This window comes from Carettochelys insculpta, chromosome 20 (genome assembly GCF_033958435.1).
Source record: "Carettochelys insculpta isolate YL-2023 chromosome 20, ASM3395843v1, whole genome shotgun sequence".
Taxonomy (NCBI): Eukaryota; Metazoa; Chordata; order Testudines; family Carettochelyidae; genus Carettochelys; species Carettochelys insculpta.
Window position 1 is genome coordinate 15,997,518 of NC_134156.1, and position 105,948 is coordinate 16,103,465.

The following is a 105,948-nucleotide window of genomic DNA, read 5'->3' on the forward strand; positions in this document are numbered from 1 at the left end:
ACTTTTCGTTCATGAGATTTCCCTCCCTGCCCCCACACAACCCCTGTAAGGAAGAGGCAGACTCAACACTGAGAGCACCAGTTAAACTACTACCCCTACCGCTTCTCAGTGGGTTTGTTAGTTTCCCAAGGCTTCTGTATGGGTTTCTCTCTTGGAAGGTTCATCAGAAACATGGGGCATAAGTTCAGCTGGTGTAAAGCCCTGCAGCTCCCATGACTGTAGTGGAGCAACACCAGTTTATAGCAGCCAGACTTTCTTTCAGCGTAGACAAAAACTGTGATCATCATCATCCTGGGTTAACATGAGTTACTAAAATGATGTAATGTCCCAATTCAGCCAAGCCTTATAAGAAGGGTACTGAAAGTATAAACTGTTTATTTCAATGTGAGTCTTGCCAAGATAAGGCAGTCACAGGGCAGCCCATTCATTTGAATCACAGTTAATGTAACTAGGGTTGGGGGCGTAGAATGTACCCAGCTGAGCCAGAACTGAAGGTTGTGCCACATCAAAAGACATGAAATGGAGGTGCTGTTACTTTTCAGTATTGTCATTAATTAAATGAACAATGTTGTTTACTGTTGTTGCACTGAGAACTCATCTCAGCTGAAACAAACAGGTGTTTTGAGGAACTTACTTTTTGTTTCAGAGCTGGTGTGTACATCCCAGCATCAGGCTCTGCTCATCTGTAAGTACATGCCACTATCATTGGCTTGGCTTTTAGAAGAAGAAGCTTTTGATAAGCTGAATAGTAACAAGTCTCCAGGACCAGACAGTATTCACCCAAGGGTTCTGAAAGAACTCAAATGTGAAATTGCGGAGTTATTAACAGTGGTTTGTAACCTATCCTTTAAATCCACTTTGGTACCAAATGACTGGAAGACGGCCAATATAACGCCAATATTTAAAAAAGGCTCTAGAGGAGACCCTGGCAATTATAGACCGATAAGTTTAACATCAGTACCAGGCAAATTAGTAGAAACACTAGTAAAGAATAAAATTGCAAGGCACATAGAAGAGCACGAATTGTTGGGCAAAAGTCAGCATGGTTTCTGCAGAGGGAAGTCGTGTCTAACTAATCTATTAGAATTCTTTGAAGGGGTTAATAAACATGCGGACAAGGGGCACCCAGTGGACATAATATACCTAGATTTCCAGAAAGCCTTTGACACGGTCCCACACCAAAGGCTTTTATGTAAATTAGGTGGTCATGGGATAGGAGGAAAGATCCTTTCATGGATCGGGAATTGGTTAAAAGACAGAAAACAAAGGGTGGGAATAAATGGTAAATTTTCACAATGGAGGAGGGTAACTAGTGGTGTTCCCCAGGGGTCAGTCCTGGGACCGATCCTGTTCAACTTGTTCATCAATGATCTAGAAAATGAGGTAAGCAGTGAGGTGGCAAAGTTTGCAGATGACACCAAGTTGTTCAGGACAGTCAAAAGCAAAAGGGATTGTGAAGAACTACAAAAAGATCTCAGCAAACTGAGTGATTGGGCAGCAAAATGGCAAATGAAATTTAATGTGGGTAAGTGTAAGGTAATGTATGTTGGAAAAAATAACCCAAATTACACGTACTACATGATGGGGTCAAATTTAGCTACGACAGATCAGGAAAGGGATCTTGGAGTTATAGTGGATAGTTCTCTGAAGACATCCACGCAGTGTGCAACGGCAGTTGGTAAGGCAAATAGGATGTTAGGAATTATTAAAAAAGGGATAGATAATAAGACAAAAGATATCATACTTCCCCTATATAAAACTATGGTACGCCCACATCTTGAGTACTGCGTGCAGATGTGGTCTCCTCACCTCAAAAAAGATATATTGGCATTAGAAAAGGTTCAGAAAAGGGCGACTAAGATGATTAGGGGCTTGGAACGGGTCCCATATGGGGAGAGGCTAGAGAGACTGGGACTTTTCAGTTTGGAAAAGAGGCGATTGAGGGGCGATATGATAGAGGTATATAAAATCATGAATGGTGTGGAGAAAGTGAATATAGAAAAATTATTTACCTTTTCCCATAATACAAGAACTAGGGGACACCAAATGAAATTGATGGGTAGTAGGTTCAAAACTAATAAAAGGAAATTTTTCTTCACACAGCGTACAGTCAACCTGTGGAACTCCTTGCCCGAGGAGGCTGTGAAGGCCAGGACTCTATTAGGGTTTAAAAAAGAGCTTGATAAATTTTTGCAGGTTAGGTCCATAAATGGCTATTAGCCAGGGATAAAGTATGGTGCCCTAGCCTTCAGAACAAGGGCAGGAGATGGATGGCAGGTGATAAATCACTTGATCATTGTCTTCTGTTCTCCTTCTCTGGGGCACCTGGCATTGGCCACCGTCGGCAGATGGGATGCTGGGCTGGATGGACCTTTGGTCTGACCCAGTATGGCCATTCTTATGTTCTTATGTTCTTAAGTCAAACTTAGTGGGCTAGTCTAAGGGGTCAGTAGTTTTTTGCTTAGTTTTTTTTTAAAAAGTACAGTCCACATTTCCTTGATGTACTTTGCACTTTCAAACATTGTATTTACTGATCTCCTCTGTTCCGTGTCAACTGTTTTGTATATTTGGAAATAAAATTGTACATGTTGAGCTCATGAACTGTTGCGTATTTGTTCTGCTTGGGAGTACAAAGACCCTGAGCTATTTAACAGCAGTATTACCTAGCAAATAAAATGTTTTCAAAAACTTACTGATAGATCAACATGCTGTTAGTCTTTCAGAAGAACTTCCCAAGACCTGCCATTTTACTGAGTGTTAAAATGTCTTTAAATATAAACAATCCACTATGAAATTACACTGTAGAAAGAGCAACGAAGGGTCCTGTGGCACCTTATAGACTAACAGAAAAGTTTTGAGCATGAGCTTTCGTGAGCACAGACTCACTTCATCAGACGTCTGATGAAGTGAGTCTGTGCTCACGAAAGCTCATGCTCAAAACTTTTCTGTTAGTCTGGATCTGTAACAGCAACGAAGGGTCCTGTGGCACCTTATAGACTAACACGGCTACCCCTCTGATGCTGTAGAAAGAGATGTACCCATAGATGCGTGCCTATCAGATGCTCAATATTGTTTTGCAGTACCTCATCAATCATGAATTTAGCAACCTGAACCACCGGGAAGCTGATGGACTCATGAACAACAGAAGAGATTGTGTGCATCAGTTATGTTCTTGTTGCAGTCGTGCTGCAGTCTATATACATTTCATGGCCTTAGGAGAACTCTGACGTCAAGACTCTCTGAAGTCAAGCATTGAGTGGGTAGAAATTTTTCAAATTCGTTTCTGCTGTTTGGGAAAAAACAGGTCTTCTGGGGAAATTAAACTTTTACCAAGGTTTTTATTAAAGAAAAAAATCCTTCCCTTCTTCCACTCCCTCTCCCATGAAAAATGGAAAAAAAAAAAAATATGGAGGTTTCCCTTCCCCCTTCTTTGCTTTGTGCTGAAAAGAGGGAAGGAGAGGACAGGGGATGCAGATATTGAAAAATTTCACACTAGAAACAAAACATGCAGAATGCAAATTACTTTGAAATTTTCAATTTTTTTTAAATAAATTGTATAAATTTTACCACGTGTGGACCAGGCTTGGTAACAAAGACACTCAGGAGTAGCCAAGTTAGTCTGTATCTTCAAAAACAAGAAGTCCTGTGTTTCCTTATAGACTAACAGATATTTTGGAGCAAAAGCTTTTGTGGGCAAAGACCTGCTTCAGGTGCTAAAGAACTTAGAAAAGAGAGCACCTTGCAGGTAGAAGGGTTCATTGCTAAGTGATGCTGGGTCCATTGTAACGAGTGATATGTGGGGTCTAGAACAGTCCTGGTGTAGAAAGCTTGAAATCGATAGCTGAATCAGGGCCAAGCTTGACTCTAGGCATTTCAATAGTCAGATCAGGCTTTAGATGAGGCTGCAAGTATAACAAGTGGGCAACCTCCCCACTAGTTTGCTTGGATAAAACAGCCAGTTAAAAATGGCTGCACAAGCAGCAATGTACAGAAAGAGTAACCAAAGTCAGACCACACCCGTTCAATGTTATTGGCCTGACAAAGTGGACAGCCATTGTTGAAATGAATAAGTCAAGTGGTTGTGATTAGGTCAGGAGGTTTGGATATTGGCACCTTGCTTTTAAGGAGCCAATTTGGGAAAGCTGGAATGGTAGCCCACGAGGTTTCCTGAGCACTGATTCATTTCAGAGTGTGGCAGACATGGTCTCTTTCCCTCAATCCATACCCCAGCCAGTGTCTGGAGCATCATACTGAGTCCTGGTGTCAGCTCTTAAGCCAGCTCCTCTGAAGGGTAGGGAAGAGTTTTCCTGCCATTAGCTGGGTAACCCCAAGTGTAACAGGTGCCAGGGAGTGTGTTTGTGTGCCCATGACAGTCACCCAGACAGCAGGAGTTTATACAGACCTAAACCAAGCTAATCAGGCAAGCAGTCTGTAGTTCCCACAACTTCATTCTGTAGGCCATTCAGTGCAACTCCATTCACCCATGATGAGTTCATTTGCTCCAGGTGAAAAACACAAAGGAGAGATTGCATGTCAAAGTCACCACACACTTGACACAGGCAGGCAATGAAAAATAAAAGAAGCAGGACAGGTCAAGAACCAGGGAGCTCTAGATCATCATAGGGGAAGAGCTAGAAATTATGCTGAATACATAGATTCAAGGTCATCTTTAAGAAGCTGCAGTGAAAAGGACATCCATGTAAAATCAATTCCCCTGCAAATTTCTCAAATAGTGAGTATACTGAAACGCTTGTTGGACAGGCCTAAGAGAGAAATAAACAATAAGATCCTATAGAAATGATTCTAAAGCCATCTCAGACATTTCTATGTGTTGATCCAGGCTCTAGCATGGCACAGAAAGGAATCACCCTTCATGTAAGTGTCCGAGATGATTCAAAGAAGCCTCTGGGAAAGAAATCCCCCAGCCTCAGAAGGAGAAAGTTTGTTTCAAACAGCTATAATATTCATGAAGGTCTGGGATCCAGAGAGTCAAGCACCCCACAGAATGGTATCCCCAAAAGAAGGGCACAGGTAGCTAGGGATGATAATGGTTAACCAGTAAGCCACGCCCTAAACGGAAGAGAATTACCAATTACCAGTGAAAGCTGGAGTAGCCCCCGCCTGCTGTGGGCTGCTCCAGACCCATGAGATCTGCCATGGGTGGGGAGTGCTTCAGGTCGACATGAGCAGCCCTCTTTTGTGGCAGACCCAGCCCATGAGCACCAGCCCAGCTGGAGTGACCCCAGCCACTGAGCGAGGGGATGGGGGGGACACCCCTCCCAGTTTAATCATTTAATCGGATAAACTTCATGTTTAACCAGTTAACTAATTAAATGGTATTTCACATCCCTAGTGGTAGCTATATACTTTCTCCTTTGAAACAAGAGCACCTGTGCTCTTGTCCTTCTACTGACAGGGCCTGATTTTGTAAGGTGATGTGCAACACCTTGATTTCTGTGGCTGGTGAGGCACACAGCTTCTTGAAGAACTGGGCCCTCTGAATTAATTGTAGCAGTAGAAATGAGGAAAAAAAAGCACCGTGTGCTACCAGGGCATGCTTGTTATGCCAGAAGCTACCTACTTCATTATAAGCCCAAGAGGAAAATAACAGAACACCACTTGTCATTACCAACACCCCTCAACTTAAACCCCTCCAGCGCATGACTGAAGATGAACAACCTGTACTGGAACATGATCCCTCACTCTCACAGGCCTTGGGGGAGAGCCCTGCCCTCTCCTGCAGGCAGCCACCCAATCTTAAGAAAATACTCACTGGCAGCCACACCTCATATCACAGAAACACAAAGCCAGGAACCTATCCCTGCAACAAACCCTATTGCCAGCTCTGCCCACATACTACAGACCCCATCACTGGACATAACCACATCAGCCACACCATCAGGAGCTGGTCCACCTGCATATCCACTAATGTGATACAGGCCATCATGTGCCAGCAGTGCCCCTCTACCATGTACATTGGACAAAGTGGACAGTATCTGCACAAAGGCTGAATGGACATAAATCCGACATCAGGAACTGGAATACATAAAAACCTGTAGGGGAACTTTTTAATCTCCCTGGACATTCAATAAAGGATTTGAAAGTTGCCATTTTTCGAAAAAAAGGATTTTACCACAAGATTACAGAGGGAGACATCTGAATTGGAATTCATTTGCAAGGTTGATACATTTAACCACAGACTTAACAGAACAAAAAGCAGTCAAGTAGCACTTTAAAGACTAGCAAAATGGTTTATTAGGTGAGCTTTCGTGGGACAGACCCACTTCTTCAGACCATAGCCAAACCAGAACAGACTCAATATTTAAGGCACAGAGAACCAAAAACAGTAAGCAAGGAGGACAAATCAGAAAAAGATAATCAAGGTGAGCAAATCAGAGAGTGGAAGGGTGGGGGGGAAGGTCAAGAATTAGATTGAGCGAAGTATGCAGACGAGCCCTTATAGTGACTCAGAAAGTTCCCATCACGATTTAAACCATGTGTTAATGTGCCGAATTTGAATATAAAAGCCAGCTCAGATGTTTCTCTTTCCAAAACGGTGCAATAATTCCTTTTCAGTAACACACATACCTTTAGGTCATTGATAGACTGCCCCATTCCATTAAAATGGAATGGAGCATTCTGTCAATGACCTAAAGGTATGTGTGTTACTGAAAAGGAATTATCGCACCGTTCTGGAAAGAGAAACATCTGAGCTGGCTTTTATATTCAAATTCGGCACATTAACACATGGTTTAAATCGTGATGGGAACTTTCTGAGTCACTATAGGGGCTTGTCTGCATACTTTGCTCAATCTAATTCTTGACCTTCCCCCCACCCCTCCACTCTCTGATTTGCTCACCTTGATTATCTTTTTCTGATTTGTCTTCCTTGCTTACTGTTTTTGATTCTCTGTTGCTTAAATATTTAGTCTGTTCTGGTCTGGCTATGGTCTGAAGAAGCAGGTCTGTCCCACGAAAGCTCACCTAATAAACCATTTTGCTAGTCTTTAAAGTGCTACTTGACTGCTTTTTGTTTTGATAGTGTATAGACTAGCACAGCTTCCTCTTTGTTACTATTCAGACTTAACAGAGATCTCAATGATCTTACACATTACAAGGGAAATTCCCTACCTTTGATATTGGCAGAAATGGCACCCATCCCATTTAAATTTCCTTCTTCCACTGGTCCTATTAATGGCAGGTGTAACCAACCAGGCTCGGGTTCCCCAGAAACGAGGCTGCACCCAGAAGGCGAGTGCTATATTTGGTTTATTGAAAGCGTGACACCCGCAGCAGGAGCCCCGGAAATGCTGCAGTCACCAGTGGGGGAAAACCTGACGTGTTGGAGCTTTGCTCAGGGAGAGGCTCTGTAACAGGCCTCCTAACACTAACTAATAAAGCTTAACTTTTTAACATAAGATTGCTTAAAATTGCCTATGCATTTCTCTTTCTATCTTTTGTGGCCTACTGCCAGTGTAGCCTTGAAGTGTTGGCAAGCATACTTTGTTTCGCAGCTGTTCACCTTGCACAGACTGGCCTGTTTGGAATTCTCCTGAGGATTCACAGAGGGGTCGGACTGCGCTCTCAACTGTTACAATGTCTTCTCGCACCCTACACTAGGTAACATCCTTCCTCCTCCCTGTGCTATTTAAATCCTGGATTCTTATGATCTGCTCCAATCTGAAAAAGTGGGTCTTACCCAGAGCTCATTACCTAATAAATTTGTTAGTCTTTAAGGTGCTCCAGGACTGCTTGTTTTTCGATACACCAAATAGTTGGCTGGGGAGGCAGAAACAGACAGGACAGCAGGGGCGTCATGGCAGATGACCGCTCAGTGGCTGCCTCTTTCCTGTCTGTGCCTCAGGACAGATCACTCTAGTTTGGGATAGGAGAGAAGCAGATCAGATTCTTCACCCTTTTGCCCCCTTCATAGCCATTTACACCTGTGCAGGATGACTAACATACCACAGAATTCATAAGGGCAGCATTTTACCTTCCCTTTTTCTCCAGGTGTGAGGCAGGAGTAAATTAGACCCCATTGCCTGCAAACAGAGTGTTCCCCAAATTCAGACATTTAAGCCCTCCACAGACAGCTTTTCCAGTAGTCAGTTTGCCAGCACTGGCCAATCAGATCAGTTTGCAGCCTTTAGGTCACCCTTATGTGCACACGATTGGACAGAACATTCACACCCCGGGATGGGAAAAAAGTCAGTTGGGCCTCTAGTTTCCAGAGAGATTCATGGTTTTGTGCACTCACCTGGCAGCCTAGTCCAGGATCTGATTTTTCAGAGGACTTCAAGTATCTCCTGTCAGATTCCCAATAACAGAAGCACTCAGAATCATCGGTCATGCTGGCAAACTTGGGACTTGTGCCTTTGCAGTTACAGTGTTAACCATCATTCCCACCACTGCCTGTAAAGCAAAGCAAGATTTTATGGTACCTACATTTAAACCAATGGATTTTTGATTACTCACAGAAAGTGCGTTCTGCATTTTTTGCCCCACAGTTGCAAATCTGCCTTTTAAACTGTTCCAAGCAAAGAGTGAGGTGGTCTCTGTAAACTCTCTCAGTTGTAAGACAAGAAGTCCTGTGGCACCTAATAGACTAACAGATATTTTGGAGCATGAGCTTTCGTGGGCAAAGACCCACTTCATCAGGCGCCACAGGACTTCTTGTTGTTCTCAAAGCTACAGACTATCACGGCTGCCTCTCTGGTACTTGTCTCTCAGTTGTAACATTTCAAAAAACAGCAAAGTTCTTTATGCAGCTAAATGGTCTTCCCAGGACTTGAACCGACTCTGTGGATTCTGAATAAAAAAGTAAATAAAAAGAGGGACAAAACATTTCTTTTCATTCCTTACAGAGACAAAAATAGCCTTAAGAATCTGTAATGAATTTTTGAATGACTAGACCAACACAATCAAGTAACTAGCTCACGAACAGGCCACAGGACTAAGATTGGCTTGCTAACCTCACAGGGTTTGTGCCTGTTTATGCCAGTGTGAACTTTGGCCCCTTCAGAGAAACTATCAATCTTTTTCTATTGCCCAGCATTCCTTTTTGAAACCCATTTGATTTTTAACATTTCATTTGCAGGTGATTGTGATTAGTTACCTGAATACAAGTTTACTTTTTGGTTTTGTCATAGGTTTAACTAACTTCCCCTTTCTACACTTATACATTTTTCTTTTAAAGTCAAACAACTTAATAAGCACCGGTACAGACCATAGCTCAAGGTTGTCTGTGTGTCTATGTAGCCAGACATGAACCCCCCATTTGGCCTTTTCTTCTTCTCCCCCTGCCCCCCCCACTGGGAGAGACAGAGAGAGAAACAAGCAAGGGAGACAGGCAGCCTTTGATGTCCTGGGAACGCAGGTGTGCTGTCTCGCCCGGCCTCTCTACTATACACAAAAACCAGACAGTGAATGGGCTAGCTAATGGCCGCCCTTCTGGCTGATCTCGGTGATTGACACACCTGATCACTTCCCCAGGAAGAACGGGGAATCTCCGCCCATCACCTCCAAAGATGTCCAATTGTCCACAATTCACAGGTGCAAATTTAGCCTTGCACCTTCCCTGGGAAACCTGGGGTTCAAAACACATTCCTCCCGATTGGCCACTTGAGACCAGGAAGAAGCCTATGTGACAAAAGGGGTATAAAAGGGGTTTGGCAGCCCACCCCCCTTTGAGTTTCAATCACCTACACCTGCTGGCCAGGTCTGGAATTAACTCCCGAGACTGGGGACGCCTGGTTCGTATCTACTTCTTCCCGAGGGATTGAGAGAAAGATTCTGGGTCACACCGGATCTAGGAGGCAGCGGTAAGAATTACACCTGTCTTACACTTCTTTCCTATAGGAATTGAGGGAAAGACTCTGGTTCCACCACGTCTAAGAGGCAGGGGTGAAAATCACACCTGCAACTTGCCTTTCTTGTGTACACATTACTTGTATTAGTTTAAGCTAGCTAGCTTGTCTAAAACTTTTCTTAAGTTAAATTGTGTTGTTTCCCCTTTAAAAACCGCGCATACTAACTGTTTTGGGCTATAAACTGCTAAAAACCATTAGCCTGTCACTCAAACCACGAGAAGCCCTAACCTTATCTTTAAAACACGTTTACCCCTTTGATCTATTAGAACACCGCGATCCTCCACTGTCTTTTACATAGAACTGTAGAAAATCACTATTTTGTCTATCACACCCCAGGGGGTCCTTACCTTACCTTAATTGGCGAGCTGCGGTCAGCAATGACCTTCTGTAAACATTAGTAACCACGAGAAAAATCATTATCCTGTCACTCACTCGGCGGCCATCTTGGTTTCATTCATAAATTGAGCGGTCAGTTTAAAACCCCCTTTTACACGCGGCAGCCGCTTCTGTCATAAAATCGCTGCCAGCGGTTTCCTATTAACTGTTAGTAAAGTTATAAACAAAAATTCACAATTGTGGTACTTTAATCACTTGTCTTAGTTAAATTGTTTCCATCTTTGTATAAATAAAAAGTAACAGTTAAAGCCTCTCTAAGTGTAATTTTCCTCTTGCTGCTGTACCCGAACTAAACACAAACCAAAGAACCCAGCCTGCCCTGGCTGCTTAGCGTAGCTGCTGGTGTGGCATCACCCCCTTTGCCCCACCAGACCCTTAGCTGGCACCTGGGCATCGGCTCACAGTCTCACAGCTAAAGAGTAAGGATAATAGTGTTATTTGTATAGTAACCATAACACCTGTAAGCAGCAGCTTGATATTTCAAGCCGCCCATTGCTATCTTTGACATCTCTCATTTTCTGGGTGTTTAATGCTGCTAGTGAAAATGCAGTATGGTCCAATGCATAGAGCCCATAGCAAAGAGTTAGGAGACCTGAGTTTTATTCTTAGCTCTGCTTGTGACAAGTTCATCAGTGGAATTTAGGCCTCTACAAGCCTTTAAAACCTGGCCCTTAACCTCTGCATGCCCCACTTTACCCACCAGTAGTCAAGAGATTGATACTTTATCTACCTCAGTGCAGCATTTTCAACTCCTCACGTGATGTCTACAAATGTTGTAGAATCTGGCTAATTTAGGATCTTCAGCTCATCCCACTGAGGTTCAGAAAAGCTAAAGTGCTTCTACTATAATCATCATGTATCACTAATACTTTTCCAGCATCTTCATTCAGAACTCTGGGGATGTGGGTTTTAAAATCCATACATACAAGTTTATTCGGGGCTGAGATTTGACACATTCAGGCTCTAAAGGCAATGGTGATTTAACTAATTCTATGTCTCCTCTCTGCCCTCCCCCCACCCTTTTCACTTCTATATCCATTGAAGTCAGTGTCTCAACATCCATCGAGTACAGGTCAAACCTCTCTAGTCCAGCATCCTCAGGACCCGACTGGTGCCAAACAAGAGAATTTGCTGGACTGTGGGAGGTCAATATGGTCTAAGCTCAAGGAAGAGGTAGAAGGGATATCTGTGTACGGGGAAAGAATTAATAACTTGAGGTTCGCGGATGAAATAGTTATCATTGAGGAGAAGCTAGCAAAAACGGTGCAGGTGTTAAACAAAGAAGGGAGGCAGTACGGACTGATTATGAACATCGATAAAACAAAAACAATGGTATTTGGAGATAAGGAAATAGGAAGGAAGATCAGTGTAGGTGGTATTGAACTAGAAAATATAGAGAAGTTCAGATATCTGGGGAGCAACATCACGTATGGTTTAGACTGTAAGAAGGAAATAGCGACTAGAATAGTGAAAGCAAGAGCAAGTTTGAAGGCGATGGATAAGGTCTGGAAAAGCAAAGCAATTAGCTTAAGAACGAAGCTGAGCATCTTGAAAACGTGTATTCAGCAGAAAGTTGTACAGACGTGAGACGGGTGATAACGAAAGATTCAAAAAGAAGAATATTGGCATTCAAAAGGAGTTGTTATGGAAAGATTCTGAGAATAGGATGGATGCAGAAGGTCACCAATGAGGAATTATATAGGAAGATACAGCTGAAAGAGAACCTGCTGCAGAAGGTTATAGAATGGAAGCTACAACTATTTGGACATATTTTCAGAATGAACAACAAACGAAAAATCAAGATCCTGGTATTCAGCATAATGGATGGTTCAAATAGGAGAGGCAGACCCCACAGAGAATGGATAGATGATATAGTAGATTGGTGCGAAGCTAGTCTACAGAAACTAAGCCACTCCACACTGGACAGGGAAAGATGGAAGGAAATCGTGAGAGAGGCATCAGACACCAGCAGGCGCTGAGCCCAAGGTTATTGATGATGATGATGATGATAAAGAGCATTACCAACACTTCTGCTGCTTACTGGGCGTTTAGATATAGGAGTGAATTACAGCTAAATAACACTGAGAGCCAGGACTAGTGGCTGTAAATAAACTTTATAGGACCACAGGAAACTTCGCCACACCCCATATAAGTGAATGTCCGGCTAACTAAAATCATGCTGGATGATGGATGTTACCAGAAGAGAGTGTGCCAGACTAGAGGTTCAACCTGTACTGTGGAGCTAAATCAGTCCATTCAAAACTTTTTAGGGAAAAACACCCTTTAAATACTAGAGTGATGACCTTAGCAGCAAAGTAGATAAGAGATTTACTAATTTTGTGTCTTCATTTAAAAAAAAAAAACACTATATGAGTGCAGCCTACAAATGGTTATAGACAAGACTTTAGAGAAAATCCATTTTATCCTATTGGAATACCTATGCTATTTTATCATTACATAATCCCATTGTGACTTAATAAGTAGTTACCCCTTATCATAAAAGTAGAATCTGGAAAAAAAATCTTATGATAGACCACAAGCAACTGTAGCATGGCCTCTCTTTTCTTCGTATAACGAGAAGTTACAGATACACCATCTAGCTCCTATATTTCAGTATTGTGACAGTGAATTAGTGTCACACAGCTACAGGAGAGGGGAGGATATGTTTCAGGAGTTGTATCGTGTCACCCAAAAGATCTGCAACCCATTCAAGTAATTTTCAGTCTGTTCAGTGTTGTCAGGATAACCTAGCAATTTTTTTCTGTTTTTACTTTCCACATACAGAGTGTTATACAAGTAATCCCATTGTAATTACCAGGACAAGTCAGAGTTTGCGGGGTTAATCTCGGGAAATGTAAAATCCCCAAGCTAGTAACAGCTATCTGCTGAAACATGGCTGTAGTTTGTAGACGATCTTTCTTTCATTAAAGTCGTTTGAATTTTTAAATGAGAAGTCTGTGACAATAAGTCATTTAAAAATACAAACCCTTTCAATGTGCACACATACACCACCAACTCACTCTGCTCCCTATGTGGCTGTTGAATCATTTGGAGAAATCAAGAATTGCTTATGTTGGCATCTTCACCTAAATTATCTGCCTCTCTTCAATGCTCTTGTATTATTTTAATGGTGGCTCCACCCACCCTCCCCCAGTGCTTTGGCCTCCACCATCATTGCCTATATTTTATGTAAATGGAATTGTTACACCGTAACAATGATATACAAATGTGCCTACCCCCCAAGTCCAATAAAGAGCCTGAATAAACCCATTATTTACAATGTAACAGCATCTGATAGCAGCCTGGGAAACACAGGGCTGACAGATGTGAGCCAGTGACAAGGCTTAAAAACCGTGAATGAGGAGGGCTCCGGTAGACCACAATTAATTGACTTTTAAAATAACTCCTTTTTTCACAGTTCTACTTGGCTGAGCAAGATTCACAAATTGCTGCCTTGAACTTTTTAAGGGGACAAAATAGCTGCCAATGAAAGTCTAAATGACATGGCCTTTGAATAGGGGCCATACAATGGCCACCCTGGGACATGTTTTTAACTGACATCCTGATTGAGAAGTTGCAGCCGCTCGCTTGGAGGAGGTAAAATGCTGCATGTTGTAGAAAGACTCAAATTATTTCTTATTAGGAGGGAAACCACCGTTTGGAAACTGACCATTTGAGAACATTTCCAGACCCGCTACCACCGGCTGCCCTTCGCCATCCGCTTCTTACACGGAGGTGAATGGGGTCCATCAGGAGTAACTTTCCTGAAACTGATGGTGTGAAGCCAGCATTAATGAGATCAGAATAAAGCCCTAAAATTTAATATTGATATCTCCTCCCACAGCCCAAAATTACATGCCGATGGGAAATGAGCATTTCAAACAACTCTTCCTGTTGTTCTATAGCTCACAGGCCTAGAGGCAGCCTCCTTACTCATGCAGGCTCAAATTAGGTTTGCCTCACTGCTGAAGCATTAGCCAGTTCCTGGCTTTTTCAGTCATGCATGTAACCAGCTGGCACAAGTGGGGAGAGCATTTTAGAGTCCTTTTTCCCCAGGAAGCTTCATAAAATAAACAACATATTGCCCAGAACATGTCCCCAAGTGATAACATCTTGACTGACCCATGTGGTTGGGGATACAGCAGTGCGCCTGGACACAGGCGAATCACAGCATCCTACGAGCAGAGGAAGCTGTCTTGTTCAAGGTAGCAAAAGGGGTCAGGCTCTGCTCTCCTGCACACCAGCCTGATTTCCTTTTATATAGCTCATTTAAGGATAAAAATAATTGAAAAGCAGCTTCTGTGGAACAAACTGCCCCAGGAATTTAGGACACACATGAACCCCACTGCCTTCAGGTGTGACACAAACTTCTTTGGAGCTGAGCAAAAACATGTCCACTGAATGCTCAGCTCTCCCCTTCTGGGGAGAAAAGCCCGCATGGCAGTTAGTGGTTGCATTGCCCCATGTGCTATTAGAAGGTGCTGCGATAGGCCAGTGGTAAGACCCGTCTCAGAACAGACTATTCCTTTTCTGTTTTGTGAAAAGGGAAATGAAGGGGAAGTTTTTAAACCAGACATTGACCCAGTTCTCACTCTTCTTTTCAGGTAAGGTAGCATTGAGGGAGAAACAGATCTTTCCCTCCTGGGCCATGGCTAAATTGATCCAGAGCAGGTCATTCTTCCAGGTAATCTTCCAGAGGTCAATGTCACATGCCTAGTAGAGATACACAAAATCAACCTATAGGGGTCAGCAGTCAACCCCTGAACTCCTCACTCTCAGTGAAGACAACCAGGTGAGTCAATTGCAGATAAGTTGATTCTAGCTACACAATTGCTGTAGAATCATGTACCTGCAATCAACTTACCTGCCCAGTGTAGGCCAAGCCTGAGTCACCCCAAATCATAATGCTACACTGGAAAGGAAAAGCAAGGAAGGAGCAAAGATCCAGATCACTTACAAATACCCATCACGGTGGTGACAGTCAATGGGCATCCAAGAGTCACAATCACAGTTTTTTGTGCAGATACTCTTCCATCCCTCATTTATATTGACTTTTAGATGCTGCATGCCTATCTCACAAGGGTCCTCCAACCCCTCAGGGTCTCTGGGCCTTATTTCAACCCAATGTAGTCAACATCACTACAAGATTGATAGTTTTAGGCTCCTGGGGCTGCTGTCCTTTTTGAAAATGCGCATGTAAAGCAAATCCCTGGTGCTTTAAAAGGCTTTAGTCCCTCCCCTTTCCTCCAATATGCATAATTACATTGAATTCTGTCTGCAGCATGCAATATTTTTCTGCACCTCTTCCCATCAACTAGAATGCTGTGCTGCTATTAAGCTGTTAGTGCCTCAGTCTACATATGGCTGCATATCAATGGTAGATGAAAAATGAGCTCTGTGTAGGTTTGTGAAGTGAGTAATTTAAAATGAAAGATACTACATAAAAATCTGTGTGATCAGTTCTCTCTCCTTCCCCTCAAAGCAATCCAATCACTGAATGAGTTCCAAGACACCCAAAATAGTTTTTTTATTTGTGGATTATATATTCTGCATGTATAGGGAGCAAGGCCTCTTGGCTTAAACCACTAAACAGGTTACTTCATGACACATTAAACTTTGCTGAATTCACAAAATTAAACAGCTGCAGAATTAGGGATCATAACCGATATTACATGGATCATATCATACAACTTTTACATCATTAGTCACAACAAGGGCCCCGAAACCGTTAGCCACATTGCTACAGGCTTCTTTGATAGGACAGACTCATGTTCTCATGCCCCTTGATGCATAATTACCAATAAGTGTAAAAAGCGAGCGCCTGAGAAGTATTAATTGGCTCATGCGACCATCCTAGTTAATGCAGATCATTTTAATCAAAGATGCATTCAATAAAGCTTGTTATAATTAGACACCTTTTTTGCAACATGATTTTTTGTTACTCAATTTCACACACACAAGCTGCAGAAAGAATTATTCAAACATTTCAAATGTGTGTCCCGCTGCTCATTACCTTTGTGCACATTAGACCTGTCCCCACCTCCCCTCCAAAAATGCTCATTGCTTTTGGGGTCACCTTTCTTCTAGGGCTGGATTCCTAGAACATTAAATTTAAAAAGGTCTTCTCTTATGGACTGAAGTAATCCAATGAGTGACTATCTACCCTGCAGTATTAAAATTGGTGGCAAAGACTATTTTTATATTGTTAGTAGAGAGAAAAAGACCCCCTTCTGATGTTTTTGCTGCAACACCTTGAAATTGCATCGAAAACAATAGATGAAAATGTCTTTTATGCTACATCTAACATGAACTGTTTTACAAATATTCTATCTAGTGTGGTACAAGTGCACTAAGCTAAGCACTAAATACCATCTTTAAGTGGCTGTATTTGCAAGAAGCTGTTTGGTGTAATTAAATGTTTCGTATTTGATTTAACAACAGTGGACACCTCAGCCCTGAGGCCAACAGCTAGCCTGAAAACAAAAGCTACAAATACAACTGCACATTTGCCTATCCCTGCTAATCCATGGCACATATTCCATATCGTTCAGTAGTGCAAAATTCTCCAAACTGTGGCATAATTGCACAACTCACCCTCCATTTCAAGGTCACTAGACGGGAAATCAAGTATCCTACAGCCAATTGCAGTACTGATATGCCATGGTGCGAGAAAAGGTGACTGCCATTTTTGGATTGCTGAGAGTATGGACTACAAGAATGGGACCCCCACGGAGCACAGCTCTGGGCAGAAGAGAGATGTGCAGGTTCTACTGCCTTTTCCAGGATTGCTCCATAACAGCTCCCAGGCTTTGGTGCATTGCAGGATGAGCAAACATGCATCCTCAGCTTGAGAGGTCTTGTCCACAGGGAGTATTTAAACTCTTTAACCTGGAACATTCCCATACATCAGAAAACATGGTGGGATTCCTTACGTGCAAGAGAATCCAAAACACCTGAATACTAGTTAAGACTCTTTACTGGAGAGCACAAATCCCCAAGACCATGCATAAAAGCTAGAAACCCTTATGTGGGTAAAAGTCCAGAGCACCTAAAATCTGTGCAGGACTTCACACAGGGAAAAGCTCCCAGATCCCATAAAAGTCCTAGAATTCCTGAATAGTGGATAGGACGTTTTCGGAGGGAGGGAGATCAAAGAGCACCTACCATGAAAACAAGGTAGGACTCTTTAAGGAAGTGCCAACTGCCCATTTTCTTAGAGGAAAAATCCAAAGCTCTACTAAGCAGGATGCATTTCAGGGAATAAGACCCCAAAACTCCTAAGTATTTAGGCAAGACATATCACTTTAGTGGGAGAACCCAGCACACAGAAAGCAGAGACACCCACTTTCCAATGATTCTCCCTGGCCTGTTCTTCATGGGACAGCCGTACAACGTCCAGGGTCCTTTGTCCCATCAAAGAATCATTTTCTTCTGGGCAGTCAAGCGCTGTCAATTTCCAACTTTTTCCACCTCTGGCCTGGTTTCTTCCTCCTTGTTCAGGCTCCTATTGTCTATGTTCCTTACTTTGAGGCATTCTGCACTGTCTGTTCAATGTCAGCTCCTGATCTCCAAGCTATTTTAGTGCTTTTGTCTTGCATTCCTGTTTGCTTTCCTGCTGAAATGGTTTTGGAAAGACAAGATGGCCCATTCCTTATTGGAATACCACAGCTCTTCTAAAATGCCCCATGATCAAACATAAGGGACATACTAATTCCTTAATTAAATCCCTTTCTGACCAAAGAAACATTAACGTGTTTAACATCCATTATCTCTGAAAAATGACTGAGTAGTTGACATGCTGTTAGACTGGACTGTTGCTATCCTTTGCACTGCAAAAGGGGCAACAGGGACCTGTGCAAGGCTGGATTCTTGCCTATAGATGACTGCTTGCACAACAGGAAATCAGACAGCAAAAATAAGTTTCATACTAAATCACATTATGAAAATCTTCACACGTCAACACATTTGGTCAGTTTACTTCAGCATCTTCCCAGTTCTTTATGGGTTGGTCTGAGCACAGAGCTCAAAAGCAAGGAAAGCTTCTTCATGACTCCTACTTAGCTCAAGATATTCAAGTCTTCAACCTCTAGCTGTATCCCCTGGTTTCTACCTCCAGTTTCAGAGGGTTTCATAGTTATGGACTACAGCAAAGGTCTCCAAGACCACACAGAATGCCTGTAAGGAGTCAGAGTGATTGCTATTTGTGCTCCAAAGTAAACCCACATCACAGCAAGTAAAGTAAAAGACGTGCATTTAGGAGAATAAAAAAATGTGTTCCCATGCCTAAAGATGGAAGCCTATTCTCCTTTTAGCATCCATTCCACTATACTGCTGCTAGTTTAGAAGATTACTAGCTCACAGGCAAATTCAATGCCTAAAGAGGGCATATTGCTCAGAATGATGCTCCAATCTTCTACCCATTTCAGACTTTTGGAAGCCACAGCTGGGTTCTCAGTATCAAGGCTGAATGGCAGAGACTTGGTACTCAGGGAACACCAAACTTCCAAACTGATGCTGCTATGACCCTGCTACAAATGACCTCTTAGACGAGGCCAAAACAGGCTATTTTCTCCCCACAACTTCTCAAGACATAAGGTGGCATTGCAGAGCTTTGTCTTGTGAAGAGGCAAAGCTCCCTGGTACGTTATGTGACACTGAATGATTCATTCCAAGATGCACAGCAGAGAGGCTTTGGTGATCTTCGCTGTGAGGGAGGGGGGAACTCATCTAGGGTTGTTGCTGGTTTTTTAACTGTGTTCACTTCAAACAAGGAAGCTGGAAAGACCTTCATCTCCACTGCAGGAGCAACTGGGGATGTTCTTGTCTTTAATACCCCACAGATGTTCAGTATTTGCAGTGTTCCATCCCAACCCCACTTTCTTCAGGACAATTCAGATCCATCAATGATAAATCAGAGTTCCTGCTTAACTCTGGCTGCTCCAGAGAAATATTGGCAAGGGTTCTTCCTGAAGACCCTTGGCATTGATACACGGTTCTTCGTTCTCTCATGGTCATTCTTGGCATTTTGAGGGCTATTGCTTGCCCGTTTCTTTTAGAAGCGCCCCGTCTTTTATTGCTGTTTTTTACCATTCAGTGCTCAAGACTTGTATTCATTTAATTCAACCCACATCCATCTGCAATGGTGTTAGACTAACCACATGTAGGGTGTGTCTTCCATACACTTACCATTGCTAAAGGGCCCCCAATACAAGTGTAAGGGTGGTTTGTTGCCGAGAGGCTACTGCCTGACCAACAGGAAATCAGACAGCAAAACTCAGCTTCTAGAATTAACAACAGGAACAAGCACAAGAGGAAGAGAAAGATGCGTGGCTTTTTGTAAAAAAATTCCTACTGTTCTCCTCTCCAAGCCTAGCTTTCAGTACTAGCCAGGAAACACATTCAGGAGAGAATCCAAACCCCACCGACATCAGGAGGTAATTGGATCTGATCTTTGCGCTTAACCACAAAAGCCATTGGATGTCATCTTATGGTCACTTCTCCTGGACAAGAAGTAGTGGGGCTCTTTCAATAACATTTGCTAGCTAGTGGTTGTGGGGAAAAAAACCAGAGGATTTTCACTATCAGAGTTCTGCCTACAGAACTGCTGATTAAAGGGTTTAGAAATCTAGATGGGAACAAATGGAATATACCAGCCCCCAAATTACACACAACAGACCATTAAACCTTCTGCCCAAACAGAACACTAGCAGTAGTGCTTAGCCACGATTCATTGGACGCATTGTGTAACAAGTGTGTGTCTGCCTTTGTAGGAACAGGAATAGTACAGCAGTTGCCTCCTGGAATATTTGAGATTTCTTCCTTAACATTGCTATAAAACCACATGCTTTAAATTATTCATTACATGTTAGTGAGTTTAAAAACAGCATTTCTGTCCTGCCCCGTGGATCCAGGAAATATTCATAGCTAAAAAGTTAATGAGAGGGAGGAAATGTACTCGCTCTTGTTTACATTCATATGCAAGAAAGCCACCTGTCTTCATTCAACACCTAGTTTGACATGTATAGGCACTAAACCTAGTCTATAGATCTTGCTATTCTAACTAGTAACTTTCCACTACTTGCAGGACTGCATTCGAGTGGTTTTGGAGAAGCAGAAAGCCACCAGAAAGAGACATCCAGCAAAGTCAAGCAAAAATATTTGGGCTTTGAATTAAATAAGCAAGAACTATAGTAGAGAACCACTGAGAGGGATCGAATGTACTTGAATATCTGGGCAAACAGGTTAAAGTGGGACAGCCTCTTATTTCAGCTGGCAGAGCGAAAGCGTCGTGCCGCTGGAAAACACCCAGAAGGCAGGATACAGCGCTTCAGTGAACTGCGCTCGGAATTTATAAATCATGTTCTGTTTCTCACCAACCCCAAAGAAAATAACAAACCCTCCCTCATAACTGAGCAGCACCCCAATCCTGGTAACTTTGGTGTTGGGCAGAGACTTCTCAACATCGTTATGCCAGGCGGAAATTTTGGCATTAAACCACTCAATGCACCAGGAGCTGCTGTTCCTGCCCAGGCGGCTGTCCGGCCCTTGTCTGTCCATAGTGCCGTAGCAGATGCCGATGCCGCAGAAGCTGTTACGCTGCAGTTCCACTTCCCAGTAGTGGATGCCCCTCTTGAAGCACTGGAAACCCAGCACTTGGGAACAGTAGGTGAAGCGCTGAGGGTGAGGGTTGTACTTCTGGGGTATTTCAGAGACCGACATCTTGGTGTGCCTCTCGGATAATTGCACTTTGTTGTGAGCAGTGTTGAAATCCAGTGTGACTTTAGCAGCATCTGTGGGCAAGACAGCGATTGGCTATGAATACTAGAGCAAGGTGGGGCATGTATGACCATGCACATGTATAGGTACAAAAAAAGGGGGGGGTGTAACAGGATGGAACAATTATCTGCCCAGCGGCTTCCTCTCCAAACACCAGTGGTTTCCCCTTTTCTGCCCCGCAGCCGGCACCACACAACACTCGATACCATCCCTCAGATCAGCAGATGAGCCACTCCACGACCACTGTCTCGGCGCTAAAGGAATCTCTGCAGTCCCTATCCTGGGCACCCAGCCTGCTGGAGAAACGACTCTTGGTGCTGCATAGTGGCGGATCAGCACGCGCTAATCCTGACGGGGAGACAGGTATAGCTGCTGCAGTACAGCCAAGCTGGGTCAGAGAGGTGGAGGCAGCAGTTTGACTCACACACACGCTGACCTCAGTGCCGTCTGGCCACATGATCCCCTAATCCAGAGACACTGTTACCCACAGTCCAGTCACGGTCACATGTCAAGGGAAAGAGAGCTTGCCATATGCTAAAATAACGACACATTAAAAACACAACCCACCAAACCATGTGTCCTCACCATCATTTTGATCATGTTACACACACGCTCCCATCACTTGCCGTAAGAAGTGCAGCCTCCAGGAAGATTACATTGCACCCGCTGGCCCTGATCATAAATCGTAAGACTGGAAAGGCCCTCGAGAGGTCACCTCGTCCAGTCCCCCACATGTGTGGCAGGACTGGTGCACAGAAAGGGGAAGTGTGGGTGTTCAGGGCCCTGCACCCAGGGTCTGCCACTTGGATCAGTACATGGAAATAGGATGAAGGCAGTGTCACCACTGTGCATCACCAAGAGTGAATATATAGTTTAATAGTCTCAGAAGGGTAGCCGCGGTAGTCTGTATCTTCACAAAACAAAGCCAGCAGTCCTGTAGCATCTTAAAGATTAACAATTTTATCAGGCGAAGAACTTTCATGCGAAAGACCCACTTCAGATTCTAGAGCAGAACAGAGAGAACTGAGGAATCAAATAAATATAAAGAGGGGGGTAGGGGGAAGCAGAAGGAGTGGGTGAAAAGAGAAGAGGAAAAGGAGAGAGACCCTCTGGGAAGAGAAAATTAAGTTACGTGGGCTGTCTGCCATCCCTGTGAACATCAGAAGTGGGGAAACTGTCCTTGTAATGCAGAAGATAACTGAGATTCTTAACTTGCAAGGTGGCACCGGACCGCTTGCTTTATACAGTTTAAGAGTCTGTTTACTGGACCTGTTGCCAGAGAAGGTTTATTTGCCTGCTGGCATTAATGTGACACTTCAGTTTAATTATGCTCCCCCACATATGGCCTGTAATACTGTGATCACTATTTTAAGTGAGTTTGTTGAGACAGGATATAAAAATTCAACTTGTGGGGGAGGTCAGGGCTGGGTGCTCAGGACAGGAACTGCGAAGACTCCTTTAGCCCTGAGACAATGTGGTTGTGGAGCGGCTCATCTGCCAATCTGTGGCACTGGCGACTTCAGAGTGTGGAAGGATCAAATCCCAGTGGAACTCAGAGCACAGCCCTGGTAGCACATAGATTACCGACTTGGCACTGAAAGGCCTATGCAATTGCCAGTTTGAAGCCCTGCATTATGCTCCTACCAAGACAGAGCTCTGCAACAAGGCAGGCTCCAATTATCATGAAAACCCCAGGCCTTACCCCACAAGCATAGTACATGAGGGCAAGCCAGGCCACAACATATCTGGAACAGAACAAGTGTTCCAGAATGCCGGCTAACAGCACAGCTGTAGGCAGAGTTCTAACGGTAAGCATGAGCAGAGAATACTGGAAGGGACAGTCTCTCACACTCTGGCCGTGTCTACACGGGCACACTACTTCGAAGTAGCGGCGCCAACTTCGAAATAGCGCCCATCACGGCTACATGTGTTGGGTGCTATTTCGAAGTTGAAATCGACGTTAGGTGGCGAGACATCGAAGTCGCTAACCCCATGAGGGGATGGGAATAGCACCCTACTTCGAAGTTGAACATCGAAGTAGGGCACATGTAGACGATCTGCGTCCCACAACATCGAAATAGTGGGGTCCGCCATGGCGGCCATCAGCTGAGGGGTTGAGAGACGCTCTCTCTCCAGCCCCTGCGGGGCTCTATGGTCGTCATGTGCAGCAGCCCTTAGCCCAGGGCTTCTGGCTGCTGCTGCCACAGCTGGGGATCCATGCTGCATGCACAGGGTCTGCAACCAGTTGTCGGCTCTGTGGATCTGGTGTTGTTTAGTGCAACTGTGTCTGGGAGGGGCCCTTTCAGGGAGCGGCTTGCTGTTGAGTCTGCCCCGTGACCCTGTCTGCAGCTGTTCCCGGCACACTTATTTTGACGTGTGCTACTTTGGCGTGTAGACGTTCCCTCGCAGCGCCTATTTCGATGTGGTGCTGCCCAACATCGAAGTTGCCAGCCCTGGAGGACGTGTAGACGTTATTCATCGAAATAGACTATTTCGATGTAGCGTGCACGTGTAGACGTAGCCTCTGGGGGCTTGTCTTCATCACACGGTAGCTTTACACTGCAGCAATCGATCCACCAGCAGTTGCTTCATCGTGTTGGCTTAGTCACAATAAATCATCCTCTGAGCACTGTCCCACTGACACTGGTACTCCACCAGGATGAGAAGAATAGCCAGAGTTGAGAAGAGAGAGCAACCACTGCCGACCTCACCACACGGAGGACACCACATTTGTACACTGACTTTCACGGAGCTGAGGTTGAATAGGTTAGATTGACGGGGGAGTGTAGCACATACTGGGCCTGGGTCTTGAAATCAATCCGCACCATTAATGGTCATCACACATGCACCCCACTGGAGTTGAATTTTTATATATCACAAACTCACTTAGAATAGTGATCCCAATATTCCAGGCCACATGTGGGTCCAGTATTCTAGCTGTTGACAGCCTTGTCCTTTTCCTATTAACTCCCCTCAATAAGTATCACTTCACGGGCAATTTCAGTACATTAAAAAAGCCGTAGCAACACAAAGATCCAGAAAGAACTCAGCACAGTACCACTGATGGCTAACACAATCATAAAAAAGTCTAATTTTGTAAAACATAAACACGCCTGGTTACTCACACTGCAAGAGCTCCTCTCTTGATTTTGTAAGAAAGCTTTCCAGAGATGTTGAACTTGGATTCACAGCGTTTGGAGCTGTATTTAAGGGAGACACACATACACCAATGGCACGTTTGATTTCTCACTGGGAAATGCATGCAGTTTTCCTTAAATGTAATTTAATAATATCCCCCAAATAAATCTATTCATCCTGGATTAACAGAACAGACCACATAAAACTAGAATACCTCTGCCCATGGGCCAGCATGGAGAAATTCTAGTGGCTGTGTTAAAGAGCTTATTATTAGAGTGAGTTATGTTAGCCACAGAACTGGTACAGCATGGACCATGCTGGGCCAGGCCTCCCCTGTCTCACCAAAAGTCACTAATGTTTTCTGCAGGGACCAGCTCAAGGAGTGAAAGGCAAACTGCAGGCTGAGTGTATATTCTCAGGCACCTCTGCAGAGCCAGGCCACAGCAGCCCCTCCTAACCTTGGCCAGATGTGACATTGTGACAGAGGTTAACTATCTCCACATCTGATTGCTCAGACCCCTAAGTTGCCCAGTTGCCCGTTTTAGACGTTCTTGGTGCATCTTCTTCTAAAAGCTCTGCAATCACGCCTGGGAGGAAGACTTGCGACCTGACTGAGCCAGCCACCATGGGCCTGACCCTGCAAGTGAACAGCACCTCCTGAAAAGCTCTCGTTGTCCTCGACACCCATGGGAGAGATCAAGATGGAGGAGACTTTTCCCCTGTCAAAAACCTGCAGTGCAGGCCGAAGTCTGTGGGGGTTCTGCCAGGGACTTGCATGCAACTGGCTCAGGCACTGGGTGCATTTTCTGCACCGCTGTGTACTGCAGAATTTGCATAGAACTAGTGTCCGAGCAGAATTTCACTTCCCCTTCTCCCCCACGCAGAATTTGTGACTCCTACAAAAATGCTCCTGCCCCAGCCTCGGAGGCGGGGATGATGAACACTAAGGAGCAGAGGTAAGGCTAGGACCTATATTGATGGTGGGTTCTGCGCAGGTGGGGTGAATGCTAAGAGGGTGACCTGAGAGCTGTGGAGGGTCGATGGGGTGTGGGAGCTGAACTGATGGGGGCTGGAGCGCTGAACCAGGGGAGGGCTGATCGCCATGAGGGGAGTGACTGATTATATGGCGTCATTTTGACAAATTAAAAACTCTGCATATTTTGTGTTTTGGCACCAAATTCCTCCAAGAGCAGCTGTCTCACAACAGCCCGACTCTGCCCTCTGCCACCCCTGCACTTTCATTCCAGAGCCTCGACCCAAGCTTGAGGCAGCACCTTCCACATGCAGTTCCCACTCCCACAGCAGGGGTCCTGGATCCTCCCAGGTGGCTTACCCTCAGAAGAGGTTAATAGACTCTTCCTCCTACAAGCACCAGCTAGAGGACTTGATCCTCGGGCCCAAGGACTAGACACTCCAGACCTTGCGAAGGGGGCTGGAGTCCAGTCTGCACTCGGCAACCCGGGAGAACCATTCCCTCACACAATTTTCTGAGCTAAAAATCACACAGCCAGGCGCCTGTGTCCTGAAAAGACCCGAGAGGCCTCCCAAGTGTAGTGCTCATCCTCACTCACCAACAGCACGTTGCAACCAGCCACCCTGAAGCTGGCATGTTACATGTGGGGAGGGGTTTGTTTTTTTGGAGTAAAAGTCTCTTGAAGGTCTGAACTTACCAGGTTTGGCAGGTTTTCTTCTCTCCTCTGGAAAAGGAAAGGTCTGTGTTACTCAGCGTAAGGCCAGATGTATTATTTTAAAACAACATTGATTGACAGACCAGGCCAAAAGTGGAAACTGGGTCAGCTCTGCTGAAGCCCATGGAATGACAGCAGCTAAAGTGCTGGCATCTTGCAGGCCAAGGCAGACTTTGCCAGAATGGAGATTTAACACAACACATACATAGCCACACAGCATTAGCTTGGCCGCTTAGTTCACCAACAGGCTGAAGCATACACTACCTGTGAGCTCGGCTCTGACAACACAGGGCTTATTCTGCACATACTCTATTCACAGAGCTCCCACTGAAAGCAATGGAAGATCCATGGGTCAATCATGTGCTGGACTCAACCAGTGGTTTTTAAACCACTACTGCGTAGCTAATGCAAGACGTGCAACACTGCTCGTGTCTACACCCAAACCAGCTAATTGCTACACATCCTTTGTGTCCTCTTCAGGAATGCTACCTACAGATCAATAACTTGAGATTCTATGTAGGTCATTTTGTCATAATCAGTGTCTAGCGGGCTATTTTTTTTTTTTTAAAGCCATTGCAATGGAGAATTTCCCAAATCAGACTGAAAAATGTCAAGGTAAGAAAACCCAGCCCAAAAGTGCTTGCCTGGGACACTTTACTATGGGCCCCAAAGCAAGGTACCAACGACTTCTGCTCCCCCTCCTCCACTTGGCTTCACCCCTGGCAGAATTGGGCCACATGCACACAAACATGAGAAGGATCAAGAACAGTAATGAAGAGGCCATCACTCACTGGTCTCCGCATCTTCACTCAACTCCTGTGGCACCTGAGGCGCTTTACCTGTTTTTGGAGCATCTTGAGAAAGGAGAAGACAGACCATGAACAGCTTATACAGCAGGATGCATTATGTGCAACAACAGGGAAGGAATAGACGTTTATGGTGAGCTTAACAAAGACTTTGGTCCCATGCACTGTTACACTGGAGAGCTGATGCAGCAGTCAGAGAACCCAAAAGGCAGAGGAGAGTCTTGCTGTGCTTCCCACCTGCACAGACACACGCCGTGCAGAACCACAAACTAAAGGCCATGACACCAGGTGCAACCGGCTTGGTTGGCGCTCACTATTCACCTGACCTTGAAAGGGGCCAGGTGAACTCAGCATCCACTGGTCTGCATCCAGCAGACAGAACTCTGCACTTCGCAGGACAGCAGCACAAAGGAATCTCTTCTCCTGGAGATGCTACATACCATTCACATATCAAAGCTATGCTAGAGGAACACAATCAACTCACTCCCTTGTCTTTTCCAAAGCACACCTTTTAGTGAAGGGCTCCTCCAGTTACTCATTTTTGTTTGTAAAATATTTCCAGTTTCCTTCCAGCTCCTTTGCAGAAATTAAGAGAATCCTTTTGGGTGGGTGCAGGAGCAGCAAAACCATCCCTGCCTGGGCTCACCTGCGAGTGCCTGTGCCTGCCTTCTGCAGCAATCATTACAAACGCATGCCACCTGGTGGAGCCTAAGAAAGCACAGGGATGTGAACTGTCCAGTTCCTTTCACTGTCCTGTTGGGAGGGATGTCATCAGGAAAGTGCAAGAGACGAGAGATGCAACCATGAGCCCCATGCACTGTACATCTGACATCAGTGAATGTACAATCGAACCAAACTCATTATGGGGAATAATTTCTCTGAGCTTACAGTTCCAGCCCTTTTAGAGAAATGTGCTACTGTTTCATACTATGTTTTCAAGGACAGATGTAGTTTTCAAGTTGACAGTGCCCCTTAGTAATCACCCATTTGCCAGCAACCTTTCCGAGACAGTGTGCTGTAATTTGACCTTTTGACATCTACGTACGGTCCCAGCGCCAGTGATACTTTTTAAAGTCACTAATAGTCCTACTTACAACCGCTTGGTTAATAAATAAATGAAGATGCAGAGCATTACCATTTAGGTGGTGGTTAGGAGCATTAGCTAGTGTTTTGTTAATCCATAGGTGGCCTAGCTTTGAGCAAGCTCCCGGCTGCACGGGGGAAGACGGGCTGGGCTGAGCTCCTGCCTCCTGAAAAACTGACTCGTGTGCCACTCTTGGCACCCATGCCAGGGATTGCTGATCCCTCTCTAGCAGCTACTGCTGCAGTGACTCCTAACGTGGGGGAGGAACCCCACACACGCAGATGAGCACAACATTTGGGTTTTGAGGGCCATGTTAACAACTTACGTAATCCAGCAGCTTTCTTCCCAGGTGCCAGCAGTTTATTTTGAAAAGCCTTCGGTTTGCAGTGTAGATTAGCTGCAATGAAATCACAAACACTGTCATTTAGAGCTGGACTCCTGCAATGAGGTACAATGAAAGGGAGCATAGTTTAACCCCAAGGCTATCTGGCCGAGACTCAGGTGCTCTCTGACCAAGCCTTGGGCAGAACCGAGAGTTCAATGAAAGCTCCAGTCCTGCAAATGCTTTTGCTCAGCTTAATGGGATGATGTTACACCTCCAACTCCACGAACACGTCATCTTTTTGCACCTGTAAACAGGGCAACAGTCACCTCTCTCGCGCTCTCTCAGAGCTTTATGCTACCAGATGTCACTCTGCTCTCACTGAACCACCCCATCAACTAGACTGGCCATAGCAAAGGCACGAGTGGACTTCGTACAGAGAAAGGAGAAGAGAGACTATTACAATGTCAGCTCTTTGGAGAAAGGACACTCTCCCCCGCCCCCCCTCTCACTCACTGTGTGCCTGACACACAGCAAAGCAGATCGGACAGCCTCACTAGGCCCCTGGCAAGGTGTGGGGAGTGGAGCTGCTCTGTTCCCTCAGAAGGGGCAGGGGTGTAGTCAGTGCTGAGGGACTGCAGTGCACCCCCTCATCCGAGCCCTCAACGCTGCTGGAAGAGTGCCATGCACCCCCAGCAACCCTAAGAGCCAACCTGAGCACCACACAGCATGCTCCAGCAGTAATTTAAACAGCCCGGGGCTTCAGCCACAGCTGCCACAGCAGTTGCCAGAGGCCCCATATTCTTTTCTACCACTGAACCCCAGGACAGCTGCCCCCTTTGCCCACCCCCCCGACCCCTGGTTGGCAGCCTGACCAAGCAAAAGCCAGCCCCCAGTCTACTGTAATACAGGTGAACACCACCACACAAATTTATAAAGAGAAAGCTCATTACAATGTTGTCATCCTCCTACACTGAAAAAAGAAGGTGGGGTCTTTCCAGACAGTCAGGTACCCTGATCAGTACCAGTACCTGTTCAATAAATGCATTTAAGAAACAGCTAAGGAAGAAGAGACAAACAGAGGAGAAAGGAGGACGAGGCCTCGTGAACTTACCGTTCTCCTCCATGCCGGGTCTGGACAGCCCACCTGCTGTTAGGGATATTTGTATCACTAAGTATCACTGTTCCAGACACACTGATCTCAATTAGCAGCCCTCACTATCCCACCAGCTTGCATGCTCCAATAAAAGACCTAGCTCTAAACAAGAGGAAGGTAGTATGTGTCGTAAACCCAGCCAGGTCCCCCTTCCCTTCCCAACACTGTGCAGGGCCTTGTCTGTGCTGGAGAAGTGCCTCAGTTTAAACAATCTGGACTGAAGAAAATATCTACCTGAAATGGGACAAACCCCTAAAACAGGCACTTAAACCCTGTGGAAGCATCTTATTTTAGCAATTCAGACCATTTCAACAGATTTTTAGTTCTTAAGAAGTTCACCAGTTTAAACCAGTTTCCCCACCATGAACTATAGCTCAAAAATCACCCCCATCTTGAGATTTGCCCTTCTACTTCAATAATGAGCTGACCCGTGCAGCTGGACCGCCCTTACAAACACCCATCTGAGCCCAGAAACACTTCTTCCCTTGCAATTTTTTTTTGGGCACTTTTGCTTGGGAGTCACTGTCAGCCTTTATGTGCCTGAGCTTGAAGTTAAGAGCCATGGCTAGGTTGGTTGTCACAGTGAGTCAGCAGCATAACTCTGCACGTCTGCATCCGAAGAGTCACACACTTCAAGAACGTACTTAACTCAAATACAGGCACTAAATACAGCCTCACACTTTTAATCTGATGATAGGGACACCTGTCCTATAAGGCAGATCTGACCAGCAGAGACGGAGCTAACAAACAAGAAAGCCTAACGAGGATAACCTACTCTATCGGTGGTGCAGAATTCAGTAACACATTTCACTTTCAACATCTTGGCTGCAGGATCTCCACTTAACCCGAATCCCCAGCCTAAATTCATATATGAAAAACAGCTGCCTGCACTAAAGCATAACTCTACAAGCACAAAAGGACTACAGAAGGGAAAACAAGGTTCTACGCTAAGGCTGCGATAACAGAATGGATGAGGGAAAATCCAAGGTGCCAGGAACACTGACAAATCTACCTACACATATACCAGCAAAGTGAATGCTATTGTCTTCCACATTTTTAATTCTGTATGCTAATTAGGGATGTAAAATCCCATTTAATGAATTAATGGAATGAACTTGGTGTTTAATTGGTTAACCATTAAATGGGTGGCAGTGGGAGGCTTTTTGAGCCCAGCTGGGCTGAAGTGCCTTCCCTGCTGCAGACAGGGGCTGCTTGCTCTTGCTGGGGTAGAGCATTCCCCCTGCAGCGTGCCAGGGACTGGGACTGCTCTGGCCTGGCTGGAACATCCCTGCCTGCAGCACTGCCATGAGTGGGGGGCATTCCAGTGCAGCTGGAGCAGCCTGCATCTGCAGCGGCACAGCCCAGGAGCGCCGGGGGTAGAGGCATTCCAGCTGAGCCAGAGCAGCCCGTGCACATGGCAGGGGGGATAGTGCTCACCCGCCACACACACACAGATGCGGAACTGCTCCAGCCACACTAGAGAGTGTCCCCCACCTGCAGAAAGGCCTGTGGGGCTGAAGTAACCCCCTTCCTGCATTGGAGGGGGGCTGCTCCAGCTCCTCGGGATTAACTGTAATTGGTAAGCACCAGTTAACTGTTAACATCCCTAACACAAATGCTCATTGCTCAGAGGTGAATTTGAGCTTATAGAGCAAGATCCACGACTAAAATGTCTTTAGCAGGGTCTCCTCTCTGATGGTGAGACAGGGTTCTATTAGAGTTCTGCCAAAGGCAAAATGAGTGGGAAAATATCAAGGTATCTGTAAGTTTATCCTGATGTAGACGAAGCACGCCAGCAGTGTTCCCTGTAAGCTGAGCGCTTGGGCGGCCTCCCAGGGAAGGCTGAAGGTGCCACCCAGCTGATCAGCAGAGCGCCCGTAGCCACCTGCACTGGGCAGCGTATGCTTCTATTGGTAGTACACGTCCCCAAATTTCTCAGTGCACATAAAATGTATTCCACCCCATGCATGGAAAAAAAATAGCGGGAACATGACCTATTCCTGTTGATAAGTTTTAAACAAAACACTACTACAAGTTGAACCTCTCTAGGCCGGTACCCTCAGGACCTGACCATTGTCAAGCAAGAGAATTTGTCAAACCACGTGAGGTCAATATTGTCTAGAAACACTGCCAACACTTCCACTACTTACTGGGCTCTCAGAAGACATTTAGGGGTGAATTAGAGCTAAACAACAGCACAGAACATGGAGCCAGCACTAGTAGCTGTAAAGAAACTTTATGGGACCATGGGAAATCTAGCCACACACGTAAGTGAACATCCAGCTAACTAAAATTATGCCCAAAAAGAGGTTCAGTTTGTACCCGCCGTTATCTTTCCTCAACAACCTGCAAATTTAACTTGCAGCATTTTTACTTTAAGCAGGAGGGTTCTATTCGGATACAAAACAAGCTCAATGGACCAACAATTGCTACAGTTTTGTAGCAAGCCAGAAAGAGTCAGCCTCTAAATAGTTTAAATGTAAGAAGTTAAACTATTTGCTCTTAAAACAATAAAACAGACGCCGACAGTTTCAACCCTCTCCCAAGTGACCTGGTACCTTCCATTTTCTTGTCCTGAGGTTGATTCACCATCCGTTTCAGTATTTCTTTCAGGGAAAAGGCGCCTTGATAAATGACATGTATCAAGTTTTGGTCTAGATCAATTCTGGGGATGAAAACATCTTTGGTTGACGTCTGTTTCAATTTTGCTGCTTTCTGTAACAAGATATGGATCTCATGAAGTCAGGATTCACAGAAAAATTTGAGTCGGCCTGTCACAACTGGGTTCAAATCTTTTACTTGGGTGTTACTTTGTGCGTGCTTTGGATTTATTGGGGGAAGGGAGGTAATATCGAAACACTGATCACTCCTGGCAAAATTCAATAAAAAGTAGCCCAGGTGGATAATTTTCTCACATGACAGCTGAAAAAGGAGGAAGAGATACTACAGCTATATCTTGGGATACATCCACAATTACTTGGAGATTGAACTGGTCCAGGTTGATCTTCTAGGGTTCAACTTCATGCACCTCGTGGCGATGTGCAAAATCAAACTGTCAGGGCTCCACAGTTGACCCCTGTTCTCCTCATTATCGCAAGGAGTAGGGGAGGACAAGCGTTTCTCCCATTGACCTCCCATAGTGAGTACAGCCAGGTAAGTCAATTTTAGATAAGTAGATCCCAGCTATGCAATTGCCGTAGCTGGAACTGTACATCTACGATTGACTTTCACATCTAGAATACACCTACCCTCAGCAGCGAATTTAAGTTGCACCATGACTACTTCTCTAGTTAACTGACCCGGCCAGGCAGGTGCAACGGAGGATAAATGGTGTGAGAAAACTAAGATAAATCAGAGGATAATTGGCAAAAAGGGAGAAGACAATCACAGGAATAACCAACAATTCAATGGGAAAATAACATCATTGCCCAGAGTATTTACTCATTGAACAGTTAACTCAACGGACTCACTTCTATGGCTTTTATCAAGCCAAGTCACGTGGCAATTAATACGACCTTTACAGAAAATTTTGTTTTAAGGAACAGTTAAATAGCAAATTAAAAAAATCACAGAGCAAGGCTCCACAGAAGTCTCCTTCTGAATTTAATATAAAGTTAAACATCAAAACCCACCTTTAAAAACGTAATATCATCATCTTCAGTCAGTAGCATTTCAATCTGGTCTCTGACCACCTGAATTTCATTCTTCTTCTTTCCCAGGACATTATGGACATAATCAAACTTATCACTGACTCGCTTCTCTTCTTCTTCCACTTTCTTTATTGCCCTGTTTTCTTCTTCTTCAATTAAAGCTTTAATTTCCGAGAACTCATTTCGAAGCAACTCCATCTTTCGGGCAGCTGTGTCCTAAATGACCAACACATGGACATTGATTTCAAAGAAAGAACTTTAGTGATATACCTACACCTCCGTTCCATTTCCCCCCAGTAGCCTGCCAAAGGGCCTTAATCCTTCTTCTCACATCAAAGGCAAACTGGCTCTTCACTTCAAAGGGAGCAGAAACTGAGCCCACCAAAATCAGTCACTCAGCCTTAGGCATGAAACAAGGTCGGTTGCACCATCTTGTGGTTAGAACAGAGAACTAGACCTTCAAGACTTCCAGGTCTGTTTTCTTGGGGAAGTCAAAACTCCTTTCCTTTAGCTCACTTATTTAATAAGCATTAGAAGAATTCATCTCAGACTTTTATGACAGATTTCTAAGACCAGCATCTGATGAAGTGAGTCTGTGCTCACAAAAGCTCATGCTCAAAACTTTTCTGTTAGTCTATAAGGTGCCACAGGACCCTTCGTTGCTGTTACAGACTTTTGAGACATCCTCAACTAAATCCCATAACACACACTGGTTTCCCAAGCGTGCAAAGTTGAGATGAGTTGTGTGATGGGTTGGATCCAGCAGGATAGTCATATGGAATAGGCCACTCGTCAGTCTGAGCTGAGACCAGCTGCATTAGTTTGGAGACAGCAGCAGGCTCTGATCTCACTAAGTGGTCCAACTATTAGAGGGAAAGACGCATCATGAGCTAGAACAGGTTACTGTTCCTTTTCTCTGGCTCCACTCGGGCGAAGACCACCCCTAGTAGCAGAGGCACACAGAAACTTAGCTCCGCAGATCTCTGAGTTAGCGGCAGGGGCCTCCAAGCCTCCATTTTCAGTTATGCCACTCTCACACGATTATAGAACACATCCTCAAGAAGTCCCCTGCTCTTTGGTACAGCAGATGAGAGGAGACAGCAGGCACTCAGCAGAACTCAGACACATGCACCCCTTTCAGAGGATAGTGTCACAGGAAACTGTCTCCTGTGAACGGTGGGGAGCTGGAGCCTGGCTCCCAGCTGCTCAAGGGAGACAGGAAACTGATTAACACTGCTGCACTGGTCAGTTTCCTGGCTCCCCGAGTTACACAAAAATACAACTTATGCAGGGATGCCTAGAATGCAACCACAGCATAAGTCAAGAGTCTACTGAATTTTCTTTTGCTAATCACTTATTATGCACCTTTTGTGGTCAATAAACTCATTTTACTGTTTATTTTCACCAGTGAATTTGCCTAAAGTGTCTGATAAACTGCTCAGGTTTACAAAGGCTAAAGTCCACTTTCCCATGATGCAGTGGTGAACCAACAAATAAAATTTAAACCACTCCACTCAAGCAGTTCAGGGCTGGGAGGGTTTGGTTGTGCCTTTCTCCGTTTGATTTATGAGTGTCTCTGGAGCATTCATGCAAAGTTTTGAGTGCCACGTGTGGCTGCGCTGAGCACTAACAGCAGCTGGAAGGGTTTACTGCTTGTCACTGGAAAAGTACTGAAGGAAACAGGTCAAGCTGGAGATTTTAAGGACACAGAAGTCCCACAAACCCACACTGCACCCCAGGGATCCTACATCACACTCCTCCAGCTATCGATTCATTAGAGCTGAACACCCAGATAAGCAGCCACTTGATTGCTGAAAGCAGATGTGGAGAAAATTTGGCTTTGAATTTAACTGGTTGTTAAGTTAGGCACCAGTTGCATTTTCTCTTTATTTTTCTTGTAACCATTTCTGTCCTTTAGGCCTCATAACTTGTACTCACTTGAAATCTCTTTGCAGTTTAAGTACAATTGTTTTATCAAATCCAGTGTGTTTAAATTGAAGCGTGGGGGAGTCTCCACTTGAGGAGTCAGCTGTGTGCCCATTATTTCTATTACAAGAGACTTGATATAAGTTGTACTAGCAAGGGGAGGGCTGGACAGCACAGAACATACATCTCTGGGCACACTGGGGTCAACCTGCAGTATCAGAGCATCACTCAAGCATGACTGGCGGCCTATGTGAAACTGCAGCCTTTCAGGGAGTGGACTGCATACCAGAAGGCTGAGAGAGATCATCTCAGGTGGGAGCAATGCCAGCAAGGAATCATAAGACACTCAATGCTACAGGGCAGGGCGGACCCTACCACCCATTAGTCTGGATTATAACCCAACAGATCACATTAAAAGTCATTCTTATCTCAGTCTTACAGCATCGTATCAGTAGCCACATCCACGAAGCCAGGATCCCCGAGGCTAGCCTATGCCCAATCACAGAACATTTTTAAGGAAGGGCTGGCCACTTACGCTGGCTTGTCTTTGCAGAACCCTCACTTCATCCAGGGCTCGAGAAGCTTTTTCACTCTGATTGTACAGTTCAGTCAGTCTGTTCTTCATCTGGGACTGCAAGAAAACACATCAAGTCCCCAAATAACAGCAAGGACAGGTGCATCTCTTCCTAGTATGCACCATATAAATAGGGAAAAGCTAATTAATAGGTTAATTTTAATCACCTTTTATCATCAATATAGGATTTGTTTATTTTTCAAAGCCAGTGTTCCTTAACGGTATAAACAAAGACAATCTCTGTACAGGGTTGGGATGGTGAGTAAGTATCCTTTATGTAGTGCCGCCCGCCCGCCACCCCGCCACACACACAGAGACACAAAATCCCTTATCAATGACATGGAACCATAGCATAGAATTGTAGAACTGGAAGGAACCTCGAGACGTCATCAAGTCCAGTGCCCCTGTACTCAAAGCAGGACCAAGCAAGATCTAGGCCATCCTGGACAGGTATTCTTCTCACCTGTTCTTGAAAAAAATTCCAGTGATGGAAATTCCACAACCTCCCTCGGCCATTTATTCCAGTTGTTAACCACCCTGACACTTGGAAAGCTTTTCCTAATGCCCAACCTAAAACTCCCATGCTGCAGTTTAAATCTATTGCTTCTTGAATTATTATCAGATGTTAAGAATATTTTTCCTCCCTTCCTCTTATAAGAGCCTTTTATATCCCTTTCTCAGTTTTCTCTTTTCCAAACTAAACAAGCCCTGTTCTTTCAAGCTTCCCTATAGGTCATGTTTTCTAGACCTTTCATCATTCTTACTGCTCTTCTCTGGATTCCCCCCCCCCCCCCGTTTTATCCACATCTCTTCTGAAATGTGGCATTCAGTACTGAATACAATACTCCAGCTGAGACTTAATCAATGCAGAGTACCACAGAAGAATGACTTTTCATGTCTTGCTTACAACACTCCTAATACATTCCAGAATATTTACCTTTCTTTTTTTGCAAGTCTCTCACTGACTGAGATATAGCTTGTGACACCTAGACCCCTTTGTGCACTTCTCCCGCCTAGACAGTCATTTCCTATTTTGTTTGTGTGCAAAGGATTTTTCCTTCCTTAGAAGTACTTTGTATTTGTCCTTATTAAACTTCACCCTATTTACCACAGACCATTTCCCCACATCATTTTGCATTACAATCCAATCTTCCAAAGCCTTTGCAACCCTCCCAGCTTGATACCATCTGCAAACTTTGTAAGCGTACTCTCTATGCCACTATCTTAATCAAGGTCTTACTCTTATCACAGTACTTCCCACAGAGTTCACTTATCACACCAACCTTCCTGGCTGTTGTGGCTTTAAGAATGGCCTTTAATTTTAATCTAATCTCACCCTAAACAAGTACCCTAGATCCAAAACCTTGGCATTTGGCTTACTAAATGCTCTTATCTTGGCTCAGTTTTGCTCCAGTGTGTTGCAAGAAACCCTGTTTAGGTTCTCCTTTGTGCACACAGAGCAATACACCAGAGGCAGTATCAAGAGGTATGTTATGTGAATTCAAAACTTCTCTTTAACAGTTCAAATTGGACTACCTAGGGAAGAACATTTGGTTTCCCCATGAGATTTCCCAATAAGTGAATGCTTCTCCTCCCACCGTCGGCCAGCCAGTGGCTAAGACTTTTCAGCTAAGTTCTTAAAATGCTTAAGCAAAAGGAGGCAAGTGGTGTTCTTTTACAGAGAGTAAACTTGCACAACAAAGGTGAAGTGGCATGCCCACAGCCACTCAAAGCCAACCGCAAAGCCAAGAACGCAGCCCCAGGTTGTGTTGACTTCCACTTCAGTGCTCCACTGGGCCCAGGATCACACCAGGAGTCACAGATGTGTTCATGCAGGAAACATGTTTACAGCCAGAACCTAAATTGCAGAGTATGCAGCTCTTACACAGACGATCAATGAGAGTCTTAAGTACACAGGTTTGTAATATTGGGCCCTTAACAAGGCATGCATTTCCCCACTTTTTCATCCCTCTTAAAAACTGTCTGGAAAGGCTATTTTCCTGGTCCACTATACACAGATTTCTAGAGATCTGCAAATCCACAGACATCTGCAGCTCATATTTGCAGATGCAGATACCAGTTTTGCATCTTGAACCCTGCACATCTGTGGATATCTGCATGAACCTGCATCTGCAGATATGGATGCAAATATCCACAAGTAATTTTTCTGGATGCAGATACTAATTTTGTATTGGGGTAGGGCTCTACAAACTCCTATTATTTCCTCAAGAAGAAGATTCTCCCTGGCTGCTTAAAGAATGCCCAGGACCCACTTCTGTGGCACTCAGAGCCTCCACACCCTTTTAAGTCACAGGGAGCGGAAAGTGCTCAAGTCCTCACTCACTTAAGCCCTTAACCTTCACAGCTCTAGCAGCTGCGGAGCTGGAGAATTAAGAGATCACTTCAGTGACAAGTTCTCGTAATTCACCAGACTGTGGCCAACAGGTTCAGAAGTTGCATGTGTGGTCAGAACTGAACTCACAGACCCTCACCTCATCCCATCCCAGCTGTGCAGACAGACTCTGGTGCCCACTCAGATCCCCACTGCAGTCCACAGGGCTCTCTGCTTGTTACAAGATTTAGACTGCAAGGGTATTTGAGAGCAGAACCACAAAGTCAGTTCACACTAGTAACAGTACACGGCCAAAACAAATCAGATGAGGTTCAACAAGAACAAGTTCTGAGTCCTGCACTTGGGATGGAAGAATCCCAAACATTGTTACAGGCTGGGGATCGACTGGCTAAGTAGCAGTGCAGCAGAAAAGGACCTGGGGGGTTACAGTGGAGGAGAGGCTGGATATGAGTCAACAGTGTGCCCTTGTAGCCAAGAAGGCTAAAAGCATATTGGGGGGCATTAGGAGAAGCACTTCCAGCAGATCTAGAGAAGTAACAGACAGGCAGCCATGTTAGTCTGTATTCTATCAAAACAAACAAGCAGCCATGTAGCACTTAACTACATGACATAACACTTAGCTACATGACTGCTTGTTTGTTTTGATAGAATACAGATCTAGAGAAGTTACTATTCCCCTGCATTCGCCACTGATAAGGCCACATCTGGAGTACTGTATCCAGTTCTGGGCCCCCCAGTATAGAAGGGATGTGGATGCACTGGAGCAGGTTGAGAGGAGGGCAACAACAATTATTAAGGGGCTGGAGAACATGACCTATAAGGAGAGGCTGAGGGATTTGGGCTTATTTAGTTTAGAAGAGAAGAGTGAGGGGCCATTTGATAGCAGTGTTCAACTTCCTGAAGGGGGGCTCTAAAGAGAATGGAGAGAGGCTGCTCTCAGTAGTGATGGATGGCACAACAAGGAGGCTTGGTCTTAAGTTACAGACTGGGAGGAGTAGGTTGGATAGAGGAAAAACTATTTCCCCAGGAGGGAGGTGAAGCACTGGAATGTGTTACCTAGAAAGGTGGTGGAATTTCCATCCCTAAAAGTTTTTAAGTCCTGACTGGGATGATTTAGTTGGGGTTGATCCTGTTTTAGGCAGGGGGCTGGACTAGTGACCTCCTAACGTCCCCTCCAGCCCTAGAATTCTATGATTCAAAGACTAATTCTATGATTCAACAAAGGCTAGAATGGTGACAAAAAACATGGAACATCACTACCATTCTGAGTCCCTGCGCTGTGACAAAGCACCATGGATGTCAGCAAGGTCTGCAACAGCTCCTCCAAACAATTAAACACGAACCTGAAACCCATTGTAAGACCCAACTGTTCAGTCCTATGCAAGAATGAGGCTTTACTTCTGTAAAACGGCAAGATCAGAGGCCTAAGGGCCCACCCCGTTTTAGTTGAAGTTCAGGAGAAACCCTTCCACTGATTTCAATGGGCTTCTGGCTCAGTTCTCAATGCTGCCAATGTTTCCAACTGTGCACAAAGCTTACTATAATGGGCCTGATTGTGGAGTAAAATGCTGATCTCCACTGACACCAGAGAGCTTAGTGGGCCCAGGATTTCACCCTAGGGATTTTACAGTGTAGGTAAACTGGTTCTCTGGAGTGTAATAGCTGTGATAGTGGGATACAAGATTCCTCTAATACTTTTTCCTTTCCACACTGTTGCCTATAAATCTTTCATATTTTTCCTCTTTCCTCTGAAAAGCTACTTAAAGAAAATTATAACCTCAGCCATCACTCTGAAAGATATGGCACTTCGGGAATAAGAACTCAACTGTATGCAACAGCAGCAGCAAGAACAGATTAGCAGCTCTGGTGACAGAGGTCTGATTTAGCCATTAAAAACATTCCCCCATTGCAACCACTTTTCATCTATTTGCTCCTAGGCCTCTCACCTGCATAATACAACAAGAATATTAATTCATGCTAAGTCAAGCCTAGATTACTCCCCAGCTGATTCACACACAGAAAGCTCCCGCTGTGCCCCACCTGCTCCAAAACCTGGATTGTATCCAGACATGTCACAAGGTGTTCTCTTCAAAGAGGGACAGGAAGAGAAAACGATTCCTCAGGAAATGCAACTTAACTTCAGAGGTTGGCTTTTTGTTACCAACTAACTCTGTATGGGGTCCCAGTGGCACCCAATTCCTTAAATATCACTCAAATGCTATTCCTACGGCCTCCTCTGCTGCAGCAGGGGCAGCCATCCAGGATCTTGGAAGAACGCATGGGTCAGGAGACAGGAGTTCTCAACCTTCTTCTTTCATAGTTCCCCTCCCACACCCATTGCATAAAAATTTCACAGCCCACCTGTGCCACAACCATTTTCTGCATATAAAAGCCAGGGCTGGGGTTACAGGATATCAGCAGGGCAAGTGCCCAAGGTTCCTGAACACAGGCCACCCCACAAAGCTGAGCTGCTCAACTCTAAACGGTGGGCCTCAGCTTCTACTTCACAGAGAGGGGGAGTTCCAACTTTCTGCCCTGTGCCCTAGCCATTTTAATGCATGTCCTGCTCAATGGGCCACGGGGGACGCTAGATCCCTGGCTGAAAAATGCTGTTGTAAGACAATGTTTCCCAAGAACCAGACTGTGGACTGGTGCCAGCCCCTGAGCTCTCCCTGACATGGATTAGGAAGGCAGAAAGGTAGCCCCTGGTATCAAAAAAGTAGAAGCAAGAGGTAGATGTTTACTGGGTGGGAGCAGTCAGATAAGAGCAAAACAAACCCAGCCTTCTGCCAGTGTTCTCTGTAAGCTGTGTGCTCATGCGGCCACTTGGAAAAAAGCTAAATGCCACCTAACAGAATAGCAGAGCCCCCACAGCCAGATTTTGCCCGTCTCCCGGCGATGCCCATTCACACATACCTCAGTGCACCTAAAAAATTATTCTGCACGTGGGCAAGAAAGATTAGAGGGGACACTAGTAGGAGCCCCACTGAAGCTGTTCCAGAAAAGGGCCCAACCCTGCCAAACCAGCACATCTGTCCATGAACAAGAAGCAGAAAAAGTACCTCAAAAGTTAACTGGGGTAAAAAAAGTACAGCTGCCAGGGTAGGGGTGTACTTAAGTACAAGTCATCTGTGTCCTTCTGGAAAACTAGGTGAGCAGAAGTCCCCTGCACACAACTCACCTCGACTGTACTCAAGTACCCAGAAGCTACCACAGCTGCACTTTTACTCAAGTACCTTTGGGGTACTTTTCCCACCTCTGCCACGAACTCCCTGCCTGGCACACTCCGGGCCCTCCCAGCCAGGGCTCCCCTCCCTCACCTCCTTCTCGGCCTTGGCCTGCTGCACAGGGCCGGTGGCGCAGGCCTTGTGGCTGACCAGGCAGACGCAGCAGATGCAGCTGGCGTGCTGGTGGCAGAAGAAGTCCAGCAGCTTGTTGTGCTGCTGACACTTGCGCTGCTGCAGGTCGCGCACGGGCGGGCACAGCTGGTGGTCGCGGAACGCCGGGCTCTCCTGGTGGGGCCGCAGGTGCTCGGCGCAGAAGGAGGCCATGCAGGTGAGGCAGGTCTTGGCCGCCGCCGCCTCCAGGCAGCTGTCGCAGGGCAGGTCGGAGCCGCTCCCCTCGCAGCCTTTCTTCTCCTCGGCCGGGCCGGGCTGGGAGCTCTGGAACTGCTCCACCACCCGGCACAGCACCGTGTTCTTCTGCAGCTCGGGCCGGCGCGGGAAGCTGGCCCGGCACTGCGGGCAGCTGAAGCCCTGCTGGAGGCCGCTCCAGGTGATGTCCAGGCAGGGCCCGCAGAAGTTGTGGCCGCATGGCGTGGTGACCGGGCTCTCGAAGAGACACAGGCAGATGGAGCAGGTGAGCTCCTCTTCCAGGCCGGCCAGGCAGGGCACGGAGGGCGCCCGCAGCAGCTCCGCCATGGCAGCCACCGTGTCACGCAGCCCTCCGGAAGGGAAAGCGAAACTCCGGCCCGGGAGATTCCCGCCAATCACGTGCAAGGAGGAAGTTCGGACTCGGCAGCAAACCCCGCCCCTGGGGCGCTCGGGCGGCCAATCCCCGCTCCGGGCTGCGCCGAGACGCGGGGCTGCTCCGTTCCCCTGGAGAGCCGCGCTGAGTTGCGCTTCAATTCCCCCTGGCGGGTGGGCGGCGGCGAAGTGCCTGTCCCCCCGCCCCGTTATCTAACTCTTAACTTCCCCAGCCCCACCTCCCTCCGCTCTTCTGATTCGCCAACCTCCATAACAGTATCTGTGATGCGTCCACCGTGATAGCAATTTCGGACGTGTCAAAACAAAAAGCAGTCCTGGAGCACTTTATTAGGCGATGAGCTCTCGTGGGACGGACTCACTTCAGATCTAAGGAAGCTCATCGCCTAATAACCTATTTTGTTAAAGTGCTCCAGGACTGCTTTTTTGTTTTTGTGAAATTGTGTGTGCGCACGTGTCAATCATAATATTTAAGCAGTCCTGTGGCACCTTAAAGACTGACAACTTGATGTATTAGCTCATGAGCTTTCCTGCGTAAGACCCACTTCACCACTGCACCAGGTCTGACGCAGGAAAGCTCATACAAGCGTTAGTCTTTAAGATGCTACAGGACTGCTTTTGTTTGGTTTTTTGCTTGCTTGTTTGCGAAGCTATGGACAAACACATCTACCCTGCTGAGACTAATATCTATTTGATTTGCTCTGATTTAAGTCTTTATTCTATTATGCTAAACCATTTCATAGGTGGAAAAATGAGTTTAAGAGGAACGGAACAGTATGAAGAAATGGCCAATAATGAAGCTGACATTCACTTTTTTCTGATTATATTTGAATGCTGTCCAATGTTTCCTCTAATTTTTTCCATCTGGGACAGAGTAGATTTTTGTTCTGTACTCCATGGCTGAGTTTAAATGGAACATTTACGCTTTCCTTTTTCTGCGGAAAAAGTAGAAACGAAATTGTAATCACACTTGGCACTTCTATTCAAGTATCTCCAAGCATTTTATAAGCATTCCTTAACAATGCCTTACAAAACTGTTCTAAATACATAGGAGTCACCTCTGCAGTGGGACATACCAGCTGTGGTGAGAGACAGGCTGGGATTCCTGCCAGCAGTGGCAGTCCCAGGAGCTCAGCCAGAAATCTGGCTGGGACAAGTTGTGGTGGCCTTTGAGCCCCGCTGAGAGTCTGGCCGGGAATGGCAGCCCAGGACTGGCAGGCAGGCCCAGGAATCTATCTGGGAGTGGTGGTGGAAGACCCAACAGCCCAGCTGGCAGCACCGGTGGCAGGCCCAGGAGCCTCTAGCACTGTGCTGGGACTAGTTTAGCAGTGACTCAGATGAAAGGGTGCCAATGATAAATTCCTTATAGCTTTTGAAAAATGAGCAAACTGACTAAGACAGAATAGATCCAAAACTTCCCCTACTCCTTGAGTCAAACACTATATACTTGTACTTTCTGCACTTCTGGTTTACATAATAAGTTATATCATGAAAACTCAGAGGCCACCTTCATGTCTGACTTGACTGAAATCCTTATGGTCTGGAAATGTCATGAGAGTTTTATCTCCTAAACTGTCCCATCTGATTTCTAAACCAAGATCTGGATAAGTCTGCAGCACATATGCAAATGAAATTGGACTTTGACTCTTTTGGGGGTTGGCCTCAATGCCTGTCTAGCTTGGTATGCATTGTTATATTGTTTGGATGGCCTTACACCCATTTTCTCTGTGTACATGGATGACTGGTGCTGCATATTACTGAGTTTTAGCTGAAAGTGCAAACAATGAGTAATAAATGTGTGAAGGGCTGAGTCACTGATTAAAAGTTACAGTGCATTTTTCCATGCTATAGCCAACTCAAGCTATGAAGAAATTAACTACTGCCTATGCTCTATTTTATAAAGGACCCAGCATACCCAGATGTGCATTTGAAAACTGTTTCAACATAAAAATCTATCAGGAACACATTTTCCCCAAAACAATTAACTCAGTTCTATAGAAAACAAGAGAAATAGCTTTACAATTTTCAACAGTTCACAACAACTTGTGAATAACTGCCCAGTACCTTAATCAGTCAGCACTATCCCACAGGAAACCCCAGTTCAATTCCAAGACACAATATCTGTGCCCACCACGTTAATTATACGCTATGGAAGACAGTGCCTCTGTTTTTTTTTTCAGATGCCCTTGAGCTGCTTTGAACCACTGCACTGTTGCACAGAGGCCTGAAAGATGGAGCCAACCATAGTAGGATCACTCTAGTACAGAGGAATGGTACTGGGGAGTGTTGCCACAATGATTTTTCTGCTACCATCCCCTCCCCAGGTTGTCAAGATATTAGGTGTTGTGGACCTTAAATTTCCCCCACTGCCACTGACCACTAATTTCATTTTGGCTAAGCCCTAAGGAGCTCTAAATTATTCCAAGAAAGAAGGCTGGTGCACAGCCAGCAATCCAGGCCTAGCATTGCAAATACATCCAAGTGGTTAGCACTAATTCAAAGAGATGTTTTTTTCTTACATTCTATTTAAAAGATGGACAGAGGTCTATAGTGAACATAAATTGAGAGCAGCTGAATTCCATTTTACATGATTTAAAAACGCATTAGCAGGGTCTGTGGTTCTTTTCCATTTACAGCTGTCTACACTAGAGTTTCGTTGACAAAACTCCAATTTTGTTGACAAATCGTGCAGAGCGTCCACACTAAAAATGTGTTCTGTTGACAGTAAATCGACAGAACACAGCACTTTTGTCGACAGCCTTCTGCCCCTCCCCCAGGCAGAACACCCTTCTCAACAGAATCTGTTGATAAAACAGCTGTGTGGACACTCCAGGGGGCCCTCTGTTGACAGACAGGGCTTCCACGTTACTGGGCAGCCCTGTCTCTTGTACTTCCGATTGCCCGTTCTGTCGAGAGCGCGGCCAGGCAGTCCAGCCACTCTGTCAACAGAGCAGATCACTTTTTCAATCCACTTTGCTGTCTGGCTGCAATCTGTCAACAGAAGTTTTGTCAGAAGATATCTGTAGGGTAGACAGAGCCTAAATATTTTGCAGACTAAATACATTATCGCTGTGAACGCCTAGCATTCCACTGTCCTGAAGAATTTACAGATCCAGAATTAGCACAAATAGTTGGAGTACACCCTGTTTGAGTACCTCTCTCCTGAGAAGGGGATTAGTCTTCAGAAACATAAAATAATGCGGACAAGGCTAATTTAACTCCACTCAATTGCTAAACATTTTTGTGTTCAACAAAGCAAAAAATCTCAATTATTTCAATCCCAATTTAAGGATGGGACCGCCACTACTTTAGCCATGTGATTTTTTTTTTAACATCTTAAGGGACACTGGAATCTAAAGATAAGCAAAAATACTCATCACTTATTACAAAGAAAGATTTTTGTTCAAGTCAGTAAGTCCTATTTGGTTCATCATAGATAACCTATATATGGGCAGACATAAGTGATCTTAACTAAGTCATGTGTTTAATTCAGCTACCAAAAAGAAGCCACTCAAGAATTAAATTAGCAATGTTTCTTACAAGTCTACCACTAAAGAATGATCCCAAGCAATCACATTAGTGAAAATTAAGAATCTGTAGCTTCACTTTAAATCCAGTTGCATCTTCATTTTATTCAAGATTATTTTATGTCTCCCTTCCAAAAGTGCATAGTCCAACCACTTCAGTGTTTAGTATGAGAAGTTACTTCCTTAAATTTTATCTTTTTAATATCACATTTAAATAATTTCAAAAACAATTTTAATCTTCTCCATTGGCAATACATTTTAAAACCATAAAATAGTATTATCCAAATGTTTCCAAAATATGCATTCATTAATAAAATTTTCTTACCTTGGCTAATCCAGCCTCAAATTGAAAGTCATCAGTATTTTTGTTCTAAGCTTAGCCCATTCTGAGTCAGTGGAAGGGGACTGTTAGTCTCACAAATTAAGTTTTGGAATGGAATCTTTTCCTAAACATTATGCATTACGAAATAACACTTCCCCTATTGTTTACAATAAAACAAAGCAGTATTGGTACTGGTGAATGCAAGAATGTAAAAGTGATTAATTCATAAGACTACATACCAACCTTTAAAAACTCTTTTGAAAATATGAGCAAAGGTGCACCATTTGGTCCCCACCTTTTAATGTAATTTAGAATGGGGAGAAGGAAGGGGAAAGATATTTGACTTGCTAGTCAAGAGGATACTACTCGTAAATGAGAAAGATTTTGTAAACCTGAAATACTTTGATTTATATTGGTCACTTTTAGAAATATACAAGATGGAAACCAAATGCAGATATAGAAAAAATAAAAATCTTAAAATTACAATTATGAAACATACAAACAAGCAGTCATGTAGTACCTTAAAGACTAACAAAATAATTTATTGTTAGTCTTTAAGGTGCTACATGACTGCTTGTTTGTTTTGTTAGAATACAGACTACTACGGCTACCTCTCTGTTAATAATGAACTATGTTTAACATATAAATTGAATGTTATCTCACTAGCTATCAAAATAAAACCATACTAGGGCTTTGTACAAACTCTGCATTTACTTAATCAAAATTGTCTGTTTCATATCAACTGAGTTGAGTTGTGCTTACTGAAGGATTCTAAAAAAAAACCCAGAACATTATAGTCATAGGCTACGTCTACACGTGCACCCAACTTCGAAATAGCTTATTTCGATGTTGCGACATCGAAATAGGCTATTTCGACGAATAACGTCTACACGTCCTCCAGGGCTGGCAACGTCGATGTTCAACTTCGACGTTGCTCAGCCCAACATCGAAATAGGCACAGCGAGGGAACGTCTACATGCCAAAGTAGCACACATCGAAATAAGGGAGCCAGGCACAGCTGCAGACAGGGTCACGGGGCGGACTCAACAGCAAGTCGCTCCCTTAAAGGGCCCCTCCCAGACACACTTTCATTAAACAGTGCAAGATACACAGAGCCAACAACTAGTTGCAGACCCTGTATATGCAGCACGGACCCCCAGCTGCAGCAGCAGCAGCCAGAAGCCCTGGGCTAAGGGCTGCTGCCCACGGTGACCACAGAGCCCCGCAAGGGCTGGAGAGAGAGTATCTCTCAACCCCCCAGCTGATGGCCGCCATGGAGGACCCCGCTATTTCGATGTTGCGGGACGCGGATCGTCTACACGTCCCTACATCGATGTTGAACGTCGAAGTAGGGCGCTATTCCCATCCGCTCATGGGGTTAGCGACTTCGACGTCTCGCCGCCTAACGTCGATTTCAACTTCGAAATAGCGCCCAACACGTGTAGACGTGACGGGCGCTATTTCGAAGTTACTGCCGCTACTTCGAAGTAGCGTGCACGTGTAGACGCAGCCATAGGGTGCATCTACACTTGCATTCCTCTTTCGAAAGAGGCATGAAAATGAGGTAAATGGAAAATGCAAATGAGGTATTTGTGTATTTGACCTCATTTGCATATTCTAATTTCAAAAGAGCATCTTTCAAAAGAAGAAAGCCAGTGTAGATGCTGCTCTTTCAAAAGTAAACCCTATCTTCAAAAGAATCCTTCTTTCCATTAAATAAAGGGAAGAAAGATTCTTTCGAAGATGGGTTTACTTTCGAAAGAGCAGCGTCTACACTGGCTTTCTTCTTTCGAATTAGAATATGCACATGATGTGCCAAATATGCAAATGTACACATTATTTGTATTTTCAATTTGCCTCATTTGCATACGTCTTTCAAAAGAGGAATGCAAGTGTAGACGCACCCAGAAAGTATTCTGTAATCTTGCCACCTAATGGCCAAATACAACGGCTGGGTCTACACGAGCCCCATCCTTTCGAAAGGGGCATGTTAATGAGCGGGTTTGAAATATGCTAATGAGGCACTGCAATGAATATGGAGTACATAATAGTAGCATTAGTGCGGCTTTTCGAATCACGCATTGCCTGTGGAGATGGGACCTTCTGAAAGGACCCCTCCGTTTTCGAAAGCCCTTTTTCCTATCTGGTGTTAGGAAGAAGGGCTTTTGAAAACTGGTGGGGGGTCCTTTTGGAAGGCTCCATCTCTACAGGCAGCATGCGATTCGAAAAGCCGCACTTTTGAATCGCTGCGGCTGCCATTATGCTAATGAGGCACTGCATATTCATTGCAGTGCCTCATTAGCATCTTTCGAACCTGCTCATTAACATGCCCTTTCGAAAGGAAGGGGCTCATGTAGACACAGGGAACTGGTAAATGTGTATCTTCATAAACCTGAGTACTTATGCTTCAATTTTTATTCATGATACATTGGGTATTGCATTAGGCTACAGAATGGGGAACATGGTCTGTATTAAAAATGCAAATTAAACATCAAGACTTCTCTTAACAGATGACACTTCTGCTATAAACTATTGCAAAATATAATTGCAATTTAAATAATTTGCTTGACATTCTTTTGCAGAAATGAAAAACAATCTGCAGTTATCTGAAACTAACTTGGGGATAAAACATATTATTTGGCTCCAAAATATCTTACTAGTTTTCTTATTGTTTTAGTTCACAACTAAATATCATTTTTCATTTATTCATTAATTCCATTTTCGTAACTTTAAAGAAGTTAACACTGCAACATAAAACAATGCCAAATCAAAATTAACCAATATCTGAACTGATCATGTGCAATGTTAACATACTTTTCGTATGTCCTGTACTTACACAGCAAAAATAAAATATTGTTAAATGACACTGCTATAGATAAGCCAAGTTCCATTACCAAAATAGAGTACAAATCTAGATAAGCAGACTATGACTGACAATTATTTCAGGAGACTGTTGTATCCAGCAGTTTTTTGAAGTCTTATACTTCAAATATTATGAGGTCGAGACAAGGGTCATCTCTATGCATCTGTAATCCTGCTTAGCACAATGGCACAATCAGGTCGTCTAGATGCTACCACAGAACTTAATTTATTTATTGAACAAGTAGCGAACTTAGTTTATTTATTGAACAAGTATTTATTACTGGATGATACTGACAGATGTCATTTAAGGAGGAAAGAAAGGGCACTTGGCATAGGCTACTTGAAACTGATCAGCACAAAGGGCAAACAGTTTTTTTTTCTTTTAAAGAAGTCCATAGTGATTAATACATATATGAGGCAACACTGCCTCGGAGTATTCAACTCCTGTGTTCTAGTTCTTTTTTGCCCTTTGCTTTACTTAAGGTTTTCAAGTTTCACCATCTGCAAATGGAGGATACTTACCTACTTACTTATCTATTTCTGAGCAGTAAAAGGACTTAACATCTGTGAAGCGCTTTGACATGTTCCAATACAAGAGGCTATGGTATTGCAAGAAATAGTATCAGTGGAAGAAGACAGTATGCTGAGAAGTACAGTGAGTTTATCAGATTTATGATAAATTATGATATTTTAAGTTCTTATCATAATAAGTTATCTTTCTATTGTTATTGAAAATAAACTTAACTGAAACTAATTATTTTAAAAGTATTTCTGTATTCCACATTCATGATGAAAGCAATTTCCCAATAGGTAAGTCATGTCTGACAGAAAAACTGTTTCATTAGAAATAATTTTAAAAAGGGAGGTAAATATACTTCTCCATTAAATACACCAAATTCCCTTTGAAGAACTGTATTTATGATTCCTTATACGCAAATTCATTTTTAAATTATTTATTTAAAAATAGCACTCTTGCATTTGTTGTCTTCTAAACTAAAAGACAATACTTCACCAAACAGTGAGTCTACGCAACTATTTACACATATGTAAAATGAGTTCACATCTTAGAGTTTTATATTCTCGGTAGTTGTTTCATTAGTAGAATGTGATTCAACAATCAGTCTTGGCTCAATCAGTGCATCCCAGCTTTCAGTTATCTGAAACAAACATGTATAATGTTTAGCTTGGAGAGAAATAGATGAGAATTTTTATCGCCTATATTTATGCTAAGGTGGTACATAGCAGCAGCACATCCATCCAAAGCATTACTAAATAAGAACAACAGTATATCACAAAGATCTGTATGGTGAATCCCTACCCTGGTTTTCTGCTTTCCTAATACACAAAGAATTCCACTGACATCACCAAAGATGTTGGCAAGTAAAATGCCAGATGAATAGACAAACTTGTGAAGACTGAAACATGCTAGACATATTGAATTGTTATATTACAGAAAAGAAAGCCTTTGCATTTTATTTTAATTCAGAACACATCTACACACCTGTGTAGTTATTATATGTTGAATATAATGTTGAATATGATATGATATGTTAAAATGATTGCTATGACCTAAACACACAATAATCGCTATAAAGAAGCAATGATTTTTTTTCTTTTCACTCACTTTCATTGAGATGTATGACAAACAGAAATCTCATTAAAACAAGTTCCTTAGATATAATGAATCCCTATGCACAACTGCGAAGGTTTCAACTCTGCATAATGCAATGCAAAGCAGCTTAAAGACTATTAACATACCTTTGTATCCTGAGAAACAGCATATTCTATCACCTCAGCTCCATCTTCAGACTGGTACACAAGATCAAACTTTCCTGGCTCTTTGATCACTAAAACAAGAAAAAAAAAATTCAGTTACTTTTATATAACAGTAAAGGTAAACATTACTTATGAAGCTGGTCAAGGCTCATTTATTTAATCAGCATTATATATCACAACAATCACTGTTACAATCATTCACTCCCCAATGGACCGATGAAGCAGTTGAGTAGCAGTGACCATACGACTACTATGTTATCATGCTGTACAACAGGAGTGAGGAACCTTTTCTGAGCTGGGGCACCGACCCACTGAAAAACAAAATCAGTTGGGGGTCACATACAAGGAAGAAGCTAAACAGATAAATCTGAGCTCACTCCCAAGTGAGCAGGGGAGGGAGGGGGGAAAAAAAAAAAACTCAGTGAAGTGACCCACAACTGAGCAGCAGGAAAAATAAGGACACTTCACTCATGCAACTCAGGGAGCCAGGGTTCACCTCATGCTCCAGACTCATAGGGCTATGGGAGCCAGAGAGGAGGCACGACTCAGGGCTATCCAACAGAGCAAAATTAACTCTGTTGGGGGTAGCATTCCCTCAAAGCTGAGCACTGGGATGGCCACTTAGCTGATGAGTAGAGCACCTACAGCTGGCAGCATGTTTTTCTACTCTTTCACATAAAATTTATTCTGCACATGAATAGTTAAAGGGAACATTGCCTGGAAGCCTGGGCCTAGGAGATTTTGTGGGTCCCCCTTAGGCTCAGGGGTGGGTCCCAAAAATGAATGGTTCAGTGTGCATGAGGATGCCGCCAGGGAGGGGGCTGGGCAGGAGGCAGTGTGCAGGAGTGGGCTGAGGGTGCAAGGTCTGGGCAGAAAGTATGGTGCAGGAGTGAACTGGTGTCGGGGTACATGGGCTGAGTGGATGGAAAAGGTTGGAGGGGATAGTAACACTTACCTGAAGCAGCTTCCAGGGGGAAAAGAGCCACCCTATACATACAGGCGCAGCTTCCTGCCACTCCCACTGGCTGCAATTTAGGTGAGTGCTTCCCTGCGTTAATATTTCCCCATCCAAGGGGAGGGGTTGGGGGGATCCACAAGTCTCATCAGCTGCATCAAGGCAAGCTGAGAGCCAAAGCCAACCTGCAAGCTGTAAGTTCCCCAAACCTGCTATACAGGATCAACGCAATCTAATTTGCTTGAGGTAGGGACATATTTGTCACTAATTATACAGTGCTAAGGAACATCGACACCATTTCAACAATGCATATAACAAGTGTACCTCAAAAACAGGCTTAGTTCAGCCTCTACTCTCTTCCCATATTCTCTCCCACCACAAATTATAATACATGTATCTAGTTAAGACCACATAGTAAAACACAGTAAAAAGGCAACAATTGCTAACTCAATCTCAAATCGATTCTGATTTAAGGAAAAACTAAATCTAACTCCGTTGTCTGGTATCTGCTGATAAATGTCGGTTTTTAAATGGCAACCACTATACTTGCATTCCAAATTTCTAACAAATATTTGAGGTACTCTTTTAATTTTTAAGGACTCAGTCCTACACCCTATGAAGTCAATGGCAAAACTTCAAGGCTGTGTCTACACTTGCATTCCTCCTTCGAAATAGGCATGCAAATAAGGGAAATCGAAAATGCAAATGAGGTGCAGACTTACATATGCAGCACCTCATTTCCATATGCTTTCAAAGGAAGAAAAAGCAGTGTCAGTGAGGCTCTTTCAAAAGTAAACCCCATCTTTGAAAGACCCCTTCTTCCCATTAAAGAAAAGAAAGAAGGGTTCTCTTGAAGATGAAGTTTGCTTTCGAAAGAGCTGTCTCTACACTGCTTTTCTTCTTTCAAAATAACATGCAAATGAGGCACCAGATATGCAAATGACAGATTTACACTTTCAATTTCCCTCATTTGCACGCCTTTCGAAAGAGGAATGCAAGCATAGACGCAGCCCAAGTGTCATGGATTTTCTGTACTTAACATGCTATTTTAAGTATGTGGGAAATGTTACAATGCTTGAGAAAATGCTGAAATATATGCCTCAGAAAATTGTAATATACAGTCATACCCCAAGATACGCCCATTCAGGTTACGAGAATTCAAATATATGAGGAGTTTGATTCAAAACCTCTACTTCAGAGGCATTTTCTCGAATTTACGAGGACCAATTTGAATTTTGTGCGCCTCAGCGGGACGCGGGCACCCTGCAGCAGGAGAAAGGCCACAGCTCCAGGCAATAGCTGCCCGCAGCTGCATCCCGGCCGGTGCATCTCTCTGCAGTGCCTGGCAGCGGTTTCCCAGAGCCCCCGGCCCAGCCTTTACCTGTGGCTGGTCTGGGTCTCCGCCTTGGCGCTGCAGCAGCGGTGCACCCTGGCCCAACTGGAAGCCTCAGGCTCCCAGGCACTCCTGAGACGTGGATGCTGGGTGTGCAGCCCATCCTGGCCCCGCCCCTGCTGCTTGCGTAAATGGATGTAAATTTTGGGGCTCAGGAATGCATAAAAATTAATGGTAATTACATTTTCAACTTACAAGAATTCACCCTAAGAGGAGTTTTTCAGGAACGAATTACCCTTGTAAGGCAGGGGAAGACTGTATTGTTTAACAGATATTTTCCACTGCAGCAGAAATTACTTTAGATAGTTACATATTGACTTATTGAGTTACTTTTTACTTACCTGCTGAAGATGAAAGAATCTCAAGCTCTACCTGTTTGTTATCAGCATTCCAACTGATTATTTTTCCCTCCTTCAAAAAACAACAAAAACAGTACCATGATGAAGCACAGCAAATATAAGTATTCCATATTACATTAGAGAGATATGCTGGAACACACCTACAGCACATATTTCTATTTGATGGAGTCTTTTTTCAGTTTTGAAAAAAATCTCTTAAAAGTATTAAAACAATTAACTTTAAAAACTTTTTTTTAAATGAATTAGTAAAATTAGCATACCAATACACCCAAATCCTTTATTGCCACAGTCACTGTGGATTAATGCAGCAATCATTCAGCTATAAACAAGTTTTCTTTGAAACTGCCATAAAGGTGTATTTTTAATAGTTCCATGAGGTGTCCTGACAACTTTAAACAAAACCATCAAGGTTTTCAATGTTCATTTGCATCCAAGAGCTTGGAATTTTTCCTCAGAATTTAAATTGTTGGCTCTTAAATCAGCAGTATTGTTTGCATGCACTTTTCTATTGACAACCCTTTAGTATTCTGAATGGTTTTTAGTTTGTAATTATTTTTTATTTACACTGAAAATAGTCTGCAGTCACATGTGAAGTGGGGGGAAATATATAATGTACAGAATTTTAAAATATCTCAGACTTCCCCAAAACCTTGTCTTACACAATATAGTATTATACATACATGTTTTGAAAAAATACCTTGTAGTCAGATACTTCAGGAGTGTAATTTTCAGTTAATTCCAAAAGCTGTTAGAAGAAAAACAGAAGTCAATAAAACCCATGCAAATAGTACCTCCTGCTTCTGGCTCGTGCTGTTGTCACTTACTACCCAAACTGTCACTGAGGTGAACTGCACAAGAGCTGTGTATCCTGCTCTTAGACGAGGGGTGGGCAAAAATTTTTGATGGGAGCCACTCCAGGAATTTGGTAAGTGGTCAAGGGACACATTCTTCCATGATATTAATGGAGGAGGTGTGTGGTCTGGGATGGAGATGTAGGAGGGGATGTGGGGCCCAGGAGGGAGTTGTGACCTGGAGGAGGGGTGTAAGAGGAGGTGCAGGATTTAGGACCAGGTTGAGATCGGGGCACAGGTGTAGGGGTTTGAGTTATGACCTGGGGCAGAGGATCTGGGTGCAGGGTCCGGGTGGGGTATGGGTACAGGAGCAAGGGTGCAGAGGATTTGGGTTATGTTGGGCAGGAGTGCGGGGGCGGGGGCGCAGAAAGAAGGCTGCCAGAGACAGGCTCTGACCAGGAGATGCTTATCTATGTAGCTCCCAGAAAGCAGCCCAGCAGATCCCTGACAGCTGCACCCCAGCACGCCACCCAGAGCAGCCTATTGTGAAGGCTATGTGATTCTCTGAGTGACCCTGTTAGCAGGGGGTAGAAGCTTCTCACACTGCTGTGACTGAGCAGCAAACAGCAGTGAGGTAGGCATGTAGCCTGCCCCAGGCTCCTGCTGGGTTGTGGGCCAGATCCAGTGGCTTAGTGGGCTGGATCTGGCCCATGGGCCATATTTCCCACCCTTGTCCTAGACCCTAACACTTAACCCAGCTAGTATACCATGACTGATTTCTCCAGTGGCTTTCCATTCAGCCTGGGCCTGAAGCAATCACAATGGCTGTGTCTACACGTGCCTCTTCTTCCGGAAGCGGCATGGTAATGAGCCCTTTGGAAAATGCTAATGAGGTGCGGGTGTAAATTTTCCATGCCTCATTAGCATATGGGTATGTGATTTGGAGTCCAGAAGAAGCCCTGCTGGACTCCAAAATACACGTGCAGACGTGCAGCTTGCAGGGATCTTCTAGAAGGAAACCATCCTTCCAGAAGCCCCCTCTTCCACAAAATTTTTAGGAGAAGGGGGCTTCCAGATGGAGAGTTTCCTTCTGGAAGATCCCCGTGGGCTGTATGTTTGCACATGTATTTTGGAGTCTGCAAGAGCTTTTTCCAGACTCCAAATCGCATGCCATATGCTAATGAGACATGGAAAATTTACAACCGCACCTCATTAGCATCTTCCAGAGGGCTCATTATCATGCCACTTCCAGAAGAAGTGGCACATGTAGACATAGCCAGTGACTCTAGCTTCCTCAGCACCAGTGTTTTCTCGCTATTTTTGACTTTGGGACTGAAATAGCATTATTTTTAGAGCAAGTTTTGCAATGTCTCAGAAATACCATATAGAGATAAAGAGTAACTGAAGATGATTTTCACTTTCTGTATAATTTAGCTCTCATAGTGATTTCATTTTTGTGTGTGAAGCACTCCTCTATGTGGTGGTGGTCTTTCAAGAATTTTATTTATTTGTATCAGGGCAATTTTTTCAGGAAAAAAAGCGGGGTGGGGTGCAGTTTGGGATGTTCAAAGTCAGCTTGATTTTCTGAGTCTTGACCAGATGGTAAGAGGGAAAGACCCATTATACGGATTTGTTTAGGAATTCCTACTAAAATTGAAATAGAGATGTACATTTCTTTGCTTATGTTATCATTCTATTAAGTGTAAACAAAATAAATGCACTAGTTCAAAAGCTTTCTAAATTCAAAGCATCGATTGATTCCCTTCAAGCTGTGTCTTCACAGTAAAACAATTTGAAAATATATGCAAACTGAGAACTGTAGCAGGTTCTTTTATTCAAGAAACTACTTGGTTAGAGAGGCTAATGAATAGGTTTAGAGCTACTTGTAAATAAAAGACATACCAGAAAGTTTAAAGGGTTCTGAACAGTCAGAGTTCCAGATTTCTTAGAAAAAGATTTACGCAAATATGTCATTGATCAATAAAGGTAAAAAAGGGTTATCTGGATAACCAATTCTCATGCTAACAGTTGAAGGCCTAGATTTATAGTCCAAAGAGAAAGGCGGTAACATCAATCCCACAGAGACCCATTTTTCCTCTGCCAACTTACAAGTTAGGGGAAGCAAAGATAACTGCGTATCCGGATAAATACAAATGTATTATCTAATACTCTAGATCTAGAACAACAATCACTAAATAATGCAAATTTGAACACTGTAAAATTTTGGGATATCACAGCTGAAGTAGCTGTATTATATCTTTCAAAATGTATTATACTGGTGCATCTAAAAGAGTTCTGAGCCACATGATTAACACAATATATTTTAGGTTTTCCTTACCTTAAAGGCAATTTTTTCCCCTAATTGAGGAGGGGCAGCTAATAGAGGTAGTACACTATAGTCCCTCTTTGGAACTTCCACAGGATTCTGTGAAATAAACATTAAACCCATTGATTCAATTACATAATTAAGAAAAGCTAACAGGCAATGTTAATACTATATGAAAAAAACCCAGAAAATCCATCACTCAAAGCAACAACCAAACTATGACCTACCAAATTCACCGTCAGTAAAAATGTGTCACTGACTGAAATCTGGTCTTTCATGTGCATTCCTCCTATACTTCACAGATTTCAAGGGGGAGACCAGCATTTCTCATATCAGGCATCCTGGCCCAAAAGGGAGTTGCAGGGGGGCGGGCACATGGTTATTTTAGAGGGGTTGTGGTATTGCCATCCTTACTTCTGCACTGGCTTCATAGCTGGGACACCAGAAAGTGGCACCTGCTGACTGATGGCCCAGCTCTTCAGGTAAGCTTCAGACGTCGTAAGGGCAGCAACATCATACCATGGTATCCTTCCATGTGTCTTGTGGTGATGGCTCTGTCTTCAGAGCTGGGTTCCCTGCTAGCGGCCACTGTTTTGCAGCTTGGCAGCACAGAAGTAAGGGTAACTTTGTGACCCATTCACAACTCCTTTTTGGGTCAGGACCCCTACAATAACAGAACCCTGTAATTTTGGATTTAAATAGCAGAAATCATAATATTTATGATTTTTAAAACCTATGACCAAGAAACTGACCAAAATGAACCATGAATTTGGACATAATCCAAATCAAGACACAGAGCACAAGTTATGTGTATAATGTAAAACAAGAGTATTTTTACAAACACTTCTTTAGAATATGAGTGATCTGGCCTTAACTGAATTAACAAAATTGTTGTATTCTTTACATTGCTCTTAGTCTTATCTTTTTTATTTGTTTTTACAATTTATGATCATTTCATATGAGAGGCAGCATAGAGTAGTAAGTCTGGATTAACAAGACACGGATGCTATTCCCATCTCTGGCAGTGGCCTCTTGGCTGACCTTGGCCAAATCAATTCTTTGTGCTTCAATTTCTTATCTGTAAAATGAGCATAACAATACTGACCTTCTTTAAGTACTTTGAGATCTAGTATTGAAAAGCATTATATAAGAACTGAAACCTTAGTAAGAAAGTTATAAATTAAAAACAAAGTTAAAGGAACGTAGTATGTGGACATAGTTACTCACCTGGATAACAACTGAAGTGTTTGCTGCTTCTTCATTTAACTGCTGCTGCTTCTTGTTGTCACTGCTGTAGTTGAAGAAGAAGCTAGTGTTTTCTCCTCTGCCTCGACCCTGACCCCGACCTCTGATCATCCCACGACCCCCACGACCCCTATGTCCTCTCCAGAAGAAGTTATCTTCTCCTCTTCCCAGTCCCCTTCCAAAACTGCTGGAGTTTATAGCTGGTCCTTGAGTGATTGTTGGTAACTGTTTACCATCATTTCTTACTAAGGATTTATTGAAGCCAACATTTGCTATGGGCTTTTTGATAACAAACTTCTCTGAATCTGAACTATCAGACTCTGAAGAGGTCTTTGCCTTGGGAGATTTTGACATAATGTTCTCAACTGGTGGATTTTTAGGCAGCAATGGTATCTTTGAGTCACTGCTTTGCTGCTGCTGCTCCTCCTCCACAGAGTCAGAATCTGAACTAGAGGACTGTGGTTTAGCTTTTTTACTAATTGCAGTCTTGGGGAAATTTTCATCCATAGACTTTACGGAAAACTTACCAGCAGCAACAGTTTTTATAGCAGAATTTGCAGCAAGTTGGGATTTGTCTCTGGGTAGGGTTGCTGCCATAGGTTTACGTGAGGGTTCATTTTGCTTCATATCCATTTCACTGTCAGATGACGTGCTGGAGGAATCACAATCTGAAATTTCCCCTGTCTTTTTGCTGGACTGTGCTGCAATGTTTTTTACTGTGCTACTTTTACTAGGACTCAGAGGGAGCCTGTTATTTGCCCTTTCTAAAACAGTCGCTCCTCCAACTGCCCTTGTTTTTCTCTGCTTAGCATTCTTTCTTTTTGTTTCCAACTCCTTCTTCCCCATGGACTTTTTTTTAAGTTTTTCAGACTCATTAAGACCACTGTTAAGCGTACCTCCTGTGATATCAATTCTTCTATTCACTTCTTTTCTTTTTCTTTTTATAGGCTTATTACAAGTGTCTTGAATATTTACAGAGTCCCCTTCCTCACAAGAAAGACGATCAGAGTTCTGTTTCTTCTTCATCTTCTTCCTTCTGTGTCTGCCATCGTCACTTTTAGACTCCCCCTTCTCTTTCACCTTTTGCCAGTGCCTTTTTCTCTCTTTTCTTGATGAATAAGTGATGTCATTACCAATCTCATCACAACTATCTGAATCTACCTTTTCCAATTTCACTCTGTCAAAAAGACAAGAAACAAGCACTCAGTCCACTAGTAAAATAGTATTCCTTTCTACATGCTAAGTTTGACATAATTATTAGATTACTGTCTTTTAGAAGTAAGGATGTCACAGCTATTCACTTAGCTAAAAAAATATGACCTCAGAAGAGGAGATAGATGCAAACAAACAAATCTCCCAAACAAATTATGCCACCAAGGATGAAACTGTCATCAAACACCCTAAAATCCTCATATGCTCACATGCAGAAAAAAGGGGTGGTGCACATACTGCACCATGTCCCTGTTGCTAGAGGGGTCCACACACCAGTGCAGATGCCATGGAGTAAGGGAACTCAGTGGGAAATCTGCAGGGGGGAACACTGGCTTCACTTCTCTAGTTCCTAAGAAGCCTAGATTTCCTCTCCACAAACTTGACAAATTTCAGGCTTTTGGTCTGAGGCACAGGCTTTGTGGGACATTACAGGCCTGCCTCCACTATCTCAAGATTTGAAGGGCATGTCCAGACAACAATAAATGTGCTTTTCAAAAGAAAGAAAGTTGAACTTAATCCTACAATATGATCCAGCTAGCATAATGTGAAAACTATCAAACAACATCTGCACAAGGGGAAGAGTGTGTGCCAAATACTATTAGCTACTTATTTTTAGAAGCAAGTTTTTTTTGAAGTGGAACAGAGCAGCTATGTAGAGTTACCAGTCTTCCAGGAGTGGCCTCCTGGAACCCTGTAATGTGATAAAATCACCAAGAATACATCCAACCAAAATCAGCAAATTTACAGGAAGGCTCCACTGTAGAGAACAGAGAAAGTGCAAAGAGATGATCCCTGAATAGACAGGGTGCAAAGCAGAGACTTGAGCCTAAAGGCCCATGCTCTTCCAGCTACTTGGGGAAGGTCCTAGTTTCCTAATAATAATAAAGCACCTTGCCCCCCCACACCTCCATTTTTTTAATTCCAGAGTAATGCAGCATCTTAGGCCAGGAGAGCCGGGTTAGAAACCTCAGGGTCTATCTCCCCTGGTGGCCACTAAACTGTGGTCAGAGGTGCCCCCACCACGTATGAGGCTGCCCTTGTAAGATTCACTGTTCACGTGAAAGATGGGCGGTTCTCCCCGCTCCAACCCCACCAGGTACCTGAGGGTGTCTCGCGCCTCCCCTTCTCCTCCCCTCCCCCGGCACCTGAGGGTGTCTCGCGCCTCCCTTTCTCCTCCCCTCCCCCGGCACCTGAGGGTGTCTCGCGCCTCCCCTTCCCCACCTGAGGGAGTCGTTGTCCCGCACCAAGCGCGCGCTCTCGGTCGGCGGCAGCAGCGCCCCCTCCAGGAAGAGGCTGAGCTGAGCCCGGCGGCTGAAGCCGAACTTTTCCCGGATGAGGCTGATAAGGTCGGTGACCAGCCGCACTTGGCTGGGCTCCAGCAGCAGCCAGCACAGCCCGCAGCCCGGGCTCCCCGGCGGCGGGTAGTCGAAGAGTAGCCGGAGCCGCACGGGGCCCCCTCCCCCAAGCGCCGCCATCTTGGACAAGGAGAGCAGGGAGGGAAGAGGGCTACGGAGCCGCATGCGGGACAAGAGAGGCATTAGCAGCTTCGCATTGCGGACGCCACCTGCCGGCAGCAGCGGCGAACTGCAGCCGGGGGACTGCGCAAGCGGAGTAGATCGGGGGATTGCGGTTCATCCTTGTCACCCTTGTGCTCAGATTGATCCTCGTCGGTTTCTGAGAATCTGTCCACCCTGGTTTTATCCTGGCCTTCGTCTGTCATGACTGCAGCGCTCGGAGCAGAATCAGGGTCCATGTTTCCAATAGTCTTCCTATTTCCTCTTTCTCACAGCGACAAGCAGGAGGATTTAGAAGCATTTATGTTAACATCTTAAATCCAAGATACTGCAGTCAGATTTACAGGGTGAGGCCTAACTTCTGTCTGGAGTCTCATTAATTTCACTTCTTCTTGGTAGTCCGTCATGTCCGATGATGACGTCTTGAGATTGCACAGGCTTGTCAGTTGTGGACTCGCGTGTGGCTGAGGAGTGCACGCCATGAATGGCATGGGAATGCACCGTAGGGGCAAGGGGATTGTCCTGGCTGTGTCGATGTGGCTGCTGCTGTTGCTTTTCTCCTCTCACGAGCATCAGTCAGGCGTATGCATCCCTACTCTTCAAAGTAGTCATACGCGTGTCATATGACAGCACTCCAGCCTGTTTGGTCTCCTGAATGCTGCTCTAGCTGCTTTGGCTTTAATCCAGCATGAGCAATGTTGGCCTTCATGCAGTCTTTATACCTGTTGCAAGGCCTACCTTGATTCCTTTTGCCCTGGGAGAGTTCACCATAGAAGAGTTGATTAGGGATTCTTGACTCCTCCATTCATACGATGTGCCCTGTCCAGAGAAGCTGGGCTTTCAGAATCAAGGCTTCAGTGCTTGTAATTCCTGTTCTGTCAAGGACTTCCAAGTTTGTGACTCTGTCCTGCCATCATATGTGCAGTATTAACCTCAGGGTGCGTGTGTGGAAGTGTTCCAGCAGTTTCACATGTTTTCTGTACAAGGTCCAGGTTTCACATCCATACAGGAGACTGGTCAGTACTACAGACTTGTACACTTTCAGTTTAGTGGACTGTTGAATATTGTGCTGTTTCAACAATCGTGCTCTCAGACGTCCTAGTGCCTGGTTGGCCTTGTAGATGCTGGCATCGATTTCTTTGTTGAGGGAGACATCACTGGCTATCACGCTGCTGAGGTATTTGAACTCATCCACTGTTTTTAACTCTGTTCCTTCAACAGAGATTGAAGCGGGGAGAGCAGCATATCCTGGAGCAGGCTGAAACAGTACCTGGGTCTTTCCTAGGCTGATGGTCAAACCAAATAGGCAAGTGGCTTCAGAAAAGTTGTTGACAATAAGCTGGAGATCATAGAATCATAGAACACTAGAACTGGAAGGGACTTCAAGAGATCATCTAGTCCAGTTCCCTGCCATCTTGGCAGGACTAAACACCATTTAGATCATGCCCAATAGGTATCTATCTAACCTGCTCTTAAATATCTCCAACGATGGAGATTCCACAACCTCCCTACATAATTTATTCCAGTGTTTAACCACCTTGACAGTTAGAAGTTTTTCCTAATGTCTAATCTAAACCTCCCTTGCTGCAGTTTAAGCCCATTGCTCCTTGTCCTATCCTCAGAGGCCAAGGAGAACAATTTTTCTCCCTCCTCCTTGTAACCTTCTTTGAGGTACTTGAAAACTGCTATTATGTCCCCCTAAGTCTTCTCTTTTCTTAACTAAAAAAGCCCAGTTCTTTCAATCTTCCCTCGTAGCTCATGTTCTCTAGACCTGCAATCATTCTTGTTGCTCCTCACAACACTCCTGTTAATACTCCCAGAATTATGTTTGCTTTTTGGGCAACAGCATCACATGGTTGATTCATATTTAGCTTGTTGTCTGCAATGACCACGAAGTCCCTTTCTGCAGTACTCCTTCCTAGACACTTATTTCCCATTCTATCCATATGAAGCTGATTGTTTCTTCCTAAGTGGAGTACTTTGCATTTGTCCTTATTAAATTTCATCAGATTCCTTGTGTGCTGTAAGTGCACAGTTGTCAGCAAAAACGGCTTCAAGGATGAGTGTCTCAAGCATCTTGGTTTTAGCATTCAAACAACAAAGGTCGAAAGGTGACCCATCAAGCCGGTACTTTATGTAGACTCCATGGTCCAGGTCCAGGTCCTTAACTGCATGGCTGAGGATGGATATGAAAAGGGTTGAATAGCAATGGGCCAGCACTCACCCTTGCTTCACACCAACTGTATATCTCAAATGGATCTGAAGACTCGCCATTTGAAAGAACAAAGCCAGTCATGTCATCGTGGAACAGGTGTATGAGGTTGACAAATCTTCTTGGGCAGCGAAATTTTGACAGGATAATCCACAGGTCTTCTCTGTTGACGATGTCATATGCTTTGGACAGGTCTATAAAGATGGCGTATAGTTCCAAGTTCTGCTCTATGCACTTTTCCTGGATTTGACGAACAGCAAAGATCATGTTGAATAGTAACAGAGAGGGAGCCACGCTCGTCTATACACTATCAAAACAAAAAGCAGTCAAGTAGCACTTTAAAGACTAGCAAAATAGTTTATTAGGTGAGCTTTTGTGGGACAGACCCACTTCTTCAGACCATAGCCAGGCCAGAGATAGCAAAGATCATGTCAATGGTGCTGTAGCCTGGGCAGAAATCACACTGTGCCTCTGGTAGGTTCTGCTCTGAGATGCTGGTGATCGGACAGTTGAGGATGACTCGAGACAAGATCTTCCCAGCAGTAGAGAGAAGGGAGATGCCCCGGTAATTTCCCACAGTTAGATTTGTTGCCCTTGTTCTTGAAGAGTGAAAGGACTGTAGCATCCCTAAAATTTTTGGGCACATCTTCTTCTTCCCAGACGCTAATCAAAATGCTGTGAAAGGCTTCAAGTGACACTGGTTCTGCTGCTTTGAAAATTTCAGCAGGGATACCATCCATCCCAATGGGCTTTGCTAGAGCTGGTCTGGCTGATTGCCCTTTTGACCTCATACATTGTAGGGGACAGGTCAAGACTGTCTATCGAGAGTTTCTGGGGGATCTGGTCTAGGGCCGCAGGATCAATAATGGAGGGCCTGTTGAAAAGGTTGCTGAAATGCTCTCTCCACCTATCATTGATGCTGCTCTTCTCCCTCAGGAGGGTCATGCCATCTGCAGACAAAGGAGGTGTAGTACTTGGCTTTGAAGGTCCACATACAGCTTTGATAGCACTGAAGAACATATTGGAGTTCTTGGTGTCAGTGTAGTATTGGACTTCATCGGCTTTTCTCTCCCACCACTCATCTTGCAGTCTGTGCCTGATTCTGAAGGTGTTTGAAACAATCATGTTTGGAGATTGAGGACTGATCGTTTTGCCATACCAGAAATGTGTTCTGTTTTTCCTCTAAGATCTTTGTGATGCTCTCATCATTTTCATCAAATCAGTCTTGGTGAACTCTTTTTTTAGCCCTAGTGTTGACTTGGCTGACTTTGTCACCAGGGTTTTAAACTGGTCCCACTTTTGTGTTGGGTCTCCAGTCAGAGGCCCATGGGATATCAGCATGTCATCAAGGCAGGCTGTGAATTGCTCATGAAGACCAGTCTGTTGCAGCTTCATGATGTTGATGGAGGGTCTGACAACCGTGAGCTTCTTGCGGTGCAGTGGTGTGATGTGCAGCATAAGGATAGGTCTGATGAGTCTGTGATCAGTCCAGCACTTAGCTCCCTTCATGGTGCTGGTGATCTTAACATCATGAATGTCCCACCTGCAACTGATGACATAGTCAATCAGGTGCCAGTGTTTTGATTTTGGGTGCATCCATGCGATCCTGTATTTATCGGCCTGCCTGAAGAGAGTGTTGGTAATTGTCCGGTCATTTTCTGCAAACAAGCTCAGCAGAAGAAGGCCATTGACATTCATGTTACCAATGCCATGATTCCTCAGCACCCCTTTCCAGTTTCTACAGTCCTTGCTAACTGTGGCATTGAAGTCACCCAATAGGAGAAGCTTGTCACTAGGAGGAGTTGCTTTTGCAAGGTGATCAAGGTCCTCATAGAAACTCTCTTTTGCTTCATCACTGCTGATCAGAGTAGGCATAAGCACTGAGGACTGTAATGTGGTGAGAGGATTTGGAGAAGCAGAGCTTGAGCTCACTGATGCAAGCTGGTAGGTCAGGAAGCTGGCACAGAAGTGATGTCTTGATGGCAAGTCCCACTCCATGGATGTTGTCTTTGTTTTCTGGCCTGCCTTTCCAGAAGAAGGTGTAACCTCCTTTCGGTTCGCAGATGGATCCTTCCTCTGGAAGTCTGGTCTTGCTCAAGGTGGCTATGCCAATATTATAGTGTACCAGTTCTCTTGCTATGAGGGCTATTCGTCTCTCAGACCTTATAGTGTTCTCCCTGTCCAAGAGGGTGAGAACGTTCCATGCTCCAAATATCATCTTTCTTTTCACTGTTTTTCGACCACTGTGCAGGTAAAACTGCCAGCCATAGCATGTTGGCCAGTTTGGTTGGGACAAGCAATTTTTGGGACACCTTTTCTGGTCCCCTCCCTCTCTTGAGGGTGAGCAGTGCTGCTCCTAAAAAGGCCTGCTCAGTTGCCTGGGATGTTGCCGAACTCCTCTGTTGTCCCAGGGTCAGAGATGAGTGACCAAAGTCCAGAGGCTGCCTATGTGCAGGTTTGGAAGTACGATTCCCAACGGTCACCTCCACGTGTCGCTTTGCTCCACCCTCATCGCCACAAGACGTTGAAGTAAATGGAAGATATATAAGGATAAAGTAGACCAATAAAGTAGACTGATTTGAGAGACGAGAATGTGCAAAGAACCTGTGCAGGAGAATGTTTACAGTGGAAAAGCTGTTGCACGGGGGCAGTTCCACTCTCTTGGCCTCAGAAGCCTGGGTCCAGTGGTACAAAAAGTCATCATGGCTGGAGATTTCCTAGGCTGCACTGGATGGCCATGCTGCCTTCACTGCCTTGTCATGCCCTTTGCTCTTCACAGAGTGTTGCAGAACCACCTTCCTGGTTGTTGGATCTTACCGCTCATCTTGTCCATCCATTACACCAGAGTCCACTTCACATGCTGGGAGAGGCAAGTCCCCATCCCACCAAAGGTTTTAGACCTGCTGGCTACTGCCACCTAGTTAGCCCACCTGTCGAAGTGGTTTATCGGGGTGCGGCCACTGCACATGCTGCAGCTTCTTGGAGCCACAGGTGACAGCTGAGTGCCAGGTGGGGACCAAAGGTGTATGAACTGCCCCCGAAGAGACACAAGTCCCCCGCACCAGAGGTGCTAACCCTCCCTGGACACCCCATACACCCTATTAACTTCACTACACACATGAAGAAAATTACTCTTGTACACACGGGCAAAAGTAACTTAAAATTTCATACAGGTGCCATCCTACTGCAACCTGGGTCCATACGAGCTCTTTAAATAGCTCTCTGCTGGCTTTTGCTGCAGCTCAGCCCATTCTTGCTGGAGCGGTGCACTCATTTACTTTCACCTCTGCTTGCATGTAAGTATTTTTGTGTTAGGTCTGCAAGATAGGCACAAGGAGTTCTAGAAGTGTTAAACCAGAATAGGATGAAATGAGAATCTAAGATGTGTGGACATTTTGGGGGAATGGGTGGGAGAGGAAGAGAGAAATAATATTTGCTAAAGAGTTATATCTCCAGGGAGTCTAGAAAAATGGAACCAGATGTTACTAAATCCTTTTAGCACACACATTTCACTTAGGAAGTTTATACACAATTCCTTTCCTATTTTACAGGCTGGATTTAGAGTCTCACAACAGAGAAAACAATAGTTTTCATATCAACAAAGCCAACACATTCTGTAGCATAACACGGGTAAGTCAGCCAGTTTGGCAACACAGCTATCCACCTACGCAGACAGAACCAGACTAAGTGTAAAGAGTGTCGTGACTGCAACGCAAATCTCTCATGTATTTACCACGTAGGGGAGGAGAGAGGGCGCCCTGAGCTCCTAACCAGCTTCCTTTGCAGCCAGAGAACGAGCACTTCCCCTTTTACTACGCAGCTGAGTGAACACCAGAGTCATATGATTGTCAGTCAGGAAACTCCCCAGTCCGGTTGCTGCAGAGATGGAGGTGCTGCTTAGACTTCATGTTAGCCCACTGCTTTTCCTGCTGACTTTGGGCTCAGGTATGGTTTGTAATGGCTGTGCATGAGGGATGCATGTTTAACTAGTAACAGAGAGGGAGCTGTGCTAGTCTATATACCATCAAAACAAAAAGCGGTCAAGTAGTACTTTAAAGACTAGCAAAATAATTTAGTAGGTGAGCTTTCATGGGACAGACCCACTTCTTCAGACCATAGCCAGACCAGAACAGACTCAATATTTAATATTTGGTTCTCTGTGCCTTAAATATTGAGTCTGTTCTGGTCTGGCTATGGTCTGAAGAAGTGGGTCTGTCCCACCAAAGCTCACCTAATAAATTATTTTGCTACTCTTTAAAGTGCTACTTGACTGCTTTTTGTTTTGATATGTTTAACTAGATCCATGAGGAATTACTGAGGCTTGGGTGATGAATGTTACTGACAAGCACCTTTCTAGTAAACTTGCTGTAACCTGTTTTGTGGCTTGTTGAATTTAAAGGCATTTATTGTTAGTTGAAAACTAATTAATGAGCAAATGAATAATATATATATTGTGCTTGCTTCTGGCAGAAGCACTTAAATCCAGATACGCTGAGAGCTTTGTGCAGCCTTTTCAAAGCCTGATACTTTTTAAGGTGATCTGTCTAAGAGCTCACACTGTTCTAAACAGTGCCTACCCTGTGATATTAATTATGCAGTTCCTTTCTTGAAACAATCTGGTTGTTCCTGGAGTCTTTTGCAATAGATAAAGTGGCAAAGCCTTTTCAGGATCAGGTGCTAACAACACAGGTAACTTCAGAGAATCTGAAGAAGTGGGTCATACCCATGAAAACAATAAAATTGTTAGTCTTTAAAGTGCTACAGGACTGCTTGTGTTTGGGTTTTGTTTTTGGTTTTGTTTTTGTTTTGGTTCAGCTATATGAGTAACCCCACTGAATTCAATAGCAAGTATTTGCATGAGTCAGGGATCTGACTCAATGTCCTTAGAAGATTTACATACACATGTCCTGTGGGAGTATTCTACACTCTACCTATCTGTAGGAACAGTTCTTTCTGTTCACGCCCATAGAAGAGGTCTTGCATTACTGCAGTGATAAACAGACATTCTTTTTGTTATGTTGTATTCATATGAATTGCTCTCTAAAGCCTGGATCCTCCAGTAAGGACCATCTGAATGGCCCTATTTAGGGTGAGCACATTGACCTATGGCAAATACAGGACATCTGCCCTCTGGGGATGGGAGGGCTGCTGTCCCAAGTCAGGGCCCCCCAGCTATGGGGATGGTGAGAAGCTCTGCAGCCTCCCAATGTGGGGAGGGCAAAGGGGGCTCTGCAGCTTCCTGGTGGGGAGTGCTGGGGATGGGGACTGTGCAGCCTGCCAGCACAGAGCTCCAGGGAATGGGGCTGCCACCCCATGGAGGAGATCCCTGACTGCAGGGCTTGCTGCCCGAAAGCACAGGGCACTAGGGAATAGGAGCCGTGCAAAATACACAACAGTTTTGCCTGTTTTCTTTTAAAACCTTGGGATGCCTGTGAGACAGCTTAAATAAGGGACTGTCCTGGTAAAAACAGGATAGACGGTCACCTCACCCATGGCCCCCCATGGAGCCCCACTGACTTTAATAGAACTCTGCGTAGCTCAGTCTCCTTAACCTCAGGATTGTAGGTTAGGGCTCAACTTTTAAATGATGTATACCAACGTTTTGTTTTTTTTTTGATTGGCAATTGTTTCTTGGACTGTCATGTGCCTCTCTCTGTATAACTTAGAGATCTGCACTGTGCACCCTTGAGATGCAGTGTCAGTCTTTGTTACCCGTCTGACCTTTTCTCCTACTGTCCCACTCCTCCTCCCCTAGAGAATATGGTCCACTTCCCCTGTCTGGAAAGCATGAACCTAGTGTAGACTAGAGTAAAGATGCCAGCTTGTTACATAGAACATGTTTTAGATGGGATCTAAAGCTCTAAGCACTGCTGCTCATCTGGCCCTTTCTGGTCTTCCAGTGAAGATAAGTTTCTATTGTGTAACTTTTCTCAGACAAAATATCATTCTTAGTCATCAGCTGAATGTAACTGAGAAGTTTTGGAGTTTACTGTCAGGGCTATTGATAAGATATAAGGGAGGTTACCTTATCTTATGTGGATAGTAGACTATGCATGTGATCTGTCCTTCTAGATTTGAGGGGCCATAAAATTGATGATATTGCTGGACTTCTAGGGTGCTTGAAATAACTAAATAATTGAAATCCTAAGAGGAAAACATTAGTTCAGCTGAAAAAACAATATTCCTTCTTCAAATTGCACCTCTCTGATGTACTGCAAACACTGTACAATGCAACATTGAGGGGTTATAAACAAAAAAAGGATTTGTAAAAATCAGCCTCTCTTCACTTCAGCTGTTAAGCTGCTTTCATGTCCAGCTTTAGGATTTTTTCTGAAGTTAGAAAAATAATTTCAATACACACCTACGTTGACCATTGTAAGCACCTGACCAGTTAATTTCTCATAAGTAATTTAAAGCTAGAAGAGAGAGATCAGTGGTTTGAGCATTGGCCTGCTAAACTGTGGGTTAGGAGCTCAACTCTTGAAGGACCATTTAGGGATCTGGAGCAAATAGATTAAAAAATATATAAAATAAAAGTCTATCAGGGCTGGAGCTTGGCCCTGCAGGGGGCTGGACTTGATGACCTCTTGAGAGCCCTTCCAGTTCTGTGTTAGATGTATGTCTCCATATTAACCACACTTAAACTGGGAAACAGAGGTGGTTTTGTGGCAAAAGTCTTAGTTTACTTGAGGCTGATTTTCCTTCATAGCACAAGATTGTTGTGGCTCAGCCTTTTGGATTCCACCTTCAGCTTGAATGATCCAACCTCTTTGACACTGTGTAATGGAATATTCCCTGGAGTGAAGTTGCCTGGAAATTAAGGCCCCATCATGCACTTGGACCCAGATCCTATGAAGACCATTGCACCCACTTGAATGAGGCTCTTCATAAACAGACAGTCTGCTGTTCTCAATCCAATTGTAGTATCAGAGACATAGGTCTTTAGAGTGTGATACCAAAAATTCCCTTGATTGGACAGCAGAAACTTTTTCATGCATGTAAGGTAAATGCATTGTTTTACTTCAAAGCAGACAGCATTTGTAGGTGACGTTCATAGTCCCAAATAGCTTGCCAAGTAATGACACAGTCTAACACATCTTTATTTGTAACAGAGAGGGAGCCGTGCTAGTCTATATACTATCGAAACAAAAAGCAGTCAAGTAGCACTTTAAAGACTAACAAAATAATTTATTAGGTGAGCTTTCATGGAACAGACCCACTTCTTCAGACCATAGCCAGACCAGAACAGACTCAATATTTAAGGCACAGAGAAACAAAAACAGTAGTCAAGGAGGATAAATCAGAAAAAAAGATCAAAGTGAGCAAATTGGGCGGGGGGGGAGGTCAAGAATTAGATTAAGCCAAGTATGCAAACGAGCCCCTGTAGCGACTCAGAAAATTCCCATCCTGGTTCAAACCACATGTTAATGTGCCAAATTTGAATATAAAAGACAGCTCAGCTGTCTCCCTTTCAATAGGGGTGCGAAAATTTTTCTTCAGTAACACCCAAACTCTTAAGTCATTAACAGAATAGCCCACTCCATTAAAATGTTGACTAACCGGTTTGTGGATCTGGAGTATTTTTATGTCTGTTTTGTGCCCATTAACTCTTTGTCTAAGGGAGTTAGAAGTCTGTCCAATGTACCAAGCATCTGGGCATTGTTGGCACATGATGGCATGTGTGATGTTAGTTGAGGAACATGAGAACATGCCCATGATTCTGTGACTAACCTGGTTAGGTCCAGTGACGGTATTTCCAGAATAGATATGTGGACAAAGCTGGCAGCGGGCTTTGTTGCAAGGAAAGGTTCCAGGACTGGTATTCCTGGGGTATAGACGGTGGCTGTTGGCGAGGATTCTCATAAGGTTGGGAGATTGTCTGTAGGAGAGAACAGGCCTGTCACCTAGGGCCTTCTGGAGTGTGGCATCCTGATTAAGGATAGGTTGTAGGTCTTTAATAATTCGTTGCAGTGGTTTGAGCTGGGGGCTGTAGGTAATGACCAGTGGTGTTCTGTTCTTGGCTTTTTTGGGCCTATCTTGGAGTACCTGGTCTCTGGGTATTCATCTGGCCCTGTCAATTTGTTTTTTTTTATTCTCCTGGTGGGTAATTCAGGTTTATGAATATTTGGTAAAGATCTTGTAGTTTTTGGTCTCTGTCAGTTGGATCAGAGCAAATGCGATTGTAGCTAAGGGCTTGACTGTAAACAGTGGATCTAGTTATGTGTGCAGGATGGAAGCTAGAATTGATTTAGCCTTATTTTCTTCAGCTCTGAGGTAACCGTTTGGAATTTTTGACAACATGGTACTTTGTAGCCTCAGGAATTCATGTTCACTCTTATTGACAGGATGGATTCAGCTCAATAACAACAACAAGTCCTTTGGCACCTTATAGACTAACAGATATTTTGGAGCATAAGCTTTCGTGGGCAAAGACCTCCTTTGTCAGACACATGAGTGTGGGCGTTCAGAGGAGAATTTAAAGAGGGAGTCTCAGTCAAGGGGAGGACCAGAGTTGACGAGGTCTGTTCAGTCAGGATGGATGTGGCCCATTATCAGTAACTAATGTGGAGGTGTGAGCATCAAGAGCGGAGAAGCTGCTTTTGTAATGGGCCAGCCTCTCCCCGTCTCTTGTTCAGTCCTTCGCTGATGGAGTCAAATTTGCAAATGAATTGGAGCTCTGAAATTTCTCTTTGCAGTTTATTCTTTAACGACAACAACAATTCAAAAATAAACTGCACAGAGAAATTTCAGAGCTGCAATTCATTTGCAAATTTGACTCCATCAACCAAGGATTGAACAGAGTCTGGGAGTGGTTGGCCCATTACAAAAGCAGCTTCTCCGCTCTTGATGCTCACACCACCACATCACATTAGCTACTGATAATGGGCCACATCCCCTGTGACTGAACTGACTTGATTTCTCCTCTCGATGTTCAAAACTTTATATGAACTTCTGATAATGGGTCACATCCTGACTGAATAAACTTTGTCAACTTCGGCCCTCCCCTTGACTGAGACTCCCTCTTTAAATCCTCCTCTGAAACACCCCCAGCTCATGCACCTAATGAAACGGGTCTTTGCCCACGAAACCTTATGCTCCAAAATATCTATTAGTCTATAAGGTGCCAAAGGACTTGTTGTTGTTATTGAGCTGAATCCATCCTGTCAATAAGAGTGAACATGAATTCCTGAGGCTACAAAGTACCATGTTGTCAAAAATTCCAAACCGTTACCTCAGAGCTGAAGAAAATAAGGCTAAATCAATTCTGTTTATTATGTTCACAGGAGTAACCCTTCCTCTACTTGCAGTGTTTTCAAACCATTCTGATAGCACTGCTAGCAGACTGTACGCTCATTCAAGGCCATTAATGCTGCTGCTCCTGAAATCCAAAATTAAATCTAATAGGCTTTAGCTAACAGAGAAGTAGCCATGTTAGTCTGTACCCCAACAAACAAAGCAGCAGAAATGAAGCACTTTAAAGACTAACAAAATGATTTATTCGGTGATGAGCTTTCGTGGGACAGATCCATTTCATCAGATCAATCTCATTTCCAATACAGACTGACAGTTATCAGTACAGAGGACCAAAACCTATTGCAATAAAAACTGACAAATCAAATAGGATTGAAGGAGGGGGGTGAGGGGCAGGGGGAAGTTAATTGTCCTGTCTGAGATAATTACCAGCATCAAAGGAAGGAAAGCAATCCTTGTAATGTGTGAGGTAATTGATGTTTCTGTTCATACCACATGTTAATGTGTTGAAGTTGAATATGAATTCCAACTCACAAATTTCTTGCTCTAATCTGTTTTCAAGTTCTTTATGCTCTTTAAAAACAGATTAGAGTGAGAAATTTGTGAGTTGGAGTTCATTTCAAATTTGACAGATTAACAACTAGTATGAACAGAGACATCGATTTACCTCACACATTACAAGGACTGCTTCCCTTCCAGGACAATTAACATCCCCTCCACCCCTCACCCTCCTCCTTCAATCCTATTTGATTTGTCAGTTTTTATTGCAATTTTTTTTTTTTGGTCCTCTGTACTTATACACGTCAGTCTGTATTGGAAATAAGATTGAGCTGATGAAGTGGGTCTGTCCCACGAAATCTCAACACCGAATAAATCACTTTGTTAGTCTTTTAAAGTGCTACATTTCTGCTGCTTTATTTGTAGGCTTTAGCTAAGACTGTGTTGGTCAAATGATTACAGCCATGTGTTTCACACTCTTAAATTAGGCTTGGCAAGCTATTAGCTGGTCATGGTCAATTATTCTAGTAAGAATTCTCTTATGTATGCAGTGAACTTTTTGTTTGCATCATGGTGCCATTCTTTCATTCTGTTTAGATTTTCATTTCACTGCATTTCACACATTTCTAAGTTAAAATAACTGTTAAAAACTTACTTTTTATGCTAAGGCATAAGTAGCTAAAGCCTACACTACTGCAGACAATAAATTCTTTTTCTTACTGTTATAATAAGTTGTTCTTTAAAATATTTGATCTGTTGTCAACCAGTTATTTTTGGACTGGTCAAATGCCCAATTCTACCATTCTGAATCAGATAACCTTTTTATTTAGGTGCCGTTCTAAAACAAGCAAACGAACAGAGAGAATCATGGGGGTATATAACAGTCAGACGCAATGCAAACATGTTCTGGTGGCTCTACTATGCAAACAGCCCAACCAAAAATTTCACAGAATTACCTCTCATTCTGTGGCTTCAGGTAAGATGTTTTCAAAAGATTTTTGATTTCTGCACTATGTAGCCAACTTATCTGCAATGATATTGACTCTGGACAGGAATAAGGTTCTGAGCTATGACTTGTCCTCTGAGGCTATGTTGACACTGGCCCCTTCCTTTCGAAAGGGCATGCAAAAATGGCTGATCGAAAATGCAAATGAGCATTGATTTGCATATTTGGCACCTCATTTGCATAATATCAGCCACTTGCTGTTCTGGAAGTGCTGTTTTCAAAAGCCAAAACAGCTGTGTAGACAGGGTTCCTTTGAAAGGAAGCCCTGCTTTTGAAAGCACCCTTCTTCCTGAAAAAAATTGGGAAGAAGGGTGTTTTCAAAAGTGGGGCTTCCTTTCAGAGGAACGCCATCTACATAGCTGTTTTGGCTTTTGAAAACAACACCTCCCGAACAGTGGGTGGCCATCATTATGAGAATGAGGTTCTGAATATGTAAATCAGCACCTCATTTGCATTTTGATCCACCATTTTTGCTTTCCCCTTTCGAAAGGGAGGGGCCAGCAAAGGCACAGCCTGAGGCTTGTCCGAACTAGGTTTTCAGGTTAGAAAAGAATGCTGAAAATGTTCTAAAACTATTTTATAAATTAATAGGACACTTTGCATGGAATGTGTGTTTAGCTCTGGTCACCCTATATAAAAATTATATAGCAGCCAGCAAGACTGGTCTTTGGGTTGTGGTAGTACTTACTGATCTCAACCCCTTCATGCTCAACACCCAGCAAACATGTAGCTAAAATACTGATCCAACCCTGAAGGTCAGATCCAACAGACTAAGGCCAGAGGTAATTGGTGAAAATGATTAGAGTCCCTAAAAGATTTCTGTATAGAGAATGGGGAAAGATTGGAACTGTTTAGTTTAGAGTGGAGACCAGTTCTATCTGAACAGAGTAGTTCAAGGCGATGTGTGTGTCCATATATACACACACAAAGCCTAGATAGTATTTTGACTCAGTCTTTCACATTCTGGATTAATTCTGAAACATTGTGAGCATGCTGTGCACCTTGGGAAAACAGATTTTTGCATGCACTAGTTCTCTTCCATAAACTACTGAACTGAAGTGTGTTCAGCTGTACATGGGAAGAAAAGCTTAAGAGTGACATCTGCATTGCATAAAGTTAATCACATGCTTTCACAAATTAGTGACTGAGTCTTTTAAATTCCTCTCTCCCCCCCACACAGAGAGAGAGAGAGAGAGAGAGAGTACACAAGCTATTCCTGTATAACTCTATTGGTTTGTATTGATTCCTCAGATTCTAACTGGCTTTTTTGTTTTGTTTTCTCATCAAGGGAGGTCCAGGAGCTTCAGGCTGTGGGTTTGGGAACTTTGAAGAAATTGGTCCCTTGGATGCAGGACTGAAACCAAGAAATACAACCTGGGTAGAGTAGAAACATAGTCTTTTCTCATTGACTTACAGATGAGATCCTTGCTTTCTTAGTCAGGTGTTTGATGAGGATAAAAATGCCCTAAGCTCTTAAACCCAATGCTTCCTAAGATCAGAAATCGTCTGTAGACTTGCTCTTGGCCCAGCATACACACTTAAAGTATCATTGAACCACCTGTTTGCAATAATTTGCATATCTTTGAATACTTTATCTGTAAAATTCTGTAGTTGGGGAAACAGCTCCTAAAAGCAACTCACTTAAACATAGGCTTATCCGTTTGATTTGGTGGAGGAAATATGCTTGGGTAAACTTGTCTGTAATAAACATCTGGGGCTGGGAAAAAGAGGAAAGCTGGTATCGCAGTTCATGTCCTGGTCGATGCAGTAATAATGTAGGCTGTCATCAGGAATGGTGACAGATGCCTTAAAAGCACCATTGGCCTGATACTGAACGGTGACTTCATTCTGCTCTCCTTTCTTCTTGTTGTATAGCTGCAGGCAGCCAGCATACTGTTTGTTGATAATCCCGTTGGCACTGGATTCAGTTACACAAATGATAGTAAAGCATTTGCAAAAGATCTCTCCACTGTATCTTCGGATATGCTGGTTCTCCTTAAAGAATTCTTCATCTTAAAGGAAGAATTCAAGGTAAGGAACTCTAATTTTGTTTAATAGCATTAAACAAAATAGTGATTCTAACCAAGGCATCAATGAGGATTAGTGAACAGCTAGACAAAGGGAAATAACAGCTTTTCCAGAAGGTAGCGTATGGCACTAGCTACAAAACATAAGAACAGACATATTGGGTCAGACCAGTGGTCCATTTAGGCCAGTCCCCTGTCTTCCAATAATGGGCAATGTCAGGTGCTTCAGACTGAACAAACAGAACAGACCAATCAGAGTGATCCATCTCTTGTCATCCATTCCCAGCTTCCAGCAGTCAGAGGCTAAGGACATCCAGAGTAGGGGTGGTATCCTTGAGCATCTTGGTTAATGACAGTTGATGGACCTATTTTCCATGAACTTACCTAACTCTTTTTTGAACCGTTATAGTTTTGGCCTTCACAACATTCCCTGACAAGAAGTTCCACAGGTTGATGGTGCATTGGGTGCAGAAGTACTTCCTTATTGTTTGTTTTAAACCTGCAGGCACGATGGATGTCCTTTTTTCCCCCTCCCCCTGATTTAAAGGCAAAAAAGCATGCCTAATTGACACCTTTTGCGGCTGCATATATTTATGCTGCTTTCTTTGGCCCCTGTTCTTCATTCAGGCAGTAGATTCCTGTGCCTGTAGTGAGCCCCAGTGAAGACAATGAAGCTCTGAACATGCAGCATTATAGAATCATAGAACACCAGAACTGGAAGGGACCTGGAGAGATCATCAAGTCTAGTCCCTTGCCTTCATGGCAGGACCAAGCACTGTCCAGAGTCTCTAGACCATCCTTGTTAAGTGTCCATGTGGCCTGACCTTAAATATCTCCAGTGATGCAGATTCCACAACATCCCTAGGCAATTTATTCTAGTGCTTAACCACCCTGACAGGAAGTTTTTCCTAATGTCCAACCTAAACCTCCCATGCTGCAGTTTAAGCCCATTGCTTCTTGTCCTATCCTCAGAGGCCAAAGAGAAAATTTTTTCTCCCTCCTCCTTGTAACATTCTTTTATATACTTGAAAAATGCTATCATGTCCTCTCACCGTCTTCTCTTTTTTAAACTAAACAAGCCCAATTCTTTCAGTCTTTTCTCATAGCTCATGTTCTTTAGGTCTTTAATTATTGTTGTTGCTCCTCTCTGGACCATCTCCAAATCTTTCTTGAAAAAACAGAAATCTGTCACCTTCTCATTCACCTGGGAGTGGGAATTTCAGAAGTCAAACTCCTTTCTAAAAGGGCAGAAGCAGGATCAGAACTAGGAAATCCAAGGATCTCGCATCTCCTAAACAAGTACCCAACCACCAGGCTATAGAGTGAGCATTTTAGGATCATAACTTCTTTAGTTTCAAATCAGAATGTACAAACAAAATATCTGGTGTTTGAAGGATGAACAGGTGCAGTTTGGGTTTGTGTGGGTGGTGGAGGGTGGGCAAACCATAATTTTCATTTTGACCCTAATATCCTTATGGTGTGGTTTCCTTCTCCAGACTATTCCATTCTATATCTTCTCAGAATCTTATGGTGGAAAAATGGCAGCTGGTCTCGCTTTAGAGCTCTATAAGGTAAAGCAGATCCTTCCCTATGTGAGCAAATAACTGCTTCTTCCTTGGCAGTATGTGTATTCCTCACATTTTAAAGAAGGGTCCAATTGTGTATTTGATTTTTGGGTTTCTTTTCAGTAGGAGCGTTTGCATTTTTAGAGAATAAATTTCCTTCACTCTAGAAAAGTAAGATCTCCATCAAGCTAAGAAGTGGGTAGCTAGAAAATGATTACAGGTTGGACACTCCCTGGTCTGGCACCCTCAGGATCTCACTGGTCCCAAACAAGCGAATTTGATGAAACAGGGGAGGTCCCCTGCCACCAGTCCACTGCCAGCGCCACTTCTGCTGGGTGGTTCCAGCTGCCAGCCCAGCCAGGCAGCCCAGCCTAGCTGGTCTCTGAACTGCTCACCCTCCTGTTGCCTGACTCCTGGCCATCGGGGCTCTCTGGCCTAGTAGCATCCATGATCCCACTGGGCCATGAATGTTGCTGGACCAAAGAGTTCTGATTTAGGGAGATGGAGTCCGTACAATGTGCTCCATTTTAATTTTTGAGACTCAGGGCACAGTCAGACTTATTGGGGTTCATTTTCAAACGCACATGGAGCAGTTAAGTGTTCTACTCACATCAGAAGTTAGTAGGAGTTCGGCACCCAATTCCCACTTGTGCTTCGAAAATCTTCACGTAAATAGAGTCCTGCATGGATACAAAACTTGCATCTTCATCCACATCCATATCTAGAAAAATGAGCTGCAGATATCCACATCCACGGATGTAGATACCCATGGATTTGCAGTGCTCTACCCATAAGTTCGCTAGAGTCAATTGGTTGAACTGGATGATTCAACTGTTCTGAACACACCATGTGCCTCTGACAAATGATAAGATTCTGGAGGGCTCAAGATCAATGAAAGAAGCACCTTATTCTCAAATCTCAAATTTTCAAATCAGCAGTTTCATAAAACTTTATGAGCACCTGTAACTTGCTTTCATAGACACAGTGCATGTGCAAACCATGACACTGCTGAATGAGGACTCCCTTCCTATCTTGCTTCTGCAGATAAACCTCCTGGTTCTGTCTTATCTCATGAAGATCATTTCAGACCAGTGATTCTTACCAAGACCAGTGACAATGATTTAATTGAAAGTCTCCTGAGGCATAAATGGATTCTGATCAGATCCCATTTGTCATATCTTGATCCTAGTTAAAAGAAAAGGATTGTTTCCTGTAGCACAAAGTCACATCTGCTTCTGACACTTTGCTGGTTAAGGAGAAGAACTAGGTAGAAAATCTTTGCTTACCTAAATGTGCGTTAAAAGCTGTCTTTATTATTTTTAAAGGCTATTCACAGCGGGACCATAGAGTGCAATTTTCTTGGGGCTGCTCTTGGAGATTCATGGATTTCTCCTCTAGGTATGTTTTTAGGGCTTTTGTGAACTTCTTCCTTTCCCCCAAAAGCCCACATCTGTCTAGAATATGTTTTGTTCTTACTTGTTAAATGGACCACATCTCCATGAATGCAGGAAATCTAATCATGGGAAACGTGCACACTGGTGTTCCAGGAAGCTGTAATTGAACTAGGCCGCTCTAGAGGCTTCAGAAATTACAAATGGCTTCAGGACAAAGCTAGTAACAAACTCATGTTCCTTTAGACGGTAGCAGAGAAATGTCCCTAAAAGGTCTCGAGTGTTTCAGTAAACAGGTACTTCACTTAGGGTGTGTCTACACGTGCATTCCTGTTTCAAAAGAGGAATGCAAATGAGGTAAATTGAAAATGCAAATGAGGTATAATTTTGCGTATTCAGCACCTCATTTGCATATCTTAATTTCAAAAAAGTTTCTTTCGAAAATAGACTATGGAAATGAGGTGTTGGATATGCAAATTTATGCCTCATTTGCATTTTCAATTTACCTCATTTGCATACCTCTTTCGAAAGAGGAATGCAAGTGTTGACATACCCTTAAGGTTTAGCCACTGAAGGATTCACAAGGCTGAGACTGTTTTCTCCAGGGTACTTAGAAGGCTGGTGTATTGTAGGAGAGCTATGGCAACCTCCTTCTTCCACCCTGTGTATTGGCAGCTTCAGACAGCTTCCACTGGCACATATGTGTGGAGCTAATGTCATCATGGTGGGTTTGGGCTTTGTAAACAACTTTAATGCCTAAATTTTATACTTAGTTTGATATGGCAATGCCTCCTTACCAAGTAGTTCACCTTTGTCTTTCTGTGCTGCTGTCACTGTTATTCTGCTACAATAGAGTGTTTCTGTCACAGAAACTATTAGAATTATTATAAGTTTAAGACCTATTTTGTTTCTCTAGATGCTGTGCTTTCCTGGGGGCCTTACCTTTACAGCACTGTGAGTATCTACTCTATCTCTATTTGCAGCAATTGTTCCAGTTTTTAAGGCTTTAGTCGAGACTGTTACATTATATAATTTAAATCCTAGAGGGGACTTCCATTTCTACATTAGCTTTCAACCAGTATAAAAACTCTACTGGTAATTAACAGGGCATGGCCTTGACTTATGGTCTCAAATCAAATTTCTTCCACGAGCAATTGGTTGTGTTCACCCCCTTTGTGTTCCAGTCTCTTCTTGATGATCAAGGTCTAGTGGAGGTGACTGCTGCTGCCAAAAAAGTTATGAATGCAGTGAATAAAAAGCAATACACACTGGCCACTGAGCTCTGGAGTGAAACCGAGTCAGTAGTTGAACAGGTAAGAAGATGCTGGTATCAAAGTTTATAACTAATTTTTGCTAACTGCTCAAGGAAACAAATAAATAAATAACGGAGAATTTGGCGTTGCTGTTTGTGTAGTCGTGCACATCCGTGCACTCAGTGTGCCACCATGCTGACTGGGAAGCATTTGATAGTCTCTGTCCATTGGTGTAATCGACTACACAAAGTGGTCGTCAATGGAGAATGAGGCCCTGATGTGTGCAGAGCAGTATAGCACTAAGGTTTTGATTTAGTAAAGCACCTGAACAGATTATTTGGAGTTAAACGCACGAATAGGCCCATTGACTTCAGTGATATCAATCAAGCTTAACTTCAAAATCCTGCTTTGCTTGGTTGGGCCAAAATGTGTGTTTTATAGGGACATGGTTTATTTGTGTGATTTATTTTTTAAAAACAAGCTGTACTAAAACTGCAAGATTAAGCTAAAGCTGCGTCTAATTTTTTGGCTGTTTTGCAGCTGCCAGTTCTCTGTGCTGGTTTCACTTCCTTGTTTCATATGCTAGCACAGTGGTTCCCAACCTAGGGTCTGTGGACCTTTGGGAGCCAGCGGGGGTATTGCAGGTAGTCCACAGGGAAAAAAATAAAAGATAATAAAAATGATCATAGACAATACATTGTAAATAACTTGCAAAGTTACAATCAATTGTTATTTTTAAATTAACTATTTTCCAATAATGTTATTAATTGCTGTCCAAAAATCTATGTTGTGGTTTCCTTTTTCATTTAATGAATTGTACATGGCAGCTAGAATTGGCTTTGATGGGGGCCTGCGAATGTTTTGAGGGGGTGATTTGGGGTCTGCACTAGTGAGAAGGTTGGGAATCACTGCTCTAGCATTATCTTTGGCTACTTTTCCACCTTTCTCTGCAAACCCATGTAACTATTCCTCTCAGCTTCAATGTAACAGTGAAGGCAGAGCTGCTTCAGTTTGATTGCTATGAAACAACTTCTGACTTGTACATCAGGACTTCTGAATATTTAAAATTTAATGATTGGAAGTTTTGTAGGGTGTTGTTTTATTTATGAGTAACTTTAATGGAAACACAACCTCCTTTTCTGGTGCACAGTCAGGCTATTAGCTGCATGGAGGGTGTGACGAATCCAAAATTCTTGGATTCAGCTAGATATTATGAACTGGCTGCATCAGTCATCCCAGCATATGGATGCCAGATATTGACTGTAATGGCTGAGACTGGTGTGATAAGCAGGAAACTGAGCAATGGGAACCCTCCTATTGTGGAAGGCCTGGCTGAAGGGGGGCATCTGGGACATATGTGCCCCTGAGACTATGGCTGCAGCTGGTGGGCAGTCTCTGGAGCTGGATGTGGTGGTGAGATTCCAGGAGATTCACGAGCTAGGTGTGTACTGTCCCCTCATTGTCTCTCAAATGCTGTTGTGCGAGAACTTTGTAAACTTTCGCAAAATCCATCATCAAATAGGAGGTGAGCAAGGTACCAGCAGCCCTTCTAAAGAGACTTTCTTCAAAATAGGGCCAGAACAGGTAACAGAATAGGACCCCATTTAAGTAGGGAACATTGATCATTCTCTGGTCCAGGTAAGGGCAGAGGGGAGTGTTAGCCAACACTACAGGGGTAGTGCTTGGTGCCAGAAAGAGTCCCTTTTACATCCGAGCCTTTAACTGACAGGACAGACAGTCTCTTCGCAGCGGGCAGCCTGGGCAGCTGACGGATGCCCCAGTTTCCAGCACACTACCACCACTGACCCTAAGAGGTTAAGTAGCCAGAAGCTGGCTAGGGTTCTTTTGTTGTGTATGGCTCGATGCAATCACTGGAGGAGTCAGGTTCAGCGTAGTGATTACTGTGATTTATTAAAGTGAAAAGTTTAGCATGTAAGAGATGTGAACTTACAGGTCATTTAGATCATAAAACTTTACTTCAGTTACAGCTCAGCTTTAGTTACAACAACAACAACGATGCTTAACCTATTGAATGCATGCAAAAATACATAGCAGCTATATTCTCACCCCTGCATCATCTGACTCCAGCGTAGGCAGCATCTGTCACTCAGTCCCTTGGGAAGAAGAGTACGAGGAGGGCGTCCCCTGGCTCCCCGGGAGACAAAGGCCTGTTCTGACCAGCAGGTCAGGCAATTGGAGCTCAGTTTGTGTGTGCTGCTAGGCCCTACTTTATACCCCTTGGGTCATGTACAGATCTTCCTTAACACCAGTCGTGCTGGTACGTATCAGTGACGCCAGCCTCAAAGAAGGTTACTAAATTAATTTACATTTGTTAAGTAAAGATAGCCGAATGTTAGCTGAATCATTAAGATACAATATTCTTTTCACATGGGCACAGGATTCCTCTCCTGGAACATTATGTGGGCATATCACTATCAGTACTGTTCAAGGGCAGCCCGAGGCCCCCAGCTTCAGGAACAGCCTGTCGTCCTCTTTGTCTATTCTTCTGTGCTTCCCATGATTTCAGCGGCTCAGCACATCTGTGCTTCGAAGCACTTACAGTGAGAGGAGAAGTGGGGGGAGAGGTTTGTCTGGCTACAGGGGGTATAACCATTGTGTGTTAGATTTTTCTCTTGAAGTAAAATGTCCAGTCTAATGTATCCTCTTCTCTCACTTTTTCAGAACACGGACAATGTGAATTTTTATAACATCTTGGCCAAGAAGCCTCCAGTTCTCAAATCCTCAAAACATAAAAAATTACTTCTTAGTAAGTTGAGGGAGCATGTTGATGAAGTTAAGTTTCCAAGGGCGTGATTTGCAGAGGTTCTGAGCGCCCAGACCTACTGTTGTAGGCAGTGGGAATTGTGTACCTAGCACATCTTTCAAAGAAGCCTCCAGGTTTCTCAAGTACTGAACTACCTGTCTCTGTATTGGGGAGCTTGAAGGATCTTCCTGAGACATATACCACTGCCCTTCTATGCCATGTGCTTCCACCTATATACATGCCCTTCACTGTGGATATTAGTCATGGGCAGTAGTAAATACATCACTATGGAATTTCACAGCCTCTGAACTATGTCCTCCAAACACTTGTATGTCTCATTTGCAAGTAGAATATCGAAATGGTCTCCCATTCATGCGGATGATTTGATTGGACCCTTTATATCATCATTTCTGCACATCCTTTAAATATTTTCATGGAAATAAAATAAGTGTTTTTTATTACTGTGTCTCTATTACCTCCAAGAGACAGGTGTGTAGTGGAAGGATGAGATGAAGTGGCCTAATTACTTTCAGAAATAACAAATGTTTGCAGTTCAAAACTAACTCATCTAGTGATGAGAAGCATTTATGGCCAGGCTTACCAACTAAAGCCCAAACTTAGCCCCAGAGATGTACTGTTGGGAACAGTTCGCACTGGCGGAAAATGGAACTAGATAATGTCTATCTTCTGACTAAGCTATAGACTGATTCCATCTGCTACTGATGACCTTTTCAAAATAAGCAAGTCTTTTTCCCTTTGTGTAGTATTTCAGTTTCAGTAAAAAAAGTGTTTTAGATCTAAACTGAATGAGCCTTGATAGACGTGTTTTTTGCCTTGTGGTATTTGTTTACGGGACACCAAGGCTACGTCTACACGTGCCCCAAACTTCATTTCGAAGTTTACTAATGAAGCGCTGACATGCATATTCAGCGCTTCATTAGCATGCGGGCGGCAGCGGCGCTTCGAAATTGACGAGCCTTGCCGCCGCGCGGCGCGTCCAGACGGGGCTCCTTTTCGAAAGGACACCACCTTCTTCGAAGTCCCCTTATTCCCATGAGCTCACGGGAATAAGGGGACTTCGAAGTAGGTGGCGTGCTTTCGAAAAGGAGCCCCGTCTGGACGCGCCGCGCGGCGGCAAGGCTCATCAATTTCGAAGCGCCGCTGCCGCCCGCATGCTAATGAAGCGCTGAATATGCATGTCAGCGCTTCATTAGTAAACTTCGAAATGGCCATTTGCATGGCCATTTCGAAGTTTGGGGCACGTGTAGACACAGCCCAACTTAGCACATATCTATAATTCTTAAATCCAACATTTTATGCTGCAGAGTAAACTCCTTTCTTTCCTTTCAGTTAATCTTTACCAGCGCCACGTCGAACGCCTGCATACGGATAGCTTAAGTGACCTGATGAATGGACCCATTCGAAAGAAGCTGAGAATCATTCCTGACTCTGTCAGATGGGGCGGTAACTTCCAACCCTCTACTAACAGCTTGTCACAACATAATATTCTAGTCTATTCAAATCAATCGGGACATTGTATCAGATAAAGGCTCCCTGATTTGCTTGACAAAATTCTCATCTTGCTTGTGCTCAACTGTAGAACAGGCTCCTAAAAAAGGCCCACAAGAGGGAACTGGGCAGGTGTCTACATATAGGCATGATTCTAGTCCTTGTGTCTTCCAGCCTACTTTGTGATGGTCTTCCTAGATGCATGCCCGGGAAGGGAGGGTACGTTGTGTACCTGAGCAACTGAAGCCTTTCTATGCAACTCAAGCCGTGTCTACATTATGAGATAAATTCGAATTTAAGGCAGTTAGCTCGATTTTACCACGTGACTGTCTTCACTGTAAAAACCAATAGCTCGATTTTGGCTGCACTAATCTCGAGATTACAAAATCGCAGTTACCTGATGGGTATAGTGTCAAGCTCGAATTCAGAAGTTCGATTGAATGCAAGTGTGGAAGTACCATGTCTTAAAATCAAATTTATGAGCCTCCAGAGGTGTCCCATATGTAACCCACAATGCTCCTCTCACTGCTCTGCTCTGGCCAGTGCACTCCATTAACAAGAAGAGCCTGAATTTCCAAGCGGGAGCCGTGAGCCTTTAGCTGTGGGTTCATGTTAGTTTATGACAGCATGAGAAATGGCTTCTTTCTTTCTATGTTGTTAGGGTGTGTGCACCTGCCCATTCAAATAGCCCCTGCATGGAGTTCGCAACTCTGTCTGTATATTTGCTATTTTTTTCTGCCCTGCCTGGCGCCAGCTGCTGCCCTGCCACACTACGTGACAACAAGGCTGTGGTGGGGTTGTGCTTGCTGAAACTTCTCAGCAGTTTGCATTTGTGTGCGAGCCCCCTTTTCTCTCCCACAGGTGCCACACAGTCTGGGTCTTTCCTGCACTCTGCCACATCACGTGGGTAGCCCCCAACCCAACCCCGTAAAAGGATGTGCCTGCTGCTCGGTGCTGGCAATGCTGCCAGTCGTGTGAGAAAGAGAGGGCTTTGCTGCTGCCATGGGAAGTCTCCCCCGGCAGTTAAGATATAGGGGCTTTGCTGTCACCGTGGGGAAGTCTCCCCAGGCGGTTAAGATACTGGAGGCTTTGCTGCCGCCATGGGGAAGGAACAGCTCAACTGGTCATCCACTGACCCCCTCCCCCTTGGCCCATACCTGGGTTTGCTGCTGTTGCTGGGGAGAAGTCTCCCCTGGTGGCTAAAGGGGCTTGCTGTCAACAGCAGAGAATACTTCAACTGATCATCCAGTGACACCTCCCCCTTGGCCCATACCTGGCCTTGCTGCTGCCACCAGGGAAAAGTCTCCCCCTGCAGCTAAGGGGCTTGCTGCCACTGTGGGGAAGGATCAGCTCAACTGGTCATCCAGCAACTCACCCCCTCATCCCCCCCCAGCCCATGTCAGGGCTTGCTGCTGCCACCGGGGAAGTCTCCCCCACAGCTAAGAGGCTTGCTGCCGATGGGGGAGAACGATTCAAAGGGTCGTCCAGCAACACCTACTCCCTGGGCCTGTAATTGGGCTTGCTGCTGCCTGGAGAAAACCAACAATTCATTTTTTTCTGTGATGATGGGAGGTGGGATGGATGGCCAGGTGAGAATACAGTCGCTGCACATGTGTTGGCAATATAGTGTAGGGCAAAAAAGAAAAATTCTTTCTTCCTACATTCTTCTTAGTGTAACAAGAAACATTCCAGGCCACTGCATTATTTGCCTGGATTACATTTTGGCAATGATGGGAGGTGGGATACGTGGTGGATGGCCAGTTGAGAATACAGTTGCTCCACCCGTGTTGCCAATATAATGAAGGAGAAACCAAAAATTCTTTCTTTCTTCTTACATTCACCTCAGTGTAGGAAACATTCCGGCCCCTGCGTTATTTCAGGGATCGCATTTCGGCAATGATGGCAGGTGGGATACTCAGTCATTGCATAGAAGCCTTATAGTGCACTGGAAAGCCAAAAACCCTTTCCATTAACAATAATGTATGGGAAAACCAAAAATTCTTTCTTTCTTCCTACATTCTTCCCCCTGCATTATTTTCAGGGATCACGTTTATGCACTGATGGGAGGTGGGATGGATGGCCAGTTGCAAATACAGTCGCTGCACCTGTTTTGGCCGTGTAACATGTGGGGAAACCAAAAATCCTTTCTTCTAATTTTGAGTGTGTTCTCCATTATTTCCAGCGATCCACATATTTTCAGGGATCAGGAGGGGTATGATGAAAGTGCAATGGGGAAAGATGACATCAAGACCAGCAAACATATCCAGAATGCTACAGGGGTGAGGGAACTGTGGGATAGCTTCCCACAGTGCACTACCGCAACAGTCAATGTTAACCAATGTGTGTGTGGCAGCAATGACTCGACTTTGTGGGGAGCATGGTGTGAAGTGAGGATGGTCAAAATCGACCTTATAAATACCAGAATTAGAAAATCGATATAAATAAATTTGAATTTATCTCATAGTGTGCATACAGCCTCAGTCTGCCAATAGAATTCCCTATCCATTCTCCTTTGCTGGAAAGCAGGTGCTGTAAGAGTGCAGGGGAAGGAGAGTGTAATTCAAACCAAAGGGAAATATTAGCAAGCAATGCTGAATACTTGCCAACACTCCTCCAGACTTGTAATGGGAGATGGAAACTGACAAATCTGCATGTGCAGTGTTCTTAGCAACATGTGCCGTGCTGCTTTGATAGTTGCAGTACTTGGCCATTCTCCATTTCCTTCCCATTACTGAGACTGATCATTGTGGTTAGGATTGTTCCATTCTAGTTCTTGTTTTTACATGGCAACAAATTGCAGTTCAACTCTTGGCAAGCCGTGCTGCTGATGCCTCGGTTTAAAGTTGACAAACGTAGTCAATCACACCCTTTTTTTCCATGGCTGGATCCGTATGAATAGGTCAGTCAGAAGAAGTCTTCTTACACATGGCTGAAGATTTCATGAAGCCTGTTATTGATATTGTGGATGCACTGCTGGCAGCCAATGTCAATGTTACTGTCTATAATGGACAGCTGGATCTCATTGTGGACACCATGGGTAAGTGAGGAGAAAGATACATATACCGGTCAGTAACAGTTCTGGAAGTTGTACAAGTTGAACCTCTATAATATGGAACTCTCTCGTCTGGCAATATCCGTAGTCCAGCATGATTTTAGTTAGCCAGATGACCACTTATCATGGGTGTGGCCAAGTTTTCTGTGGTCCCTTAAAGTTTGTTTCCAGCCACCAGTCCCGGTTCTCAGTGTTCTGTGCTGTTATTAGCTGTAATTTACACCTAAGAGTGTGTCTACACAGCAAAGTTATCTGAGAATAACTTTTGCTATTCTGAAGTAACATCATGAGCACCTACACAATGCAACTGCTATTTTGAAATAGTGGGTGGCTTTTGGTAAACCTCATTCTACAAGGAATAGCATCTATTTCAAAACAGTTTTTTGAAATGGGCTGTGTGGACAGGAAATAGGGGCTATTTTGAAATACAGTCTAGTTCAAAATAGGCTGTATTGTGTCTGGATGCTCTGTTTCAAAATAGCTGAGTGCTATTTTGATACGCATTTTGCATGTAGACGCACCATTTCAAAATAAGCTGTTCCAGAAAATCTCTTCTGGAATAGCTTATTTTGAAATAACACTGCTGTGTAGACATAGACTCAGTGTCTTCTAAGAGCCCAGTAACTAGTGGAAGTGTTGGTAATGCTGTTAGACAATATTGACCTGGCAAATTCTCTTGTCTGGCATCGGTCAGGTCCCAAGGGTGCTGGATTGGAGAGGTTCAACCTGTACTTGAATCTGTATGACAGCTGCTATACAATCCCTCCCATCTATAGTAGTGGGGACCACATAAGTACTTGAATATCTGAGCATCTCAGTCTTTTTTTTTAAATATATTTATCCTCACAACTTCCTATGAGGAAAGGTTGCTAGGAGAAACAATGTGGCCCAGGTATTCCAGATACTTATTTGCATCTCTGTAGAAACCCTGTGATAAAGAGTTTTTGGTTTTTTTTAGTGGCAGGAAAGGACATGAGGAAGATGGTTGTCCCCTAATTATCTGATCCTTGGTCAGACCCATGTATTTGGTTCCACTTTCCCTCGAGCAGAGGGAAAGTAAGGGAGCCTTTAGGCCTTGAGAGCACAGAGGTGGCTATGGCTGATTCTTCCACGTAGCTGTCCACTGAGGCTGTGGAGCAGACCTAGAAAAGTTTGCTTGCAGTGCTGTCTAGTTATTATCCCTAGAAATTCTCAGTTAATTAGATTAAAACCCACCCTGTTGGGAGCCTTTGCTGTATGTTGATAGGACTGGCAATAAACAATGGTATCTGAAGACCATTTTTTCTACTTCCTGTTGCAAAATAAGATCACAACAAGCAGATTAGAAAAGCAGTGCAAAGTGGCTTTTGAGCAGGTTTTTATGTTAAACAGACCGTTTCTTACAGAAGTTCCAAGTGGCGTATAAAAGACACAAAGTGGCATGAGACACTTTAAAAGATGCCCCAAAATGGGCAAAGTGAGTCACTATGTAAATTATGCCAAGCTTCCATATGTGCCAATAGTTCCAGCTTAGTCTGCTAAAGCTGTCAGTGTGGCTCTCCTCATGCAGCCATCTAAAGTAACAGCGGTGGACATGGCAACCAGTCCTGCTGGCAGCCAGGGGAGTTGGGAAGATCTGGTTAGAAATCTGGCGTTTCTGGCAGAAAATGGTCACCCTTTTGATTTTTTTTTCTGTCGACACATGGAAAAGCTGCTGTGGTGCCTCAAAGAAGTTGTAGTTCAGGTGTCTTCTGCTTCTTTGAAGCTGAGTTCCATGTTCACCCCACAGCACAGTCTCACCTGTGATTTTGGTAGCAATGGGAGGTGGTTGCATCATGGGAGTTACTGGCCATGTTGCATCATGGGGGGTGTAGTCCAACTGGAGAGCCCAAGCCATAAAAGAATGCACGTGCGAAAAAACAAAACGATAGTTCCCATGAGGCACCACAGCAGACTAGCCCAAATAAAAACATTTTTTCCCCAGGCATTTGGTATCTAGACTATATGAAACTTTTCACAGAAAGTAGCTTCTTCCTATGGTAAATGTATGGCGGGGGGAACCCAAAATATAGCACAGAAAGCAGCTGCTTTTTTTTTTAAAGTTTTATATAATCAAAATTTAGTCAATCTTTTGTTGGAACACAATTTTGACAGAATTTTTGCTGGTATTTACATTGAGCACGAAGGGTTTTTGAAGAACAACTGTCTTGTGGTACAGCCACTGTCTTGGGATTCAGAATATAGGGGCTCTGGTCCTAACAGTTCTAGAAACTTGATGTGCCACCCTTGGTGAAGCCACATTAGTTCTTCCCCAGTTTCACCACCGTCCCTTCTCTGCTATCTGAAATGGGAATTATAAGATTTCCCTGTGTGATGGGGTGGGATCATAGAACGGATCATGCCACTGACACCCACCTTTTTGCTCACTGGGGTTCCCCTACCCCTCTGTCCTGCTGAGCCAGATCCTCTGGTCTCCCCCAGCCAAGGCACACAGTTGGCATTACTGCCCCCTGCAGAGCAATTCAAACACTGTTTAGCCACAGGTCTGGGTGGAAGCCATTCTAGGGCACAGCACCCAGGGAATCAGATCCCAGAAGGGATATAAGAACTAGAGGACACCAAATGAAATTAATGGGTAGCAGGTTTAAAAGTAATAAAAAAAAGTTCTTTTTCACACAGCACATAGTCAATCTGTGGAACTCCTTGCCAGAGGACGCTGTGAAGGGTAGGACTATAAAAAAGAGTTCAAAGAAGAGCTAGATAAATTCATGGAGGTTAGGTCCATAAAAGGCTATTAGCCAGTGGGTAGGAATAGTGTCCCTGGCCTCTGTTTGTCAGAGGCTGGAGATGGATGGCAAGAGACAAGTTGCTTGATCATTGTCTTCGGTGTCCCCACCCCCCACCCCCAGGGCACCTGGCACTGGCCCCTGTCGGCAGACAGGATGCTGGGCTAGATGGACCTTTGTCTGACCCAGTAATGGCCATTCTTATGTTCTTACGTTCTTAGAGTGCGGCCACACACAAAAGCCAATCAGAAGAGCACTCGGCTCTGTCAACAGAGCAGCTGGGCTGCCCAGCCGCTCGCTCAACAAAACAGGCTCCCGGAACCACAGCAGACGGGACTGCCATTGTTCTGGAAGACGTATCCGTCAAGAGAAGGCTCCCCCAGAGCATCCACACAGCTTTTTTGTCAACCGAATCTGTTGACAGCAGCTTTATGCCTCGTGTCTGAGAGGCAGAATTCTGCTGGCGAAAGGGCTGAGTTTTGTCAGCAAAATGCATTTTGTGTGTGGAGGTTCCACCAGTTTTGTTGACAAACCCGGGGTTTTGTTGGCACTCGCTAGTGTAACCGTAGCCTTAATGTCTAGAACAGTGGTGTCCAAAAGAAATTGAATGGATCGCCACATGATGGCCCCCTCCCCCAGAGTCGTTGTCACGCGAGTGCCATGCAGCTGGAGCTGCGCAACCCAAGCCGCGCCACCTCACAGCTGGAGTCACCACCGCACTGGGCCACAGGAGGCCATGGCTTGGAGCCACCTCCGCTGCTGCAACCATGCGCTTATTCTACCAGGTGTGCAGGTCTCCTGAACCGCATTCGCCCCATCCTGCTGCCCCATGTGCCACGTGTGACAAACAGGGAGCATATTGGACACCTCAGGTCTAGAATAATGGGGACAATGTGCTGTCTTACTATAAATAATTAATAAAACAAAATTCTTCTATCCCTAATATAGGCCAGGAGGCATGGGTTCGGAAATTGAAATGGCCCAAGCTGAAGCAGTTCAGCGAACAAAAATGGAAGGCTATGTACGTATCTCCAGAATCCAGTGAGACAGCAGCTTTCTATAAGTCCTATGAGAACTTGGCTTTCTACTGGATTCTAAGGGCTGGCCACATGGTAAATACCACATTTACTGAAAAGAAGCCTACTATTAGTCTGCTTTGCCTGAATAATATGGCTAAATGCTTTCCCACATATATATGAATACTCCTGAATCAGAGTATATATATTATTCCTTTGATTAATTAACTTCCTGGTTTAGAGATCTGGCTTACATTCAGACTTTAAATCTCTGCAGGGGCATTATACAATCAAACTAATCCTTAATTTCTCCGTATCGGTGTAAATTACTATGCATTGTATAGAGTACAGATTGTAAAATGCTGCCTTTCTGGTTTGGTAGATTTTACACTGAGTGCTTCACTCAGGTTTAATTGACCACTGAATAAGGTAACAGAAAGTCAAATCCTAATTCAGTATTGTCTCTCTCACTTGTCTGAGCAATGAGCAATAATCTGCATTTCATCCATCTACACGGTGCTGTTAGTTGTATTATTTCTTTTTCTCCTTAATGACCCTCAAGGTACGGTACCCAGCGGAAGTACTAAAAAGTAGAATAAGGGACTCAGGAGCTGATTATACGTTCACTGGCTTTTTTGTTTGTTTGTTTGTTTTTAATGGGGTATATCTTTTTGTCTTCAATAAAGCTACTCTCACTGGTGTAAGACTAGATGAAATCAGAATTAAGTCCTCTGTCTTCCTTCCAGCAAGCTTGGATACAAAAACAGCCAAACTCTGAACTGCATCATTTCTTTTCGCTAGTCCTCGAACAAGAGTCTAGACTTGCTTCTGGATTAGGGACTCGAGCAGATAGTTTCACATAGCTCACTACCTGCTTGAGGCATCTGGAATTTGCCTCTACTGTTGTCAGCACTTGCTGCTTGGCAGGAAGATTGGCCTTTTTCTAAAGGATAGGAGTGGGAGTTAAGAAACTTGTTCTCTTTTCCTGGCTTTGACACAGATTTCTTTTGACCCTGGGAAAATTGCTTGTTTCCCTGTCTTTACCTGATGGAAATCCTCGTGTGAGAGTACTTCGATAATGCACTGATATCAGGGAGCAGGATGGAAGGCTGTCTTAGAAAAGCAAGCTAAATATTAGTATGACTATGAAACATCCAGAGCTACATGCTTCTGCATAGCAATTGATAACACACTGTTTTTCCCTATGGCAGGTACCAGCCGATCAAGGGGACGTGGCACTGAAAATGGTCAAGATGGTGACACAACAGACGCAGTGGTGAAGTGGATCACAGCTGGCACGGTTTTCATGTAAAACTCCAGTGCATTACCAGAACTTGTACGACAGACTGAATTTCAGAAGGACAGTCACTGTTTGGAAAATTAGCCTCTTTTACACAGTCGATAACTTGCAAGGCATTTGTGGAGGTGCCTGGCTGTTCTTAAAATGACATATTGCCTTTGACTTTGTAAACGATGATTCTCTCTGCCTCAATACTGCTCACACTGATTTTTCCTGTGGGAATTTCAGCCTGATAAACATCAGACATCTGCTTCCTTTAGACAAATGACCTTTGTTTACACACCAATATTAAGAAGAGTTTGCTGCTCTAAAAATCTGATCTCAGGCAGCAAATCTGCTTCTGTAAGCTATGTCTGACTTGGCATCTGAGTCAAACAGCATTGCCTGCAGCTAGATGTTGCAGAGTAGTTGTGTTATGACTTTATTTGAACCCAGATCCAGTTTGGACTGAGGTGTGTTTTCATACTGAACCACTCTCTCTATTCTTGATCTCCCTTGTCCATTATCCTTGATGAATTTTTAAATGCACTCAGTGCCACACAAACATCCCTCAGTAAAATCTTCCTTTCCCCATTATTCAAACTGGAAGGGCATGGATACTTATTATACTGAGAGTAAACAATGCACCTATGCTTTCTCTCCATAGAATGAATCAATGGATAAGAGCTTCTGGGCTGCTGGCCTCAGCCCAGAAACTAAAGAGAAGGTTATTTGCACAATAAGGAAGAGGCATAAATCAGAACAAATATCTCATCCATATTTTTCTAGGTCTTGGATTGACTGATGCAGTGGCTTTGCAATTTGAAGTGGAGAAAGTATATTTATGCCAGTTCAAGTGCAATCAGTCTCATAAATGAAGTATTTTAATCACTTCATGCCTGTTGTACGACTACAGTCCTCTTTGAAAATACCTCTTCTATTGACACTCAAGCAAGAAGCACAGCAACTTGTGCCAGTTGTGAGAATCCCAATGAAATAGCAGACAGCCCTGTGCCTCTCCACATACGGAATTTAAAAGCATGGCTTGCAGTCACTGAAGTGTAATTCTATGTAAACACATGTGCAAGAACTCTGCTAGTACAGCATCAATAAGCCATCTCTCTCCTTTATTATTAATCTGAAACTGTTTTTGCATTGACAAAGTTTCCTGTAGTATAACCGATCTTTTCAATAAACCAGTGGTTCTCACTTAAATGTTGCACCTTTTGGAATCAAGTTAATTTGATGCCTAAACGATTGTAAGTCTGTGATCTGGGTTTGGGGAATAAAACCCTCAAGGCCCAGTAATGAATCCAACAGTTACAACTATAATGATCTAGATTGATCCTGCTTGTCATTTAATACATTCTTAAAGCCAAACCAAAACTGATATTGTAATGAATTATAGCACTTTCTGCCTAAAAACAGCAGGAGGTGCATACAACCACATGCCCCAACATTATATAGGTATATTAGCTAACAGCAGCAGGTGTCTTCTCCCCTTGCCCAGTGCAGATAGAGTGCTAATGGTAAGAATCAGTCAGGAACAAGCACCTTAGAGGAACAGCTGGTTATGCTCTAAGGAGTGATACAAGCAATTTGCTTGTTTCTTCAGCTGAGAGTTATTTCATAGAATCATAGAACACTAGAACTTGAAGGGACCTCAGGAGATCATCGAGTCCAGTTCCCTGCCCTCTTGGCAGGACCAAACACCATCTATATCATCCCCAATAGGTGTCTGTCTAACCTGCTCTTAAATATCTCCAGCGATGGTGATTCCACAGCCTCCCTATATGACTTATTCCAGTGTTTAACCACCCTGACAGGAAGTTTTTCCTAAACTCTAATCTAACCCTCCCTTGCTGCAGTCTAAGCCCATTGCTCCTTGTCTTATCCTCAGAGGCCAAGGAGAACAATTTTTCTCCCTCCTCCTTGTAACCGTCTTTAAGATACTTGAAAACTGCTATCATGTCCCCTCTAACTCTTCTCTTTTCTAAACTAAACAAGCCCAGTTCTTACAGTCGTCCCTCATAGCTCATGTTCTCTAGACCTTTAATCGTTGTTGTTCCTCTCTGGACCTGTTCCAGTTTCTCCACATCTTTCTTGAAATGTCGTGCCCAGAACTGGACATAATACGCCAATTGAGGCCTAATGAGCACAAAGTAGAGCGGAAGAATGACTTCTTGTGTCTTGATCACAGCACTCCTGTTAATACATCCCAGAATCATGTTTGCTTTTTTGGCAACAGCATGATACTGTTGACTCGGATTTAGCTTGTTGTCCACTATGACCCCTAAGTCCCTTTCTGCAGTACTCCTTCCTAGACAGTAACCCATTCTATGGCTGTGTCTGCACTACAAAGAAACTTTGAAAGGGGAAACATCGAAAATCAAAATCGAAATAAGGGATTTCGACATAGTGCAGCTACACACACAAAGCAGATCACTGTACCAATCTGCTATTTTGAAAGAACCCACCTGTGCTTTGAAAGGGAGGGTCCACACAGGAACGCAGGATCTTTTGAAATAATTAGCTAGGAAACACCATGCCCGGCGTCACATGGCTGACAAGCCCTTCCAGGTCCCACAGCCAGCAGCCACCTTAAAGGCCTCCCCCGAAACACACACACCCTGCACACACACACAGCACCGCAGAGCAGCACACAGCACTGTGTGGACCATGCTCTGAGAATGGAGCAACAGCAGCTGCCCAAGGCCGATGCCTCCACCCTCACTGGGACCCAGGGGGGTGATTGCCATCCTGGGTGTGGTGGATGCCTTGGGGCCAACCTACCCCCCACCCCACTGGGGCCCTGAAGGCCCTGGCAATGGGGCAACCACTCCTTCCCATTCCCCATTCCCCACAGCGCCTCTGGAGCCACACCAGCAGTGGGGACTGGTGGGAGAGGCTAGTACTGGGCTAGTGGGACAATGAAAGGTGGCCTAAGAACTTCAGAATGACAAAGCAGACATTCATGGAGCTGCGTCAATGGCTCACACCTGCCCTGCAGCACGTGGACACCCATATGCGGCCCACGCTCCCAGTTGAGAAGTGTGTGGGGATCGCCCTCTGGAAGCTCGCCACACTGGATGGCCACCGTTCAGTGGGGTACCAAGTTGGGTGGGCAAGGCCACCATTGGAGCTGTCCTCCTGGAGGTAAGTCAGACCTGGGCCCAACACCCACCCCGGGAAGGAGGGGCAGGGGGGCCCCTGGGTGGGGGTCCTGCAGGGGAAGGGAAAGGGCGGGGGGCACGGAGGCCCCAGGGTGGGGGGCCTGCAGGGGAAGGAGGGGCTCCCTTGTGCAGGCCCCACATGTTGGTTCCCCTCTTCTACAGGTGGTCCAGGCCATCAATTGCATCATCCTGCCGAGGGCCGTCTACCTCGGTGACTTGAACAACGCCATGGCAGGATTTGCAGCCCTCGGTTTCCCCAACTGCTTTGGCGCACTCAGTGGCACCCACATAGCTATTCGTGCCCTGGACCACAGCACAGGATCCTACATAAACCACAAGGGGTACCACTCGGTGGTGCTCCAAGCGCTCGTTGATGCCCGGGGCCGGTTCTGTGACATTTGCATGGGCTGGCCTGGGCGCGCCCAAGACGCCTGGGTACTACACAACTGGCTGAGGTGGCACATGGAGGAGGGCACTTACATCCCTGCCCAGGAGCTCCCCATGGGGGACACAACGATGCCCCATGTATAGTGGCCGAAGGGACGTACCCTTTGCAGCCGTGGCTGATGCGCCCCTACACTGGGCACACCACGGCCATCCAGGACACTTTTAACAACCACCTGAACCACACCCACAACACTGTTGAGTGGGCCTTCGGACGCCTCAAGGGGCGTTTCTGATGCCTGAATGCAAGGCTGGACGTCAGCCTGCCCAACGTCCCCAGGGTGGTTGTGGCCGGTTGTGCTCTGCACAATATAATGGAGGGCAAGCACAAGAGCTACATGCCAGGATGGGCTGCAGACCTCAGCCCCAGCTATGAGCAGCTGCCCATGGCGCCATGCCGCCAAGCACATCGCGATGGGGTTAGAGTCCGGGAAGCCCTCCAGGAGGCCTTCAAGTGGGAGCCACGCTGACCTCCACCTCGCACTCCGGCTCACACCCACCCTGCAGCATAGCCCCCCCCCACACAGAGGAGACGGGGGTGCACATAAAGAAGGGTTTAATAACCGGGAGCCAACTATATACATGTAAATAAACAGCACTGGAAAATATGGTGTGGGATCTTCCTAACTGGGAGCTAAATATGAGGGAGAACTGTATACAATGTGGTGGGGGCATACCCCCATGTCCGAGGCCACAGCAGGGGCTGTGTTGGGGCCGGGAGGGGGGTGGCAGGACTGGCAGGTAGGACTGGCCAGGGTGGGCTGGGTAAAGTGGGTGGGCTGAGGTGTTGGGGGGGCTGGGGGGGGGGGAGAGTCTCCCCCCAGCTCACACTGGCAATCAGCCAGCAGCCCAGGGCAAGCTGGGCGGATGGGGTGAGGGTGGGTGGGATAAGGGCGGTGAGTTTGGGGGCGGTGGGAGTGGGCTCGGGGATGGCGGGAGGGGATGAGGGTGGTGCGGGGGAGGGGGTCCCGGCAGGGGCATCAGCCATCTGAGGGCTGCGGCTGCCTCAGTCCAGACCTCCCTCCACCAGGCTCTGTCTTCCTGCTCCATCTGCAGCCACTCCCAGAGCACAGCAGTCTGCTCCCAGACGGCTGCAGTGTGGGTCTCTGCTGCCTCTTGAGGGTCATAACACCAGCACTGTCAGGCCCTCTGGGGCTGGGTGGGGAGCAGCCTGGGCAATGGGGAGGAGGGTTCCCTGGCTCTGTCGGATGGTGGAGCAGGTGTGCTGGCGGCTGGCACAGGGCTGGTCCAGCCCTCAGAGGATGATGCTGTGGAGACACAAGGGGGAGAGAGGCCACCTGTCAGTGCTGTCGCCCAGGCCTAGGGATTCCACCCATGCCACCCCAGCCATCCTCCGACCATCGCCCGAGGTGGTGCTTCCCATATGCCCTCTGGGACCACATCTGTGGGGCAACCGCTGGCTGTGGCCTGGCCTGTACATCCCTTCCTGGTCGGGAGGGTCGGGGTGCTGTCCATGGGCATGGGTGCTGGATGGCACCATGTCTGGGACAGGGAGGGGAATGTGGGATAGCCCCCCCCCCAGGCTGCCTGATCCACCCGTTACCTACCTGGAGCTCTGGAGAACAGGTCCGGGGACACCAGCCTCACGGGGGCCTGGCTGGAGGTACCAGAGCTGACTGCAATCACGAGCAGCCCCCCGCCGCCCCGTCCTCTGAGTTGCTCCCTGGCTCCACTGCTGTGGTTTGGCTCAATGGTCCCAGCTGGTCATTTGGGTCCGTCTCTGGTCGGTGTCAGGGCAACCTGTGTTGACCACCACTGCTGGCTCAGGGACATCCTTTGGGCTGAGGAGCTGTTCCAGTGCCCAGTAATGTGGGCACCTTGGAACAGCCCCGGCCCACAATCGCCTGCAGGCATCCCTGGCCTGGCTATAGGCCTGCCTCAGCTCCTTCACCTTGGATCGGACCTGACCAGCCATGCACTGGGGGTGTCCCTGCTTCCACAGCCCCAGTGACAGCCGCTTGAAGGCTGCTGCATTGCTGGGCCACCCAGTGCTATGGAACAGCACCTCTGCCCAGAGGCCGAGGTGGTCTTTCACCTCAGCCTTTGTCCAGGAGGTACCCCTCCTCTTCTGGCCCTGGCTCTCCTCTGGTGACCCCTCGGGCTGGGAGGTGCAGGCATCCTGGGGGTCCCTGGGGAGTGGGGGTGCTCACCATCCAGCTGGTGGGCTGTGTGGCATGTCTGTCCGGGCTGTTGGAGAGTTTGCCAGGCAGAGCTTGTGCTCCTGTGGCCCTGGACACGCTCTCAGCTTCCTGCACAGGGCTTCTGTGGCTGTGTAGCTTTAAGGGGCTGGCCTGGGGACCATAGAGCCCCACTGGGCTTGCTTGGGCATCTCCGCGCTCCCTGAAGCCACCGCCATGGTGGACCTTCTATTTCGAAATTGTGGGCCCGGAGCATCTACGCATGCCCTATTTGGAAATTTGGTTTTGAAAGGGGCTGATCTTCCTGATCTTGGATGGGAAGAGCGGTGTCGAAATTCATGCCCCTTTTCACTGAAAACAATTTCGAAAGAGGCTGTTGGGTGTGTAGATGCTCCGCAGCCTCTTTCGAAATTGGGCCCCCTTTCGAAATTAATTTCGGAATATGGGGCTAGTGTAGGCACACCCTGTATGTATGAAACTGATTGTTTCTTCTGAAGTGGAGCACTTCGCATTTGTCCTCATTAAACTTCATCCTGTTGACGACAGACTATTTCTCCAGTTTGTCCAGATCATTCTGAATTATGAGCGTATCCTACAAAGCAGTTGCAACCCCTCCCAGCTTGGTATCATCTGCAAACTTAATAAGCATACTCTCCATGCCAATATCGAAATCGTTGATGAAGATCTTGAATAGAACTGGTCCCAAAAGAAATCTCTGTGGAACCCCCCTCTCCTTATGCCCTTCCAGCGTGACTGCGAACCATTAATAACCACTCTTTGAGAACGGTTATCCAGCCAGTTATGTACCCACCTTATTTCCCCATTTCTTAGTCATTGCTCAAGGTAGATGGCAGCAGCAGTTGTCAGTCTGCAAGCTTTTGAAGACCCATTATTTCCTCTGAAATTGTTGCAAATAGGAGTATGTCCAAATGCCCTAGTGGGCTCACAGGGTCCACTTGGCCAGTTAATGCAAAGCAGATCAGCATGCTGTAGATTCACACGCCAACTTGCTGTGCACTAACTTTCTAAACAAGCCCTTGCGGCTACTTTAATCAACCCCCTAGAGAGCTCTTGAGTGGCTTTTGCCCTGCTTCCACATCAATTCCAGGCTTTTGCTTGTTCTGAAACATTGGATATTCCCATAGCGCAGCAACCATTAGGCTGATTCAGTGCATTGGGATTTAATTAATTTAGCTCAGTGCCTTTTCCCACACTTGAGGGATCCCAGCTTTTCATGTACATTTGGTATATTCACCTGAGTAGTAGAAGGGCAGTAATGTTCATGAGGCAATCCAGGAGGGATATTGTGGTTAAACAGCAGGAGCTATAAGGCTGAAACATACAGGTGTAGTAGCTGCTGTGACTAAAAAAAAAATTCAAGGCTTGGGGTGTGGCTTTTTTTAAAGGACTGCTCTATGTAGATTTCTATGCATCACATTGGTTGCGTCAACACTAGTCAGCACAACATCGAAAAAGCACACGTCGCATCTACATGCACTGTGCACTATTTCAATGTTGAAATCGACGTTAGGTGGCGAGACAAAAATCGCTATTCCTTCCAAAGATGGGAATAGCGCCCTACTTCAACGTTCAACGTTGAAGTAGGGCATGTGTAGACGATTCTCATCCCGGTACTTCGAAATAGCGGGGTCCTCCATGTTGGCAATCAGCTGAGGGGTTGAGACCTGTCTGTGATCACCATGCGCAGCAGCCCTTAAAGCACCATGGACCCAGATTTCCTGTGGCAGGCAGCTGAGAGCATGCAGGCAGCACCATATGCATGTGGCAGCCCTGCACGCCCTCCACAGACCCCAACCCCTCCAACCAGCGCCATGGCACCGAGCCAGCCCCCCGAGCGCCCCCAGGGCTCCCCCCCCGAGAGAACCCTGGCACCCCCAGCAGCCAAATGGGCGGGGGGGCCAAAAAGCAGCAGGGCCCCTCCTGGTCGGAAGCCGAGCTCCGAGACCTGCTGGGGCTCTGCGGTGAAGAGAGGGTGCTCCATGTGATGGGGAGCAAGTGGCGGAACACGGAAGTGTTCATCCGACTGGTCGAGGGCCTGGCCGCCCTGGGTCACCCTGGCTATGTCTACATGTGCCCCAAACTTCGAAATGGCCACGCAAATGGCCATTTCGAAGTTTGGGGCACGTGTAGACACGGCCCCTGCCCGTACTCCAGATCACATCCGGAGCAAGGTGAAGGAGTTGCAGCAGGGTTACGCCCAGGCCCTGAAGAGGACATTGTGGTCCAGAGTACAATGCATATCCAGAGACACGCAGCAGAAACAGTGGAGTGGACAACAGGTGAGAAAACTAAAAGCAGGCACCCTGCTACTGAACTGAGCTCATTCTCAGACTGACCAGCAGGAGTTGCCACAATTAGCAGTTACAGTACCCTGGAAAGGAACAAACATGCCTTGAGGAAGTGAATGAGTACAAAGCTGCCTTGGAGCTAGTAGGGTAAGATGGAAAGCAGATTGAATTTCAAAATCCTTGGGCTTCCCACATAGACCTTCCGATAACCATTTCATCTAAATGGCGTGTGAGCAGCTCCTCTTTATGATCTGAATCCCATCCCTCTTCCATTCACAGCACTCGACATATTATGTAATTAAATTTTCTTGCAGGCTCCATCATATTTTCCTAGTTACACTCAATTCTTAATGGCTACATCTACACTAGGACACTACATCGAAGTAGCCTATTTCGAAGCAGCAATAGGAACTGAGAGATTTTGCTTGGGAGAAAGTGGAGAACTTCACATGATGCCTCCACCTAACCCTGGCACCTGGACAGATAGCCACATGGAGAAAGCAGCAGCTTTGAGCTATCTGGGGTGTGTCAGGCAGGGATCCTGTCTTGGGGTCCTGCAGGGCTGCTGACTGGAAGCCACCTAGGTAAGCACCTCCCAGCCAGAGCCTGCCTCTCCCCTAGCTCCCTGCCCCAGGTCACCACTAAAAGACTCTGAAACCCCGTCTCCCCTCAGCTTATAACTCCCTCCTATACCCTGCACCTCCTCCCACAGCCCTCCCCCCAGGTCAGAATCCTCCCCTGCACCCATACCCACTCCCTGACCCTGCCTCCCAAGTCCCTGCCTCAGATCACAACTCCCTCCTTCACCCAAACTCCCACTCTGAACCCACTCCCTATCCTGCACCCCAGTCCCTGCTCCAAGCTCCCTTCTGCACCCAACCTCTGTCCCAGACCCTGCACTCCTTTTTTACAAAAGAGCAGCCTTGGACCACTTATCAATATCTTGGAGTGATGCCCCCCCAAAAAATTATTGCCCATCCTTGCTGGAAGCTCTTGATCACATGCATTATTATTGAAACAGTCGTATTGTTTCCATCTCTGCTTATCATCATATGAATAGGCAGAACAGTAATGATATTTCACCTCAATTCTCTTTGCATAAATATTCATCATGCTTTTTTTCCTGCTATTAGTCAGTCTGGTTGGGCTTTCTGCTCATACAAATTGCTGTCTGGCTTTGTTTACTAGTACCATACATTGTGATCTAATTTTATCATTGTGTCTCAGTTCTGGCTGCTATATCCACAAGGATGTACAGATTACATACCTAGGCTGCCAGATATCATATTGTTTAATCCATCTCAGACAAGACAAGATGGCATTAAACACTTATATTTAAAATTCCTTAACAATGGCAAATAATACCCTAAAAAATTCAGTGAGAGTCTATATGTGTTCGTTAGCTTAAACAATGCCAGCTGATGTCAGTAAAAGGCTGAGGCTGACTGAGAAACCAAATCCCATATATGACTGAAAAAGCTCAGCTGTCGTTTCTAAAATCATTGTGCCAAGAATCTGGAATAAAAACTGTAGGATTTGATGGTGAGTTTTTTCATGTCTCACCCTGATGTGTGGCTTATTGTTTGAGAACTCTACACAACAAAGGGACAGATTATTATTATCTGAGAACGCTACACAATAAAAGGCCAGATTATTGCTCGAGAATGCTACACAACAAAGGGCCAGTTCTGGCTCCTTTCTATGGCCCAGCTGGGTTGCTCTCTTGCCCAGTTGTTCACAGGTACAGTAATACTGGAAATTTGGTCCAAAGCTTCAGAGTCCTGTATAGGTCAGGTACTTACCCTTTTATTTTCCCAAATCTATGAGGGGAGACTCCACTATGCAGAACAGCGAGGGGGGTCGAAACCCTACCCACAAAAGTTCACCCCTGAATAATATCTTTGTTGAGAATGGTCACATAAGGAACCTAAAACTTTCTGATGACTTTTTGGGGTGGCCAACATCCTGGCTTTATCTTGTCACACGGCAGCCTGATGGTATCACACTTTACAATCTGGACAACCGGAGTGGCAGCACTCCCAGATGAAGAGAAGATATGGTGAGGAAAGGTGGTATTGGCAACATCCAATGGGGTTCATGTCCTGTTCTGCTCCCGGTGTCCTCTAGTGTCAAAAAATTCCTGACAGGTAGTGGAGTTCAGCCCGACTGGTTTGAAATTCTGGGAAACTTTCATCACCATTTTTCCCGTTAAGAATTTCCTGCTTGGAGTCCTGTGGCAAAAAAATCTGACAAGCTCCTCTTCTTCCACTTCAGAAAGGATATGGTGGCCCCTCTTGTCCAAACCCAGTCTATGGATGATCAGATATTCCATTAAAACATGCTCAAAGTGCTATGGCAAATCTGGGTCCAGCACATGCCAGAAACAATGGAGGTTTCACTTCACAGTGCTTTGAAAACTCAGCAGAAGGGAGGCAAAAGGGGCTTGTTTTATCCAACCTGGTCTTTATCTCAGCTTCCAAGGTGACCAGAGGCTATTGTGATTGGTGCCAACATCCTTGTTCTTTTGCAGATCCATCAGGCAGTTTCTCCTGGCTACTGGCAGCGGTGAAGTGAAATGATCAACCACTTGGTGGAGTTAGGAGACTTTACAATACCATTGGAAAATATCGTTTTTATGAACAAAGTCAGGGGCCAGTTCCTAACACTATAAATTCTCAAACAGCACATGAACACACCATAGGCCAAATTCTCCCTTTGCTGACACCAAGACAACTCTGCTAAGGCAAGTGAAGCCAATTTGCGTCAGTCTGGTGTAAAGGATAGATTAAGGTAACCTTATGATCTTACTTTGGAAATGACTGGATTTGAACTAGTGCAGTGTTTTTTGCAATATTTCCATGAGAATAAGAATTGGACCCTTTTTTATTTATAGCTGTTGAGACTGTAATTGTGATGCAAGCCAAATGGCAGCAAGAGGACTGCAGAGGTACAAGTGAAAGAGACTGTTCTTTGCTGTTATAATCCCGACACAACACTCATATTGTGACCTGTTCTTCAGCAAATTGCGTCTTCAAACGCAGTACACAGGGAACACTCTTAAAAACACTTCCGGTTTCACCTTGGGTAAATTGGTAACATTGCTACAGTGTGTGCAGTGTTCCCCACAGTTACTATGGCAGGGCATGTGGCACATGCTAAGGCAATGCATAAGAAATACTGCCTAGACAGAGGTCATCCCAGTAAGCTATCCTGCTAAGACTTACTGCATGCGCTTCACTATACATACAGGGTGCGTCCGCACTAGTAAGTACATTCGAAAGTGAGGTCGAAAGACGGCCCTCTCTCAAAATAACCCACGGAGCATCTACAAACACACCGCAATCTTTGGAAAGCAACTTTGAAAGAACAGGGCCGATCCATTGAAGATGGTCCTCTGTTCCCCCAGTGAGAAGGGTGCCTCCTTTTGAAAGATTATTTTGAAAGAGAGCAAGTGTAGACACTCCGCGGACGGCTATTTCGAAAGAGGGCGTCCTCCCTGGCGCCAGTCAACTGGGTTGACCGCTGGGTTGTCGTGTTTATGGAAGCAGCCTCCCACAAACCCCCAGGCAGGAAGCTGAGAGCATGCAGGCAGCAGGGAGCCCATGCCACTCTCCAGCACACTGCCAGCTGCAAGACCCCAGCCAGCCCACTTTTCTTGCTGGCACCATGGCAGCACCCTGGATCCCTGCCCACTCCAGGACCCACCCCCCTCCAGGAGACCAGGGAGTCCTCCCAGCAAGGGAGCCAGGCCCTGAATCCTCGGGCCCCCTCCTGGATGGAGGCTGAGCTGCAGGACCTCCTCACCTTCTGGGAAAATGAGGAGGTCCTGCACCAGATGGGTGTCACCCCACCTGCACCCTGGATGAGGTGAGGTCCCAGGTGAAGGAACTGCACCAGGGATACTGCAGGGCCCAAGACACAGCTGGGTGGTTGGGGGCAGTGCCCACCAGCTGTCCTTACTTAAAAGAACTGGACCATCTCCTTGGGCCCAAGGGGGCGGGAACCCCAGCTGTGGTCCTCAACATGGCAGACTCTGACACCAAGCTAGAGCATGAGACAGGGATGGAGGGAGAGAACCGCCCAGGACTGGCAGCCGGGGCCAGGAGCCCACGGATGGTCAGGCTGCTGCAGACCATCAGTGATGACGAGGGGACCCTCATCATCGATGGCCCATCCAGTCCATTCAGCTGGGCCCCCTTGAACTGTGCCTCACCTGAGTTCCTGGAGGGACCCACAGGTACATGCCATGCATGCTGTCACCCCAGGGCATGGGGAGGAGGCGCTCATTCCCACCCGGGGTGGCCGTAGCCCGTCCACATGGCCATTGGCCCCCGGGCACAGGCAGGCTGCATGGCCTCGCTCCCCCAGCCTCGGAGGCCTAACGCATGGTACTCAGCACCACACAGCTGGGACAGCACCATGGCCCGCCCAGCTTTGGAGGGATCAGGGGTGGCGGGGGGCAGAGGGGGCTCACACTCATGACACCCATGCAGGAAACCCGGGATGCGGGGTTGGGGAGGTGAGGGGGGTTCGCTGGGTCCATTGCTCCGGACTAATGGCCTGTTCCTCTCTCCTCTTCTGTCTCTGCAGCTCCAGAAGCCAGCAGCCAGACCAGCCTGTCACGAGCTCAGGCAGACCAACCACTGAGGGTGAGGGGGAGCGGCCCAGACCCCAAAGAGGGACAGCACAGGGCAGGGAGGACGAGGCAGGGGACGCAGCCCACACCGCAGCCCTGCAGGACCTCACAGCTGTGCTGCAGGCGTGGCTCGCCATGAGCTGCAGGCCTGGGACTAGGTGACAGCCAACCTGGATGCCTTGACTCAGGCTGTGGTCAGCCACCTGGCCCCGGCTGCTGTCCCAGAGAGATTGAAGTGTTTTCCTGCACATTTTTGTATGTTACCATTCCTGATGTCTAATTTGTGTCCATTTATTCTTTTACGTAGAGACTGTCCAGTTTGGCCAATGTATATTGCAGTGAGGCATTGCTGGCACATGATGGCATCTATTATATTAGTAGATGTGAAGGTAAAGGAGCTCCGATGGTGTAGTTGATGTAGTTAGGTCCTGTGATGATATTGCTGGTGTAGATATGTGAGCAGAGTTGGCACTAAGGTTTGTTGCACAGACCTTGGGAGGCAAGCCAGTCCTTGCCTAGAAACAGCCTGCCAACTTGAAACTTATCTCATCAGCAACTATAGACCACACCACAGTAACTCTAACCTGGAACCAGTCCCTACAACAAACCTCCATCAGCCTTCTCAACTTTGACCCTCCTCTTGACTGGGACTCGCCCCTTTTCATAAGCCCATGTATATAAACCCTCGTCTGGAACCTCCCCCCATGCATCTGATGAAGTGGGTCTTTGCCCACGAAAGCTTAGGTGGGTCTGTCCCATGAAAGCTCACCTAATAAACTATTTTGCTAGTCTTTAAAGTGCTACTTGACTGCTTTTTACTCCAAAATATGTTCGTCTATAAGGTGCCACAGGACTTCTTGTTATTGATGGGAAAGCAGCTAATTATAACGAAATCCTGCAAGCACTGCCAACAGCCAGTGGCTTCCAATGAAATATAAATTTCCCAAGTTATTAACCCTTACCAGACAATGATGGCAGCCCCACTAGAAATGATATTCCAACATGCAGAAACCCTAATTTGCTTCCTCTGAAACATCAGTCTGACAAAACATCGCACCTGAGATGAGAAGACTTCTGGCATGACTAGTAGACTGAGAGATTGTGCATTATCCACACAATCCCAGAAGATATCTAAACATTGTATATAAAAATCTACTGAAAGATCACTTGATGTACCTTGAAATGCAGCCACTTCTGATATGGAATTCTGCATCATCAGCACCATACACTCATAATTAAAACCTTCATTTTTATGAGCCAGTGACAAACTCTTTGAGAAGTAGCTATGGGTCAGAAAAGTGACTGAGAATATCACTTGTATTACACTAGCTCTTGGGGGCCACTATCGGGGATCAGGGGCTCCTGGGCTAGAAACTGTATCCGTACATGACAAAAGCAATTCCTGCCAAAAAGAGTAGACAACTTAAGTACAGTAAAAATGGCATCTTCACAGTCAACAGATTTAGATCATTCTGTTCAGAGCTACTCAACCCACTGACAAAATACAAACAGAGATGGGCCTGAATCAACACGCTACAGAACCAAATGCCTCAGAACTTTGATGTCCTCAAAATCTGGATTCAAATTTTGCCACTGGCGGACTGACTATGTCTGCACTTACCAGGAATGTTGATG

At 45.0% G+C, this 105,948-nt stretch overlaps 3 protein-coding genes across 5 annotated transcripts; 1 reads left to right on the top strand and 2 right to left on the bottom strand.

Annotated features, from left to right (window-relative positions):
• Nucleotides 1-15,767: 15,767 nt before the first annotated feature.
• On the bottom strand, nt 15,768-41,669 carry TRIM25 (tripartite motif containing 25). Of its 3 annotated transcripts, none has more exons than XM_075014595.1 (10): nt 41,059-41,669; nt 35,347-35,442; nt 32,868-33,101; nt 31,794-31,950; nt 29,194-29,226; nt 28,083-28,154; nt 26,659-26,721; nt 25,850-25,876; nt 24,167-24,241; nt 15,768-21,055 (listed from the first exon to the last, which is right to left on the bottom strand). In XM_075014595.1, exons 1-10 carry the CDS (start codon nt 41,656-41,658, stop codon nt 20,526-20,528), a joined length of 1,887 nt encoding a protein of 628 aa, XP_074870696.1. In that variant the 5' UTR covers nt 41,659-41,669; the 3' UTR covers nt 15,768-20,525. The 3 variants fall into 3 exon arrangements, with proteins under 3 accessions (XP_074870696.1, XP_074870695.1, XP_074870697.1); XM_075014594.1 differs by having other exon boundaries at nt 29,194-29,229; XM_075014596.1 differs by lacking the exon at nt 29,194-29,226.
• Nucleotides 41,670-47,899: 6,230 nt separating this feature from the next.
• On the bottom strand, nt 47,900-59,970 carry COIL (coilin). The gene is made up of 7 exons (XM_075014443.1): nt 59,711-59,970; nt 57,260-58,454; nt 56,045-56,131; nt 53,613-53,660; nt 52,898-52,967; nt 50,191-50,279; nt 47,900-49,589 (listed from the first exon to the last, which is right to left on the bottom strand). The coding sequence occupies exons 1-7, from the start codon at nt 59,962-59,964 to the stop codon at nt 49,497-49,499; spliced, it is 1,836 nt and encodes a 611-aa protein (XP_074870544.1). The 5' UTR covers nt 59,965-59,970; the 3' UTR covers nt 47,900-49,496.
• A 6,049-nt stretch (nt 59,971-66,019) lies between these two features.
• SCPEP1 (serine carboxypeptidase 1) lies at nt 66,020-92,807 on the top strand. The gene is made up of 13 exons (XM_075014656.1): nt 66,020-66,160; nt 72,796-72,941; nt 74,260-74,349; nt 74,847-75,002; nt 76,495-76,569; nt 77,889-77,961; nt 78,871-78,908; nt 79,139-79,267; nt 81,890-81,974; nt 83,322-83,435; nt 86,380-86,517; nt 90,246-90,409; nt 91,525-92,807. The coding sequence occupies exons 1-13, from the start codon at nt 66,100-66,102 to the stop codon at nt 91,591-91,593; spliced, it is 1,338 nt and encodes a 445-aa protein (XP_074870757.1). The 5' UTR covers nt 66,020-66,099; the 3' UTR covers nt 91,594-92,807.
• The last annotated feature ends 13,141 nt before the right edge of the window (nt 92,808-105,948 follow it).

What these genes read in the sequence shown, in the direction of transcription:
- SCPEP1 (XM_075014656.1), top strand. Translation starts at nt 66,100, where the DNA reads ATGGAGGTGCTGCTTAGACTTCATGTTAGCCCACTGCTTTTCCTGCTG. An exon ending in CTCTCATTCTGTGGCTTCAG is followed by an intron (nt 72,942 to 74,259) that starts GTAAGATGTTTT and finishes TTTCTCATCAAG; the next exon opens with GGAGGTCCAGGAGCTTCAGG. An exon ending in TCGCTTTAGAGCTCTATAAG is followed by an intron (nt 76,570 to 77,888) that starts GTAAAGCAGATC and finishes TTATTTTTAAAG; the next exon opens with GCTATTCACAGCGGGACCAT.
- TRIM25 (XM_075014594.1), bottom strand. Translation starts at nt 41,658, where the DNA reads ATGGCGGAGCTGCTGCGGGCGCCCTCCGTGCCCTGCCTGGCCGGCCTG. An exon ending in ATGATATTACGTTTTTAAAG is followed by an intron (nt 31,951 to 32,867) that starts GTGGGTTTTGAT and finishes ATCTTGTTACAG; the next exon opens with AAAGCAGCAAAATTGAAACA. An exon ending in GAGTGAAGATGCGGAGACCA is followed by an intron (nt 25,877 to 26,658) that starts GTGAGTGATGGC and finishes TTCCTTTTCCAG; the next exon opens with AGGAGAGAAGAAAACCTGCC.
- COIL (XM_075014443.1), bottom strand. Translation starts at nt 59,964, where the DNA reads ATGGCGGCGCTTGGGGGAGGGGGCCCCGTGCGGCTCCGGCTACTCTTC. An exon ending in GATTCTTTCATCTTCAGCAG is followed by an intron (nt 50,280 to 52,897) that starts GTAAGTAAAAAG and finishes TTCTTGTTTTAG; the next exon opens with TGATCAAAGAGCCAGGAAAG. An exon ending in CTGTTTCTCAGGATACAAAG is followed by an intron (nt 49,590 to 50,190) that starts GTATGTTAATAG and finishes TGTTTGTTTCAG; the next exon opens with ATAACTGAAAGCTGGGATGC.